Source organism: Sciurus carolinensis, chromosome 4 (assembly GCF_902686445.1).
Source record: "Sciurus carolinensis chromosome 4, mSciCar1.2, whole genome shotgun sequence".
NCBI classification, from domain to species: domain Eukaryota; kingdom Metazoa; phylum Chordata; class Mammalia; order Rodentia; family Sciuridae; genus Sciurus; species Sciurus carolinensis.
Window position 1 is genome coordinate 7,450,140 of NC_062216.1, and position 121,896 is coordinate 7,572,035.

At 49.1% G+C, this 121,896-nt stretch overlaps 3 protein-coding genes and 1 non-coding gene across 9 annotated transcripts in view; 2 read left to right on the forward strand and 2 right to left on the reverse strand.

Moving 5' to 3' along the window:
• Window positions 1-73, forward strand: part of Defb136 (defensin beta 136) — a 1,267-nt gene extending 1,194 nt beyond the window's left edge. The window contains exon 3 of the mRNA XM_047550191.1: window positions 1-73. This exon is cut by the window's left edge and continues 287 nt beyond it. The gene's annotated coding sequence lies outside the window, so the exon portion shown is untranslated.
• Window positions 74-66,368: 66,295 nt separating this feature from the next.
• Window positions 66,369-86,743, forward strand: Ctsb (cathepsin B). 3 transcript variants are annotated; one of them, XM_047549284.1, is made up of 10 exons: window positions 66,369-66,520; window positions 77,449-77,599; window positions 78,092-78,177; window positions 79,429-79,543; window positions 80,250-80,368; window positions 82,186-82,271; window positions 82,513-82,656; window positions 83,069-83,185; window positions 85,326-85,454; window positions 85,781-86,743. In XM_047549284.1, exons 2-10 carry the CDS (start codon window positions 77,474-77,476, stop codon window positions 85,876-85,878), a joined length of 1,020 nt encoding a protein of 339 aa, XP_047405240.1. In that variant the 5' UTR covers window positions 66,369-66,520; window positions 77,449-77,473; the 3' UTR covers window positions 85,879-86,743. The 3 variants fall into 3 exon arrangements, with proteins under 3 accessions (XP_047405240.1, XP_047405241.1, XP_047405242.1); XM_047549285.1 differs by lacking the exon at window positions 66,369-66,520 and adding an exon at window positions 66,536-66,650; XM_047549286.1 differs by lacking the exons at window positions 66,369-66,520; window positions 77,449-77,599; window positions 78,092-78,177; window positions 80,250-80,368 and having other exon boundaries at window positions 79,470-79,543.
• LOC124984135 (small nucleolar RNA SNORA17) lies at window positions 76,576-76,686 on the reverse strand. The gene has a single exon (XR_007108594.1). It is a non-coding gene; the product is annotated as a small nucleolar RNA SNORA17 (small nucleolar RNA).
• Window positions 86,744-90,109: 3,366 nt separating the features above from the next.
• Fdft1 (farnesyl-diphosphate farnesyltransferase 1) lies at window positions 90,110-121,621 on the reverse strand. 4 transcript variants are annotated; one of them, XM_047549019.1, is made up of 8 exons: window positions 121,420-121,621; window positions 111,737-111,834; window positions 110,434-110,617; window positions 106,161-106,289; window positions 103,134-103,325; window positions 97,239-97,415; window positions 95,859-96,011; window positions 90,110-90,677 (listed from the first exon to the last, which is right to left on the reverse strand). In XM_047549019.1, the coding sequence occupies exons 1-8, from the start codon at window positions 121,516-121,518 to the stop codon at window positions 90,456-90,458; spliced, it is 1,254 nt and encodes a 417-aa protein (XP_047404975.1). In that variant the 5' UTR covers window positions 121,519-121,621; the 3' UTR covers window positions 90,110-90,455. The 4 variants fall into 4 exon arrangements, with proteins under 4 accessions (XP_047404975.1, XP_047404977.1, XP_047404976.1 ...); XM_047549021.1 differs by lacking the exon at window positions 121,420-121,621 and adding an exon at window positions 121,238-121,256; XM_047549020.1 differs by lacking the exon at window positions 121,420-121,621 and adding an exon at window positions 112,289-112,375.
• Between the last annotated feature and the right edge of the window lie 275 nt (window positions 121,622-121,896).

A 121,896-nucleotide genomic window follows, 5' to 3' on the forward strand; every position in this document is an offset into this window, starting at 1 on the left:
CTCAGGCTGATTGGTGAAACCCCAGAAGTACCATTACAGAGGCCCTGCAGTGAAACACGTTTTCTATTCTTTTCTCTGCCTTCTCAACTCCAATCACTAATTCCTGTTTCAAATTCATATTTGACTGATTAATGCAAGCCCACAGGTCCGAGGATATGACATATTCTGTGCATAAAACAATAGTTTGCTGCTTTAAGTGGTTTACATGTTTCCAATAACTTAATCCTCACAACCAAATCTACTTTCTCTCACTTTTTCCAAGTGAAGAACCTTCTCCAAGGTCACACAAGGAGTAAGAGTTAGCTGGCACTGGGCTGGAACCTGGCCAGCCTTGGTCCAGTGTCCTTGCTGTTGGGCTGCAGCACCCCTCAGTTGGTAGGTGGGGGAACCTAGATGGGTCAGGGGCTCAACTAGGAGCGTAGAATGTAGCTCGATCCTGGAGCAGCAAACCCCATGGATGCTGCATTTGTAGCTTCTTATTCAGAGATTTAATGACTCGGAACCAGGGTCACTAAGATCCCACACACCAACACGGGTGCTCCCACTGAGGCAGAAACAATGTCCCATGCACACCACACCTAGCAGTCAGCTGTCCACAGGGCAGCGTGGGCCAGTGGCACTGCTTCACTGGGACAGAGCCACAGACCTTCATGGAGACCCTTGCCATTCTTCGTGAAGAAAAGAGAAGAGCGGGGAGGCTCACTCCCTCCACGTCACAGGACGACTTCCCTCCGTGCGTCTCCACCTGGCCTTCTTTAGAGTTTGCCAGTGACTGCGTACGGGACTCACCTGCTCATTATGTACCATGAGCTACTTCCCACAAGGTCACCTTCCCAGGTTCCTGGTGCCTGTGGATATCGGAGCACACTATTCACCAGCACAGCTCTAAACAAGAGTGGGTTATTTCCCCAGGGGAGGTCGGGTACCTTCTTTACCCACATCCTCTTTCAAACAATAAAGCAAGCCCAGGAGAGGATTTAAAAATGAGGCGAGCTTTCCTATGAAAATCAATGTTTTCCAGCTACTGGACAGTTCCCACATTGCCCCCAGAGTGTACACAAAGAAGGAGAAGGTGGTCACTCCCTTCGGGGACGGTTCAGAGAGGTAGATTCACAAATGATCACACACGATCTGATGGATCATGAGGTCCTCTGCAGACGTCCCTAGAACACAGGAGGCTTTGGGCCAGGGTGGAGGTGAGCAGTGCTGTGCACTGCTTTGTGTGGAAGCTTAGAGAGAGAGAGAGTCCACGGGGGGCAGTGAGCCCGGATGGCATGAAAGCAGAAAGCTCACCTCCTACCAATCCTCACTCCCACTTTACCCAGTGTCTGCACAAGGCAAATGAGCAAGTGCGGATGAGGCAGGGGAAGAGAAGAGGAACATTCCTGCACTGAGCACAGCCTCTGCACCCTTCCAGAAGCCAGTTTGTGTTCTGTCTCTGGCCACCAATCTGAGTGATGGGTCTGGGACCCAAGAAGAGCCAGATCTCTGCCCAAAACAAAGGGGCTGTGTTGTCTCCTCTGAGATCATTATTACGTCCTCCATCACTGGGATTGTGTTAGAGCCTAAGAGAGGAAGAATTCTACCAGCAAGACCCCTACCCTCATTTGCTCAGAGTTCTAGCACAGCAGCAAAAGCCCCAGAGGTTTCCCTAGACTGGCCTCTAACAGGGAGCATGTGACTATCTCCATGATGCTCGCTGTGCCTGACTCACTCCCAGACACCCCACCAGACAGGACTGAGGGTGGACTGGCCCGTTGGTCACAGGCAGATCCTGAGGTTCACCCCTGTGGAAGTCTGATCGGCCACAGCAACAATACTAAGGCTGCAGTATTTCCTGCGGTATTTCCCTGGACACAGCAATATTGAACTCCACTCTTAGACCCAGGGGGAGCGTCTTCCCTGTTGGAATCCCCTGCTGCCCATCTTCACCAGCAGTGGCACAGACCTTTAAAACAGGAGGGAGCAGAACCACACTGTTGAGACAATAGCTCCCTACATCTGCTGGGGTTTTGTTTGCAGGGTGGGAGCAGTTTTTTCTCAAATTCCGGGATATCCCAGTGCAGCCTGCAGGCGCACACATCCGCTGCTGTGCACAAGAGCAGCCGCATCCACAGCCGACGGAAGCAGGAGCTGCACAGGCCCCCTCCCAAGTGCCCAAATGCTGCCTGCTCCAGGCACAGTTAACGAGCTGTGCCAAGCCCTGGGATGCTGACGCCCAGCAGGTTTCTATGAGGAAGTCTTCCAATTTCATTCTCTAAAATTGAAACAGTCTGTCAAGTGTCCTATTATTCTGAAGTGCAGGTATAAAAGCCAACATTCAGAGCAGGTGAGACATTTTCCCAATGCCACATAGCTAGTCAAGGGGCAAAACTGACAAATGCTGGGCCAGCCGCTCCGTTTCCTGCTCTGTAAAAGGAAGGTCAGAGCCTTCCAGAGTCTAGAGAAGGGTTAGCTAGGAAAAATAATCAAGACTGCAGGACAGCCCAACCCCTCCAACGGGATCACAAGGCAAGGACCTTAATTAAGGTGGCACACCAAAAGCACTTTGTAATCAGAAGGTCATCTGAGGAACTCTCAGCATGCAGGGCAAGGATTTCCCTGTTTCTGCCTGGTTCTCCTCAGGCTAGCATCATACTTGTGCTCAGACTGACAAGTCAGACGAGAGGAATCAAGAAGGAGAATGGGAAGAAACTGGCCTTTCCCTGGGCTGCCCTGGGGTCAGTTCATAAAAGGCCTTGCCCTTGGGCTGCACCTGCTGGGACTTCCCCACCCCTGACCTCCCGGGCAGGCCAACTGAAGGACTGGCCGCCCATTCTGAGTTCTCAACAGCCTTCAATGAGCCTTGAAAAGGGAAGAAAGGAAAGAAAGAGACAGAGAGAAAGAAAGAAAAAGAAAAGAAAAGAAAGGTGCCTGGCAACCCACGGACACTCTATAGCACAAAACTTCCCTGGGGTGGGGAGAAGCACTGATCCAATCTGACAGCAGGTCCAGATGACCTGTGCTCTGTCTCTGCTCCCCAGGCCCCGCCGGCTGCATGCAAAGCCTGTGTTCTACCGAGGGTATGACCTCCATGCCAGAAACCAGCGAGCTGGCTTTCTGACTTAGAGGCTGGTCACTGCAGCCTAGGTGTTCCTTAAGAAGCCGGCCAGATCAGCTTTCCAAATAGCTATTTGCTGGGTTCATCTCACCCCAAATCCTGAGGCACATGAGCCAGGCCCAAACACAAAAGCCCTAAGAGAAAGCATGCCCGGTACCCTCTAAACACCCTGGTGGTTCCTTTGCCATCGCTCCTGGACATATAGTCCCTCTGGGTTCTGCAAAAACCTGCTACAGTCTCCAAAGCCTTAGTGGTTCTGGAAGCAGCAAGAAATTATTTTTAGCCTGAAGTAATGTATTCCGTTCTCAATATCCTTCAAAGGGAGATGGCAAGTAATTCAGTGCGACAGATCTTAACGTGAGATCTGTTCCTCTTCATATCCTTCCATGACAGCCGGCCTAAGCAAAGGCCTAAGGCCAAAGATTCTCTCCTCAGATGGTGATGTCATGTGCGTGAACTGCATTTAATAAGTCCCACTGCTCTGTACAACTATCGCGCATCAATAAAAAAGGAAAAAGGTTCTCTCCTCTCTTTCTTTCTCTCCACACCCCCTCTTCTCCTGAGGGGGCAGCAGTGATCTAGGAAACAGTAGAAGATGCCCGGGTAGCTCCAGTTTGGGGCTGGCCTAGAGGCCCACAGAAATTAGTAGCGTCCTGCCAAGCGGGAGGGAGGTGGGAGCGGCCACCATGAGTGCACGGTCAGGAGACGACTTAAGAGCAACCATACCAGCCAGGAGAGTCTGCCTGCTCTGCGTTACCTCTGTCCGCAGCCACTCCACCCTGGGAGCTCTGCGTCTTGGCCTTCCCCGGGCTGCAGCATGTGCTGTGATCCTATCTCCCAACACCGCCTGAGCAGCAAGCTGCAGCTCCCAGTCAGTCACACGATCACGAGCCAAGAGTCAACACTCCACAGTGGCCACTGCTGAGCTGTGGTGCAGGCAGGTCGGGCTGTGAAATGCGTGATCGCGACGTAACTCCACTGCAAGCCGAGCAGCATCTGTGCTCTGAAACGGCCCAGGCACACTATGTCACGCCAGACTGGCTGGAAGACAGAGGAAAAACAGGGTGCTCACGTCTCCAGACTCAAAATCCCAGGGATGCCTCCTAAAGCCAAATTCCTAAAGCACACCATCAGCTGCTAATGTGAATTTTCTGTCCATAAAAACCACCGATGCTTTACTCAGAGGCTGTGTGTATCCGTGAGGCTCTCGGGAAGAACAGGATCAGCAGGGTATGCTACGTGCAGTTGTAAAAAGGGATTTACTAGATGACTCACAGGATCAGAAACTGGGTGGTCCCACGATGGCCGTCTCCAGGCTGCAGGAACCCATAGGTGCTTGATCCAAGAGGCTGAGGCTCAATCAAAGGGACCTTGGAGCAGCCCCAGTCTGAGACCGAAGGCCTGGTACGAGTCCCTGTTGGGAGAGCGAAGAGGCTGGAGGCCAAGGTCATCCTCAGGTGAGGGCAGAGTCCAGGCAGTAGCTCAAGCAGCACGGAGTGTGTGTCTGCATGGCTTCCTCGGTCCCACCTTCTGCTCCACCCCACCTGCATGCTGCACGGGGTGCCCCCACACAGAGGGGTCTCTCTCAGTCCGTGTCCCGCACGCCAATCATCCCTGGAAACACCCTCACAGACACTCCGGGGATCCTCTCAGACCTGGGCACCTCCATCTGATCAGGATGACAATCCAGATGAACCAGCACAGCGTAGTCAGTCTTTTCTGACACATAGTAATTGTACATATTTTGTGAGGCTCAGTGTGATAATTTGTATGCAGAGTGCAGTCAAATCAGGGTGCTTTGCATCTCCATCTTCTTAAACATTCAGCATTTGGGTTGGGATGTAATTATTCTTTATCTTCCCAAAATGGATACTGACATCACTGATTTTGTTTTTCAACCTAAGGGCACAGCCTTGCACTTCCTGTGTGACTTCATTTTGTCAGATTTGGCCTGAGGCCCACCTGCTGAAATCATCCCGGATCCAGACTTACCTTCCTGTCCTAGCAAGAAACTGGCTGGGGCAGGGGTGGGGGGCACGTTCGTGGTACCACCGCCAACCCCAGAGTCTCCCCAGGATTGTCCTTTCCAGGTGAAGAGACCTGCTGGTCACGCTTAGGGAACACCTGAACCCCCAGACTCCATCCTGGGACACGTGCCTTTGATAAGTTCCAGGCAAAAATGGATAAACAATGAGGGGGACCATGTCAGTGTCCAGAAACTTCCCCCTTGGTTGTCACCAACTTCCTCCTCTTCAGGAGCATCTGAGCCCCGTTCTCATCTCAAAGAGCCCAGGACAAGCTGACTCCACACAGGGGCTCTCCATTGCAGGGGCCAGACAGTCAATATTTAGGCTTTGCAGTCCACGCTGTGGGTCGCAATGCCTCATCTCTGCCACTGGCACAAAAGCCACCTCAGACAATATGTGAGCAGGGCCATGCGTCAATAAAACCTTTTCAATAAAACAATAACTTTGTCAATAAAACAAAAACGGGCAGTGGCCAGGGTCAGCCTACAAGGTGCAGTTTGGTGACTCTGTCTTCTCCAGGGTGCCTTGGCCGCCATGGCCCACCACTCATGTGAGCGCCTCACTGTGCTAAGAACAGAGAAGCCAGGGCCAAGAGACGGCCCTCACAGGGCCGGTAAGCTGCACGTGCTCATGAAAGACGACGAGGTGTAGGAAGGGAAACAGCGGGTGCGCTGACCTCGCTGGACGTCTCCCCTTCACACGCAGGTGTCCCCTGTGCATCCGCTCTGCCCCCAGCACTGTGCCCAGGGAACCTGCAGCCCCCAACACTGCCCTCAGGGAGCCTCTGCTCCATTGTCTGCGGCATGATCAAGGCTCCCGATCTGGAGCTTCCAGAGGGTCCCAGAAGAAGAGCCAGAAGCAGGGATGAGATGTGCAGAGCCGATGAGCCACAAGAGCCACACTGCCTTGCGCAGTTGCCACGCGCCAGGAAATTTGTTTTAAAAAAGAGAGGGAGTGGGAACCGGAATCATCCTGCATCCCTTCTCTAACCCTGCCTGTCACTCTGAACAAGTTATCGAACTTCTCTAAATCCCAGCTTTTCCTCCAATTTGAGGTAATAACACCTACCTCAAAAGAGAGGATGAAGTTTAAAGGAGGCCTCTGCAAAGTACAGGCCTGACACATAGTAGATGCTTAATAAATAAGACTTGGGTGGATTTTTTTAAACTTGTGATCAACACCGCTGCTGGCCATCCCAGGTGGTCTGAGCGAGCTATTCCCTCCAGGACAAGAACGAAGCAACTCAAAATGCCCAAGTTCATCCATTTCCTTTTTTATTTGCATCTGGACTTATTCACCTAACAAATACATGATTCCAAGCTCACTACGTGAATAGGCAACCCCCCCAAATGACCTCTGTCCTCTAAGTCCAAAGCATAGTAGGTAGAGGTGATAAACCAAAAGAAAGAAATGCATAAAAGTGAACAAATTTGCAATCACGAAAATCGTAATTGTTTTGAAGGAAAGGTACAGGGGAAGGCTTGTATAGAGTCACAAACTGCACCTCGTGACGCTCCATTCAACACAGGCCGCATATGCCATAGGGGTCCCATTGGATTATGACGGCCGGAAAATTGTTGTCACGTAGTACTTTTACTGTGATTTTTCGACATTTAGAAATGTTTCAAAGCACAAATGCTTACTCTGGGCTGCTGCTGCCCCAACATCAGTGCAGTGTGCTATTGCACAGGTCTGGAGCCTAGCTGCGAGAGGCCGCACCAGATGGGCTGGGTGAGAGGTTGGCCGTACACCCCGGTGCATGACGGTCGCTCTGTGATGCTCATACAGTGAACAAAGCACCTCCTGAGGGTGAATTTGTGCAGGAGCTTGCTCCCATATGTGTGTGTACTTGTGTTGACATGTGTGTGCAAGCTACACAACCTGTGTGCCACACCCGAGCAAGATTCAGGATATGGCCATCACCCCAGAAAAGTCCCTCCTGTCCCTCTGGCCAATACCCTGCCAGAGACAACCTCCACTCTAACCCTCACTGGCAGCTAGCCTTGCCTGCAACTGAGCGTCACGTAAATGCAATCACCCCCTCTACATCTTTAACATGCCTGACTTCTTCCCTTCGACTGCTTACGGAATTCTTCCGTCATGTAACTTGCGATGCTAGGGTGTTCTTTTTTATTACTACACACATACCATAATTTATCCATTCTCCTTTTGATAAGCCTTTGGTTTGTTTCCACTTTTTGATTAAAAATGGAACTACCATGCGCATTCTCATACATATATTTTCATTTCTAATGTTTACACTAATTTCTTAGTAAATACTGAGATTTCTCTTTGGGTGCTCGGATTTAACTCACTCTAGCAACAAAAGAGGGTCTTGCATCCTGGCAGCACTGAACATTGTCGCCCGCTGGGGCAGAGCAGGGATCTCTACTATTTCAAGTTGGGTTTTCCTAGCCAGTGCAGCCTGGAGTCTTTCCTATGCTTATGGGGATGCCTCAGTCCTGCAGAGCCCGTTCAAGCCTTTTGCCATGGGGTTACTGCCCTTCTGTTACTGATTGGAAGGACCTCCAAGCCTGGTCTTACAACCACGTTTTCAGTGAAGCAATGATCTTGTCTGCCTGACTTCTTCACACTGGCCACCAGCCCATGACCCCACCCATGGTCAGGAGGATGAGAACTTGGGTCTAGGGCCCCCCCGCCCCCCCCTCGCCCCGCCACTATCTCGTCTTCTCCCAAGGGTGCGCTGGCGTCTGCGCATTGGCACTTGAGATGAGAGCGGCGTTGAGAAAATCTTAGTGCCACAAAATGCTTTTAAATCTACTTTCTTTTCTTTGAAAGCACTGGACAGCTGAATTCCGGTCATGCGTCCATTTTCCTTAGTCAGTAAACAAATAAGTGAATAATCGTGGCTTGTCATAAAGACCCCGTCTAAACAGATCAGCCCACAGCAAGGAGAACACAACTCCCACCCGCGGGTTCCGACCCGCGCCAGGCCTTCCCGCAGGGACTGCCGGCCTGGTTGCAGCAGGAGGCGCCCTTGGCAGTTATGTCTCTCTCCCGCCACCAGGTGGCAGACTTTGCCCGTTCTGCTCCCTCCACAGCCTTAGCACGTTTAGAGTCGGTGGGGACAGAAGCCCGAGCAACCCGGTCTTTCCAAAGTTTCCCTTGCCCCTTGGTCACTTCCTCTGAGAGCTTCCATCTAGAGATGGCTTTATAGAGATGTGCTAACTTCACTGCACTTGACAGAGGGTTACCATGGCAATTTTTATGTTGCGTTTCGCATCACAATTAAAAGAAAAAAGTGTCAAGTCTTGCTTTAGATGACCCTCACCCCGGGGTAACACGCTATGCCCATATGCCCATATGCCTCCTCTAAAATTGTTTGTGAAAATAGTAATAATACAAAATCAAAAGGAAAAGTGAGTCAATAACAGCCATGCCGTTCCAGACTACAATTTTCCCAAAGGACTGTCCACTCTGCTGTGTTTAAAGAACATGTAATTCCAGTGACTCGGGAGGCTGATGCAGGACTGCAAGTTCAAAGCCAGCCCAAGCACCTTAGCAAGACCCTTTCTCAAAATTAAAAACAAAGAGCTGATGATGTGGCTCAGTGGTAGCTCACCCCTGGGTTCAACCGCCTGTCTTACAAAAAAAAAAAGAAAAGAACCTGACAGTTTACAGAAATAAAGTCACAGAGAGGTTAAAGTTGAAGTCTGAGTCACACAGCAAGTAGGAAGCCAGGACCCAACAGAAATTCAGACCAAGGGTCACCGCCATTAGTCTCCTCATCATGAGGTTAGGAGGCAGGCAAGAACTGAGCAGTGCTGTACCAAGGGGACACTCTTGCCACAGCTGGGTCTGTGCAGCAGCCCCCAGGAAAGCAACCCCAAGTATGCTGATGTAAGAAAAGACCCGCTGCCCAAAGCAGTTCCTCGCCTGGAACCACACAGTCGCCTGGATGTGGACCTGGGAAGGCCAGTGAACTCACCTCTGCAGATGAGGAAGCACCAGAAAGGGGCCCAGTCCAAGTCTTCCGAGAGGCATGCAGGACTCCAGGCTCCGTGCTCCACACCAGTGTCTTTAGGCAAGAAATCGGCCAAAAAGAGGAACCACAACTAAAAGTCCTTAAACCTTTCTCAACCTTGCCTGTTGGAAAAAATGAGCACACGCCAATCATGCAAGGCTAGAAGAACAGACCAAAATCAAACTCACTCCGATAGTGGCGCCTGAGGGAATCGAGCCTCTAGGTGCCTTGGGAAGCACCGGGGTCTCCTCGCACCCACTTGGCCACGGTCTCGGGTTTCAGGACCAGGGCTGCAAGGCCCAGGCCCTGGTTCCGATTTCCACCACCAGGGGGCGGAGCGGGCTGGTTTTCCAGGCTTGGACAGGCAGCAAAACAGACCCTCATCTCGGGAGACTTTCCTACAAGCCGCTCTCCGCTTATAAGAGAGGACTTTTAGCAAAGTTTGCAAGAGAGAGACAGAGAGCTGGAAAAGTGTGAACTTGGATATAAACCTCACATCAGGCAGAGGGAGCCAGAGACATGACGTTTCACCTTGTGGTTGGGGGAGGGAGGGGACGTGCATGTTAATTTCATTTTTGTTAAGGAAATCAATTTCTATTTTAAGTAAAGGAAATCCTTACTGTTATGGTTTAGATATGAGGTGTCCCCCAAAAGTTCATGTGTGAGACAATGCAAGAGAGTTTAAGGTGAAATGACTGGGTTATGAGAGCCTTAACCTTATCAATGCATTGATCTGCTGAAAGCGATTAACTGGGCACTAACTGTAGGTAGGTAAGGGTGGCAGGAGGAGGTGAGTCACTGGGGGCTGCTCTTGGGGGGAGTCTATATTTTATCCCTGGTGAGAAGAACTCTCTCTGCTTCCTGTTTTGTGGTGTCCTGAGCTGCCTTCCCCCTCCATACCCTTCCACCATGGTGTTCTGCCTCACCTTGGGCCCAGAGCAATGGAGTCAGCTGTCTATGAACTGAGACCTCTGGAACCTTGAGCCCCAAATAAACTTTTCCTCCTCTATGTTGTTCTCATCAGGTCTTCTGGTCAAAGCAGCAAAGCTGACTAAAACACTTACTAAAGATAAGTTGATGAAATGTGTCAATTGGAGAGTTTTTTTAATTGCACAGAAATATAGTCTCGGATGCCCTCTACATGGGCTCAACCCTGATGTGTCACTCATGCTGAGTGAAATTAAGAAAGATACTTTGCAGATCAGTGGAGTGGAGAAAGGGGCTTGAGTGAGAGGGAGGGAAGAGGACTGGGATAAGGGAAGAATGGCAGAATGAATCTGGCCCCACTCCTATGTGCATATGTAACTGTGCCACAGTGAGTCTCACCACACGTACATCCACAAGACACTAACTTAAAAAAAAAAAAAAACAGGAAGATAAGTAGAGGGAAGGGAACGGGGGAGAGAGGAGGAGAGGAGAAGGGAAAGTAGTGGGAACTGAGTTAGAGCAAATTATATTTTATACTTTCCTAATTCTGCCCAAGTTAAACCTAATGTTACATATAACTAAAAAGAATCTATTTACATTTTTTTCAAGAAGGGTACTTTTTAAACATAAGCTACTCATCTGTAATTGGAAAAATAATAAACACATGGTAGACCACAAGCAAGTGATGGTTAGCATAAGGTCCAGTTCATTTTGCAGATTCAGTAGATGTTGAGTGCATTTTAACCTATCCATTGATAATAAGAACTGATGGAACATTTCAGACCTGTTCCCGGATTCCATCAAACACGAGTCAGAAGAAATGTGTTCCAGGACACATAAGGGCTTTCTTACATGATGTCTCTGATCTTCAAGACAATCTAGCTAGACCGCTGCTTGTCCTTTGCCTACAGCTTGTCAATACAAACACCCACCAGCTGCACGGCTTAAGGAAAGACCCTATTTACAACAGCAAACAAAACAGACTACATAGAAGGGAAAAAAGAGTTAAGTCAACGCCTACCTGTACAAAGGCACGCAGAGCTGTGCATGGTGGTGCGCACCTGTAATCCCAGTTACTTGGGAGGCTAAGGCAGGAAGATGGCAAGTTCGAAGCCAACAGGGGCAACTTTGGGAGATGCGGTCTCAAAATAAAACTTTGAAAGGACTGAGTGTACTTCAATGATAAAGTATTTACCTAGCATGTCCCAGGCCCTGAGTTCACTCTCCAGCACGGAAAAAAAAAAAAAAAAGAAGAAAAAAAGAAAAAAGTAACATTGGGAAGTGAGACAGTCAAATGACCAACAAGGACACAGGAAGGTGCTCAACTTAATTATCAGGGAAACCTAAATTAAAGCCCCAGTGAGCTACCACTACAAATCCACCAGAATGGCTAAAATTTACAAGATTGGCAATACCAAGTGCTGGCATGAGGGCAAACAATTTCTCGTATGTGATAGAGGAAATGCAAATTGGTAAAACACATGCACTTTGAAAATTGGCAGGATCTCCTAAAGCTGACTATATTCTTACCCTAGGACCCATGCTCTTAGGTACAGATCCAAGAGAAATGAGTGTGTGCATGGCCCAGGGCACACGGGGGTGGACAGGAGTGCCGTAGAGTCATCTGTCAGCCAGAGCGGGGGCATGCCCATCGCCAGCCAAATAGATGAACTTCTGTGGCCGTTGGGATGTCCCTGCATGGAAAGTACCCATGTGGGAGTGACTGCTGCCACCCACAACAACGAAGCACAGGAGGCCTCCAGACGGGACGACAGGCGCGAGAAACCAGACGCACAAGTGGTGCCACGGGGGCGCCATTTGTGTAAGCCCCAAGAACACACAGAACTACCCCACAGGCAGAGAGTGGCGCCACTGTGGGGAGGGTACTGGGGGGTGGCTCAGGGCGGCGGGCACGGGCATGGGCGCTGGTAGACCGTGCACCCACACACAAGGCCTCTGAACTGCATGCTGCACTGCCACTAACAAGTGGGGCTGGGGCTGTGGCCCAGCGGTGCTCGCACTGCATGCACGTCACCCTGAGTCCAGTCCCAGAACTGGAAACACCAAGCGTCGCTGGCACCAGGAAGCACGCCATGTCTCTCTTTAGGAAAAGAGAGCTGGAACCCAAGTTTGCTGAGGTTCTGATAGAAACCTTGGAAACGTCATGGGGCTCCCTCAACGACAGAGACACAGACCAGGAGTGCCTGTAGAGCTGGCAAGGAGCTCAGCTTCCGAGGCCTCATGGGCTCCTTTTACCTCCGTGGCAGTCCCTGCATCTGATCTCAGAGCACCCAGAGCACCAGCCGGCAGCACAAGCAGGAGACCTACGAATTCCCCAGCCACCACCACGACCGCCCTCAGCTTCTCTTCCTGACTTCCTGACAATGCACCAGCCCCACGGGTCACCTCACACCCTCGAGGGCTCCCATTCCCACCCGCTGCCCCCACACGGGGCAGTCCCCAGACAAGACCCAGGCTGTCCATCCTGTGGCGCCAGCCTGGGGAACACAGACGAGTGTGGCCCTGGTCGCCCCAGCCTGCCTGCTCCCTTCAGCCCTTCCTTTCCCTGGCACCAAAACAGATGACTTCATTTGTGGGGCCGGCTCCTATCAGCTGGCCAGGCCTCCCGGGCCGCAAGCGCAGGGAGCAGCAGGAGGAGTGGCAGGGGCCGCACTGGGCTCTGGTTACTTTGGCACAGGACAGGGTTCTGTGGAGTGTCAGCCGCAGCCTTCAGATCAGGACGCCCTGCCCCGCCCTGCTCTGCCCTGGGAACACTGCACGAGCAGCCACCACTTAGCTGGGCGCACAGGACGACAGGAGGCTCTTCAAACAAAGTCTCTGCTCCCGGTCCTGAGCCTCGGAGTCGTGGACCGAGTCCCTCCTTTCTGCCCACACTGAGAGTCCCAGTGCGCTGAGATCTCTCCCAAGCTGCCAGCTCAGTGCAAGGCAAAGAGCTTAGTGGGCTCCTCTGTCTCTGCAGAACCATACCCGGTGAGTGCCCACAGTCCTAGCCACTGTCTCCTTTCATGTGTCCACTCTCTAGTTCTCCCATCACATGTCCGGCAGTCAGCTCAGGAGAGGTCTGTACCTGTAGGCGGAGGCCCCAGGGAGATGGGCATGTCCTGCTGGGCCATGTCACTGCTCTGGTGGCTCCATGGCCGGCATCTTTTCCAATCAGGTCCGGTGCCTTAAGGATGGAGGTCATGCTGCCATTGACATGAGGGCAGGCTCTGGGCTGTGCCGGGGCTTCCCACAGCCATGTGACCTCAAGCGTGTAGCCTGACTAGACTCCAGTTGTGTCATCTATAAAATGGGGGATGATCGTTCCTATCGCAGAGCAAGTGTCAAGAAAATGAAGAAATCACAGTTTTGTGCCCAGCAGGTAATAAGCACCCAACGAATGTGAGTTGTGGGCTGAGGGTGTAGCCCAACAGCAGAGCACTCGCCGAGTATGCACAAGGCCCTGGTTTCGAGTCCCAGCACCACAAGAACAGCAGTAATGAACGTGAGTCACGTCCATCACCAGGCTCTGATGGCACTGGAGGTCTCGTGATGGGTGTGGGAGGGCGTCCACTCCTTCCTCCAGCTTGACCGTACCAACTTCGAATGTATGGACGATGGTTCTGCGACCCCCACGCCAGCCCTGAACTCCTGAGTGCTGGATCGTAGGACCCACGTGCGTCCTCTCTGCCCTCCTAAACCCACTGTCGCTCCATGCCCGACCCTGTGACCACCTCCTGTTTCCAGAAGTCATTAGAGAGAAGCAGGCATTGTCCGACATCAGGAGAAAAGCGCTGGTGCCTCCTCTGCTCCTGGAGGGGCTGGTGCCAGTGGCGGGGGACGTGTTGGCAGAAGGTCCCCAAGTAAATGGTCTCCCCAGCCCCACCCACCCTCACTCCCTGTGCCTCTCTGGAGGCAGCAGACCAGGTTGCCCTGGGGAGTGGCAGTCCATCTGTCCCTCCTTGACCAGGGTAGACCCTCCCTCTCTCAGAGGTTGGAGGCGGGCAGACAATCAGAGCAGCCCTGGGAGCAGCAGAGCCTCAGGTGCTGGTGCTCATCAGGGGTCAGTCTTACCCCCCTTCCGGGCACCTCCAGGGCCTTCCTATGTTGTCACCAGGCTTCTCCAGCCCACATCCTGACTCCAACTCCACTGCTCCCCAAGTCACATCGGTTGACAGGGGCTTCCTGGTCTCCACCTTTGCTGGAGAGCACTGGAAAGGAGCTCAGGGGACTTGGTGAATCTGTCCTCTCAGACAAGCACTGCTTCTTTGTTTTGAGAAAACAGTGCTTTGTCTGTCTTTCTCTTTCTTTCTTCTTTCTTCTTTATTCCTTCCTTCATTCCTTCTTCCTTCTTTCCTTCTTCCTTCTTTCCTTCTTCCTTCCTTTTCTCCTTTCTTTCTTCTTCCTTCCTTCCTTCCTCCTTCCTTCCTTCTTCCTTCCTTCCCTCCTTCCTTCCTTCTTCCTTCCTTCTCTCCTTCCTTCCTTCCTTCTTTTCTTTCTTTCCCCTTCTGTCCTGGGGACTAGGCCACACTCTGCACTGAGCTCCACCCTCAATCCTTCTTTGTTTTTATGTTGAGAGTCTCACTGCGGTCCCCAGACTGGTCTTGCCCTTGCTGTCCTCCTTCCTCTACCTCCTGAGAGCAGCTGGCCCTGCAGGTGTGCACAACGACACTGACTGAGATGCCACTTCCCACTGAGGAGCAGTACTGGAGAGGGTGCTGGCCCACAGCCCTGCCACTCCAGGCTGACGGAAGTGACAACTGAATCAACCTTTTTTGAAGGAAGTTGGACTCCGTGGCTCAGAGCTCTTGAAAACCCTGTGTCCACAGTGCTCCCAGCTCTTCTGCTTCCTCCCTCACTTCGCACCTCACAGCTGGCTCAGGCTTCTGGACCAACACCAGTTCCCCGGCTCTGCAGCTCCCGCTCCTGGCTCCTAGTCCACGTGTGGTTCTCCCTCCGTTTAACATTTAACCCTAGTTCTTTGACAGAATTTTGGCTCAGAACCACCTCTCTCACTGTTCTTTGTCCAGAGAGCTCTAGCAGGACACTCCCATGCCTCTGGTCTAAGCACATAGCATAGGGCACAAGGCTGCCACTGTGACTGAGATACTTGTTCAGTAAGAGAGTGAAGCAGTCTGAGGGTTTGTGTTCTCAATCTGACTGGAGAGCAAAGCGCTGGACAGTTTCCAGGGAAAGCTCAGTAACTTCGTCAGCTAGTTCTCAGCCTATGAGGCTGTGAACAGATGCCAGCCCCAAAAGTCCCTCCCGATGGGATGGGCGGTGCTCAAGGCCCCTTTGATGTCTCCTCTCTTGTTCTTGACCACAGGCTATTCAGATTCGAGTGTGGGGGATGAGGAGGGCAGAAATGCGACTCTCTGGCCACTTCTAAGGGTGCACACTGGGCTCTGAGCCCCATGCACATGCCCACCAGGGCAAGGCTGTGTGGAGCAGCCTGCCACACTCCCGTGAATGTGGCCACGGCCAAGACACCAGATTTCAGGTCCAGAGACCTGGGCTCTTCCCCTCCTGGCTGTCAGCCTTGGGTGAGCCCTTCCATCTTTGGAAGCTTCAGTTTCCCCATCTGTGACAAAGAAGCCCCGCCCACCGGCCCTTCCAGATCCAGTGCTCCAACAAGATCATTGATGTGGTGACCTTCACACTCCAGTCGGCCCAGCGAGGTCTCCAGGTTTCCTCGCAGAGTCTCCTGGCCTCCCACCTCCTTTCCCAACCCTGGCTCTGGGGACAAGAGCAAGCTGCTGCCCCAGCCTCAGGTTGACGTGGGACCACCCACCACCTTAAGGAAACAGGAAGCCAGCCCTCCCCTGCTGATCTCCAGGGCACCTTCCCCACACAGGAGCAATGACTCCAGGCAGCCATTAGGAGCAGCCTGGATCCAGGAGACCATAAAGGTCAGATGCAATAGCGAGGAACACATGGAAGGACACAGAGCAGAGTTGCAGGGTCAGCAGGGACCCTGGAAGCCCCAGAGAGCAGGAGGGAGACTTCAGGACCCCCAGAGCTCCTGGCACTTTCTGAACTACCGAAAGGCACAGGCGTGAAGCCTGAGGGTGTGGGAAAGGAGGGCAGAGGTGAAGGCAGAGGGACGCCTATGTCAGGCGCTGGCCCCACACGCGCCTTGGGAATGGGAAAGAAGAAGGAGGCTCAAAAACCCCACGTACTTTGCCCAAGCTGGGCTGCTTTGGCATGCCCGCTTCCCACCTTGACGACTTGGGCCCTCTGTGGTGACTGGTAACTCTAACAATCCCCCTGGTGATTCTGGGCAACCCCTCTGCCTAAGGCATCACTGTCTACCCCTCTGGCCGTGCAGAGCTGTGTCCCACCCCAGCACAGCCCTGAGGTCCCTGGAGGGGAGCTACAGAGAGGCTGTCAGGCTGGGTGGTATTGTCCAGGCCTCGGAGGCCACTTATCTAGGCCGCCCACACAGGGAAATGAGATAGTCCAGCAGCACTTTTCCCACTAATATCCTTATCTTGACTGAAAAGAAGACCGTGTGTGAGGACATGTGGGCGTGGCCTCTGAATGCTTCTCCTCCCGCGACTTCTGACCGTATGCATATATGTTTGTGTCATGTTATGACTTGAACATGACATGAGTGTACGAACTGTGTCCATGTGTGATTTGTTGTAAGAGAAGTAGATGGCGAGAAGGGAGTGGAGGTAGGGACGCTCAGGAGTGGAGAAGCAATCAGGGAAATCGTTGAGAAATTAGAAACAGTTTTGGTGAACGAACAAAGAAATGGGTCCTTTCATATACTGATCATGAAAGCGTTTATTGGTCTAGTCCTTTTGGAAAGCCATTGCTAGGTGTTAAAAATCTCAAAATGTTATATGTGTCTTCTCTTCACCTGGTGATTCTACATCCTACATCTTCCCAAGAGAAATTCTTCCATGGATACACCCAAGAGATGAGCATGAGAAAATCACAGCAGAATTACTCATAGAAACAAAATATGTGAACAACCTGTTATGGTTTCCATATGAGGTGTCCCCAGAAAGCTCAAGTGTGATACCACACAAGAAAGTTCAGAGGTGAAATGCTTGGATTATGAAACCTTAACCCAATCAGTGCATTAATCCACTGATGGGGATTAACCATAGGCAGGAAGGGTGTGGCTGGAGGAGGTGGGTCCCTGGGGGCATGGCTTTGGGGTTACATTTTGTGCAGCCCCTGCCCTTCCTGGTTCTGTGTCCCCAGCTGCCTCCTCTGCCACACACTTCCACCATTTATGTTCAACCTCATCTCAGGCCCTAAGGAATGGAATTGGCAGTCAGTGGACAGAGACCTCTGAAACTGTGAGGAACAAATAAACTTTTCCTCCTATGAAATTGTTCTTGTCAGGCATTTTGGTTGCAGGGAAAAAAAAAAGTTGACTAAAATACAACCTAAGTGTCAATTGACAAAGGAGTGGTTGGAGGTGTGCAAATATAGTAAATAACTCTGCTATCTCCCCAGACCTTTTTGTTTTTATTTTGAAACTGAGTCTCCAAGTTGCCCAGGCTGCCCTTGAACTTGTGATCCTCCTGCTTCAGCCTCCAGAGGAGCCGGGATTACAGGTGTGAATTACACCTGACCAGGTTTCCTTTCTTTCTTAAGGCTAAATAATACTCTATTCTACATTTCTACCTCCTTTTGTCTATCCATTCATCCTTGGATGGGCATCTGAGTTGCTGGGACCAGTGTTTGAGTGAATTTCCCACTTGGGTTTCAGTTTATCACACTGGAGGTATCTTCCCTACCTAGACCCCTGAACAGGAAAAATCTCCCTCAGCAGCCGGTGAGTTTCTCCGCACAGCCCAATTCACTGGCCGCAGCCTGCAAAGGGCTCTGAGTTAACCTGGGGCCCTCAGGTCCAGCTCCCCACTCTTCAGCCAAGGCCTCATCTCCTGTCCCTGTGAGAGCAAAATCCTAACCTCTGACAATGGGGCCAACTTCCTGTCTGATGACTCTTCCTCAAAACCTGCCCCCACCCAGACCCCCGCCATCCCGGCTCAGCACACTACTCTGGCTTTCTGTTCCCTCTTTGGCCCTAACACCTGCGGATCCCCCTTTCTGTCTTTGAAGAAGTGGTTTTCAACCTGGGCTTGTATTAGAATCAACCAGAGTCTCCTTTTTTAATTCCAGAACAATTCTATTCAAAATTCTGGTATAAAAAGTGAGTTTATTTTGTAGACCTATATGTGATATATAAATAAAAGTAAAAGATGTGCCTGGAAATGTCATGATTGAGTACCTGAGCTGTCAAAATACAAGATCCCTGCTCTGGCAATGCTGCCTTTGTTCAGTGGCTTCTGGGCAGAGGTCCTAATGGTGGGAGACTATGGTTTGTGATCACAACCTTAACCTGGAAATGGTATTGTCATCTCAGCTACCCCCTTCAGCCTCCTTGGTGGCTCTTCCTTGCAAAGCCCAGATTCGATTCAGTCTGTTAGCATTCTGATGTTCCCTGCCACTCTCAGGAGAGGGAAAGGACCATTTTCCCACCGTAGCAGAGGAGTCCGTTCAACACAGCCTCTTCTGGTCCCCCTGTTGAAGACCACCATTCTTCTTTAGCCTATACGTGAGTTTGGGTCGCTGTGTGGTTCCTCAGACCAACTCCAGAAGGCCTGCTGATGATAAGAACAGTAGCCAACAAGTATTAAGAACTTTTTTGGCTGGGCACAGTGGCTCACCCCTGTAATGGCAGCAGCTCGAGAGGCTGAGACAGGATGGCAAGTTCAAAGCCAGCCTCAGCAACTTAGCAAGGCCCTGTCTCTAAATAAAATATTTTTAAAAACAGAACTTTACTATTATATAGCCCTGCTGCCCTCAGGGCCAAGAACCTGAACCTCAGATCTTTCTGGTTTTGTTTTTTATTGCTCTGACATCAATGTTAAGCACACAACATCTGATGAACATTAAACCTATGAAACATAATAAATGCTCAGTAAAACACACACACATGCTACATAATGATTGCCACGATGATTATAGAGTATTTTAAATGCAAAGGTAAGTACAGAGAAGCAGACCCCTAAGTGACCACCTGTAAGATCTAACAGATGCCAACATGTTGCCACACTGGTTTCAGATCTCTTTACAGAAAAAGCAAATGGTTACAGATGCAGCCAAAAACCCCTGCCACGTCCCCTGTCCCTACCCCACCGGGACAACTGCCATCTGAAGGTTATATTTCTCACTTACAAGGATATTGCGAACTATTCCACAGAAGGATCACTTTCCCCCGCCTTGGTGGGGTGCTGGGGACAGAACTCAGGGCCTGCACGTGTTAGGCACGTCTCTACCCCAGCGCTCAGTGTGAGCCACTTCTACACGTGCACGTATTTATAAATAGCGTGTAGCGTTGCGTGCATTTACATTTGTACATAAATTGGATTGTCCTGGGGTGAAGGGAACCACTGAGGAGTTGCCCAGCCACTGCGACTCCAGTAGATGTCGCTACTGTCCCAGTCAGCAAGGGAGGCTGCTTTCCTGTTCTCAGAGACAAGAACCATTTGCTGGTAAATGTCCTTTGCCATTTAAAGCCATCGGCTGCCAGAGGCAGGAGCTTTAGACTTCGAAACTTAAAACAACACTGGAAACACACACACACACACACACACAACCTGCCGAGTGATTTCTTTCTTTCCCTTCCCCAGAGGGAGGGAAGGCTCCCATGGAGAACAGCACCAAGAAGAAGGCCAGAGGGCCGCCTCTTGGTTCCCCTGCTCAACCAGCCCGTGGTGGGAGTCCGGGCAGCGGCGGTCCCCAGCCCCAGGGCCTCCTCTGGCTTGAGGGAGGGGCCTGGCTCAGGGACACCTGTCATCACAGCTCTCCTCCGACTGTCCACTGACAGCGGCTTCCCGGAGTCGCTCTGGGCAGAAAGTGAAGATCCCCCAGTCCCCAAGGAGGGCAGACCAACAGCGGCAGTGCTTGCCAGGGGAGCCGTCCCCAGGGCCTGCCAGCTCTGAGGCCACCTCCCACCTCCCGATAGGCAGGGGAGCAGCTCCTGAGACTCAGAGATCCCCAGGGCCTGGAACATTGCCCCTTCTGGGTTACACACGGGTTTCCTTGTTTTTAAAGTGAGCATGACTTATTTGAAGTCCCTGGGAGGCATATTAAGATGAGACCTCGGAGGTGGCCAAGTCAGGGCCAGAGTGACCTGCGACTGAGGAAGCCCCTCATCGCTGCTTTGACGTGAAGCTTCAGCTTCGGCTGCTTGGAACCAGGCCCACAGCAAGCCTGACCGCCATCTGCCAGGCACAGCAGAACCCACAAAAGGAGCAACATGGTTTCCAGGACTCCCTGGTGCGCGTCTTCCTCCAGACAGCCCCTCGGCCCGGCACCTGCCTGGCCTGGAGGCTGGGGCACAGACCCAGAGGCAGGTCTTGCGCCTCCGGTTCCCAGGAGCGCACCAGAGGGCTCAGAGTGCGGGCGGCCTCGGAGCTGGAGACCCAGCGGCCTCCGGGCAGCCTCCCTGCCCACCTCCTCCCCCCTGGCCCCTCCCTCACCCGCCCTCTCTCTGACCTCAGGGCCTGGGGAGGCCGGAGGAGGCCGTGGGAGTTTGGCTACCATTATCCGGCCCTTATCGCCGCTAGCGTTCAGGCCGACACCGAGCCCTCTTAGTTCAATGACTAGGGGCCGGCCCCAGGTCACGCCTGTCTCCAGAGAGCCCGCGCTATCTGGGTGACCCGCGGAAACCCTGGCATGAGCTCATGTTCTCTGACGACAGAGAGGATCCCTACCCTATCGCTGCCCACCCCCAGCGTCTGGCGTGAGCCGGCGGCGCCTCCACCATTACTCACTGAAATAGCAACACTGATAACTAGAGCAGACAGAAAGGCATTGAGGAGTTTCCCTCAGCAGAGTCTCCCGCCAGCCCTCCTCGTGCAGCCCCACCTGGAGGGGCGCAGGCCCAGTGCCTCTAAGTCGGCCCCAGGCAGAGATGGTGGGTCTGCAACCCGGGGCCAGCACGGATCCAGAGAGCTCACTCCGGAACACCCTTCTCCTCGGCTAGAAAAATGCCTTTAGATGGCGACCTAGTGCTCATCGGTGTTCCAACACCTAATGCCCTAGACACACGGGAGAGGCTGAAGCAGTGGACTGGGCTGGACTGGGTGGGGAGGGCTGACAGACACAGCAGGAGGAAGCAGGTCCCTGGTTGCCGTCCCTACTGTAACCCCTCGGTTACTGTAACCCCTTTAGGAAGTCTGGAGGGTTTTTTCGGGGGAGGAGTCTTGGGAGATTGAACCTAGGGCCTCTCACATGCTAACCATGCACTCTACCACTGAGCTGTACCCCCCTACCCCAATTTGATACAGTCTTAAAATCTTTGCCTTTTTGAGGATGTAGGGGAAAAGGCACACTCATACACTGCAGATGATACTGCAAATTGGTGCAACCGCTATGGAAAGCAGTATGGAGATTCCTCAGAAAACTTGGAATTTGATCCAGTCACCCAATCCTAGCTTTATACCCAGAGGACTTAAAATCAGCACACTACAGTGTTGTAGCCACATCCATGTTTATAGCAGCTCAATTTGCAGCAGCTAAATTATGGAACCAACCTAGGTGCCCTTCAGTAGATGAATGGATGAAGAAACTGTGGTATATATTCACAGTGGAATATTACTCAGCCTTAAGAAGAATTAAATTATGGCATTTGCCAGTAAATGGGTGGAGCTGGAGACTATTATGCTAAACGAAATAAGCCAATCCCAAAGAACCAAAGGCTGAATGTTTTCTCTGATATGCAGATGCTAATTCACAATGGGGGGGGAGGGTAGAATAGTGGTATATTGGACTAAACAAAGGGGAGTGAAGGAAAGGGAGGGGCCTAGAGGGAGGAATGATAGAATGAATTGGACATTATCACATGATGTACATATATGATTACATGACCTATATAACTCTACATCACGTACAACCAGATGAATGAGAAGTTATACTCCATTTATGTATAATGTGTCAAAGTACATTCTACTGTCATGCATAAATAATTAGAACAAATTTTAAAAAGACACACAAAAAAAGTCTTCACCTTTTAATAGGAACATTTAGTGCATTTACATTTAATGTAATTACTGACCTATTTGTAGTCCAGAATTTGCTCTTTTCATCAGGAGAATTTGGTCCAAACAACCTACCCTGCCATGGCCTATCTCTTGAGCTTACTTAACATTTATTTATTGATTTGATTTCCCTCAATCAAAGTACATTCTCAGAGGAATGTTTAAAGACATTAACTGATTGCAGCTTTGAAAAGGTAGTGTTTGTGACTTATACCAAGATATTTAAAACTAAAAAGGTTATGACTGTAATCTTTAACTTGTCTGGATAATATAACTCATATTACTTGACGTACATCTGTGTTAGTTGCTTATTGTTGCAGAGGTAACTAATCCAACCATCACACACTTGGAGGGTGGATGACACGGGCTTACCATCTCACGGTTTCTGTGTATTAGGAATCCAGGAGTAGCTCGCTGGGTTCTCAGCCAGGATCTCCCCAAAGCTGCAGTTCAACTGCTGGCCAGAGCAGGGACTCACCTGAAGACTGATCTGGGGGAAGGAACCATTTCCAAGTTCCCTTACATGGTTGTGAGCAGGATTCTGCTGCTTTGGGGAGGTTGGTAGGTTGGAATGTAGGCCTCAGTTCCTGGATGGCAGGTGGCCATTAGTCGCCCTCACATCCTTGCCACATGGTTTTCCCAAACTAGCTTCCTCAGAACCAGCAAGGAGAGTCCACTAGGAAGACAGAAGTCAGAATCTCTCTTGTCCTAATCACAGCACTGCCCCCTCAAGGTGATGTATTCAGTTAATTGGAAGCCAGTGATTCACGGGGAGGGGTTAGCAGTGTGTGGATACCAGATGGTGGGTCGCTAGGGACCATCCCAGGAGCTGTCCACAGCACCATCCCTGGGGCAGACCTTCAGGATGGACCCACACCTGGCCACAGGAAGTGCTCAGTGTGACCCCTCCTCTCCAGCCAGGGGACCCTGCTTCAAAGCCCATTGTCAAAACCTCAGCCAGGACTGTATCACACAGTAGGTGAGTTACCTCGAGCAAATGACTTCACTTTCCTGGGTCTGGGTTAATAAATATCCTCAGAGACCTTATGCCCCAACACAGTTCTTGAAATACTGAAATACTTCCAACCCAGTTGGTAAAGTCCTTGCTTCCCTAGCCTTCTGGATGTCCCTGGGTATTCCGGATCCCCTCTTCAGGACCCTCTGAACCTTGCTTTGTCCAGCAGCTGCAGGAATAGCGTGGGGCCCAGCAGCCAACCTCTGGACCCTGCTCCAGCCCCCTGCTGGCCACTTCTTCCTCACACCCACCCTGAACCTAAATGTTTTAAAGTGGCCCTTAGTTGTTAGTATTGCACATCAGTGAAAGTCTCCAAAAACTACTTTCCTGCCTATATCCTAAAAATGTGTGTGTGTGTGTGTGTGTGTGTGTACGCGTGCGCACGCACTTGCTGGGGACAAAACCCAGAGCACATTGAGCACATGTTGAACACACATCGTATCACTGAGCTACACTCTCAGCCTAGAATTTTTTGAGAAATAAAATAAATAAGACAGAGAGTCTGACTTTGAGTGCCCACCAAGTGGGCCTATTAATGGAGCCCCAGAATCAGGTGGTCTGGCCTGTCCAAACTCAGACAGCAGCGGCCCAGAGCAGACCAAAATGACACGTAGGGACACCTCTCCCCATGAAAACCAGGCATGGGACAACAGGGCTCTTGCTTCCAGGGCTGAGCTTATGGCGGCATGTAGAAAACAGGAGGAAGGAGAGGGCCTGTCCCTAGCTCTCTGGCTCCTGGGTTTAGACCCCAGCTCGAGCAGCAGCTGACCATGTAGCTTGGCGAGACTTGTGACACTCTCACATGGTTCTTTGTCACTACTAAGCAAGGACCCCAGAGTCACTGCCTGCTCTGACCCTCACATCTGCCTCCTCCCTGCTTGGGCCTCTGACGATGTCTGGTCCTCTTGGGGCCCCAGCTTCCTTCTGTGCTGCCTCTTAGGGGCTTTGTGGATAAATCCATCTACGTAGATAACTTAGCTTAGATCAATGGTGTGATCCATTACTATTAAGTAATCCTGAAGAAGTACCTGGCACATCCTAGTGTCCAGTGACAATGATTAATCATGCCTCAATTTACTCACCTGCAAAGTGGGAATAATTGTATCTTCTTCCAAATGTAGGAGAAAGTGCTTAATGAAGAATAGAGGACATGGACACAAACCCAAATAAATACAATTTTCTCATACTAGACAAAGGTTCCAACAATATGCAATGGAGAAAAGATAGCCTCTTCAACAAATGGTGCTGGGAAAACTGGAAAACTATATGCAATAGAATGAAACTAAACCCCTATCTCTCACCCTACACAAAACTCAACTCAAAATGGATCAAGGACCTCGGAATCAGACCAGAGACCCTGCATCTTATAGAAGAAAAAGTAGGTCCAAATCTTCAACTTGTTGGCTCAGGATCAGATTTCCTTAACAGGACTCCCATAGCACAAGAAATAAAAGCAAGAATAAACAACTGGGATAGATTCAAACTAAAAAGCTTTCTCTCAGCAAAGGAAACTATCAGAAATGTGAAGAGAGAGCCTACAGAGTGGGAGAATATCTTTGCCAACCATACCTCAGATAGAGCGCTAATTTCCAGAATCTATAAAGAACTCAAAAAACTCTACACGAAGAATACAAATAATCCAATCAACAAATGGGCTAAGGAAATGAACAGACACTTCACAGAAGAAGATGTACAAGTAATCAACAGATATATGAAAAAATGTTCAACATCTCTAGTAATAAGGGAAATGCAAATCAAAACCACCCTAAGATTCCATCTCACCCCAATTAGAATGGCGATTATCAAGAATACAAGCAACAATAGGTGTTGGCGAGGATGTGGTGAAAAAGGAACACTCATACATTGCTGGTGGGGTTGCAAATTAGTGCAACCACTCTGGAAAGCAGTGTGGAGATTCCTCAGAAAGCTTGGAATGGAAACACCATTTGACCCAGCTATCCCACTCCTTGGCCTATACCCAAAGGACTTAAAATCAGCATACTACAGAGATACAGCCACATCAATGTTCATTGCTGCGCAATTCACCATAGCCAGATTGTGGAACCAACCTAGATGCCCTTCAGTTGATGAATGGATAAAGAAACTGTGGCATATTTATACAATGGAATATTACTCCGCAATGAAGAATGATAAAATTATGGCATTTGTAGGCAAATGGTCGAAATTGGAGAATATCATGCTAAGTGAGATAAGCCAATCTCAAAAAACTAAAGGACAAATGATCTCGCTGATAAGCGGATGAGGACATATAATGGGGGGTGGGAGGGGCTAGCATTAGGTTTAGGGTTAGGTTTAGAGTTAGGCTAAGGAGAGCAGTAAGAATGAAGGAAAGAAGGACTGTGTAGAGGGAAAAGAGGGGTGGGAGGGGTGGGAGGGGTGGGAGGGGTGGGGTGGAGGGGAAAAATATAATAAACATCATTACCCTATGTAAACATAAAAAAAATAAATAAATAAATAAATAAATAAAAAAAGCTAGAAAAAAAAAAAGAAAGTGCTTAATGAAATGCCTCCTGCACATTAGCTCACTTCATTCAAATACCTTATTTTACAAACTTTTTTTTCAGTACTGGGGATTGAACCCAGGGGCTCACTACCAGTCTCCTCACCAGAGGAGACTGTGCAGAGGCCCCCGACACCAGAGGTGGTGTGGACAGCACCCAGCCTGAGGGGGCGTGAGCCTGGGCTCAGCCCTGGACCTTGGGCAACTCCAGCAAGCCAAACCACTTCTCCCAGCCTGTTTCTCAACCATCTGTAAAGGGCGCGTCACCCTTTTCCTGCATCCTTCACCAGCAGGCCGATTTTCCTACTAGGTGACAACTCTGAAGCTCTTCGTGTCTGAAGCATTTTACCAACATGGTGAAGTCCTGCCCAGCTCCCCAGCTCCTCCCTGACCATCAGAGCAGAAGCATGAAACCTCTTGGCCACCCAGAGTCTGTCTGGAAGACACAGCTCAAATCCAAATCATTTGGCCCAGAAAGTGTCCCCTCCCAGGCAGGAGACTGCCCCCTCCACCACTGGATACCTCCAGGGACACGCTAAATGGCCAGGGAGCATATTCTCCACATCCTCTTCATCAGTATGCTAAACTAACCCCCTAACACCCACTGTGTGTGACCACCCCATGCTGGCCTCTGGGGAATGGTTTCTGCCACCAAGGGAAGAAAATCAGCTCACAGGCCAGGAGTGCACAGGGCACAAATAAGGAAGCGTGAGGTCTCTAGGAGCAGGGGCGGGGTACCTGCCCAGCCTTGCTCACCGGACAGCCTTCCCAGAGGAGGGGACACCTGGGCCAGGCCTAAAGATGTGCAGGTAATGCCAGGCCAAGAGGAGGGAGGGACCATGCAGAGGAACAGCCTTGTCAAGGGAGGCTGCAGGGGAGAGTTCAGAGGTTGGGGTGTCCTGGAGAACTTCCGTCTCCTGAGTCTGAGGATGGAAACGCTCAGATCGGCAGCAGAGAATCTGAGAAGTGGCAGCAGAAACTCTAGACCACATCAGGGGAAAACCTCATGATTTTCCTTTTGTAGAGCTTTTATAGGGCTCCCTTTTGGGGGAGTCTTCTCTCTATAAATACCCAAACACATGCCCCAGCCTAAGATCTATCAGAGCAAGTCTCTGCCCTCTGAACCTTTCCTTCCTCAGGCCTGAGCTTGCTGCTGTCCCCAGCCCTGTCCCCACAGTCGGGGCTGCAGCCACCGTCCCAGCTGACCCCCTCTGGGCTCACTGTCTGCAGCCACATCCGAGCTTGCAGGCAGCCTGGTGGGGAGATCACAGGAGGTTGAGGGTGCAGAATAGGGGGGATGAGACCAGGAAGGTGGAGGTGATAAGGGGGAGACTGAGGGAGCAGGAATCTATTTTAAAAACAGCAAGCTTTGAATCCTGGTGTCATCCAGGCCCCTTGCAACCAGGCCTGGAGCCAAGGTGACCTAGGCCCAGGGCAGGGGGGAAGACCCATCAGTGTGGGCTGTGAGCAGCCCCTCAGGAGGCAGCCCTTTGAGTGTCAATGAGACATTCATCAAGGGCCTGTTTGTCTTGGGTTTTGCACACACCCCAGTGGGGGAGGTCCCAGGCTGACTTTTCCAGGGCATTCCAGGGGCACTGCTGCCCCAGGGCCTCTGCACTTGCTCTTCCCTCTGCTTGGAATGCTCTCTGCAGACACCCACCTCCCACTTCCTCATCTTCCTCCAGTCTTAGTAAAATATCCCGTTCCAGTGATGCCTTCCCTGTCCAACCTACTTAACACTGCATGGCACCCCACACACAGAGTCCCTATCCCTATCTTCCTAGACCTGCCCCTTTGTAAAGCCTAGAGCCAAACCGGTGGCCCCCAACTTAAGTCCTGCATCCCTTCTTCCCATCTGCATGTGCATCCTGTGCCTTAGAGGCACCCAGTTTTGTCTTAGAAAATAGGCTTATGGAAACACATCACCTGCCTGCCACTCCACCTTTTCATGATCAGACCTGTGGGGACCCCTGAGAGCATTGATGGGGGCTCAGTGCCACTTGTGCATGAACCCTGAGGTCCTGGGCAACCAGAATGAGGTCTAGAAAGGGTTTCAGCTCCCAGGGGACACAGCCCTGTGGCCTGCAGACTCCTCCCCCTGAAAGGAAGCCAAGGTGGACCCTCTGTTAAGTGTGGGGCTTGCGACCAGGGTCCCCCCTTGGCCTGCCCAAGTCTAAGGAGAAGGTTGTTCCTCTTCTAGTTTCCTCCACAGCACTCCACCATTTCTAACATGCTGTGTAGTTTATGTTTGTTTGTCTGTTGTCTGAATCCCTCCATCCAGGATAATGTAAGCCTCTGAAAGTGTAAGGATCTGGGGTTTTGTTCAGTGCTATATTCTTATATTCTCTGTACTTATAATGGGCTCTAGTACACACTAGGAGCTCAATAAATATTTACATGGTATTCAGAATCTCAGGATAGAAAACGGGGTAGGGAAAGCTGTGTCTGCACAAAATTTCCATGTTCTAGGGGCCTCTGGCAAAGGGGGCAGTAAGCTGGAGGGGGCAAAACTCCTTTTCAAATCAGCGTGCCCCGGGAGAACACAGCAGTTTTGCTCCCTTAGATAATAGTTAAAAAACTAGGAACAGTGGCACACACCTGTAATCCCAGCAGCTTAGGAGGCTGAGGCAGGAGGATCTGGAGTTCAAAGCCAGCCTCTGCAACTTAGTGAGGCCCTGTCTCTAAATAAAATACCTAAAAGGGTTAGGGATATGGCTCAGTGGTTAAGCACCCCTGGGTTCAATCCCCAGTACAGAAAATAAACAAAAAGAAGATAGCTGAAAAGACGTGACCATACCTCAATGATGTGTCTACATAGGCATACACAGCTGATGTGGCAAAGACTCTCCGAGACCCAACTTCAGCCAGGCTCCTTTGAGCCCACTGGGCCCTATCCTATCTCAGCAAAGAATCCTGCCCAGTCTGTTCAGCAAGAATCCCTGCAGTCTTGATATCTGATCAAGCTCAATATCTGACCAGGCCCCACCCAATATCTAAATGCTTGGCCTACCTAGAACAAGAATCCTATTAGGTCAGTTTAGCAAGAATACCCCTGCCCTTGGTAATTTTCTATCCACTGACACCCTGTTCCTTTGGCCATAAGTCCCCTCTATCTTTGCTGAATTCAGAGCTGAGCCCTGATTGTCGTGACTCCTATTGCACAGTTTTGAATAAACTCTTCCCTGCCATTTTCACAAATGTCAGACTGATTTCTCTTGAGCAGAAATATGAAAATCAGCTAGACGGGGCCTCAAAGAGGTCCAGTCAGGTGGGGAATTCAGATGCACAAGCCAGGAGGAAATGTAAGACCATGAGCACTGATGTACAGCATGCGGAGAGGAGAGAGCCGGGACTGCTGCCCGTGTGAGCCACCGCTCCTCAGGGAGGGCGGTGTGGGCTGGACTTGGAAGGATGGAAAAGAGTTCCCAGTTTCTGGAAGCTCAGTAGCTAGCAGCAGAAGCAGAGCCTTTACATTAAAAAGTGGTCAACATCTATGATCCTGTTTGTAAAATACACATGTGTATATGCACAGAAAAAAACTCTCAAGTCTAAGGGATATATTAATTTAAACTAATGAAACATGATTAGGGCTGGGCATGTGGCTCAGAGGTAGAGCGCTCACTCCGTGCTGGAGGCCCCAGCTGCCATCTGAGCACCACACACACAGTGAATAGGGAGCATCAGGGTCCTGGGACAATGGCTTACTCTGACCCTCTTTTCTTTTTTTTTTTTTTTTTCTTTTTTTTTGGGGGGGGAGGCGGGTACTGAGGATTGAACCAAGGGGTGCTTAGCCACTGAGCAACATCCCCAACCCCCTCCCGCTTTCATTTTTAATTTTTATTTTGAGACAGGGTTTCACTAAATTGCTTATGGTCTGGCTAAATGGCTGCCCTTGACCTTGCAGTGCCCCGTCTCGGTCTCCCAGTGGCTGGGATCGCAGGCCTGTGACGCTGCCCTGGCCAGTCTTACTTTTCCTATGAACGTATCTGTATGGAGGAGCACATGCCTTGGTCCCACAATTACAGCTCATTGAGGTCATTAACAGGCCATGTCCATGCACCCACAAGAGGGGCCAAGGATTCTATGTCGGGTAAACGGGAACATTCAGGGCCAAGGAGTGCACCACCCGCAGAGGGGAGATGGGAACACACGGGGCTGTTTAGGTACAGCAAGCCCGACTGCCTGGGTAGAAAGCGGCTGAAGTTAAGGCTGAAAGAGGAGACAGAGGCCAGACTGGGTCCTTGAACTGCAGGTGGAAGCTCTGACCCCTAACCGACTGGCTCCGCACTCCGCAGCAGGGCTGGGAAGAGGAGGCTCTGCTTTTCATCTTTTGTTTATTTTCATGCAGGGTCTCACTAAATTACCCAGACTGGCCTCTAACTTCAGCCAGCCTCCGCCTCCAGAGTAACAGGGATTGCAACCGGGTGCCACCACACACTGCACGCAGCTATTTTCGACCTCATGCCTCTCCACCACTTCTACACATGACAAGATGTTCGTGCCCAGCACAGCTGAGTCTGGTCCCCAAAACCCAGTGACCGCACGCTCAGGGTCAGTCAGCAGCCAGAGGGCGGCGCGTCCAGAGAACCGAGGTATGGCGAGAAGGAGGTGGAGGTGGAGGCTGAGGATGGGAACCAGGCGCATGTCCCATGAAGCGGTTTCCCAGCCCAGACACTGTCCCGCCCCAAGACCCCACTCCCATGGGGACAGGAAGAGGGAAACGCCTAAGTCACAACAGCAGCCACAGAGGTGAGCTCGGAATGCGAGTGACCTCGCATCGACCCTGCGTGAGAAGGCGCCTCCCGGCCTGGGACGGTTTCCACTAGGGACCAGAGGCGCCCTCCTCACGCGCTCCGGCCCCGCGCTCCGCCAGCCGGCTGCCCTTCTCCAGGCTTGCCGCTGGGTGGCGCTGTCGGCACTAAAGGACCACCTGGGCGCGTCCGCCAATGCAGGACATCTGAGATGCGCCCGGTGGTGGCTTCCAGAGGCCAGTCCTCCTCCAGGCCTGAATCAGAAACAAATACAGACTTAACTCAGGGTAGCTGTCAAACCCCCACAAGGTAGCTAGTGCAGGAAGGACGCCGCTCTATGGTGGAGCAGACCGCTCCCTGGAGGCTGGGTCAGAAGGCCAGTCAGCACGATCGTATCCTTTTGTTGTTTGTTTTGTGAACAGTCCATGTTTATGCAATAAATAAAATAAGACAAAATAGGTCAACAGGAAGTGGTGAGTGGTAAGTTCAGACTGTTCCCAAAAGGACTGAGAGAGAGAGAGGGGGGAAAAAAAAAGATAGACGTGAGCGATGACCTCCGCCGAGCTGGGAAACTGTGGGAGGTCAGGAGTGCCATGCCAGCGGCTGCGCTGGGGAGGGCTCTGCAGGCCTCTCTGGAGTGAGGAGTCCAGGTCCGGACTGACCTGGCTCCCTCAGCCTCAGGACTCAGTGACTGCCTAATGGGGACTCTGCCAAAGTAGGGTGACTAATATCCAACAATAATGTACTGTAGATTCCAAAAGTGAGGGCTGGGGATTTAGCTCAGTGGTAGGGGACTTGCCTAGCATGTGCATGGTCCTGGGTTCCATCCCCAGCACTGGTGGGAAAAAGCAGGAAAAGATAAATATTCAGAGAGGAGGACGTGTTCAAGGAGGTGGACGTGTTCAAGGAGGTGGATATGGTGAAAGAGGTGGATGTGTTCAAGGAGGTGGATATGGTCAAGGAGGTGGACGTGTTCAAGGAGGTGGATATGGTCAAGGAGGTGGATATGGTCAAGGAGGTGGGCGTGTTCAAGGAGGTGGATGTGTTCAAGGAGGTGGACGTGTTCAAGGAGGTGGATATGGTCAAAAAGGTGGACGTGTTCAAGGAGGTGGACGTGTTCAAGGAGGTGGACGTGTTCAAGGAGGTGGATATGGTGAAAGAGGTGGATGTGTTCAAGGAGGAGGACATGTTCAAGGAGGTGGACGTGTTCAAGGAGGTGGATATGGTGAAAGAGGTGGACGTGTTCAAGGAGGAGGACATGTTCAAGGAGGTGGACGTGTTCAAGGAGGTGGATATGGTGAAAGAGGTGGATGTATTCAAGTAAGTGGATATGGTCAAGGAGGTGGATATGGTCAAGGAGGTGGACGTGTTCAAGGAGGTGGACATGTTCAAGGAGGTGGACGTGTTCAAGGAGGTGGATATGGTCAAGGAGGTGGATATGGTCAAGGAGGTGGATATGGTCAAGGAGGTGGACGTGTTCAAGGAGGTGGACGTGTTTAAGGAGATGGATATGGTCAAGGAGGTGAATATGGTCAAGGAGGTGGATGTGTTCAAGGAGGTGGATGTGTTCATGGAGGTGAATATGGTCAAGGAAGTGGATATGGTCAAGGAGGTGGACGTGTTCAAGGAGGTGGATGTGTTCAAGGAGGTGGATATGGTCAAAGAGGTGGACGTGTTCAAGGAGGTGGATATGGTCAAGGAGGTGGATATGGTCAAGGAGGTGGACGTGTTCAAGGAGGTGGATGTGTTCATGGAGGTGGATGTGGTCAAGGAGGTGGATATGGTCAAGGAGGTGGATATGGTCAAGGAGGTGGACGTGTTCAATGAGGTGGACGTGTTCATGGAGGTGGATGTGGTCAAGGAGGTGGATATGGTCAAGGAGGTGGATACGGTCAAGGAGGTGGACGTGTTCAAGGAGGTGGACGTGTTCAAGGAGGTGGATATGGTCAAGGAGGTGGATATGGTCAAGGAGGTGGATACGGTCAAGGAGGTGGACGTGTTCAAGGAGGTGGACGTGTTCAAGGAGGTGGATGTGTTCAAAGAGGTGGATATGGTCAAGGAGGTGGACGTGTTCAAGGAGATGGATGTGTTCAAGGAGGTGGACGTGTTCAAGGAGGTGGATATGGTCAAGGAGGTGGATATGGTCAAGGAGGTGGATATGGTCAAGGAGGTGGACGTGTTCAATGAGGTGGACGTGTTCATGGAGGTGGATGTGGTCAAGGAGGTGGATATGGTCAAGGAGGTGGATATGGTCAAGGAGGTGGACGTGTTCAAGGAGGTGGACGTGTTCAATGAGGTGGATGTGTTCAAAGAGGTGGATATGGTCAAGGAGGTGGACGTGTTCAAGGAGGTGGATGTGTTCAAGGAGGTGGACGTGTTCAAGGAGGTGGATATGGTCAAGGAGGTGGATATGGTCAAGGAGGTGGACGTGTTCAAGGAGGTGGATGTGTTCAAGGAGGTGGACGTGTTCAAGGAGGTGGATGTGTTCAAGGAGGTGGACGTGTTCAAGGAGGTGGATATTTTTTACACTGCACAATTAATACTTTCATTGAAACATCACATGGTACCCCTTTAATATGTACAATTGTGTTTTTATGCATCAGCCTAAAAAATAGTAATAAATGCACCTTTCATCTCAAAAGAAAGAAGTATAGTAGGCAAGTAAATACTTCTTTTTTTTTAATTTTTCATGTTCAATATGTGTGGTGAACTGTTGGTATCACCACCCTATCACCACTTTGCAGGGACCTCTGAACCTTGCCAGCACTGGCTCTCACCTCTCTGAAGCAGCCGAGACCACCAAAGCCCTGTCACACTGTGTTGCACAGACACCAGCAGAGGATGGATTCATGGGTGGTGTTTTCACTCTGCAGCCAAATGCCCTGCTACAATCACTCCTTTGGGGTACTCATCCTGGGGCCATTCGGGTGCTGGGAACAAAGGCGGATGGAGGCACCCGAACGCAGTGAGCTTATCCTCACATGGGCCCTTCAGGAGGCTATGACGCTGAGCTCACCCTGCTCCTCTCCAGCCTGCCACCTCCCTGCTTTGTGACTCCTGGCTACGCTTGCCCAGGCCCTTGCAGTTGCCCTCCCCACCAACAACCATGATGAACAGCCACGATGGGCAGCCAGCTGCAGGACGCGGGAGGGAGGCTGAACCGGGGCCACCATCCCAGGCAGGTCACGTTGACATTGATAGCACGCTCCACACTCGCATCTCACTCACTTGGTAGAGCAACAGCCCATTTCAGAAATGGACAAAGGACCCAGACAAACACATCACAGAAAATACTTAAATGGGAAATAAGTACAGGAAAAGGTGCTCCGTGTCATCAAAGCCACAATGAGAGACACCACACACCTACCACCGGCTGTCATTAAGGCTGTTAGCAGCTGGAACACTCTCACACTGCTGGTCTGAATGTACAGGGGCACGGCCACTCAGAATCAGTTCCACCTTTTAGGCGTACACCTACATAGGATCCAGTGACTCCAGATTTAGGTTCTTCATCCAGAAAAAGGAAAACACGCCTCTACACAGTCTTGCACCAGAGCATTCACAACAAGTTTCTTTCTAAAAGCCAAGAAAGAGAAACCCAAAATGAAAGGATAAATGAACTACAGTCAGTGGAATAGGATTCAGTGACTTAAAAGACGGAACAATCAATACACGCAACTCTTCAAAGAAGCCAGACAAAGAAAGAACAGGCATGAGCTCATTTACATAAAATCCTAGAACATGCAAATGTAGTGAGTCAACATCAGAGGTTTCACGGGGGTAGAGCAGGAGGAGCCAGAAGGAGGGTCTGGGGAACTTGAGGGGGTGGTGGGTATTTCCATCTCTTGGTGACAGCAGTGGGCCCCCATTGCGTAGGTGGGTTGGGACTTGTCAAAGCAAGGGCTGGAGGTGTCGCTCAGTGGAAGAGTGCGGTCCTGCGTGTCTGAGTTTGATCCCCAGCACAAGAAGAGAAAGAAAGAAACATACCAAAGTGAACGCTTTAGAAACGCGCCATTGCTGAACAGCAGGCATTTCTACCTCAATGAAGTTGTTAGGATTTTTAGAAGTTTTACAAAGGAACAAACCATCCATATGCATCGCAGCAACAATTGCCAGATGTCCTGGTACTAAGAGCAAGAAGCTGGACATAGGAGAGAGCACATGGTAGTTCCAGGTCTAGGAAATGCTTGAAGAGGAAAACAAACAGTAAAGCTGGCAATCGCCACAAGCAAGTGTGGGGTAGGTGAGGTCACCAGGCAAAGGAGGCTTCGGGGCTGTGGAAGTGTGAGCTGCCTCCGATAGGGACATGATTCCGTAGAGGTAGACTACGCATGCTTGTGTAGTTTACCCTAAGTACACTTCCATATTGCTGTTTAAAACAACAGCACTTCGCTGGCATGCTTGAGGCCTCGGGTCCCAACCCCAGAACCACCAAAAAATTGAAAAAGAAATGCACACACATACACACACACACACACACACACACAGAGATCAGAGCACCAAGAAAATTAGGATTGCAGTTGCTTGAAGCACACTAAATCAATAAAAAGCCGCTGGTCCATAGTGATATTCAAAGAAGAGAAATCCAAGACAATAAGAAAAACAAAACTCATTTCTTATTATTTGGAATGATTATTAAACCAACCCCTTCATTTAAAAACTAGCGACTTAAGGGAAGGAATTGAAATTTATCTGTATCTGCTATGGGAACTGAGTTCCAGCTGATAAGGAATAACTCTGCTTTACAGGAAAAAATAATAATTCCAGTTAATAAACATAAAAGGGTTGACAGAATTGGTAGATCATTATTTTCCAGTCCTTACAATGACTGTTCTACCCAGGATGAGCCCCCTCAATGTTGAGATCACAAAGTGGACTGTGAATGAAGAGCTGCAGATCTGTGCAGTGCCGAGAAAACACACAGATGTTAGTTTCTGGCCAACAAGGGAAGCATGGCAGGGCAAAGGGGTATCAAAGTGTGGGCCCCCAATCGAGGAGTTATGTGAACGACAATCAAGAGGGTCAGCCTGATTCTGTGTGTCTCTTGATTGCAGAAAAATGAATTGCATCCCTGTGACGTATTCTTGCTGAACAAGTTAGCTTAAATCTAGCAAGCAGTTAGGTCTAATTTTTGATCATAGGAACCTCAGGGGAGAGGGTAACAAGCTCAGCTTCCCAACAAGGAAGCAATTAGAGAATCCCAGACAATGCAGCACTGCGGAAGGGTTAGCCTTCCACCAGGTCACAACTGAAAGGACTATTTCAGAGCCCAGTACTCTTGAGAGACCTAACTATGCACAACACATGGTTCTGCGCAAACCTGAAAAGGACGTTCAGGGGCCACTTGGATTGGGTAATCAGGTGAGGATGCTAGTTTGGCTATATTGGGAAATGTTTTTTTAACATACACTGAATGCTTACAATTTTTAATTCATCAAATTCTTCAAAACTGAAATTTTACTGTTAGTCCTTTTCAATGTTCACATTATTGGTGGTGATAATCTTTGAGTTCAACCTTTATTATAAAATCAGGGAGGTGGGGGTGTTGCTCCATGGTCGAGTGCTGGCCTAGCATGAGCGAGACCCTGAGTTCTGTCCCCAGCACCAAAACAATTGATTCACTTGGTTCCGTCAGGGAAGCCTAAGAGCATCGAGCGTCGGAGCCTGGAGCCCGGTTAGCAACGTGAGAATGTTGTATCTGTACTGAGTGTTTTCCAGCAACCGGCACTGACGTCCCACACTGGCGGGTGACGTGCCTTATTGGACCCTGTCACTAAGCTGGTCCCTGCAGCCCTGCCTGCTGCTGCTCATGCCTGTGCAGACTCCCGCCCCACGTACTGCATGGGGCTGGCTGTGTAACCAGGTGTGGTGGAGAAAAGACAGTGAGGCCTCTGAGGCACCTATGACCTTGCCTAGCTCTCTCGGGTTGCTCTCTCTGGGGAAGTCAACTGCCATGTGTTGGGGACCCTCAGACAACCAAAATGGAGAGAACCAGGACCTCGGGACAACAGCCAGCACCAGCTTGCCAGCGTGTGCGTGGACCACACAGGAGCAGGTGCTCCGACCTCTGAGCCTGCTGGTGACTGCAGCCCCCAAGGACAGCTCGCCTGGAACTGCACCAGCCCTGAGCCAACAGCCAGCTACCCTGCTCCAGACTCCCGTCTCCAGAAAGCAGGAGAGCACAGACAACTGTTGTTTTAGACCAAGTTTGGTAAGCTAATGTAAGTGGCATTGGGTGCTGGGCATGGTGGCGCACACCTGTCGTCCCAGTGACTGGCGAGGTTGAGGCAGGAGGCCAGCCTGGGAAACTTAACAAGACTCTGTCTCAAAATAAAAAGGGCTGGGGATGACCCCAGGAGATGCTGCAGTCACTGGGCAGGCCAGTCTCAGAGAGGAAGCAAAATAGCAAAAGGCAGGAGGCACAGACCTGTAATCTCTGCAATGCAGGAGCCTGAGGCAAGAGGATCACACATCCGAGGCCAGCCTCTGCAACTTAGTGAGGCCTAAGCAACTTAGCAAGACCTGGTCTCAAAAAATCAAAAGGAAAAAAAAATTAAAAGGGCTGGGAATGTAGCTCAGTGATTAAGCATTCCTGGGTTCAGTCCCTAGTACATACGTACATACATACATAAATGGTCCTTCGTAATGACTCCTGAAGTTCCCTGGTCCACTCGCCAGTAACACACACACACACACACACACACACACACACACACACACGCTCAGCAGCAATGGGAAAACCCTGAACAGGGGGCAGAAGAGTGGAGTTTCGGTTCCTGCTCTTCCACTTTCTGCTGTCTCATTTTACTTCTGCATCTCAGTTATCTTTCTGGAAAGGGGCATGTGGGGGTGTCACTCGGTGGTACAGCGAGGCCATGGGTTCAATATCCAGCTCAAAAAAATAAGGCATGGAGATACTATTTTCTTCCTGAGTTCGTTTTCAAGGATCAAACATAGAAATGCCCAGCACCATGTTAGCATGCGGAAGATAGTTAATAAGTGCTGTTCCCAGCTGGGCACAGCCACACTTGCCTGTGATTCCAGCTTCTCAGGAGGCTGAGGCAGGAGGACCACAAGTTTGAGGCCACCCTGGGCAACTTAGCGAGGCTCCTATTGTGAAAAAAGAGTGCTGGTTCTGCTGTCTGTCCACACTTCCCCCTCCCACTCTCCCACTTAAAGATGGATCTTGAAACGTGGCCATGAACCAGGGGAACTCTGGAGAGACTTCGTCGACTCCCAGGGACTGAACAAAGGCTGTTAGGCTTGTGTGAGGAGATCTGCCTGGTGTGGCTTCCTCTGTGAGGTTGAAGTCAGGGGTTCTGCGGAAGCCTCTTTGCCTGCGGTATCACGTGAGTGGGGGTGCAGGAAAGCTGCCCCCACTGCTGACATCAGGCCCACATACCATTCAAGACCAGATTGCTGGGCCGCTGAAAGCTCAAACTCCAAAATAGATAAGGTCATGTGACTCCATGGTCAGGAGACGCTGGGGTCACTGGGCAGGCCAGAGTCAGAGAGGAAGCAAAATTGCAAACACAGAAGTCCCTTCATAATGACTCCTGAGGAAAGAGCTGAGCTCCCCAGTGCCAGGGAGCCCGTGCCCCTGCAGGCCTCCGCCGGAGCCGCCCAGGCCGGGTTCAGGACCCCTCCCTCCCCACCTGCATCACCCTGAAGTGCTCCTGGGATTGGACCTGGCCAGGGGGCTCCACTCAGGCCGAGCAAGCAACCCTCTTAAATCATGCCCTGATGGCATGCCGGGACCTCTGGGGAACAGGAAAAGAAAACAACCATGACTTTGTTAAAAGTCTCCACTGACATACGTTCTGCTTTCTGAAGTTTTGTTTTCAAAATCCAAATTTCTTAATTTGATTTTCCTGTAACATATTTTCCAGAAAAAAAAAATGAATATAAACACATAAGAATATTTTAAGAAATAAAAAAGGGGAACCCTTCACAGCCCCCCATCCTATTTGTGTTTTGGCTCCTGTCTTCCCTCTCCTGGTGCAGAGGTGATTACGTCGCTATGATCATTCTGTCCATTTATCTGCTTTCTGTTCCTAATAGAGGCAGTTTATAAAAATGTCAAGAATCCCAAAAACACATGCATCTGTACATGATTTTGAAAGAATATAAATACTCTTGTACTGGCTTCCTGGGGTGGCATAACAAAGTCCCACAAGCTGGGTGGCACCACAGAGATTTGCTCGTCCACAGTTCTAGAGATTAGAAGTCTGAATTCAAGCTGGGCATGGTCATGCTCACCTGTAATCCCAGCCAGTCAGGAGGCTGAGGCAGGAGGATCACAAGTTTGAGGGCAGCCTCTGCAACTTAGCAAGACCCTACTGCTAAAAATAAAAAATAAAAGGGGCTGGAGAAATGGCTCAGTGGTAAAGTTTTCCTGGATCCAATCCTCAGTACCAATACAATCAGAACAAAAATAAAGAATCCTCCTTTGTCTCACTTCTAGTTTCTGATGACAATCCTCAGAACCCCTTGGCTTGAAGCTGACAAATACTCCACCTGGTCTTCACCCCTTCACTATGTGTCTCTTTGTCCTCTCCTCGTCTTATAAGTACACACACTCTGGAATTAGTTCCACCCTAATCCTGTGGATCTCAACTTCATTATATCTGCAGTGACCCTATTTCTAAACAAGGTCACACTCTGAGGTTCTGGGTGGACACAAACTTGGAGGTACCCTGTTCAATCCAAGCCATTTGTCCTATACAGATATCCGAAGCACCATAAGTTGGCTTTTAAATGAGGCATCAATGGACTGCTGCTGGCCAGTCAACTGGGTGTCCTGGCTGTGGGTTCTCACTGTGGCATAACTCTCTGATGGAAAGGGACTTTGGAGAACCATCCACACTTCCAAGTTAGTTAGGAATTCGGGGGGTTGATGGTAAGGGGACTCACCCCAGGAGAAGCTTCCCTGTGTACTGCACTTCCTGCTCCATGCAAGGAGTCCACCTGAGGTCAGTGCAAATCAGACCCAAGAGAACCTCACTCTACCCCTCAAAGACCTTTCTCAGCCGTGGTAGTTCATCAGCTGCTTGATCACACACTTAACACCTTCAAACAGCACACATCTGTGACCTCGGGCTCTGTGGGTCAGGGATCTGGACACAGCTCAGCTGGGCCCCTGCTTCAGGTTCTCTCACAAGGTGGCCTTAAGTGTCGGCCTAGGTGTGGGTCTTGTCCCAGACCCACTGGGAAGGATCTGCTGCTGGGCTCGCTGGTGTGGCTGTGGGCAGGTCCAGTTCCTCTTAGGCAGGTGACCAAGGCCTCCAGCTCCTAGGTGGCTTCTGGCCAGAACCCGCCCTAGCTCTTTGCCTCGCAGGCCTCGCCAGCATGACAACTAGCTCTGCGAAAGCCAGTGCGGGAGCGAGTCCGCCATGAAGACGGAAGCCGCCATTCTGTATTTGCAGGTGACATCCGCCATCTTTGCCCTGCTCTACTTGGTTTTGGTTATTTGTTTGTTTGTTTTGCCATTTTTAAATTTGTTCTTTTTATATACTTTCCTCACTATTTGTGAGGAGCAAGTCACAAATCCTGCCCACACACAGGGCACCATACTCCAGTGCGAGTTCCAGGGGTGCAGGGTCACTGGGCACCATCTGAGTCTGTCTGCCATTGTGCACCTTCCGCCCCAGAAGGCAGCCTGGCCTGGGGGTAGGTCGAGGGGTCTGTCTCCTGAGGGAGCACTAGGAGCCAGGCAAACCTGGGGTTTCCTTATTTTCAGTATAATATGGTATTATCTGATTTCTGGCTCTCAGTGGTGAAGAAGCTGGAACTTCTATACTTTCAAGGATCATTTTCCAAAATTGGAAAGTTTCGTGTGCTGGCATTTTGTTTGTGTATGTCATTAAAAGCTTTATTTCTCACAGGGCACAGTGGATGGCTGAGGCAGGAGGATCTCAAGGTGAAGGCCAACCTCGGCAACTTAGCAAGACCCTGGGCAACTCGGCAAGACTGTCTCAAAAAAATAAAAATAAAAGGGGCTGGGATGTAGCTCAGAGGTCGAGTTGATCCCCGAGTTGATCCCTCTGAGGTTGATCCCCAGTACTCCCCCCTGCAATAAAGAAGCTTCAATTCTTATGCAGGTTACCAAGACATTCTGTTTCCCCACAGCTTGTCCATATCTAAACCTGGCATGGACATGCCTCTGTCAACTTTCATACGACCTTTTATAGCTAAGTCCCCAATAAATATCTAAGTTTTAGTTTTTAGGTTTTCTTTTGCTTTGTTTTAGTGCCAGGGATTGAACTCAGAGATTTGTGCATGTTAAGCACACACTCTACCACTGAGCTACTTCCCCAGCCAATAAATATTTGTTAGATGGATGAATGGATGAACGGTTGGATGGATGGGTGAATGGATGAATGGTTGGATGGACAGATGGATGGATGGATGGTTGGATGGATGAATGGTTGGATGGGTGGATAGTTGGATGGATGAATGGATGTTTTCACTGGCCTGGGTTCAGGCAGACTGCAGTAACAGGAGTCACTATTCCATCAATGAATCAAAGCCAGAGAAAAATCCTGAATAGTATCAAACTGTTCCTCTATAAATCTTTTCTGGTAATTTCCAACAGATACTGTAAATTCCAGAGCAATTTTCTGCACCTACTAGTTTTTCGTATGGAAATTCCCCCAAGTTTCCTCCCTAAGCCTCTGTTGATCAAGTCAGTTGCAGAGACTGTAAAAGCAGGGCCAGGATGTAGCTCAGTACTAGAGAACTTGCCCAGTATGCACAAGGCCCTGGGTCTGATCCCCAGCAATGCAAGAAAGAGAGAGAGAGAGAGATAAAGAGAGGGGAGGGGAGGGAAGGAGGGAGGAAGAAAGGAAGAAACTATAAAGCAAAAGGACTTTATTGGGGGTCTTAGGAATTGTGATTTAGGAAGCACAAACTCAGAACTCTGAATCAGCCTCCCAGGAAGGTAGGAAAAGTGGGAGACTGACGGAATGTTACCTGTTGAGAAGGAACAGGGGCTACGTGACTGATAGCAGATAAGGAAACAGAATGGAGATAGGAAGGTATCAGCAGAATAGCAATGTTCATAAAATAACCTGCATTGCGAGCCTCTGGGCACAACGTGAGTGTCCAGCCATTCTTGCCATTCCAGATGTGAGGGAGGAGGTACTGAGGTTCACATTCCAGGGTCTTGGACTTCGCGCAAAGGTCCCGCTTCCTTAAGGGCTCCCGCTGCGCTTCGGAAGCGCTCTCAATGCTGTTTTCATTGTAAGTTCCCTTTTATTTCTGTACCTCAAAACTGTCCCCCAGTCTTGGAGGTGCCAGGCTGTATTAGCTGCCAGACTTGGTGGTTCAACAGACATTTCTTTCCTCACCGTTCTGAAGGCTGGAAGTCCATGATCACAGTGTCAGCAGGGCTGGCTCCCCCTGAGGCCTCTCTCCTTGGCTAGCAGATGCCACCTTCTCCCTGGGTCCTCGGGGGGCTTTCTTCTGTGCACTTCCCAGCTGACGCCTCTTCCTCTTCTCATAAGGACACCAGTCAGGTCTCATTAAGCCCCACCCTGGGGCCTCTTTTGAACCTAACTACCTCTCCAAAGACCCCATCTCCAAATATGCTCACATTCTGAGTGCTTGGGTTAGGACGAAGCTCACGTGTGGCGGGCAGGGGTGGACGTGATCTAGCCCAGCACCCAGACCTGACCTCATCTCAGCCTCGCCATCCCTACTCTCAGCATCAGAACCTGTCAGCCCCCAAGTCAGCCTTGCTGAGGAGACCCCTGCCACAGAGGCCATGGGCCACTCTCATAACAGGTGCTTCATGTCCCCTGGACCGCTCCATCCCTGTGTCCAGCCGCTTCCCTCTGGATCTCCCCCACATCTGGGCCCCACAGTGGACACCCCTGAACAGCTATTTCCACAACTCTACAACCCCCCACTCACTCTCGGGCCATCTCCCCATGTGTACTGGTGCCCCCTGGACTGCTGGTTAGTCCCTACTCCCAAACCGCATCCTGGCACAGCTCCCCGGAGCTACCAGGGCCTGACAGCAGCAGCCGCAGGCAGACCCAGGCTGGTGCACAGGTGCCATACTTTCTTCACTGACTCAGTGTGCTCTCAGCATCCTTGATGCCTCCTCCTTCCCCTCCTGGTCCCTCGTGGTGTTTCTGACCTTTTAACCTTGGAGAGTCATGCAGCTCATTCCCAGGGCTTGAGGGTTTGGTAAATTCTTAGCTGCGCAGCATTAGGTCGCAAATCCACATCTCCAGTGGGGCTTTCTGATCTCCAGAGGTTACATAGTATCTCAGGTTGAATGTCAAGGTGTCTCCTTTTGTTTGTTTGCTTTTGCCGTGCTGGGGATTGAACACTGGGCCTCAAGCATGTGCTCTGCCACCAAGCTGCACCCCAAAACCCTTTTTTTTTCCTTAGATAAAACAGGTCTATGATTCCCAGGCTGGCCTCGAGCTCACTGTCCCCCTAACCTCAGCTCCCGAGCAGTTGGGACTACAGATATGCAGTGCTTTCTCCTCCTGACGTGTCCAAATCCCAACTCCTGGTCTTCTCTCAAAAAAGTCTTCCGGACCTCAGCTTACGGCATCTCTACTCTTCCAGTTGTTCAGGCCACAAAGCCTTGGCTTTGTCCGTGATTCCTCTTTCTTCCTGACAGCATACATGCCGGCCATCAGGAAGACTGTGGCTGTCTTCAGCATGTTTCCACTTCCCCTCACCTCCCTGGCCCATCGCCATCTCTCCCACCAGATGATGGAGGCAGCCTCCGCTGGGAAGCCGCCCCAGGGCTGCGTTCTCTTCCAACACACCAGTAGCCCCATCACGCTCAAAGCAAAAGGCAAGGACAGAAAGAGGAAGGAGACAGTCAGGGGCCAGGAAGAATGAGGAGTTCGTGCTCAGTGTGTCGTTAGAGTTGGGGAGTGGAGTGGTGATGGACACCCAGCGACCCGGCTGGACCAATGCCTTATACCTAAAAATGGTTAAAAGGTGTGTGTGTGTGTGTACCACAACCAGGGCCCTACATACACTAGGCAAGTACTGAGCAACATCCCCAGTCCTTTTTCTTTTTCTCTTTTTACTTTGAGACAGGGTCTTGCTAAATTGCCCAGGCTGGCCCGGAACTTGCGATCCTTCTGCCTCCGCCTCCCGAGTAGATGGGATCATAGGTACCTGCCACCATGCCCAGCTTCAGCCTCCCTTCTATTTTCCTGACTTCATCTAACCGTCTCTCTCGCTCTCCCACACCCCCGCCCAGACCACAGTCTCTTCCACCCCGTCAGGCAGGTTTCCCTAGCCTTCCTCAAACACACCGGCCATTCAGGGCTTTGCACTTGGTAATCCGCTGACTAAAATACTCTTCCCCAAACTCCTGGATGGCCAGCCTCTCACCTCCTCACCCTCTAGGAGTCTTCCCATGCCACCCTCCCTAAATTTGTAAACCAAATAAATAAAAATTAAAAAGTATAATTGCAAACCACCCCTCCTCCACTGGCCCTCCCACCCCCTTTAATTCTCCCCAGGGCTTCTCGTCATCTGATCTAAGATGTGATTTTATATCTGCCAAGTTTGCTGCTGCTTTCCATCCATGCGGTGTAAGCTCCGTGAACTGGGACTTGTGTCTAAACTAGAAGACAAACGCATGACAAAATCATGGTCTTTTTGTTTAAAAAAAAAAAAATGCAATTAGAAAAAAAGTGAGATCCTAAAAACTATACAGAAACAAATGGAAATGTTTTTGAACTATTGTGGGGCGCAACTTAAGAACAGGCCGGTCACCACTGAGAAGTCCAAATTTGAGGGTCTTCATTAGCCAGCCAGCTGACTGTCTCACACTACACCCCAAAAATGGCTTTGGGAGAACAGCCCTGAGTGCAGGGTTGCAGGGGCTTTTATACCATAAGTCAGTACATCAATCGTAAGTGTCTGTTGCTATGATTCAAAATTATAAACTAACATTATGAGATCTAAAATCATAAGCAGAAGGGGAAGTGGGTCAAAGTGACCTTAGTTGGGTACAAGTTAAAGAATGCTTACTAACATCTAGACAATCGCTGTTGACGTGGCACGTTGTTTAAGAATCAAAAAGAGAACAATTTTACATTATGTAAGAATTGCCATTTTGTGTTGCCAAAAACGCAACTGTTGATGGGTACAGAGGTGGAGAGTTCCCATGGGAGAATTTCCTACATGACTTGGAGTCTCAGGGTAAAATGGAGTCTGCTTTGTCATGGTCCATGTAGCCTAGCCTATGACATTTCCATGGAGTAAATATGCCAACCCATCACATGAACAAAGTATAGTTGGTTATATACATTTTGATTACAAGGACCTGAGATTTGTAGTCACAGGGACAAGAGCAGGAAAGAAAACACAAAATGAGAACAGTCATTGGGTAGAACGGTACTTTTCTTAAAATGACATTATTATTAATTAGAAATTATGAATTATTAATAGTAATATTCAGAAACTTCTAGGTATAAATAATGTCCTAAACAAATTACATGTATCTTCATTTATCTTCACAAATATAAACCCTGTGCTCTGGTAAGGACTGAAGTAACTTGGTCAGGGTCACTCAGAGGCAGAGCAAAGTCAGGCCACAGCATTGACCGGCAGACACAGCCAGCTCTGTCCTCAGTGACTCTGCACAACAGCCCACCCCAAATGCAGTGGCCGCAGCAGGTGCCAGACTCCTGCCAAGGGTGTCTGTGGTTCAGCACAGGCTGGGCTCGCAGGGCCACCCTTCCAAGCTACAGGCTGCAGGCTTCACGACTCAGATCAGTGCAGTTATCACTTATCACAGTCCTGGAACTTCCCTTCTTATAATTAAGTTTCTGAAGATAAATCTTTCAAAAGTGGGAGAAAGAATTCAGAGTTACCACCCAGAGAAGCCCCTGATGGACTCTGGTGAACTGTGTAAGGGGCTCTGACCCTTTATTTCTAGAAACGGTACCTGCTAGGGTGGTTCCTGAGCAATCTGCATGGCAGCGCATTCTGCAGTCACAAGAAAGAGCAGGCGAGACAAAGACTATGGCCAACACAAGAGCCCTTCAGCTCTCCAGGAGGAAGAGAGAGAATGGAGAGGGGCTGGATTGCTCTTGGTGGCAGACCACAGAAGAAAGCAGACGTATTCAACTCCCCTCTCTGCTGCCACCTTCCCAAAGCATGTGAGCCTCGGGGAGAGAGGAGGTCCCTGAGCCCAAGGGCAGCAATGGGCACCCTGCGGTTGGAACTGACTGTGGTACTGGGGCCTTGCGGGGCTCCAGTCCTGGGCTTGACTGCCTCATTAGACAAGGCCTCGGAGCAACGCTTTCTGTAAAGAAGACATTTCCCAGACAAAATGTCCTTGTGGTCTCTTTAGTCTCCGTCCACGGTAAGGCTATGCAGTCCGGGTCCTGACCACATTACTCTGCCTCGCCAGAGGGTGAGCACTGGTGGGCTGCCTGGATCCACAGCCACTCTGGGGACCCACCAGATGATGTCTTCGAGCTCCTTTTTCCTTCCCCTGGGACAGAAGGGGCCCACAGACTCCTATCACACTCTTCTTGCCTCCCTCATCAGAACAAGGTGCTGCGCTCAGGATCTGTAACTGTCAGACTGAAACAGGAAAATGCAAGCATGGTTGAGGCCTTGGTTCTACAGGGGGCCCGTGGACGCCCCCTCTTCCTCTGCCTGGCTTTTTTTCCAGGAAAGGGGGACAGAGATCCTGGTAAGTGTCTCACGAGCAGAGGAAAGTCACCGTTCAGTTCCGTCTGCTTAGCAAAGGACACTAACATCATACAGTGAGTGCCCAGGGTGTGTCCAGGGGACCTGCAGGGGCTCCCGGGACAAGTCCCTGGCTATTCAGCAGGCGAGAGCTGGGGAAGGAGGGGCTGAAGAAGAATGAGCATTGAGACCCACTGCAGGCCAGCAACCCAGTCCTGAGGGACAGAGGTGTACAGGGCCCCATCTCTCCCTCCCAACGCTCCCCAATGTAGCAGCACTCACAGCAAGCACCTACGAAGCCACCAACAAGGTGACCACCAGGATCTTGGGAGCTACAGCTCACTTCCCCCTACTGATCAATGGCAGTTCAGGGTGACAGCATCTATGCCCCGCCCAGAGCTCGGAGGTGGAAACACCAGGGGAGGGCACTGAGGCCCAAGGAGCAAGAAGACACATTTCAAAGGCGGGACTGTAAGAGATCACGTGCAGAAATTCTCACAAAGAGCGCCATCCCACGTCTGTTGAGGTGCACCCCAGGCCCTACAATGTGACCATGTTTAACCCTCCTCATGGCCGGATCCACTGACAGAAGATTCAAAGGCAGAAGTTCTGAGCTAGGCACAGTGGTGTGTGCCTGTCATCCCAGCAACTCAGGAGGCTGAGGCAGGAGGATCATGAGATCAAAGGCAGCCTCAGCAACTTAGCAAGGCCCTAAGCAACTTAGTGAGAACATGTCTCTAAATAAAATACTTAAAAAGGGCTTGGGATGTGGCTCAGTAGTTAAGCACCAACCCCAGTTGATTGCATTCCCAGTGCCAAACAAAGGAGAAGGAGGAGGAAGAGGAGAGTCTGTCTCTCGGTCTCCCTCAGACATATACACACCTCTGGTAAAGCCTGCCTGGGGCGTCTGGGCTCTCCTCTCCCCCAGGACACAGCATGTGAGTACATGTGCACGTGCACACATGTGTGAGCCTGCTGAGGCGCCTACTTGTCCGCTCCTCAGGGGCCCACTCTACTAGAGAGTCCCTCCCAGTGCCCCTTGGTACCTGGCTCATGGAGGGCCCTCCGTCTCGGTTTCTGCTCCAGACATTTTTTACAGGCTCCCAGTCATCCAGCTGTGTCCATACCAGTGACCTCGGGCAGGTTACTCCCTGTCCCCAGTTTCCTCAACTTTTTAAAGGTCTTAAAGAGTTGTCCTAAGAACTTTAGACACTAAAAGGGCTTTAGGACCTTAGGCGTTTAAAATACTTGAAGACATAGCTCAGTGTTCCATCCCTTGCCTACCTAGCATGCCTCAGGACCTGGGTTTGATCCCCAGCACCAAAAATTAAGTAAATAGCTGGTGTAGTGGCTTGTGCTTGTAATCCCAGCAACTTGGGAGGCCAAGGCCACAGGATTTCAAGTTCAAAACCAGCCTCAGCAAAATTAGCGAGACCCTGTCTCAAAATAAAAAACAAAAAGGACTGGGGATGTGTAGCTCAGTGGTTAAGTGCCCATAGGTCCAATCCCTGGTACTAAAAAACAAACAAACAAACAAAAAAGCAAGTAAATTAAAATACATGTTAACTATTATTATCTTTTATATTTGCTTGTTCTATATACAGAGCATAGCAGTTAGTCATCCACTTTCTAAGGTTCTGAATCCTGGGATGCAAACAACCTTGACTGAAAATGTTCCCAAAATGTTACATTGTTGCTAATGGGTATTGTGCAGTTAGTTGTTGCTTCTGTATTAACCATATACAGATTTTTTTCCTTGTCATTATTTCCTAAACAATGCTGTAAAACAGGGCTGGGGTTGTGGTTCAGTGGTAGAGCACTCGCCTAGCATGTGCGAGGCACTGGGTTCAATTCTCAGCACCACATAAAATAAATACATAACTAAAAGATATTGTGTCCATCTACAATACAGTAGATCAACTGTTTACTCAGCAGCTACAGCAGATATTGTAAGTATTTAGATTTAAAGCATACAGGAGGGTGTGTGCGGTTTCTATGAGAGTACTACACCATTTTATATAGGGTTGTGAGCATCCAAAGATTTGTTTGTGGGAAGGGGGCTTGACCTGGAATCAATTCCTATGGAAAAGAGATGACTATTTTTAATCTGGCTTTGAAAATTCCAAACTCCAGCCAGGCACAGTGGTATATGCCTATAATCCCAGCAACTCGAGGCTGAAGCAGGAGGATTGCAAGTTTGAGGTCATCCCAAGCAACTTAGTGAGAGCTTGTCTCAAAGTAAAATTGGAAAAATGGGCTGGGAGGGTAGATCAGTGGTAGAGTGACCCTGAGTTCAGTCCCGGGTACCACAAAAAAAAAAAAAAAGAAAGAAAAGAAAAAAGAGAAAGAAAATTCTGAGGTCCTCTTACCTTGCACCCAGAGATAAGATTTTGCTTCAAGAACCACAGGGAGAGGCTGACTTGCCTTTGGGCTTACGGGGGTCCTGGGACTATTTTGGAGAGAAAAATGAATTCATGCCACCCTCTTTGCAATTCAAAGCAGAGGCAGTGCTTTTTGAAATCCATAAAGTATTTAGGAAGGAAAAAGAAATTCCTGCCATTGTCTCTGCAGCTCAAAGCATAAGCCACACTTTTAAAATCCATAAAATATTCAGAACGGGTCCAGTGCGCCATCAGACTTGACCTTAGCCAGCCAACATCTCTATAAGTAAACTGACATTATTATCACTCCCCACAATACAGGGGAAGAGAGACAGGATGGCGTTGCACCGCCAGCGTGGAAAAGGGAGAAATCAATGAGCAGGCGGAGCGTCAGAAACTTTAGGAAAAGCCCCTTTCTTCCCTGGTGTTGATGAGCCTGTTGTCCCTGAGAGGCAGCACCCAGCTGGAAGGGGAGGCCGTCCCAGCCCCTGCGATCCCATGGGCCATTCTGGAGGCTGTGCTTTCAGGAGGATGGTGGCACGTGGTAAGCAACCCGGATGATACAAGCGCTGAGCACAAATCCCAAGAGCATGAGCTGATGGATGTGGCAGAAAACGCCATCAGAACCTGAGGAAGACTGGTGGCAAGGACAGAGGTCAGCTCCATGTCAGGAAAGTCGGAGGCCAGAAAGGCCTTGTGAGGTAGCAGGCCGCCCAGCACCCACTGTTAAGTGGCCAGTGGTCACCAGCCAGGATTGCCCCACATCAAGAGAGCACTACAGCTCTCCTGCACTGCTCCTGGAAGCCTTGGGCAACAGCCCTCAAGATGTGGCAGAAGCTGACCTCCTTGGGAGCAGAGACAGACAGCATCTTTGTATCCCCAACACCCAGGAAATGGCCTGCACATCAAAGCCCCTCAGTCATGACTGAGGCACCCTTCAATCCTAGAATTAGACTCTTTCAAGGACGATAACAAATGATAATGCTACTGAGAGAGACCTTCTCAAGGAGGAGACTCTACATGTTAGGAAAGGTGGGATTGTGATTCACAATAAGAAAGGCATTCAGTCGTGCACCGCACACTGCCGCTTCTGTCAGTGAGGGACAGCTTAAGTGGCAGTGGGTCCATGAGATGATGAGGAGCTGAAAAATTCCTACCCCTACTGATATGGCAGATGTAGTGCCACCCTAGAGCAACCGCGTTATGACTGTGGTGGTGCCGGCGACAATTCATCGTGCTGCCAGTAAAATCAAGTACAGCACAAGCACTTTGTGCTGCACCGAAGACGTGGCGATGATGATCAATGACAATGCTATACTTCACGGTCGGCTGCACTAGACTTCTGATTGTGGCTGGTTTAGGCTGTTTCTTTGACTTGGGGGTGTTAGGGGGTCAACCCCAAGCCTCAGGTATGCTAGACAAGTGCTCTACCGTTGAGCGCCAGCTCTAGGCCCTGTCGTTATTTTATAGTTTACTCCTACTTACAGAAAAATATTCACTGCACAACATAAGCAGTTTCACACACCTTGTGTTTGTCACATCTCTCTCGATGGCATCATTTTCTCTTGGGTTTGGTTTAATCTGTGTTCTTTTGTTTATCATGGTGATTCCGCCGTTTACCGGTGACGAGTTCTGCTCCCTCTAATGTTGAAGTTTGAACACTAGAGAAGCACACCAAGGCAAGCATATTACGCAGGTTTCATTTAAAGGTAATAATACAGACTTCTCCCAGGAGGGAGAAGGGGGCTATGGCTGATGTTCTAAAGTCCCCAGAAGTGAAGGCACCCTACATCTTTTATAGGTTAAGGTGTCTTTTGTTCTCCAGTTCTCTCCCCCCTTATCTCTCCTTCCTGCCTACGTGACTAGGCCTGGTTTTGCATTAAGTGAGAAGCCATGGCAGGGGGAGGGCCAAGGTGATTCAGGCAGGCAAGGACCCAGGGGGCATTAATTAGCAGCTCCACGCTTGCAGTCCTTGATAAAGGCAGGTAAATTTGGTGATCAATTGGCTCCGGAGATTCTTGACATTCCATTCTCCCAGGGGCAGATGGAGCTGAAAAATTCCTACCCATACTGATAGGGCAGATGTAGTGCCACCCTAGAGCAACCACATTATGACTGTGGTGGTACCCTGGACAATTTATTGTGCTCTGGAAGTCTCCAACTTCCAGAGGCAGTGGTTTTCATGGCCTTCATTTCCTCAATTTGACTGGATCCCCTATTTCTACAATAACTGCCTGTCCCCAATTCTGGCTTCAATGGGACTATGACGAACATTTGTGTAAACACACACACACACACACACACACACACACACATGCAGGTACTGGGGATTTAGCCCAGGGGCACTTTATCACTGAACTATATCCTCAACCCTTTTTATTTTATATTTTGAGACAGGGTCTCCCTAAGTTGCTGAGGCTGTCCTTGAACTTGCAATCCTCCTGCCTCAGCCTCCTGAGTTGCTGGGATTACAGGCATGTGCCGCCATAGCTGGCTCCATACAGTTATATATGTACACTGTAGCCTGAGAGTATAATGGCCTGTACTCTCGGAAGTCACCTGTCATTAAGCATGACTGCCTTTGGTCTTCACCCTCATTTCCTGGCACACAGCTCCTGACCCTCTTGGAACCTCTGAAGACAAGTGTCCTTGTGTATTCTAATGAGGTGACTGATGCCTGGGCCTCCTGGGTAGCCTCAAGATGAAAGCCAACAGCCAAAAGAAACCGCCCTGTGATGGGGCAGCAACCACAGGCCCATTCCTCCAAACCCCACCCCGCCTTGTGGGGCAGAGGTGCTGGGGTTGGGCTGATCCCCCAGAGCCCATCGATCTGCTCAGCCATGCCTACATAATGAAGCCTCCCCAAGCCCTGGAAGGACAGTGCGAGTACAACATCCGTGTGACTGAACGCAGGGAGGTGCTGGGAGGGTGGCATGCCTGGAGAGGGCACGGGAGCTTCATGCCCCTTCCCTGAGCCCTGCCCTGTGCATCTCTTCATCCAGCTCTTATCTATACCCTTGGTGATATGATTTATAATAAACCAGTAACAGTAAGTAAACTTCACCCTAGTTCAGTGAGCCTGGCAAACTGTGAAGCCCAGGAGCAAGTCGTGGGAATCCCAACTTAGAGATCGTCCACCAGAAGCACAGTTCACGCCCGGGACTCAAGACCGACATCTGGTGGGGACCGTGTCCTCCACTCCAGGGATCAGTTGCGGCCAGGGATCAGGCAGAGAGTGTCAGGCTGAATCGTATGCAGTCAGCATCTGCTGGAGAACTGGAGATTGCTCTGTGGGGAAAGGCCTCCACACGGGTCAGGTCCCAAGGGGTCCCTGTTGTGCTGAGTGTTGAAAGTACAGTGGAGGAAACACCAGTTGACGGGCTTCTCTCCTACCTCGGAGGAGAGAACACCCTGTCTTCACTCGAGTAGCAAAGAGCTCGTGGCACAGGTGCAAAACATTGAGTCGTGACCACAGCAGGATTTAAGCTGGCCGCGGCGTAGTTTTGCGTATTTCAGAACCAGGGAAGAAGTTCTCAGTAATGTCAGCCCCGCAGAGGTGCATCAGCTACTCTACGTCTAGATCCATGCGGGGCACTGTTAGGTCGGAATTTGGGCGACTATAGGAGGGAGAGCGGAGCAACTGAGACAAAGGGTAGCCTGCCAGTGATCAATCAAACGGACAAGAAAACTCCACTGACCCTTAACTCCACCTGCTGACCCTTAACTCCACCTGTCACTCAGCAGGACCCTCGCCCATTCTGGCCTATAAAGACCCTGGGCAGCCAGGACAAGCGCGATTTTCTCCGGCTGCCTACCTGGCCTGTACCCTGGGGGGCTGGGAATCTCGCCCAAGAGCCAAATTCCAACAGAACTTGCTTCGGTTGCTTTCTGTCCGATTTTATTTGCCTCCGAGCTTACAGGCAAAATTCCATGTTTTCTTTTCCTGACTTTAGTTGGCTTTTACTGCAAAATTCTGAAAAATATTGTTACCAGCAAGAGTAGGGATTGGGTTCAAGTTCCAGGAAGTTGAAGAACGAGTACCCCGTGGACACGTGAGAACACCACAGTGAACCTCGACATCATGTACACCCACAAGACTGGGTCCTGATTAGAGCCACACAGAGTCCATGTCTGTGCAAATACATCAGACGACACTGGGGCGAGCAGGGGGCAGTGACTTTATGTGAAAGCAAAGTGAGAACAATTCAGACGCCTAGCACGGGGGCAAGAGAGCGGCTTGAAGCTCACAGTGCTCCTCTTGCAGGCTGGTAGGGAGAAGTTGGTAAGCTCTTCTTGGTTGTGTTTTAGTATTTCAGCTGTTCCTCAGGGGACGCAGGCCCGAATGCATTGTGCAGCCACTTTCAGCAAGCGGGAGACTCACGCCCTTATTGAGAAACAGGAACTGTCCACTCACGTGTGCTGCGGCGTGTTGGGAGGCTGCCGGCCCTCTAGTCGACCTTTACTGCTCCTTCCCTACTCTCCACTGCCTGGCCTTGTCTATCTCAGTATCACTGTTCCCCTCTGCAGCCCTACCAACCCCCAAGCCACAGCATTCCAGAGGAAGGAGCTGAGTCTCCCGAGTAAGCCCTCAGGGGCTATGGCTAAGCAGAAGCTTTATTCAGTGTTATTCCTCTGTGTAAATCCTAATCCCTGGTATCTCAGATGACTGTATTTGGAGATGGGACTTTGAAGAGGTAATTGAGGTAAAATGAGGTCCACCCTAAGGGTAAGCCTTCAACCAAACTGACTGGCAACCTTGCAAGAAAAGGAGGTTTAGCTGAGCACAGTGGCGCATGCCTGTAATCCCAGCAACTCAGGAGGCTGAGTTGGAAGGAGGATTACAAATTTGAGCAACCTAGTGAGGGCCTAAGCAATTTAGCGAGATCCCATTTCAGAATAAAAAATAAAAAGGATTGGGGGGTGTTGCTCAGTGATAAAGTGCCCCTGAGTATCAATATCTAATACAAAAAAAAAGGAAGAAGAAGAGGAGGAGATTTAGACACACACAGGAAGTCTATGTGAGGACACGGGAGAAAAAGGCCATAGGGAAGCCGAGAGGCCTTCGCAGAAACAAAACCCACCCACACCTCGACCATGGACTTTCAACCTCCAGAACTGGGAGGAATGATCGTCAGTGGTCGCAGCTGCTCAGTCCGGCCTGTGTCACAGCAGCCCTAGGAAAGGGCTACACCGGGAGGGCTCACTCCAGCCCCGTAGCTACTTGGATCGTTCCCCCTGTTCTGCAGAAGAACTCAAGGCCCAGGGAAATCAGCCAGAGTGAAATCACTCCAGTTCCCAGAGTGAGGGCTTACCAGAGCCAGATCTGAAATCAGACTCGCATAGTTGAAACCCACCTTCTTCCTACCTCATCCAGTTGCCTGGTATTAAATAAAAATGTAGCTGGGCACGGAGCCACACACCTGTGATCCCAGCAGCTGGGCAGTTGAAGGTAGAAGGATCATGAGTTCAAAGCCATCCTCAGCCATTTCACAAGGCCCTAAGCAACTTAGTGAGACCCTGTCTCAAAATAAAAATTAAGACATTAAAAAAGGGCTGCGGATATAGCTCAGTGGTTAAATGCTCCTGGGGTCAATCCCTGATTCCAAAGTGGGGAAAAATACAGGAGGCCACGGTTTAAGACCAAAAGACCAATTTAAAAACCAAATGGAATCACCCATGCTAAAGTCCAGATCACCAGATCAAAACACAAGAAGAAGAGAAAAGACCTGGGCACCGCGGCGCACACTTCTCAGCTGTCATCCCAGCGGCTTGGGAGGCTGAGGCAGGATTTCGAGTTCAAAGCTCACCTCAGCAATTTAGCAAGACCCTGTCTCAAAAGAAAAAATAAAACATGCTGGGCATGTGATTCAGTGGTTAAGCACCCTTGGGTTCAACCTCAGGTACTGAGAGAGAGAGAGAGAGAGAGAGAGAGAGAGAGAGAGAGAGGGAGAGAGAAAGAATAGTGGAATTTCTCAGACCAGCCAATCTCAGATTACAAACTAATGAAGTTTCCCCCCAACCCCCCTTCTTAATCTTTACGCCAGAAAGGTGACCTGAAGCAACCTGATATTAACCAAACGACTTTTCTATTGCTGTCTCTCTGTCCCTGCCTTACAAGGGAAGCAACTTTGAAATGACCCATCTACTAGCTTTGTTTCCGCTTTCCTAAAGCCCTTTTCTGTCTATAAAACCAACCTCCTCTGCTTGGCTCATTGGAATGTGTGTTTTATTTTATGGGATGAAGTGTTGCCCTGTTGTAGAATCAAAAATAAAAACAATTCAGATCTATAAATTAAATTGTTATAATAATTTCTTTTGACACTAGCAAAATAAATGTCTTACTAAAAATATTCTAGGATCCAGCCAGCACTGGACCAGTGAACCCTCCAGAGGAAGGTGCTTCTCGCTAATACCATGGAGACGGAGACACCGAGCCTTGTTCATCTAATGGCCTGGCTTGTTTCAACACCTGCAACCAGGGTCCACCAGCCAAGGGGAACACTCCACCAGCTCCCCAACACCGAAGTCCATCTGTGGCTCGAGAACTACAGTCACAGAGCATCAAACTGGACGTGCAGGAAGCAGCAGTGCTGAGTGTCACACAAACCTCAGTCCTATCCTCAGGGCACCAGTGGGCCCCCACCCGTTGGTGACAGTTGTGATGATGACCGTCTACAAATGGACAGCACAATGCTGGGCACGCTGTTCTACCCAGCACCATGCTGGGCACTTGGAGAGTGCTACTTCTGGTCTCTGCATCCTTTCTGTGAGGTGATTATGGTCCCCATGCCACTGGTGATGCTGAGGACAAAACCGGCTGGGAAAAGTTGAGTGACGGACGCGCCAACCTGGAAGACACGGAGCCTAGACACGGAGCCTAGACCCGCACTCTGCTGTGCTGACCCCCAATCTGCTCTCCTCCCTCTGCCGCCCTGCCTCAGGCTGAGAGAGATCAGAGACACCTGAACACGCCTGTGCAGCTCATATAGCTACTCCTAGAAGCCCCCCAAGAAGACCCCCAGGAAGGCGCCAAAGCCTCTTCAGAGGGGGATCACTGCAGGACCCACGGCCCCCAGGATGGCAAACTGGTCACCCACCTAATCAAGCAGGTGCTCCTCCAGAAGTAGCCCAGAGGGATGCGCAGCCTGCTCCTGCCAAGGCTCCGCTCTTCCGCCCCCGCCCACGCCCCCGCCCACACCCCAGCAGGCAGCCGGGGGCTGGGGAGGCAACCAGCAGCAGCATTGTGTGTGCCCCTGGCCTTGTTAACTCCAGCCCAGGTGACTCCCTATCAGGTGGATGCCTGAGTCATGTTGGTGACAAGCACCAGCAGGTGACCTCAGTCTGGGATGGGTGCAGCGTGGGCTGGGGATTCAGACACCGCGCTCAACCCAGGGGTCTGGGTTCCAGCTGGTTCTAGTTCACAGGTGACGTGCTATGTCTCTGGGCCTAACCCTCCTCAACTTTGTTACAAGTTGTGTTCAATTGATTCTAAAGACAGTCACAGCACTCCAACCAGAATGGCTGTGCCAAGACCCTTGATGAGAGGCAGATTTGAACTCCATAATTCACACATTTATCAGCATGCCTGCTTGGAGCTAATGCAAGCCAAATGCTGGAAGAACCACAAAAAGTCCTTGAAATCCGACAGGGTACCTACCGCATGATCATGGTCCCATCTGCTCTGGAGGCTGAGGCTGAATTCCAAGTTCGAGGCCAGCCTCAGCAATTCAGTGAGACCCTGTCTCAAATTTAAAAAAATAAATAAGAATAAATAAATGGGGAGGGGTTGGGGATATAACTCAGTAGTCTTAATCCCCAGTACTACAAAAGAACAAAAACAAAAGTCCTTGAAAAAAAAAAGTCCTTAAAAAAAAAAAAACAAGACAGCTCTTAACAACCCAGTTCACCAGATCTTGTAGGTATTCAGCCCCCAAATTAATCCTACCACAGTGGGCTGGGCCTTTCCACCTAGGTCCTAAAGCCCCATTCAGTCAGGCTGGCCATTCAATCCTTATTGCCCAAAACAGGGCCTGGGCACAGAGCAAGCAAGATAAATATACAAGCAGCGCAAACCTAATTTTATATTAAAACAAACATGGATGGAGCATTGCGAAGTGAAGTCAAATTTCACATGCTATCTTATTTCTGTCCTGCGACTTGAACCCAGGGGTGCTATATCACCAACTACACCCCAGCCCTTTTTTATTTCGAGACAGGGTCTTACTAAGTTGCTGAGGCTGGCCTTGAGCATGCAATCCTTCTGCCCTGGCCTCTAAGTACCTGGGATTGCAGATGAGCACAACCACCCAGGCATCACTTGCCTTTTTAAACTTTATTTACTTATTTATTTGGCTTGAGGGATTTAACCCAGGGGAGCTTAACAACTGAGCTGCATCCCCTGTTCTCTGTATTTTTTATTTTGAGACAGGGTCTTGCTAAGTTGTAAGGCTGGCTTTGAACTTGCAATCCTCCTGCCTAAGCCTCCTGAATCGCTGGAATTACAGGGGTACACCATCATACCTGGCGTTTCACTTGCATTTTGAAGATGTAAACTGTAGGACAAGTTTGCTCTCCAGGTGACTAGGTCTTTAGAGGTGGTCACACTCTGGGGGAGGTTAAGGGGCACCAGTACAGGATCATGTAACTGGAAGAAGTGGCCCTCCCCTCCCCCACCAGCTGCTAGGCACTTTCTGTGCATGACTTGGCCCCCTGCCCCACCTGGCCCCTGATGTTGGCTCTCCAGCATGTACACCCCCAGCAGCAGTCCTGCCCTGGCTCCTAAGTTGAGCTAAGCAAGGTTGGAATATCCAAAAGGAACTTTTCCAGAAAAGTGAAAATAAGAGGGAAGTGCCTTGGCCCCAGAATTCTCACTGGCGTGGGGACTCTCTTCAGCCCGGGAAGACAGATCAGGCAGAGGAGACTCTGTGGGTTGAGCTTTCTGAGAATGAGAGGCTGCTCCTGCTCTGTGCGGGGCAGAAAGGAACGGGGTGTGGGCCCGTGAACAAAGGGGACAGGTCGGAGGAGGCAGTCAAACAGCGGAGAGTGGGGACTCCCAGAAATCCAACCAGTGGAACCTGCAAACATTTTCAGGACTGGGGTTCAGTGATAGGGGCTTGCTGAGCATTCACAAGGCCATGGTTCCATCCCCAGCACCACAGAAAAGAAATTTTTTTTTTTTTTTTCCAGAAAGGAGATGTGGTGTTCTGGGTGTGTTTCCACAAGGTAAAGCCCCTGCCCACCTGGTTCCATTGCTTGGCCCCCTCCTCCCATCCTCACCACCTACCTGCAAACCTCCAGAGAGCTCTACTGAACTCACCAAGATGCAGATGAGCTGTACACAAGTCAAGGACCTAGGGACACCGCTGAATCAAATCCTGCCCCAGGAGGACTAGCAAGTGAGAGATGTCCCGTAGACACCTACAGCCTCCTCCCTCAGCCCTTCCTCCTCCACTGGAGGTTTGCACACACCTAAGGGACAGCTTTAAAACACCAGAGGCCCTAAGAATGGAAGGTTCTGTCCATTTTACCTCTTTCTAAGGAGGAAAGACCAACTGAGAGCCTGCAGCCCAGGCAAGAAAATGGCAAAGCGTAAATAAGACCAGTTACCAGAGCACAGGCATTCTGGCGTCACTCAGCTGGGTCCGTCTTGGACACTCAGACCTGCATGCCCTTCCTGTCCCTGGTCTGCAGCTGAGACTGTTGCACCATGAAGGCTGGCTCCAGGTCTGGGCGGGGCTGGGCTTCCTGCCTGGGACTCCAGCCTGCATCTGACCCAGTGCCACGGCAGCCTGCATCTGGCCCAGTGCCACGGCAGCCTGCTAGAACGCTGCCTCCCAGGGTTCCTGGCCTCTGCCTACAGGAGACGGGCAGCTTTGATGGGTTCACTCGCCCGCAACCTCAGCCAACCTTCCAGAAAGTCCAGTCTGGCCCTCCAGGACACTTCTAGCTGACTGAAAGGCAGTGAATCCAGACGGAGATGAAGGATGTACCCTGTGATCAGCAACGTCCAAGCCCTTCCCAGCTCCCGTGGCAACATTCACCAACTTGCCATGTTTCTGATGACTGATCTTCAACTTCCCTACACACACAGAGATAAGGTGGTCAACAACTAAGAAATGCTTTGTCCCTGCAGTCACAGACACACAGCAATTAGGGCAGTCATCTTGCCTACACAAAGCTCTAGATAAACAAACAAGGTTGGGAAGCTCAGGCAGGCAAACATCTGGGGAAACAAATGATTTCATGCCTCCACGCAGATGTCTAAAGTCCTGACATCCTCATGCTGAAGCAGAATTCACAAATTAAAAAAACACTTCTCCAAAGACCTGTGGGTTCTGTTTTGTTTTAAGTGCTGGGGATCAAACCCAGGGCCTTTTTGAAAATCATTCACTGATAAACTACAGCAAACCTACCAGTGTTCTGAGGTCCACAAAGAACTCAGATGGTTTTCCTTGGCCAATCTCACTGGTGCCCACATGAGCTGGTCAGTGCACTGAAATGGGGGTGGTTTACGCTGTACCTACCTTTGGTGAGAAGAACCTCAGTCAGCTCTCTCTGCTGTCCAGGACTGTGACACTTCTCTCCCATTTGGACTGTGGGCTAAACCAAAAGTGCCTGAGAAACCCTCAACTGGGTACTCCCCACGTCACCTTCCTGGGCCCCAGAGGCTGCTGACAGCACACAGCTGTTTTCACAGACAGCTAAGTTAATAGATCTATCCCCAGGGAAAATTAAGTACCCAGCGCAAAAACACTCTGGAACATTCCATGAGAGCCCCAGGTATAGGACCAGAGCAGCCAGCTCAGGCCTCTGTAACTCAGATCTTTCTTGCCAGCTTCTCTACAGCCTTGGAGTGGGTCCAGGGCTTCTCAGGGTGGTGATTGTGACCTCAGCAAGACGGAAAAAGCACTGGACTGAGTCGGGAGGGCTGGCTGCCTAGGCGCCCTATGACACTAGCAACCCCTCTCTTCGGTCTTCTCATGTGCAAAGACCTACCTCCCAGAGATGCCGAGAGACTCCAACGAGAGCAGATTAGCAAGGTGAGAAGGAAGAGAGCCTACGAACGCAGACCCTCATGGGGATTTCCAGGTTGCCTGGCCCTCAGCATCCACCGGGACTGATTCTGCAGATTCAACCACCCATGGATCGGAAATATTTGAAAAATAAATTGCGACTGTACTGACATATACAGACATCCTTGTCATCATCTCCTGAACAAAACAGAATAATAACTGTTTAATATTATTCACATTGTGTTATTCAGGAGACTAAAGTAGGAGGATCGCAAGTTCAAGGCCAGGCTTAACAAGTTAGTGAGACCCTGTCTCAAAATAAAAATTTAAAAAGGGCTGGGGTTTTTAGCTCAGCAGTCAAGCATCCCTGGGTTCAATCCCCAGTACTGAAAAAAATAAATAAATAAGTAACAACATTTACATTGGGTTAGGCATTGTAAGTATCTAGAGATGACTGAAAGTACCTGGCAGGTTATATGCAAGCACTGCCATCTTTTTTGCCAGGCGTAGTGGTGCACACCTGTGATCCCAGCCACTCAGGAGGCTGAGGCAGGAGGATTGCAAGTTCAAAGCTAGCCTGCGAAACTTGGTGAGACCCTGTCTCAAAATAAAAGTTAAAAAAAAAAAAAGACTGGATGTGTAACTCAGAGATAAAGTGCCCACTGTCATTCTATGAGGGACTCAAAGGGACTTGAGCACCTGTGGATTTTGGTATCCATGAGGGAATTAACCCCCTCGATGCACTTGTGATTTAGAGCAGGCTAGAGTTCACTGATGTCTTCTGAGCTTGCTCTGGGCCAGGCCTTGAGTGCATTACGTGTATTAATTCCCCTAATCTGGGTTGGGGTGTAGCTAAGTGGCAGACCACTTGCTTAGCATGTGCAAGGCCCTGGGTTCAAGTCCTGACATGGCACTACACATACACAAAATTCCCTTCATCTGACCACATTCCTCTGAGATGAGTCTAATTGTTACTACCATTGTGTAGATAAGGAAAATGGAGCCAGAGAATTTACTGAGCCCAAGGCACTAAGTGGGAAGTTAGAAAACCGGGAAGGTGAACCTGGGGCGCAGACCAGCTAGAGTTCACCAAAGCCGTTTCCTTTCCTGGGCACACAGCTGGACCACATCTTCCATCCCTGTGGCATCAAGACAGTTTCCACCAGTGGAACACACACAGAAACCATGTGTATCATCAGGTTAGGGCAGTTTAGAGGACAGAGGGATTTTCCCCAGGCCTCTTCCACTGAACAGACCTTGGAATCCACACGTAGGAGATGGAAGGGCCACAGATATTTGGGAAGCAGTCTCAAGTTCTCAGTGACATAACTAAGCAGAGGACCCTACCAGCCCTCACCATCTCCAACCTGAATAAGAAATTAACTATTATAGGGCTGGGGTTGTAGCTCAGTGGAGAATACCTGCCTAGCTTGCATGAGGTCCTGGGTTTTATCCACAACTCTGAAAAAGGAGGAGGAAGAGGAGGAGGGGGAGGAGGGGGAGAAAGAATTAACTTTTGTTGGAATAGGCCTGTTTATTACGGCAGCTCTCATTACTTAGCCTGAGCAACAGGTTTTTAACTAGTTCCCCAAAGTCCTTTTTCTGGCATAAGGGATTGAATCCAGGGGCACTTAACCACTGAGCCATGTCCCTGGCCCTTTTTTAAATAACTTAGTTCCTCACTAAGTTGCTGAGGCTGGCCTTAAATTTGCAATCCTCCTGCCTCAGCCTCTGGAATCAATGGGATAACAGGTGTGCATGACCATGCCTAGCAAGAGTCCTTCTTAATAGGAACTATTGAAGCCTCTCTTGACTAACCATAAGAAACAAACAGGTTCTACCAGCTAGGATGGCTTAACAGTATAAAGTTAGTTTTAAACAGTAGGTATCAGTCAGGCAGCTAGGTGTATTCCATGTCAAGATGATGAAAATGTTTGTTTGCAGTATAAAAACTCATATGAATACTACCTCACATTATAAATTTGGACATAGCACAAGGATGTTTTTAAATTACATAAGAAAGATCATTAGCTATTACACTTACCTTAAGAAGCTTACTTGGATTACTAACATGTATGCCACATGATCACATGTGGCTTATAGCAAAGTTCTCTTTTAACTTCCAGTAACCAAGATGGTGCCTAACCCACAATAAATTTTCACTTAGCATTTGTTGAGGAAATGACTGGGCTTTGCCCCCATTTTTCTGCCTACCACCCTATTGAGATATATATGGTCGGGAATGTCCTGAGTTTTTTGTCTGGGGTCTCCAAAGTCTGAAGCAGCACTGTTCTGTCACTCAGTGTTATGGTCTGAATTGTGAGTCTTCCTACATTCCAATGTCCAAGTCCTAATGCCCAATACTTCAGAATGTGACTGTGTGTAGAGACAAGACCTGTCATGAGGGATTAGGTTAAAATTAGATCATTGAGGTGGACTCTAATCCAATATAAAGAGGAGATCCGGACACACCATGAGACAGCAGGGTCACACAATCCCAAGGAAAGACCAGGTGGAGGTGCAAGAGGCGGGTGCCATCTATAAGCCAAGGAGGGAGGCCCTGGGAGAAACCAACCCTGCCAGCACCATGACCTGAGTTCTGGTCTCCAGAACCGTGAGAAAGTGGATTGCTGCTGTTGGAGCAGAAATCTAGTTTAGCAGCCCCCGCTGAGGAACTCTTGCCACGCCAGCTGTGCCCTCTGCACTCTTTAGTGGAGAGCTGTCCATACAGCATTTCTCAGAGAAGCTTCCCCTAGTGTCCCTGAGTTGCTATGCACATGTATGGAAGGAGCACCGACCTAGATTCCTGAGACCTGGATCCATAGTTCCCTCTGCCTCCGACCAACTCAGTTCCTTGGACTAGAATGTGCCACTGAACTGAGCCTCGGTGGTGCAATTTACAAAAGACAAATCTGAGACGCTGAGCTATAGAAATGTTTACCACAGTGCCTTTGCCTTGCCCCACAGAGATATGCTTCACCCCTCCTTCATTATTCCCGGGGCAGCCATCTTTCATCTATTATTTCCATGGGGATGGATTTGAAAACTCTGATCCTAGTCATTGGAGTTGCTCACGTGTTCAAGCAGAGGAAGCAACAAGCTCTCTTTGGCAGTCTGGGGTCTCTGAGTTCCTCCATCCCACTGTGGGAATCGCCATCAACTAACAGGGTTGGGAATGTAGCTCAGTGTGAGCCTAGCATATGTGAGACCCTGGGTTCTGTAGCTGGTTTGGGGGCCCATGCAGGATTCGGGAACTGTTCTTCTACAGAATGGTAGAAGAACATGGTAATGTAGTTACTTTAGGCTCCTATTTAGAGAGAAGCCCACCTGAGGCTCCTGGGTAGGAGTACTTGTCACGCTCTGTCCCAAATACGTACACCTGAATAACCCAAATCCTTGTCAAGATATAATGATCACTGCAGAAAGTTCTTCTGGACCCTTCTTAGTCAATTCCCATCTTTGCAATTCCCAGGGGTAAGCAGTGTTATGATACTTATCCCACCAAAGATGAGTTTTTCCTGTTCTAGGAAGGAATCATGTCGGGGCTGGGGATGTAGCTTGGTGATAGTGTGTTGGCCTCACCTGCTTAAGGCCCTGAGTTCAACCACCAGCACAGAAAGGAAGGAAGGAAGGCAGGAAGGCAGGAAGGCAGGAAGAAAGGAAGAAAGGAAGGAAAGAGGGAAGAAAAGAAGGAAGAAAATTTGAAGAACAGAGAGGTTAAGTCGCACAGTTCTGTGTGGTGGATTCCAAGCTTCACCCATCTCTTCACCCATCTCTGGAAAAGACTGGCATGGGGCTGAAGATGGAAACTTGGAGCTGAAATGTTCGGCGAATATGCAACCCAACCCACACCAGACGTGAGCATCCAGGTCAAGGCTCTGTTTCAGTGGTAGACTGTGCCCACCCTGGGTCAAGATCACCATCTCAGACAATCAGAGCACATGGATCTGGAGCGCACAGGAGAGCCTTCCAGGTGGTCCTAGGACTGCAGCCTGAAAGAGACAGGAAAGGACATTCCCCACCAGAGGGTTCCTGGCTAATAGCAGAGCCCCAGGCAAAAGGACAGAGGACTTCTTAGATGTGACAGTGGGACTCTGGCTCTTCCAACCTATGTGTTTGCATTTTAACAGTTGTTTCCTGAGGGCGAAATATTTTGGCCAGAAAATATCATTCTTTATCCCTTCCTTAAATCCCATGACACCAAGTCCCATAGTTTCGTGCGTGGGGGCTATCACTCCAGGGCTCTGGTGGCACATACCTGTAATCCAGCAACGTGAGAGGTTTAGGCAGGAAAAGCAAAAGTTCCAGGCCAGCCTGGGCAAGGTAGGGAGATGCCATATCAAAGTAAAAAACAAAAAGGGCTAAGGATGCAGGTAAGTGGCTTTAAATTAAGTGGGTTTAATCCCCAGTACCATTTAACAAAATGAAACAAAGCAGTGCATATCAAGAGACCCTCCACTAGAAACCAGGAGTCCCCTGGAGGCTAGCTCTCTGGGATATAGAAACTGCCACAGAAAGGGCCAGGACACCAGATAAACCAAAGTTTGTAAAAGGAAGGAGAACAAATCAGGCATTTTCTTTTTTCAGAAAAGGGGCCTCTTAAGTGATTTAGGGTGGGGGTTCTTTCTGTCTACCTTTTCCAAGACTTCCTTAATGGACTTTGTCCTAACAGCTTTTACTGAGATATAACATTCACCATTCAACATGTCATTGGATGATTTTTCGTAGTCACAGGGAGGTGCAACCATCAGCACAATCGATCTCAGAGCACTCTTATGACTTCACACCCCTTACTGTCACTTCCCAGATCTCCCCCCTCTTCTTCCCCCAGAATGAGGCAATTACTCATCTACTTTCTATCTACAGATTGGCCCCGTCTAGACATTTCCCTATAAATAGAACCATGAAATGGTCCTTTTTTCTTTCACTTAGCATGGTATTTTCAAGGTTTATCCGTGTGGTGGCATGAAGCAGTACTGAATTCCTTTCTATGGTTAAATATTCCATTTTGTGATTACATGACATTTTGTTTATCCACGCGCCAGCTGATGAGCATGGGTTGCTTCCACCTTTAGGCCATGGTGAATAATGCTGGTTTGAACATTTGGTATGAGTTTATGTGAGGACATCTGTTTTCATTTCTTTAGGGCATACACGCAGGCCTGTTTCACGTTCAGCAGGCGACAGTGTTTACACATCTAGGTCAAGGCCCCTCCGTAAGTTGTGAGAGCTGTCCTCTGAGCCCCAAATCTGGCAGGTTTAGTCAAATTCTACTCCATCTTCAAGACCCACTTTATTCACACATATCCACTCTGCATACTCATTCATCCCATAATAAAAATAAGCGAGTAAATACACAGATGTTACCTTCTCCCTAAAGCTTCCCAGGACACCCTCTACTCTGGTAATAGCTATTTGTGTTTCAGATTTATTTTATTTACCTCTATAGTGATGCACTGAGATAATGCAGGCAAAACACATCTGTGGGGCTACAAGGACAAGGGCAGGGAGAGAGACTGGTTTACCACAGTTACATGTGTGCTCCCCATTCACACCACCTTTTGATCTCCTTGCTGAGGTCTGAAATGACTTGATGCCCACAGAGAGGATGATCAAGGCACTGATTTTGCGGCCTGGAGTCCGGGGCAGTCTGGACATGACTGGGGCAGCTGGACCACCTAGACCTGGAGCCACCACATCCACTGCTGTCTAAGCTCCTTAGCCTTCTGCCCAATTGGCTGTTCAGTAACCATGCCTGGACTTTAGAGATTTGTTTTTTTCTTTCCCCTCTTGCCTTAATTTGGTACCAACTGAGGTGGGGGTGCTTGTGTCTGAGTCAGCTCTCTGATGGGTCCTGGAAGGTTCAGGGTCCATGGCACAGCTGGATGGCCAACCATCTGCAGGCTTCACCAGAGAGCCTGAGGGTCAGGCCCCTTAGAGTTGGTCAGACCTACACCTTTTTTTTACCCCCTTCTCCTGTTTTTAAGAGGTGAGTTTTCACTATGTTGTCCAGGAGGGCCCCAGAATCACCTGCCCAGGCTACACTTTTCCTATTGTCAGGAGAGCCTGGATTAAACAGACTTTTCTGAGCCTCCTGAATAAAACTGAAGTTATGCCTACCCTGCAAGATTAGTCTAAGGAGGAGGGAAGTTCTGAGTACCCCCGACCATCCCCTCAGCCTCTCTGGGCACGCCCCCCCCCCCCCAATGGCCTGTGCTTACTGGGTATTTGCCTCCACGTCCTGGCATTTCCGGGTAGCATTCCTTCTTGCCCTGAGGGGGGTAAGACCCCTGGCAGAAGGAGCATCCTGTGAGGTAGGTCAGGAATTCTTTTCCCGCCAGCTCCTACACAGGAGGGAGGTTAGAGTAATATTTCTAGGTATGAGGGCTGGCCTTGCGGGAGATGAGTTCCAGTTTCTACCACCGCCTTTTGGAACAATCTAGTTTCTGCGTTGGGGGAAGAGAAAGGGTCAGGAGAAAGGTCAGAAAGATCCCGCTCCTAAGTCAGATTCCTTCGGTTCAAAGTATCCTGTTCTGAGCCCAAGGATACCGTCTCAGGATATTCAGCTAGAAGACGCTGGGGCTGCTCTGTGAAGCCAGCGTCCCCACCTCCCCAACCCCCGCAAGGAAGTCAGCCAGGGCCACCGCGCCCCTCCAGCGCCTCTGCAAGCGTTGTGTGGGGCGGCGGGGTCCCTGGAGAATTTCTCCAGGTGGGTGGGGACCCTCGGGACCTCCTTCGGCCACTCTCCGCCGCACACGGCTCCCGTCCGCAGGGCTTTGCGTCCTGGAGGCCTGCGAAGCGCGTAGCCCCGCTCCAGCTCGCCGGGTCCCCGGGAGCGGCGGCTGTGCAGGCCCCGCGCGGGGGCGGGGGCGCGGCGGGCGCATCACGTGGCCAGCCGGCCGGTCGGGCGGGGCCGCGCAGGCTAAATAGGGGCGCGCGGCCGGGGTGGCTACCGCGGCTCGGCCCCGGCTCCGCCTCCAGCTCCTCCTCGCTTTCGGCGAGCTAGCTGCCTCCGCGACTGCAGGCCGCGGCTCTCGGCGCTGCGCTCGGTGAGTGCCCGGGCGCGGGGCGGGACGGACGTGACCTTGGCGAGGACGGCGAGCCAGCTGCGCGCGGGCGCCGAGCCTGGGCCTCTCTGCGGCCCCAGCCGGGCGCAGGCGCGGTCCCGGGTCCCTGGAGGTTGGCGGGGATGGACGCGGTCGCCGCCGGCGAGAAGCGGGGACCTTCGGGGCTGGCCGCCTGCGAGCCGGGGCGCGGTGCATTCGGGCCGCGGTCCCCAGGACTGAGCCGGCGGCGCCGGGCCGGGCGGCCCGGGCGGAGCCGGGGAGTTTGCGGGGGAGACCCGGGGGAGGAGCCTGCGGGGAAGCTGGGCCCGGATCCGGCGACCGAGGCCAGCATTCGCGCCCTGGCCCTCAACCCTGGCCTCGGGGTCCTCGGCACAGATTGCCGAGATAGTGGTATCGACCTGCATCTGTTTTAGTTTAGTTTTTTGTTTTGTTTTCATTCTGAAGAGTTTGCCCGGACGACTTCCTGCACATAACCGCACACAATTCCTGGGACCCCAGAGGACGGGGTCTCTTGAAAAGAGGAGCCGGGAACTGGGTGGCTGGGATGGGACGGATGAGAAGAGTTAAGCCGATAAACAGGAAGAGATGCTGAGCAGAGTGGAGGACAGGAGACTGTGCCGGGCTTGGGGGCCCGGGTCCCCTCCCTGGAGATACGGGGAGGAGGACGAGGTCAGTTGCTGCACTTGGACTCCTGGAAGCTGGACAGCCTCAGGCCAGGATGGTGTGGGAGCCGCGAGCACTTAGCGTCCGTGGGGCACAGCCCCTCCCTCAGTCAGTGGCCTGGAGGGCGTGTGGGTCGGGGTAGCACCTGTGCGGCACGGTGGGGTGGCCTTGTGGGGCAAGCCAGGAGGTGAATTAGACCAGACTTTCAGGGCCTGTACCAGTCCCCTGTCAGGCACTGAGGGAGCCTGCAAAGGCCCAGGTGCCGCCCCGTCCGCAGTCCCCACCAGGCTCACCGGTGAGTGAGGAAGGGAGATTGGGGTTCAGAGGGAGACCTAGCACCTTTCCGCGTCTTGGGAGAGCTGATCCCAAGGTACCTCTGAGAGAGTGTGGCTGAAGTACATCCATCGTGATCAATCTTCAGGAAAGTGAAGAGGCCTGGGAGAGTGTTCTTTTCTTCCCCGATAGCCTTTTCTCAGTGGAGACTCTCTCGTGTCCTACAGCCTTTGAACTTCCTAAAGAAAGGAGTCTGGCCCAAAGAGTTGAAGGCACCCTGGAGGAAAGTGGCTTCTGCTCCTTTTGAGCATGTGACCCAAAGCCTAGGGTACTGGCTGGTGCAAAGGTACAGGTCCCTGTCCTGCCTTTGGTCCCAGGTGGTGACACTGGTCAGACCCAGTCTTGACTCAAGTGGACTTTCCTTGATGTTGACTCAGGACAACCCTGTTTCAAACTGGGCAGGCAGTGGGACTGGAAGCCCTTGAGCCCCAGGTTGAAAGCCCTTGTGGTGCTGATTCAGCAGTTTGGGGTGAGGCTCTTCTGTAGAATGGGTGGCAACATTTAGAGGGGAGGAGTCACAGGTCTGTCTACTTTTGAGGCTCTGGTATAAGGAAATTATTAGAAATGTGTGGGGCTGAACTAGATGAAATGGAATTTTTGAAGGTCAAGAGGGTGAAACCCACTTTCCTGTGAATGGTGTGAAGATAGAATCTGCTGCACTTGGTAGTCCCTACATCTGCTCCCACAAGGTGTTTTGTTTTGTTTTGTTTTGTTGCTGTTATTATTGGTTTGTTTGTTTGTTTGTTTTGGTACTGGGGACTAAACCAGGGGCACTCAACCACTGAGCCACCTTCCCGTTCCTTTTTATTTTTTTCTTTTGAGATGGGGCCTTGCTAAGTTGCTGAGGATGGCTTTGAACTTAGAGTCCTCTTGCTTCAACCTGCAGAGTTGCTGGACCTTCACGTGTGTGCCGCTGCACCCAGCCCAGTTCTATCATTTTTACCTTCAAGCCTTAACTCTTCCTCTGTAGACCTGAGGCCTCCCAGGATAAACCTAACTCTAACCCTTTGAGCAGCCGGTTTCTCCTGCCCCTGCTTTCCATCCTTCAGAGGAACATTGTATCTCCTTCTGCAGGTCTCTTCTTACAGTTCTCCTGCGCTTAGTTTGAGTTTCTTCTATTCTGTATCAATTCATAAGCAACGTTGTTCAAATGCTTGTCCCTTACAGATCTAATGTATTTCATTCATCTTTTTCTTCTTTTTGTGGTGCTGGGGATTGCCCTAGGACCTTACTCGTGCTAGGCGAGTGCTCTACATTGACCACATCCTCAGCCTCTGGTTCATTCACATTAAATTCACATGGTGTGTTACCAAAGGACAGTTGGATTGTTTCCCGCCCCCCCCCCCTTTTTTTTTTTTTTCTTTTTTGGTACTGGGAATTGAACCCAGGGGCACTTAACCACTGAGCCACATTCCCCTGCCCTTTTTTGTATTTCTTTTTGAAAGCCCTTGTGGTGCTGATTCAGCAGTTTGGGGTGACAAACTTTTTTTTTTTTTTTTTTTTTTTGGGTGCTGGGGATCGAACCCAGGGCCTTGTGCTTGCAAGGCAAGCACTCTACCGACTGAGCTATCTCCCCAGCCCCTGTATTTCTTTTTGAGACAGGATCTCACTGAGTTGCGTAGGTAGGGGCTGGCCATGTTGCTGAGGCTGGCTTTGAACTTTGATCCTCCAGAGCCCCCTGGGATTATAGGTGTGTGCCACTGTGCCCAGCCCTTTATTTTCATTTAGAGGCAAAGTCTTGATAAGTTACCCAAGCTGGCCTCGAACTTACAGGCCTGTGCTTCTGTGCCTGATTTTCCCTACTTTTTCATTATTGCCTATAATGCTACAGTAGGTATCTTTGTATCTCCCGATCTCTTGCAAGAGTTTCTTCTGTGCAGAAGCAAAAGTGAAGCAGGTTTGATGACTGGGTCACAAGGCATGTGCATCTTCTGTTGTCCTGGATATTGACACAGTGCCCTCCAGGGTGACTCAGGTTTGTTTGTTTGTTTGTTTTAAATATTTTTTTTTACTTGTCAATGGACCTTTATTTATCTATTTACATGTAGTGCTGAGGATCAAACCCAGTGCCTCACACATGCCGATGAGCACTCTACCACTGAGCCACAACCCCAGTACCTCCATCTCAGTGTTTACTCCCAGCAGTGTGGCAAGTTCCTGTTCCTCATATTTACCAATACTAGATCTTACCAGACTTTAATTTGTACCAATCTAATAGGTTTGAAATGGTACCCATTTTAATCTTCCTGACTAGAAATTCAAGTTTAACTTTTTGCCCTAGAAAAGCATTCATAATAGTGAAGTGTTTCGTTGTTGATCATTGGTAGCATTTGTGCACTTTGTTCTTTCCAAAACAGAGTCTCACTAAGTGGCCCAGGCTGTCCTCAAACTCAAGCCCCTGCAGCCTCAGCCTCCTGAGTAACTGGAATTACAGCAAGTGCCACCTTGCCTGGCTCCCTTTGTGTGAGTGTTGGTTGTTTGGGGATTAAACCCTGGGGCGCTGTACCACTGAGTCACATCCTCAGCCCTTATTTATTTACTTTATTTTGAGACAGAATCTTGCTAAGTTGCTTAGAGCATCCCTAAGCTGCTGAGGCTGGCCTCGAATTTTTAATCTTCCTGCCTCAGCCTTCCGAGTGGCTGGGATTACAGGCTGTGCCTCCACGCCCAGCTCCTTTGTGTGTTTCCATGTGTTTGTGAACAACTGACTCTTGCTGAGCTCTTTAGGTCCTCACCTAAGGGTCTGAATTCTGCAATTAGGTCACGTCTTCTCATTTGGGTGCGAGTCTTACTCTTTACAGGCCAGAAAGCTGGGCCACCTGCAGGTCTGCAACATGAGTTGCATCACTTAAATGACTGGTAGAATTTCACCTAGAAATTCAGCCCGGACGGTGAATCCACCCTTACTCAGGTAGGTATGCTCATTCACAGATTGCCCATGGTCCTGTCTCAAGCCTTAGTTTCTCCCACCTGTAAAACAGAAGCCTTATACAAGACTGAGGTCCTTTTCCAGCATGTTTGTATGGGTGCGGACAAGAACATGTGCTTTTCAGTTTTGACCGTTATCTCTTTTTACCAGGCCAGTAAAGTAACTCTCTTGGTCTGGTGGAGATAATCTAGTGTTCTTAGTAAGCGTGACTGGTACCACCAAGGTGGTAGAGGGCTAGAGAGAGGACCTGAAGGTATTCTGCCTCCCAGCCGCGGTGGGGCCGGGCTACTCCCTGACCTCGGACCTGGACTCGGGCAGGGCATGTCACAGAGGAGTTATGTGGCTTCCTGGCTTACACAAGTCCTGGGGTAGGGTTGGAGGCTGCCAGCCAAGGCTTCCTCTGGTCAGGGGTTGTCAGACCACATCAGAATGCCAAGAGCCCTCTGCCACCCGTTCTCAGTTCTCTCGACCCCCCTGGGTTTGGGGTGAGCTTTGCTTTGGCAGTCAAGATAGTAAAGTACATCAGCACCTAGGGCCTTGCCACCAATAGTGTGATAGCCATAACTTTAACTCACACTGGGATACTTTTGAAAATAATTTCTCTGGGATAGCAAGTGCTCACTGCCCTGTGTGTAGAGAGATGTACATTCAGCTACCAGTGGAGAGAGGCTGGAGGTTTCCCTGATGGTGGCTTTCCCAAACCTGGTGCAGGGAGGCCCTTTCCTAAAGAGCATCTCCTTCCCTCTCAGATCGGCCTGTTCTAGGGCCTCACGAGGGGACAGCAGGACCCAGCTGCGGAGGCACCCCTTTCTCTTGCTCGCTTTCATGTCTGCCAGGGCCTCTGCAGAGGCCGAGAAGTACGGCCTAGCCTGCAGCAGACTGGTGGAGCCGCCGTGCTCCTGCAAGCTGAGAGGTGTCGGCACTAATCCCATCTGGACTCTGGACCCGGAGGACCTCTGAAAGCTCTGCGACATGGCCACGTTAGAGCCAGGCCTGGGGAATGCATCTCCCCTGTCAGCACCTCAGTCAGTCAGTAACAGGGCTGGGAGCAAAAGCTTCCAGAACCTACCAGAACATCGTCAGTAAAATTGTCTTGTTTCCCACCAACAATAAACATTTCTTTCAACTGCTGAGGGCCTTTGTGGTGTCCAGTGTTGGTCCCAGGGTTGTAATTTTCTTTTGTGCAGGGCGTGGGTTGCTGTGGCTGATCTTAAGTGTCCCACTTGTGGGTATTGTCGCCAGACATTTTCCAGTCATGTGGGACAGTGGCTTGAGCGGCTGGCCCTGCTGCACCTGGTGTGAATGAGTGACTTGTTTTGGAAGTTGACTGGCAGGTGGGTGGCCTGTGAAGTGTCTGAGCGACCTAAAAGGTTCAGGTGGCATGTGGAACCTTCCTGGTTCCCGTGGAGTCTGTGGGACTAGATAGTGGCGCCACTGGTTCCCGACTCGGCTGCCGCTTCTGGGTCAGGCAGGAGTTTGCCGCATAGAGCCTGGCTCTAAGGGTCCAGGAGGCCACGCCTGCTCATCAGGAGGAAGATGAGGTCAAGGACCAGGATTCTTTGGTGTGTATGTGTGTGTTCGCAGTGTTGGGAAGTGAACCCAGGGCCTGGGACCAACAGGCAGGTGCTAGACCACTAAGCTGCACCCCCAGCCTGTTTTCTCTTCATTTAAACATGGTGGACGAAGAGTCTGTTGAACACTTTTCCATCAGAAGCAAAGACATAAAACACGAGAGACCACATCAAGGCTGTGATTCAGAATGACGAAGCACAGAAGGAGGAAGGCCCCGGGCCTCCTTCAGGTCCCTCCCGTGTATCCTTGAGAGTACCTCTCTCCCCTGCCCCAGGCTGCTCCAGCTTTGAGGTATAAATAACCGGGCAAGCTGAAGTGGAAGGAAATGAAGACCTGCGTGGTCTTGTTTTATGGGTCTATTGAAGAGGTCGAAACCTGAACAGCTGCCTGCAATGGGTGTGAGAGCCAAGACAAGTTTTTGTGGAAAGGGAAGAAATGCATAATATTCTCTGTCATGGTCCCACCAAGCCCTCACATCCTCCTAGGTTCCCACCGTCCCCTGATGCAGTCACTGCCCATCTCTGAGGCACAGTCCTGGTTTGTGGTTACTTGCAAAATGTAGGCACTGAAGCTGGGGGGGGAGGCGGTGTTTTCCTGCAGTACTGGGGACTGAACCAGGGCTTTACCACTTAGCTACATCCCAGCCCTTTTCTTTTGAGACAGGGTCTCCTCACTAGGTTTCTGAGGCTGGCCTTGAACTTGCCGTGCTCCTGCCTCAGCCTCTGAAGTCCCTGGGATTGAGGACATGAGGCAGCACTGCACCTGACTGAAGTTCTGTGATTATTTAGAGCCCCTGTGGAAGAGGTCCGTAGAGATTCACACCGATTCGTTCTTCTTGCACCGCTGGGCAGGAAGAGCAGAGTCTTAGGTGAAAATCTGCTCTGGGTATTTGTTCACCTTCTCTGACCTGGGAGTTCCGGGGGCTGAGGCCTGTCCCCTCACATCTTCCACCAGAGGGCTCTGTAACCGTGTAAGGGAACTTGCCTTCTCAAGCTTGCTGGCAGCCAAACTCTACTCTCTTAGGATGGCAGGACAAAAGGCCTCCTGTGCCTTGGGGTCAGTCAGCTCCTCTCTGATACCCGTTCCATCTCCTCCTAGAGTCCCGAACTTCCCGTTTGTTCTGGAAGGTCATTGGGGTGTCTGGGTTTTGCTGTGGGAGAGGGATCACTTGACCACAAACCCTTTCTTTACACTGACAGTGTTCTTCAGGACACGGGGGACTTTTAAACCGTTGAGTGCTCGTGTGCTTGGCAAGTGGAGGACTGAGGGCCTGGTCTTGGAGCCAGAGACTAACTTGGAAAGCGTTAGGAGATGTAGTGGCTTCCAGGTCTTCCCGGGAAGCTCCTGTGACCCGGGCTGGAAACAACAGTTGCCCACATCCTGGAAAGAGGAGGCTGGTGGCTTGTAAGTGTTCTGTTTGGGCCCCTTCCCTCCTGAAATAAGAACTTTCTCTTGTGTAATTTTAAAAAATCACTGAATTGAGAAATAAGAGGGAAGTGTTTGCCTGAACTGGGGGAAGTGAAAGCGGGTTGCTGCTTTGGCAGAGACCGTGGACCCAGGACAGGTGGCAGCTGAGCTTGTCACACGCACCGGTGCGCGTTCCTGGAGACCTTGCCATCCGAGCAGCGTTGGGGTGGTGGAAGACTGCGACTCACTAGAGAGAAATCGCCCCTGCTCTCAGGGTGTCTGTGTCTCTTCCTCTAGGAGGGGACCTTTGGCTTCAGATTTGGGCTCTCAACAGTCTCAGAACCCTTAAAATGGAAGTCCCTTTTGGACATCAGATGTGGAGGTTCACTGCGGTTGGAACCTTGGTGGGTGGTTGTGTGTGGTGTTTTGATGGGTTTTATAATTGTTGTTGAAGGGTATTTCTAGTAGTGCCAGGGATTGAACCCAGAGGTGCTCTACCACTGAGCTACAGCCCCAGGTCTTTAAATTTTATTTTTGAGACAGGGACTCTAATTGTGATCCTCCTTCCTCAGCCTTCTGAGCAGCTGGGTACAGGTGTGCACCACTGTGCCCCGCTTAGAAGATTGTTGTAATGCAGACTCTCTTCCTGATGGGGAGGTATTTCAAGTAGGTTTGGTGTAAACCGGATTTACCTGGCCCATGCTAGAGGTGGGGAGGGAGGAAATGGAGCCTGTTCTAGTGAGCAGCACTTCACTACCTTCTGTGTACCCCCGGCACCACGCAGGGGCTTCCGCCCTCCCTCAGTTCACATCCAGCTGCCACCAGAGATGTGGTACTTATTAATCCATTTCACAGGTGGTAAAACTGAGGCTCTGAAGAGGTTGGTGTCCCTAGGGGGCACTTAGTGGCGGAGCTGAGGTACAAATGCAGGTCTCCTGCCTCCATGCCAGGGCTTGTCCTCATCTCAGGTGGCAGCAGCTGGCCCCCTTGGAGCCTGTGCCACAGGTGCAGGGCTGAAAGGAGTCTTCTCCCCATTGCTTGTCCTGTGTGAGTGGGGTGGGCACCGGGTGGCCTCCAGCTCAGAGGAGTATGGGGAGGGGCAGCGGAACTAAAGGAAGAGGAGCGAGTGGGCACCCAGAGGTCACTGCACTGGCGGAGTGCCCAGGGGCTGCAGGAACCCGGACCATCTGCACCATCTGGGAGATGGGAGTGCCTGAGTTCTCCACCACCACAGAAACCAAGGAATCCCGTTTTAAGATTTAGATCGCCATGGAAACACTCCTGTCCTCCTCTTGGCTCATGATTTAACATCTCAACAGATGCCACACCTCCAGGAGGCGCCTGGGGACACTCACATTCTCCATATACAAGAGCGGGGAGAACAAGGCTGACAGCCTGTCAGCCATTAGTCCAGACTCCCACTTGCAGAGTGGACACTCTGGCGTTTCTGTACCAGTGTCCACTGCCTTGGGAAAAGATGAAAAGGCCAAGTGTAAGTCAGAGGGTGTTGCTAGAAGAAGAAAGGAGCCTGACTTCTTGACACATTTACCTCAGTTTGAAGGCCATGTGGGTGACTGACACATGATCACATGAGAAGGCAGCCCTCCCATGAGTCACTGGAAATGGGGACATTAAGTGCCTTGAGCTGGCAGTCTTTAGCGTGCCTTGGTGGCAGAGGATGATTGGGAATGCATTTAGAGATTATTCCAAAATTGATCTTTTATCAAATTGGTGACCTAAGGTCTTTGGCAAGCATTACCACTATTCTTCCTGAAAAACAAATTTTGAAATACAAGAGGATGTTCTTTAAAAAAAAAAAAAGGTACAAATGTTTTTCCACTACAATAGCAAAATACTTGAGACTGACTGCTTTATAAAGAAAAGAGGTTTATTTAACTCACAGTTTTGGAGGCTGAAAGTTCAAGATCAGGCAGCTCCATGGAGTTGGCCTCTGGTGAGGGCCCTTTTGTCCTGGGTTACCCCACAGTGGATCATAGTGGCATCATGTGTGGTAGGGAGAGATTACATGGCTAGAGGAGAAACCAGAGCCTGGAGCAGAGCCACTAAGACCTCCCACCTCCCCTCCTCCTGTGTGTCATGCCACCTCCTAACATGGCCACGCTGAAGACCCAGCTCCTGAAACTCAAACCTCTGGGGACACGGTCAGACCATAGCAGTGGGAAGCAGTCTCCTGTGTGCAGCTACTGCTTTTGTATATTTTCCTTGGCTTGTTTCTGAGCGTAGTGTGGACTGAACCCAGGGCTCCGAGCACCCTAGCTGCTGCCTCCGTCGGCATCACCAGCCTCATCTTTACTGTCACTGTTTGATTTTTAAATGGGCTTGTGCCGATGGCCCAGGCTGGCAGCTTTTGTGGTGCCGGGCCTAGGCTTTCTGAGCACCCGGGAGGAAGCCGAGTGGTGTGCTGTGCCCCCGTCCTACCTGTCCTCTTGCGTTTTGCAGGAAGCTGCAGGACTGCATCTGGCATGGACCTTGCTTAACAGGCTCCGACCACTAACCATCCGCACTTGCTTTTTCACTTAACAGTGTGACTGGGGCACTTCTGCCCTGTCGGTCGGTATGATTCAGCTAGTCCACTTTTCAGCGGCTGCTTTGTAATCTACTGGGCCATTTACCACAATTTAACAATTACTCTGCCATTAGCATTGACTTTGTTTCTGGTCTTACACAAAAAGCATTTAGTGAGCATGGTGTGCTGTGTCTTTTTGTTTGGGAGCTAGTGTATCTGTAGGATACGTTTCTAATTGTCAAGATGCTGAGTCACTGATTCAGGTTTCAGGTTGGTAGGTGGCTGGTGTGGTGGCACAAGCCTGTAATCCCAGCTGCTTGCAAGGCCAAGGCAGGAGGCTCACAAGTTCCAGGCCAGCCTGGGCAACGTAGCGAGACCCTGTCTCAAAATAAAAAATAAAAAAGGCTGGGGGTGTTCTCAGTGCAGAGCACTCCCGGATTCAACCTCCAGTGCCACACACACACACACACACACACACACACACACACACACAGGAGACTAATGGCAGGAATGCATCTGCCCTCCCGGAGGGCCGGCCTCCCTGGAGCTCCTTTCCAGCACACCTCTCTCTCCTCAGTGCTTCTCCCCCAGAGGAATTGCTCTTGAACTTTTAGACTGTAAATATTCAAAGGTTTACAGGTCAGAACACTGAGTGTGGACCTGGCTTCTCTTCTGTCTGTCACCTACTGACCCAAAGTGCTGAAGTTAAGCAACAGTGAAGTTCGAACCTTCCAGCATCGAGTTCCGTGGGAGGCCTGTGTTGCGCCCTGACGTCATGGGCCCTTTGCAACAGCCTGACCTCCAGGAGGCGGAGCCTGCTCTGCGGAGCCCCAGGGACCAGCCACCCAGCCGCCCACACCCTCCCTCCGGCCCTCACCAGGCTGCAGGTGGCGATGCCCAGGAAACAGTTTTGTTAGCTCCTTGCCCAAGAGGGTGATTCACGGGTTGAGCTGGAAGTCGCTGGTCTCCTGACTCACCACGTGAGTGGTTTCTCTGGTGGTTTCTCTTCTCGGAAGCCCCATCTCTGAAGCTGGAAGCAGAGCCCTTGGCTGGCTGGAAAAACCAGACGAGCTTGCTTTCCCGTGGCTTCACGGTGACCGGCACACAGGGAGTTGCTCTTTCATTTCCCTCTCCCGTTGGTCCTCCCCTCAGGACGTGATCACTCACACCTTTCAGACCACTCTTTGGGAAAGCCTCTCCAACTGTGATGAACAAATCCGTGCAGTTTAAAGGAAGCAGAGGGTCCTGGGCTGGGTTTAGCCAGGGCACAGCCCTGGGCTGTCTGTTCACTCCAGCCGGCAGGCGCGGCGGGAGCACGGCGCGGTTGAGGGTGCCGTGGGCACTGTAGACCCTTGAGGGAAACGGAAGACTGGAATGGAGGCCCGTGGCAGAGCCAGGGTGAGAACCTTGCTCTCTGCCCGAGGAGGCGCCCTGGTGTGCAGCCCGGAACCGTCTCGACTCCTGTCCTGCACTTTCCAGGTGGGCTCAGGATCCGGCTTCCAGGATGAGGTGGCCCTTGGCCCTTCTCTGCTGTCTGCTGGTGCTGACCAGAGCCGAGGGCAGGCCTTCTTTCCACCCGCTCTCAGATGAACTGATCACCTACGTCAACAAGCAGAACACGACGTGGCAGGTGGGCTGCGGGGCTGCTTCCTGCATCTGTCCTTACGTCACCTCTGGGTCGGCTGTGCAGTCGGGCTCAGGATCCTGCTCACTTGCTCCCTGCCCCCGCTTGTGTGCGTGGGAACAGGCACAAGTGGGTGTGCACCGCAGGCTGAGGTGAGGAGTCAGAGCCTCCCGGCCTCCGCAGCCGGGGCCCAGGAAGCCCACAATGGAGCCACTGCTGGTTTCTCCTGAACCCTGAGGACTGTGGGGACCAAAGAGGGAGGACTGAGCCATATGCAGGGCTGGGCTGGGGCACCGGCTCTCTTGTCAGCGGACAGAGAGGGCACCTAACCTGAGAGCTGCACTGTACCCGTGGGTCACTCTGGTTGTTCCCTCAGCCTTCTGGTCTTCCCTGGCCTTCCCCGAGCAGGGCCCTGTGGGCGGGCAGCGTGCCCACCCACCCCATCCCAGGAACCCCCTGGGTTGGTAGGTGATGGTCACAGGCATGGCTCTCTTCCAGGCTGGACGCAATTTCTACAATGTGGACGTGAGCTACCTGAAGAGGCTGTGTGGCACCTTCCTGGGTGGACCCAAGCTGCCCGAGCGGTGAGTGTCGTGCCTGGGAGGAGCCCTGACTCAGCCTGTGGGCCACAGGCGTCCATTAGGGACCGTGGGAAGGGGAAACGAAGGCCGCCCCAGGTCTCCCTCCACACTCTGAGACGCCTCAAGATACAGCTCAGGCCGGTGCTGGGCCTCTCCCAGGTGTCTCAGGCCCCAGGATGACAGACTGGGTCTCAATGGACTCAGTTTTGAAAAATTTAAGGAAAATCTTTAGAAAGACCACAGGATCTTCCGTTGGTGTTTTATTTTCCTCGAGAACTGCTGAGGACATTTCTTGTAGCTGCTGCTCCTAGCAGGCCCTAGACGGGTCTGCCTGAGGGTGGGAGAGTTAAGGGTCATGACTGCACTGTTTGCAGGAAAGCAGAGGCAGTAAGAGCAACGTGAGAAGCAATGTGTATTCCAGCCTGAGCTTGCGGGGCTGTAAGACGAGCACAGTTTTTACTTTTAGCTGTTTCAAGCCAGAAAGTGGAGAAATAAAAGCACTTGGAGAATCGCAGCAAGATAGGCAGGAAGGGAAGTCAAGCTGCAGGACCCCTTGGCGCCGAGGATGGCGGCTGTGGCAGGACGTGGTCCCCACGTCCACCGTGTGCTGGAGAACTTCAGTGGATTTCATAGACTGTAAAACCGAGGGTAGGGCACTTCTGTCTTGGCGTACGGCTAAATGACTCTTTTTAAGGAAAAGAGAGGCTTTCCTCTTCAGATCCAGTGTCTGCTTGTTTCAGTACACCTCTTATGTGAAATGAGAACCCAGAAAAAAAGTAAATTTTAAAAATGATTTGAAGCATTGAGAGACAGATATTTATGATTAGAGGTGTGTAGAGGAAGCAAGAGACATTGAACTATTGAAAAATATCTATTAAATAAATCTAGAAAGAAGTGCACAGAATGCCAAATTGCATCGAGCCATGGTATCAAGTTCTGTGTTATAAGATTTCAAGCGCATCTCTAATCCCAGTGACTCCGGAGGCGGAGGCAGGAGGATTGCAAGTTCGAGGCCGGCCTTAGCAAATTAGCAAGAAACCCTGTCTCAAGATGAGGAAGTAAAAATGGCTGGGGATGCAGCTCAGTGGTAAGGGGTCCCTGGGTTCAGTTCCCAGTACCAAAACAAAAGAGACTGACGGGCCTCACTTGCTCTGTCGGTGCAGCCCTTGACCAAGCAGCCTTTGCCTCTTGGGGAGTGAGTTGTAGGGTGAAAGTTTGTAATGAAGAACTTCCTTCCTTCCTTCCTTTGTCCAGAGTTCAGTTTGCAGAGGACATCAATTTACCTGAAAGCTTCGATGCTCGGGAACAGTGGCCCGACTGTCCAACCATCAAAGAGATCAGAGACCAGGGTTCCTGTGGCTCTTGCTGGGTAAGACCTTGCTGACCGGGACTGTTGCGGGAGAGGAACAGGTGGGGGAGGGGTCAGCAGATCTGGGGAGGGACCAGCTGTGACCAGGCAAGTGACGTGAACGTTCAGTCAGCTCCATTCAGTGTGATGGTCCGCTGGTCAGGGGTTGTGGCGAGGATTGGTGGAAAGATGAATGAACTGTGGGCCCTGTAGATGGAGAGCCCCGGTAAGCACCGACCGCTCTGGCCACTGCTCTGCTTCCTGAGTGTCCCATCTCTCTCAACAAACGGTCTTAAACTTTGATTTTGAGTTGTGGTAAAATACACATAACAGAAAGTGCAGCCGTCTTAGCCATTCTGAAGTGTGAGCTCAGTGGCATTAAGTATGTGGGCAGTGCTGTTCGGCCACCCCACCCTCCTCCAGAGCCCTTTCACCTTCCTGAGGCCGCTGCCAACACTTGGCTCCCGCTGCCCCCAGCACCTCCCATAAGCGGAACCACACAGTACAGCCTCGGAGTGAGCTGTGTGTTTGTGTTTGCTTCAGAAGCAAACTGAGTCCCCAACAGAGGTTCTGGGGGATTGGCCTTTGCTTTGAAGCTAAGCTGGAGCCACACGCGGCTTTGAGGGAGACTGGCCATCCACCAGGTCTCAGGCCTCTCCAGTGGTGGTGGAAGAGGCCATGGGTCAGGCATGGCGGCCTCCTCACCGGGCAGGACTTGTTCCCGCAGGCCTTTGGGGCTGTGGAGGCCATTTCTGATCGGATCTGCATCCATACCAACGGGCACGTCAACGTGGAGGTGTCTGCGGAGGACATGCTCACCTGCTGTGGCGGCCAGTGTGGGGACGGGTGAGCCTTGGGCACCTCACACAGGCCTCGGTGCAGTGACAGGGAGGACTCCTTGGGGAGGGAAGGTGTTTCTTGGCTGAGACGGGGAGTGGAGGCAGGCCCGAGTGGCAGCTGCCGTCTGCAGGTACCTGGCGGCCAGGCTTGGCCCGTAGAGCTGGTGGAGAAGGGTCCTGGAACAGCGTGGTCTCAGAAAATTCCATTAAGCTTCCGAGCCTGGGACTGGGGTTTGCTCACTTGTTCCTTTTTCCTTTTCATGGAAGTATGCTTGCCTTGGGGCTGTTTTCCTATTTTGAATCAAGATGATGGGCCCCAGGTGGGTCACAGGGAGCTGTATCCCTAACCGGGCTCACCAGTGCTACCGTCTGGCCCTGGGTCTACAACGGCAGTGCTCAGCCATGGCCGCGCAAAAAAATACCCCAGTTAAAAGAAGAGAAAAAACCAAAAGTGTGCCCGCCCCTCACCACAGACCAGTGACATCAGTCCCTGGCACTGGTGGGCGTTCTTAGTACATTCACCCCCTTAGCCACAGGGCAGGTGCTCCAAGACCCCCTTGTGGGTGCCTGAGAGCCAGGCTTGTCCGAGCCCCGTGTATGCTGATTTCTCCTGTACATAAAGTCAATGCTTCCACCTCAACTCAGCATTTTTTTTTTAATCACAATTTCAGGGATAAGATACTTGGAAGCCTCAGCATGTGAATTTTTTTTCTTTCTTTCTTATTGAGAACTTTTTGCCTTTTTACTTAAGGAAGTACTTTATGGCTTCTCTTTGGCCTACTGGAATTGCCAGTGTTGCCACTCTGGTGCCGTGTGGCCATTGTTAAGTAAAGTAACCCGAGCACAAGCACTGTGCGATCCTCAGCCATGACTCTGATGACCAAGATGGTTCCTGAGTGGCTGAGGGGCGCGTAGGGTATGCAGCACAGACACTGGATGAGGGCAGGTGGGGTACGCAGCACAGACACTGGACGAGGCAGGTAGTGTATGCAGCACAGACACTGGACGAGGCAGGTGGGTGTGCAGCACAGACACTGGACGAGGGCAGGCGGGGTGTGCAGCACAGACACTGGACGAGGGCAGGGGGGGTACGCAGCACAGACACTGGACGAGGCAGGTGGGTGTGCAGCACAGACACTGGACGAGGGCAGGCGGGGTGTGCAGCACAGACACTGGACGAGGGCAGGCGGGGTGCACAGCACAGACACTGGACGAGGGCAGGCGGGGTGCGCAGCACAGACACTGGACGAGGGCAGGTAGTGTATGCAGCACAGACACTGGACGAGGGCAGGTGGGTGTGCAGCACAGACACTGGACGAGGCCTGATTCTCATTCATGCCAACTGGAGTGGGATGCTGTGAGAATCCATCACGCTGCTCGGAACATTTCTCACTTTAAAACCCAGGAATTACAGGAAACTTCCATTGAGTATTTTGGACCACAGTTGGTGGCACAGTAACTGATACCACAAAAATCAAGAACTGCAGATGAGGAGGCTGGAGCCACTGTACCTCAGGGATTGCAATGCGCTGCGTGGTTGAGAGTCACCCTTCCAGCAGGAGGGTGCCTAGTGCCTAGTGTGTGTAGACGCGGGTTCGAGAGTCCTGTCCTTGGAGGGTCTTTATGGGCAGGCGTGTGAGCTTGGCTGGGTCCCTGAAGGAGTGTGCAGGGAGGATGACCAGGGGCTGGGGAGCTCCAGGAGGACAGTCAGGTCGGGGCCAGGGCAGCATGGACCCAGCAGTGACCTTAGTGTTTGACCAGGCAGTGGTTTGTGTGCACAGCTGGAACTTCTCACACCGAATTTAACAAAAGGCTCTTTTTTAGCTGTAATGGAGGCTATCCCTCTGGAGCTTGGAACTTCTGGACAAAAAAAGGCCTGGTTTCTGGCGGGCTGTATAACTCCCACATAGGTGAGTGTGCCTTCGTGTCTGCCAGTGAGTTCCTAAGCCGCGCGTCAGGTGGCTTTGGTTTCTGTTGTAAAGGACAGCCGAGGGCAGAGGGCTGGGCTGGAGACAGACAGGTGAGGAGCCCTCCGAGACGGGTCAGCACCAGGTCGGGCTGCAGACGTGGCTGGCCCCTGCCCGGTACTTCTTCCTGGCCTGAGGGCCTTTTGGGGGTGGTGCTAGGCTGACCCCTCTGCTTGGCCATCAGGCTGCAGACCCTACTCCATCCCTCCCTGCGAGCACCACGTCAACGGTTCCCGGCCCCAGTGCACGGGGGAGGGAGACACGCCCAGATGCAGCAAGACCTGTGAGCCCGGCTACGCCCCGTCCTACAAAGAAGACAAGCACTACGGTAAGGTGGGCTGGGACCTGCTGGCGTCTGCCTCAAGCCAAAGGGAGGCAAAGACCAGGGCCATGAGATCCTGGCATGCAGGAACACTGGGAAGGAGGAAGGAGCAGAAGTTCATGGCCGTCTCCCCAGACAGCCTCACACCCCCACATTCTGCCTGCTCCACCCCGAGTCCAGCTTCAGCCCTTTTGTGCTGTGAGACCAGATCCCTTGTTTTGTAGGCCAGTGGCCTGTCCTAGACCCTGGTGTCGCCTCAGCCCCCTCCGTGTGTCGCTGCCCAGCTCCCAGACCCAGCTCTGTCCTCAGGAAGCCTCGGCCTCCTGGGGGCCCGACCAGGCCTGCTGTGAGCCAGCGAGTAGCTGCCCGGGGGCTGCGGGCGGCGCCCTCACCCCACCTGCTGTGGCTCCTTCTCCAGGGTACAGTTCCTACAGCGTCTCTGGTGACGAGAAGGAGATTATGGCAGAGATCTACAAAAACGGCCCAGTGGAGGGTGCCTTCACAGTCTTCTCAGACTTCCTGGCCTACAAATCAGGTACGCAGTGATCTTGGAAGGCAGCTGGGGGTGGGGTTGGCGCTCAGGTGCCCAGGAGGGTCAGCGGACTCACCAGGAGGAAGACCTGGCGCTCCTGAGGAGGAGGGCCGCCAGACCTCCCTTTGCCCGCCCTCCTTCCCGGGCAGCCACCTGTGGCTTCCGGCAGTCCTGCGGTCACAGCTTTCCCCCTGTGGTGCCCCAGGGTCCCTTCCATCTCTGCATACAGTATTCCATGTCACTCTCCAGGAATTTGGCTAATTCCTTCTCATCCCTTCAAGCCCAGCTCGGTTCTCCTCTGGAACCTCCCCACTCCCTGGCGGCAGTCACTCCTGCCTTGGCCTGTGTCCTTCATCAGTGTCCACATTGGAACAGTGGGGACTGAGTGGCCCATTTCATTCATTTTTGTCTTTGCCTTTGCAAAGACCTCGCATCACACCTGACTTGCAGGCATGAATAAAGGAAAACCTTGCTCTGGGTAGTGCCAATTGCTCCCCATTCCTCTCCCTGTCAGCTCACTAGAAGTCCCTTTCCAGGTGAACTGTCTTTGCTCCCGCCTCTATTTTATTTACATTCAACTAGATGTAATATCAGCGCTCTCAACTTGTATATAGAGATGGGACAAGTAAGACGATTCTGGCAAGAAAAATAAATATTGTCACAATGGCAATTCTTACCCAGCCCTCATGCATATTACTAAAGATGTTTCCAGTTTGACAAAGTGATTCATCTGCCAGGGGAAGGTCTGGCTGACCAGATCTCTGAGCACCTTGGCCAGCATCTTTCCCATCAGCCAAACCAGCGGCCACCAGCTCCTCCCTCCTCCCTCACCTCTCCAGTGCACCCAGAGCAGCAATTTAAAAATTCTTCAAGCTGTGTAAAACTCTTGACAGACAAGCCCATAATTATACAGAATCCCAGGATATAGAATGGATAATTTGTCATTTAGCATTAAATTTCTTTTGTAAGTTAGTATTTAGTCATTAAAGCCAGATGTGGTAGCACACACCTGTAATCCCAATGGCTCCAGAGGCTGAGGCAGGAGGATTGCACGTTCAAAACCAACCTCAGCAATTTAGCAAGACCCTGTCTCAAAACCAAAAGGGCTGGGGATGTGGCCCAGGGGTAGAGCACATTGGGCTCAATTTCCAGTAGCAAAAAGAAAAAACATTTAGTGATTAGAACTTGTGTTTATAAAGCCAACCAACAAGTATTTTTGTGGGACTCAACAACATTGAGTGTATTGGACTTTCAAAAATGCATTAAGTGCTGGGCACACACTTGTAGTCCTAGTTACTCATGTGTCTGAGGCAGGAGGATCACAAGTTCAAGGCCAGTCTGGGCAAAGTAAGGAGACCATGTCTTAAAATAATTTTTAAAAGTGCTGGAGGGCCATTTCATGCTTTGAATATAGCCCTTGCTGCTCTGCAACTTATTTTTAAAATGGACATGTTTCTCTCTCTTCCTCTCTGCTCTTCCCTAATCTCTCCCCCTCCCTAATCTCAGGGAAATGGGATTACCTTTCTTCCCCGTTTTAGACAGATTTATCTGTCAATAAGTACACACCCACCATAAGAAGGAAGGAATCCAGACTTTGGGAATGGTAACAGAAGATCTCAGAAATGACCATCTCCCAAACTAACAAGTGATTACAACTCCCAGCAGAGAACAGGTGGAATGTGGCCTTTGAGTCACCTCTTTGAAAGCCGCTCCCCACCCCCCATTCCTGCTCATGGGCAGAATCATAGCCTCTGGGTCCCCTGTTTCTCCTTTGCTAGCAAAGCAATAAACCTTTTTCCTTTTTCTACAAAAAGAAAGAAAGAAAGTGATGGAGATGTAGCACTTTTTAGCTCAGTGGTGGAGAACTTGCCTAGCATGCATGAGGCCCTGGGTTCCATCCTCTACTGCAAAACAAAACAAAAATCCAAAAACACATATGGACGACCTCCCCACGGCATGGGAGCCCCTGGAGTCTTCCGAGGGAGCGGTGGTGTTCTGGTTCTGGCCACCCATCTGTACTTTGTCGATGGGACCCCGGGTCTTGCTGGGAGGCCTGTTCCTACTGCTGGGGTGCTTGCTGAGCTGGGGTGTGGGGGTGAGAGCAGTGGCCTGGGTCTGCTCTGAACTGGCTTCCCCTCCGCAGGAGTGTACAAGCATGTCGCTGGAGAGATGATGGGAGGCCACGCCATCCGCATCCTCGGCTGGGGGAAGGAGAACGACACCCCATACTGGCTGGTGGCCAACTCCTGGAACACTGACTGGGGCGATAATGGTGAGTGGCAGCCCCCTTCCTGCTGCAGACAGGGAGTCAGGGGCCAGAGCAGGCTGGGTGCTGGGCTGGACTTCTCTGCTCAGGCAGCCTCTGAGCCCGAGAGGGTGGCATGCACCAGGCCGTGGCTCACAAAGCTCTGCACACACGGTTCCCACTGTACCGCCGGGCAGTGTTGTGAAGGGGGTTGATGGAAGTGCCTGGAGATGCTGGGCCAGGAGCTGACAGCACCGCGGTGCTGCACTCTCAGGCCTTGGGGTGCGTCTGGTGTGTGGACAAGGATCAGAAACCAAGGCACACTTTCACAGCACCTTTCTTTCCTTTTCCAGGCTTCTTTAAAATCCTCAGAGGAGAGGATCACTGTGGAATTGAATCCGAAATTGTGGCTGGAATCCCACGCACTGAGCAGTACTGGAGAAACATCTAGTCTGCTGCAGGCCTGGCTGGCCAGTCCTGGGGCTTCCCTAAATGTAGCCAGGGTGAGATGGGGGCAAGAATGTCTTTTATTCTTTGAGTTCACATAGGATACAAGAAGTTGTAGACAGGGTGTGAAAGACTGGATTAGGCCAAACTCACGCCTGCGGTTAGAACTGTCTTCCAAGGAAACGTGTCCATTCCTGGCTCCCTCCCAGCCTGTTCGGTGGACAGTGGCCACAGTGCAGCCAGAGTCTTCCCCTTGTAGACTAGTGCTGTTTGTAGTGCCTGCTGCTCCAGCTCTGGCTGCAACACCCTCCCACCCCACGTCTGAGCATCTATCTCCAGCAGCGACAGACCCACCGGCTTTGGCTGCAGGTTTCCAAAGGAACAGTCCACGGAGTTCCTAACAACAGGACAAACTCCTACGCGGCAGCAGGACCTCTAAGCAAGTAGCCTTCTAAATGCCACAGTTACATAGCAGGCTTGGCGTGCAGTCCTCTGGAGAAAGCCACGTCCTCCCCGGCACCTGCATCCATGCCCCTTCTTAGTGCTGTAAGCCCTCTCTGGTTCTGTCCTTGGCTGATTCTTTTTTAATAGAAGTTTTATTTTTTGTGCACCTCAGCTGATCATGTGAATGAACAAATCTAGTAGCTGGAAGAGCTGTACTCCTTTTTACAGATTGTCTCCCAATGGCGTGGCTTAAAACAAAGCAAGTTGTCATGATTTGCTGGCTGACCTACTGACCTTGACTACCATGGTGAAACTAGTTTGGGGGAAACCAGCTTTTACTGTTTTTGAGAAATTACATCTTCACCCTGTCAATTTAACAAGGAATGACTGTGCCAATAAAAGGTTTCTCCTTTAGTGAAATCTGCTCTGATGGTGTCGCGGTGTCATCTGGACGGGCCCTGTGGTCCTGGCCTGTGCTCTCGTGGCTCTCGGGCCTTCTGGAGACTGCTCGCTCCCTGGCCATGTTTTTAAGCCAGGGCACCTGCCCCTTCTCTTGGTTCCCTGTCATCCTCATCCACCCTTCTGTCTTGACAAGCTTGTCCCTGATTAGAGATAAGGAGGTAGTTGCACTCCATTGTTAAACCACAACCCTGTAACCTGCTGAGGTTTCAAGGTGCAGCGCCATGTTGATCTTAGAGTCAGGCTGTCACCTCCCAGGGGGAGCCAGAGCCTGCGTGTGGAGTTCCCTGTGACATTCACATTGCTGCCCAAGAACTACTCCTTTGCATCATCCTAGTTAAGCAGCATAGCCAAGTACACCAGCTCTTGAGGGAACCGGAAACTACAACAATCAGCACCCACCTGCCTGTCCCTAGCTCAGTTATTTCCCTTCACCACCTGAACAAGAGTTGGTCTAGGTCTTAGCAAAAGCCTGGGAAGCTTGTCTTCCAATAAGTTAGGAATCAGAGGCTACATCAAATAAGCTCTTAAAGACCTGGCGAGGGCTGGGGTGTGGCTGCCAGTGCATGAGGCCCTGGGTTGAGCCACACTGCTACAGCAGCCTGGTAAAGGTTGTAGAAGAGTTCGTGGTTGGTATTCCTTATAGTACTTAAAAAATGCTTAACAGGGTTATTCAAGTCACATACTCCTAGTCCCTTTGCTCCTGCAATTTCAAATACAGTCCTACCCTGTTCTGATACTTCTGCCTGCTCCCAAACTGAATTCCACTCCCATTCTTCCCCATCGCACCAGTACCTGCCTGCAACTCCATTCCTCCGCTGGAGCCAGCCAGGATGTGCTGAGTGAGCACCAGAGGGCACTGGGACAGCATCACGTTAAAGGCTCTATTAAAACCTGCCGTGCAGTTTGGGATGGACTCGAGGCTTCAGTAAGCCAGAAATGCTCCCACGACCACCATTCCTGCTCCAGGGGGCTGTCCACACGAGAGGACAGGCGGGCAGTCCTGAGTCCTCACTGCAGGGCCTTGAGAGTTCGGAATTAGAAGCTCCACCTTTTCCACCCTCTAGGAGCTTTGCTGCTAGTGGACCACAGACCAGCACCACTGCCTGGCAGGCAGTGCTAGAATCAGTGCCAGATCGGAGTCCGCGCTGCATCCCGACCAACCCACTCACTCCTAGTACGCTGACGTTCGAGACACAATGCTGTGAGTGGTGTTTTTTAGCCTGCTTTCTTGACCAGCCCCGTCCCTGTCACTTGAGAACTTCCGTTAGCAAATTCCTGGGCACCTCACCAGGCCTGGGTCAAAGTATGTGGTCCCAGCGACTGGGCAATGCAGTTCACCCTGAAGTTTCAGAACCACAAACTTAAGAGCCCATTTCCAAAACTGCCAAAAGTAACCACCGCTCCCCCTGCACATGCCCGAGCCCGGGAAGCAGCGCAGCAGCTGACTGTGGAGGGCTGGCTCCCGCGCCCGCTCCCAACCGTTGCCATGTTTGTTTCAAATTCCTAGGTTCCTTGAAAGTGGGGAGTAGAGGGCAGGGTTGCCAGATGCAGTGAATAAAAGTATAGGATGCCCGATTGTTGGAATTTTAGATAAACAAGGAATTTTTTAGTGTAAGTATGCAAGATTCGGGGCAGTTACACTAAAAATAGTAAATGAGCAGGACATGGCCTGCAATCCCAGCAGCCTGGGAGGCTGTCAGGATGGTAAATTCAAGGCCAGACTGGGCATCTTGGAGACCTTGTCTCAAAGACTAAAAAGGGTTGGGGTGTAGCTCAGTAGTAGAGTGCCCTTGGGTTCAGTCCCAACATGCATTTTGTAACAACTTACCTTGAAATCCCAAGTCAAGTCTCAACAAACTACTTGGAAAGTACTTTGCATCAGGCTGATGCCCCACTGTATTCCATGTAGCATGTCACCTTAACCGGCTTCAGCACTGGGTAACAAGTTTATCCAGCACTGAGCCCATAAATTAACTATCATCTCCATGGACCCAAACTTAAGCAAGTGTCTCTAGTGGTCACAGAAGACCCATTACTGGTCCTTACTGGTGGGAAAAAATCCAAATTCAAAGGTTAAGTCACCATACACAGTGGACTGGACGAGAGAGCAGACCATGTGGCTGTACATTCTGTAATGCTTTGAGTGTCCCCCAAAGGGCCCCATGCTGGAATTGTGGCCCTCAGCGTAGTGGTGCTGAGGTGCTGGAACTTTCAAGAGATGGGTATAATTAGGATCCTGGGGAACTTCACCGTCAGAAGGGATGAATGCTGATCTTCAGAGCGAGTTTGCTGAGCCAGCCAGGCCCTGAATCCCTCTTGCTTCCAGACTCCCATGTGCTCTCTGCATGGGCTCCCACCACTGTGGTGCCGTCCTCCAGGAGGCCCATACCGGAGGCTGAACAGGCAGGGCCACCCAGCCCTAACTCCAGTCTCTCAAACTGTGAGCATTGATAACTAAGCCTTTTTTCCTCCTCCTCTTGTGCTGCTGAGGATCAGACCCATGCTAGGCAAGCGCTCCACTAGAGTTACATCCCCAATCCTGAACTTCGGCTTATGACGTACCCAGCCTCAGGTATTTTGATGTTGTAACAAAACAGACTGATTCATGCATCTAGACGGTCATGCCCTGCAACGCTGTTCTCATGCTCTTGGCAGGGAACCACGTCCTCCCTGGCCCATGCTAAGGCACGGTGGCCACCTCGCGTGGGAGTACCCCACAAACTCCAGCTGTGCTGGCCTTAAGAGGGAGGGGACCCACTAAGGTGGAAGCAGGCAAAGTGCCATCCAACCTCAAGCTAATCATCTGAAAATATCTTTGCCTTTCTTGAGACTTTGGTGTATAAACTAGAAATTTAAGAAAAGGAAAAAAGGCGAGGAGAAAAAAATCTTAATGTTTCCGAGTGCAGCTGAGATACTCAGCCTCAGCAGAGGTGGCCGCAGAGCAACTACGCTGCAGCCTGCCCGGCCACCACAGCTACCCAGGGCAGCCAGCGGTGCCCCTCCGGGAACTTGCTGGTACAGTGGCAACAGATGCCCTCGTCCCTTGATCACTGACTCCATTTGTCCCATCGTCAAGTGGACTTTCAGGTGAACTGCACTCAACAAAGAGCAGTTACACTCGTTACTGTGAAAATCTCAGGAACACCTTTACTGAAGGGCCCTTTCAAATGAGAAAAAAATGCTGAATACCAAAGTTTTATTCCCAGCCTCCATATGTAGAGGCCAAGTCTGCATTCTTAGGGAACATGCAATTGTTACTTAGAACTCTGAACACACATCTACCACATTCAGCCCGACTAAGGACAATGATGAGAAAACCAGGCACCAGACAGAAGGAAAAGTCGCTTCATTTTCTACTGACAGGTATTCAAAGATTGCTTCAAATTATACACATTTAATCATCCTTGCAGCCAGGGTTCACTGAGATCTGTGCTGCCCACAGGCAGCCGCTTGGCCTAAGGTGCAGCAGGGTGACCGGGACTTACAAATACCAGCAGCTGAGGGCAAGGCCGTCTTCCCTTGTATTTTCATATTCTTTAAAACTGCATTTCAGTCTCTAAAGGTCCAAGTAGTTCTTTGAGGGATTAAAATAAAAAAAAAAAAGTGAGGGAAGCCAACATCCACCCTTGAGAAACAGAGGCTCGTCCCAGGTGAGCGGTGGCTTCCAACAAGAAGTCAGTGCTCTCCGGTCTGAACATAGTCTTCTGTGACCTGGGTCAGGGTGCTCAGGTACTGCCAGCTCAGGGCAGCCAAGAGCATGACAAAGGACAGGTACAGTGGGGAGTAGTGGCTTCGGGAGATCAGCTGGCAGTTGGGAAGATTCTGCGTCCTGATGGTGGAGATGATCTGCCTGGTTTTACTGGAAGACGGGTCTGAGTTGGGGATTCTGTGATAAATCTGTTGAAGAGGAAAAAAGCTGTGAGCGCCATGGAAGGAGTCCCAGTGCTTAACATTTTCCACAGCCACCATAGGCAGGTACCTTATGCCCATTCAGCAACGAGGAAACGGGTTCAGAGGACATGGAAGTCACCTGCCCCATCACTGCCGACCAGGCAGGGAGGTCAACCCAGGTCCATCTCACCAAGAGGCAGCTGCAGAGAACCTGGAGAGGCTGCGCCATGCTGATCTCCAGATCCCCAGGCACAATGAGGCTGACCAGAGCAGTGTGGAGAAAGGGAAATGATCCCAGAGGAGCAGGTGGAAGCCGTCAGGAAAAAGACGCAACGTGTGGAATGGTCACAAAGCAGGGAGTCCCAAGTCACCCTGGAGTCCTCCTTTCTGCCCCTCCACAAACCTCTGACACACCTGCACTGTCCACTTCCCTCTCCTACCATTACTTCCTGAGGCCAGGCCCTGGGTCACCTCAGCTCTCCCTGCCTAAGTTCCTGCCTCTGTGCTTGAGCCCCGTCTGCTGTCTGTTCACAAGGAGATCGAAAACCTTTCAATACCCTCACCTCCGGAAGAGTCTGAGCCTTTCAGGTGGACATGAGGCACCCATGGGCAGGGCCACACTTCCAACTGCAGAGACCACTGTGCACCCCGCTTCATGCAAGCGAGGCTACTGCACGCTTCTACTGCCTCCTGCCCCCCCGAGCCCGCCTCAGATGCACCTCTGCATCCTCCTACCTGGCTCCCTCACTGCCTGAGTCTCACCTGGGCTGAGAGCCAGTCTCCTCAACATGCTCTGACCTCATCCCTTACGTGGGAACAATACGTGGGTACAGGTCTCCCAGCCGAGACGGCATCTCTCATTCACCTTTTGTCTGGCACACAGTAGGCCCTCAGCAAATACCGAATGGAAGTGAGGAGCCAGGTTAGAGGTCATGGGTGGAAGTAATGATGTTCTGACCCAGGTCTGAACACAGTGGAGAAGACAAGTAGGCATGTTTTAAATAAAATAATTACCCCAAATTTTCTTTATATGATGGGGTATTTTTTCACAAAGATATCTTATTTTCTTGCCACTCTTCTCCCCAAAAAACACAGTTGGAATTTAATACAACGAGGAAATAAAAGAACATGCCTACAGAAAGACATGTGCTAATGATAGCTAATATCTGGTAGGATGATATAAAAGACAGCTATAGAGAAAATCGAAGGTGAGGAACGACACTAACATTAATTTCTATAAAATAAAATTGAGTTAATGAAATTCTGCTTGTGATAGCAGTACAAAAGAAAAAGCAAAAGCCCTCTGGTCCTCCTTATCCACAGGCTGGTATATATATGTTCAGGCCTCCTGCTATGCCCCACCAGCCACTGATAAACTTATAAATCATCACATATAAAAATACATCTAGTGTCATGTATAAATGTGAATGCATATCATACATATGAAATTATATATACTTTTAAAAATAGGTTCGACATTTTTCTATAATTTGATTTTTTCACACAATTTTACAAAATGCCATTTTTTTAAATACAAGCTGAATGTGTCACATATAATAAATTTGCTACTCTAAATTTTGAATACCTGATGTCCCCAAAGGCCTGTGTATTAAATAAAGGCTTGGTCCTCTTTGGGAGCTGGTGCCCAGTGGGGAGTCCTTACGTCACTCAGGGGGTATCCTTGAAGGGGTTGTGGGACCTAGTCTAGTCCTCTTCTTTTTGTTCCCTGGCTCCGGATACAAGGTGGTTTATTCCACAATATGCTCCTGCCATGATGTATGGCCTTCCCACAGGTCCAAAATAATGGGGCCAATTAAACATGGACTAGAATCTCCAAAATAGAGCCAGAATAAACCTTTTCTTTAAAATCTACTCAGGTATTTCACTATGGCATGGGAAAGCTGATTAACACACCTACCAATTAGCACTGATTCAGGATAAAAGGTCACATTTTCTGCATGCCTCTGTAGAATAAAGGCCTATAAGTGCTAGGTCACAGGGTAAAGCACACAACCCTCTGACAGATATGAAAGCATAAAGACAGGCAAGGCTGGACCTAGGGACTGCTTACATGTAGGACTGGGGAGAAAAGGGAACTCTAGGTGTCCCAGGACTCTAGAATTAGGTGTATGGCAATATCACTAACCAACACAAACAAGTAAACAATTCAAAGCTCACACCAGGTTTGAGCTGGGTAAATGACAAAAGACAGGAGTGGCCCAGAAAGCTAAAAATGTTTTTTGGCCCTTTAAGAGAAAGTGGCTAACCCCTGATCAGTTATTAGTTATTTTCTTTTAAGTTACCCTAGGGAAACTTAAGGCATTTTGAAGACAGCTAATACTTCAGTTGATTTGATAGAGAAATATATCTGAAGATCTGTAAGTCTCAAGCAGCAAAATCTGATGATGGTTTCTTGGCAGGAAGGACCTGCACTCAGTGGGGGAAGCCGCTACAGCAGCTAAGAGCCGCCAGGGAGCATCTGTCAGTACAGGAAAACGGAGATCAGGACGGAACTCAAGGCTGGTGCAGGCAGAGGCAAAGGTTGAAGAGGAGACAGTCACAGAAACAGGAAAGCAAAAGGGCCTCCAGGAGAGAAGCAGTCATCGTGTCAAGTGACACAGAGGGTCAACGAAGACCTAAAACACATCAGTGAGCAGATCTGCAATCAGGAGGCCATCCCGACACCACTCTCGTAAGAAAATCTTACTATAAAACCAACCTCTTCCTGTGCCACCAGGCCCAAGCACCAGTCTGTAGTTAGCCTTCGATGCCTAGTGTAACCACAGGGCACAGTGGGGCAGCAAGCCTCCGGGACAGGACAACACACCCTGGCCAAGGAATGCACTTGGCGAGAAGGGAACGAGAGTTTCTGGTGCTTGCCAGTGCATTTACTTCTATCCCAAAATAGCAGGCTGATCTTCTCACGTCTCCCAGCTGACAGGTGTCAGGCTGGCTGGAAGCTAGGGCTACTCCGGGGACAGATGAGGGCCCTGAGAACAGGGTCCATCCACCTGCCTCCGGCAAGTGTCAGAGAAGCTCCAGGAGCCTCTTCCAGGTGCACTCCCACTCTGACCAAGCATGGAGCCAGGCAGCAGAAGCATGTCCAGTCATACTGCAGGGGGCAGACTCAGTGAGGAGCAACAGGACCAGAGTGAACATCTGGACACCAGCAAAGGTCAGACAGATGTGGACTTCACACAAGTCTAAACGTAAAACTTCATTTGCAAAATGTCCCAAATGCTGACACTGAAACCATTATCATATTCTACTACTTGAGATTTACTAATCTTCAGAGATATTTCTCTATCAAATCAACTTCAGTGTTAGCAGTTAGCATTTTCTTCAAATTACCCTGAGCTTCACTAAGGCAACTTCAAACAGAATAACTAATGCTCTAGATCAGAGGTCAGTTAACTGTCTCTTAAAGGGGCAAAAAATACTTTTTAGCTTGAGGGCCACCCTATTAAAGCTTTTCAACTCTGCCCTTAAATTGCAGAAGCAGCTACAGATGATAAACAAAGGGTATGGCTGACTTCCAGTGAAATCTTACTTACAAAAACAGGAGGTCAGCCAATTATAATTTGTTCACCCTTGCCATGACTCACAAATAGGATTTCTAATAGTAAAGGGCAACCCCAATAAAATATGAATTTTAACACAATAGTGGAACTGCTCATTAAGTACTTTTTTTTTTGAGGGGCTTGGGATCAACACCAGGACTTGATACATACTACAGCCCTAGCTCCCCATAAGTTTTAAAATTTGTTTTCTAAAATTAGTGATCAGAATACAAAAATAAATCTCTGAACTACATTCTACTTAACATGTTTCTAAATTTATATAAAATGAAGAAATAGTGCCTAAAATGGCACAATTCTGTTGAGAAAGGGTAAATAAGCCCCTGGGAACTGTATTTAAGAGCACATGCTCTCCAGTCAGACAGATCTGGATCCAAAGGATGGCTCTAGGTCAGTTTCCTTGATATTAAGTACCCCCTTATTAGGAAGCACAAACTAAAAGAGAGCTAATATGGTGAACCAGAGAGTGACTGGCAGCAATTTTTAGTTACTAAAGGAATTTTTTAAGATTTCAAAAAAATATATAATTGGTCTTGTCTTAGAGTTCCTATGAAGGTACTTCTGGTAGAAACGCTGGTGTCAGGTAGAAAGCAGGGGGAAATGCAAGAAGATGTGCCATATGTGGAAGAGATCAGAGCACAGAACAGAGCTGCACAGCACACCCTGAGAGCCGGAAGGGGCGTGAGATGCACGGCTGCGCAGGAAGTGGCAGGGTCTTCATGCCTTCGTTAGCTTCCTGGAGTCACCTCCACCTCAGTGAGACCATGCCCAGGGTCCAGTGCATCACCTCGGGCTTCTACCTGCCAGATTCCAGCAGCAGTTCGCACCCCCCCGGCCCCAGCCCTCACCAGGCATGACAAGAAAAACCATGCCCAGATGTGTCCCAACCTCCCTGGTGAAAGGGGGACAAATCATGGCCACCTGAGAACCATGACTCTGAGGCCTACAGATTAGAGAGAGGTCCAGACTCCTAGAAAACCGTTGTGAAGCTAGTCAAACCCTCCAGTCGTAGATCTGGTTTGGAAGATATGTTTTTTCTAATAGGATGGTTTTGGCATGTGAAACGAGACTTGCAAAAGAAACTTAGATGGTTCTGTTTTGGCTGAATTCCCTGCTGTGGTTTTCCAGTTGAGTCCTGTGACGTCATGGAACACACTGGACTAGAGCATGGGATCCACTCAGTCATGCGCCGTTAGCTGACACAAACATCAACTTCACATTGCTTACCTTGAGACAAGAAGTCTGATTGGTCTTAACCTCATCTCTCAGTTCAAAAAAGATGATTCCTGGGACTGGGGATGTAGCTCAGTGGTACAGCACCTACCTAGTGTGCTGGGTTCCAGCCGTAGAACCACACACAAAAAATTTCTCCCCAGAGGCTCCATCCTGTATCCTTGCCTCATGGACCCATGAGGTCACCAGGGTCTCATGCTGCCCTGACCCATTGGCTCGGCTCCTGTGCAGGGATTCTTTTTCCTAAATAAAGGATACCAACGCCTACTCTCCAGGCCAGAGCAGAGTGAGGTGCTAGGATCATCTAATGTCCAACCATGGCATGTGTGAACCATAAGGTAGCTACAAATTGTCCGGGTAGCTAAACAAAACCCACCTCTTCCATATACTGGTATATTATGGCCTTGACAGCTGGCATGTTAGTGGCATCCATCATCAGGGTCACTGCTTGCCCCTTCCGAATCTTCACCACCCCTTTGAACACCTGCTGATTATTGTAGCAGGCAGCCAAGGTAGCAATGGCCATCACCTGGAGATAACAGGAAATGGGAGAAAACTAACTTACTCCATGCAATGGAAAAGGTAATAACGGCACAGTGCATAATCCTCAGCAGGACAAGGTAAGGAACCTTCCGTAGAAGGCCAAGTGAGGAGCTACGAGTAACCTACCAAGACAAAGTGCCCCTGAAAAAAGCCAGACTTCTGCCTTCCAACCGCTCCCTTTCTCAACAACACACAAAATCAAACACTTTGGCAGTTTTAAATCATTCTACAATTTGGCACAAAAGTATCATTTTATTTGGAAAAAATGAATATAAGTAAATCTGTCATTCTGAATGCTAGAGTATTGGGTCACTAGATCTGAAGTATATTAAAAATTACGATGAGGGGACAGGCATGGTGGGCACAAGCCTATAGTCTCAGCTACTAGGAGGTTGAGACCACAAGTTCAAGGATAGCTGGGCAACTTGGCAAGACCTTGTCTCAAAATAAAAAAAAATAAAAAGGGCTGGGGATGTGGCTCAGTGATACAGCACCCTGGGTTCAATGCCCTCTACCACACAAAACAATAAATAAATAGGAGGGGAAAACAATAGAAGGCAACAATTTTCTGTTCTAAACAGCAAATTATTTTAGGATAAATGGAAACCTTAGGCATACAGATTTTAGTTCCAACCACCACTTGAAAGCAGTCATCAGAACAAGATCAAACCAAGTTTCTAGGCTAGTTAAATCTTATGACTTTTTTCAGCTAAATTTGAGTCAATAATTGAAATAATTGGTAAAGGCGATTAACAAGTGTAAGCTCCCAGAACATCAAGGGGCCATATCTACAGGATCAGGTTTTGTTATTCTAAGTCTAGAAAAAGGACAGAAATAATTAGGTGTTTATTATAAAAACTTTTTGATAATAACAGCTTCACCCAAGTTTTACCCTGAATTTTCAGTAAATCTAGGCTGAAGCCCTTGATTTTGCTGTGAGCATAAGAATCTAGCTAGTTTAGAATAGTTGGTGGGGAAAAAAAAAAGATTTCAGGAGGGTTCTGGAAAAAAGCAGACTTAACCTTGAGGTTGAGCGAGTGTGGTACTAGGAGGCAAAGAGGGTGCTGTGAGTCACTGCCTGCTCTCCAGCAGGAGGAAATACCCTAGCGTCATCCCAGGGAACACAGAAGCAGAAGAGCCGACTGTACCCTACCACCCTCACCAGTGCCACTCCCTTCAACCCACAGACACCACGAGGAGCCCTAGTCAATACCTGTGGAATAGCACAGAAGTTAAACACACTCTGGTTCCGGAGTCTTGACAGGTAGGTGATGACATCAGGGATGTGGTGCAGGGCGTTGGTTATAAGTTCATTCAGGCACTGCACGGCCAAGTCAATATTCTCTGGCTTAGCAAAATCCCCCAGCTTCTTAACATACCTGCTCCAAACCTAGCCAGACACAGAGATCAAAGAACAAGTCAACGTGTGCACAGAATTTACAGATGACACTGAGGGATCAAAGAAAAAAAAAAAAAAGTGACTTTGTGAATTAGCACTGTGATAGTGGGGTCAAGTCTCTTTACTGTTGACTCACCTTTCACGAAGACTGAGTCTGCTCTAAGCCATCTAATAATAGTTAAGGCCAATCACAGTGCACACTGGGAAGGTGTCCCTTAGAGACACTCAGGACACAGGTACTAAGCAACACCTTAGACTTCACTTAAAGGGCCTCCTGTAGCTGGAAGATGTCAGTTAAGTTCTGAACAAACCCAGTTACGTACACAATCAGCTATGACAGCACTACAAGCTAAATGTTAACATTCGAGATGACCAGGCCTCAAAATAAGGGAAGATTAACACTCCATTCCTGATTCTGATTAGAATGCCGTCGAACAAGAATATCCGGGACAAATGGGAGGGTCTACACTTCAAGAACATTACCTCTCTACATCTTAGAAACTTGAAAGTAAAATAACATCCTCAATGTAGGGAAAAAGGTACACTCATACATTGCTGGTGGGACTGCATTTAGTGCAGCCACTCAGGAAACCAGCATGGAGATTACTCAGAAAACTTGGAATGGAACCACCATTTGACCGAGCTATCCCACTCCCTGGTTTATACCCAAAGGACTTAAAATTGACATACTACAGCAACACAATCACATCAATGTTTATAGCAGCTCAATTCACAATAACTGAACTATGGAACCAACCTAGGTGCCCTTCAACAGATGAATGAATAAATAAAATGTGATGCATATATACACAATGGACTATTACTCAGTCTTAAAGAAGAATGAAATTGTGGCATTTGTGGGCAAATGGATGGAGCTGGAGAATATCATGCTAAGCAAAATAAACCAATTCCAAAAAACCAGAGGCTGAATATTTTCTCTGATATGCAGATGTTAATGTACAATAAGGGTGGGGGGCTAGAGGAAAATAGAGGTACTTTAATTAGGCAGAGGTGAGTGAAGGGAGGGGAGGGAGTAAGGGGGCAGGAAGGATAGGAGAATGAATCAGACATTATTACCCTATGTGCATATATGAGTACACAACTGGTGTGATCCTACATCATGTACAACCAGAATGAGAAGTTATACTCCATTTATGTACGATGTATCAAAATTCATTCTGCTGTCATGTGTAACTAATTAGAACAAATTATTAAAATTATATTTTAATCTAAAAAGAATCTAAGATCCTTAACTAACTCAAAATCCTATGACTGCTGAATAAATAATTTTAAAACATCAAAAGAAAAAGACTACAGTTGGTGAAATTGTTCCGGATAAGTATTTTCCAGATAAATAAAATAATGACTTTAAGTTTAAAAAAAATAAAAATCAATTTCAGTGAGATAAGTTTGATGATTTTTTAAACAAATTTATTTTAGTTTGATCATTTTTAATGATACTATTTAGAGGATTCTCTGGAGTAACCAAATAACTTTTATTCTTGTGTAATTCTTTAGCTTCCTTGAAATAAATGACCAGGCCTCAAAATAATTTGCACTTAAATCAGCTAAGACTGATGGTAGTGAATTGTTCTGAAGAACATGGAAAAAACTGCTTAATGAAACCCCATTTTACCCATCATCCAGCTTCAACAGTCACTGACACATGACCAATTTTGTTCTATCTATATATACCCCCACTTCTGAATTGTTTTAAAGTCCTGATGCATCATTTCACCCATAAGTACTTTATTATGAATTCCCAAAAGATAAGGAAACTTTATTACATATATAAAATATATCACACCTAAACATGAACAATAAATATTTAATAAATCACAGTATTCAAATTCCCCCACTGTCTATCTTCCCCTCACTTGGTTTGTTCAAGTAAGGATCTAAACAAGATCCACACATTGCATATGGCAGATCACTAAGGTCTCAACTTTCAGGATCTCTCTTGTTCTTTTTCTTGAAGAAAAGGGTCTCATTTCCTGACAAATTTCCTACCGTCTGGATCTCACTGACTGCATCCTGTGGTGCCATTTAACACGTTCATTTATCCTGGCATTCTTGTAAACTTAGGTCCCACAGGAACACATCCCAGTGACCTGGTCCCTCCCCATGAACCAGCCTCCTCAGAAATGAACAGTTCCAAAAGGTTTTCCAACTTCACACCAACTGGGTGTCCTGTAACTTGTCAATTCTGATAGTATCCACCCCGAGAGGGCATCAGATCCCACTTCTACCCAACTGCCCCCTAGACTTCTGACAAACTGGCTACAAAATGGGGTTCCCACAACACCCTGCTTAGGTTTAACTTACTGGAGTGGTTCACAGAGCTCAGGGAAGCACTTAGGTTCTGTGCTTTATTATTAAGAGTATTGTGAAGGACACAGATGAACAGCCAGACTTCAGAGATGCATGGCGAGAGGGGTGGGAGAAGGGAGTTCTGTGACCTCTGGGGTGCCACCTTATAGCTATGGAGTTCTCTGCTGCTGGTCCTTCTGGGGTTTTAGGGACGCTTCTTCTGCAGGATGATTGAGTAAAGCCTCAGCTATGGGAATCAACTCAGGCTCTGACCCTCTAATCACACATCGTATCCCTTGGGAACTGGTCCCTCCAGTCACCTCATTGGCATATTTTTAAAAACTTTTCTCTTGGGAGATTCCATAGGATTAGAAGCAGTGCGCCAGAAAACTGACAAAGACCATATAAGTATTTTTTTTCTTTTCAGTACTGGGGATTTAACCAGAGGTGCTCTGCCACTGAGCCACACCGCAAGCCTTTCATTTTTTATTTTGAGACAAGGTCTTGCTAAGTTACCTAGGCCAGACTCGAACTTACAATCCCCCTGCCTCAGGTCAGATATATGTGTCTCAGAAATCACAATCATACTAATGACTTGAACACAAAGATTAACTTTATGCTACAAAATTTATATAATGTGAGCTGCACACAGAGGCACACATCTATATCCCATGTCTTGGAGGCTGACACAGAAAGATCCTAAGTTCAAGGCCAGCCTCAGTAACTTCCTAAGACTCTGTCTCAAATAAAAAATAAAAAGGGTTGGGGATAGGGATCAGTGGTAAGAACCCCTGGGGATTAAATCACCAGTACAAAAAAAAAAAAAAAAAAAAAAAATCATATAACACATGGATAGCAGACCGTGCCTTGCTGAGTTACTACGTAATGTACAGAACAGCAATTTTCAAGGCTGTGGCTAAACCTGAGTTACTCCATTTTGTAAAGTAGTGGATTAAAATAAGTATTCCATTTTGAGTTGAAGTGCTGAGGCAGAAAGACTCTACATCTTGTTTGAACAAGTAAACAATCACCATCTGCCTGGTATAACCATAAGGTGTAAACTGATAAATTATGCCAATAGAAATGACCACCTGTGGACTTAGCAAATAATCAGAAGCACATGATACATGGGCATATCAAATTCAGATCATAAAGACCCAGCCACAAGCTTATCAAATGCACCAGGTCACCAAATTAAGCAACACCCTCACATGAGGTCCATAAAAGGGGAACACCCCAAGACTGGACACTCATTGTGAGCCCTGTCCAGGAAAATCTCCAGTGACAACTTGGAATCTGCAAAGTGCGATTTCTCCTGCCCATGAGGACCATGCCCCGCCACACCAGGCCACATCTCAAGCTGATACTGTGAAACTGGCAGCCATCTGGACCTTGACAGCTCTGGGCCCTGGACAAGTTCTTAGGCTGGTTCCCGGTCTCTGACCTTACCTGACCACCTACGGTGACCCTGCTCTCCACCTTTGCTCTCAGTTCGAGCTCCTGAGTCCCTGTGGCAGCCTTTCTATAACCTACACACATACTTGTGTAGAGTGTGATGTGTGAATTAAGGAATTAAGGAATTAAGACTGGAATAAAAGAACTCGTGTTTGCCTAATGTAGGACGACTACCAAGTGACCCAAAGTACTCGGTATCACAGTGTGGCCTGTGAACTTACTGCTATTCAATAAATTCTGACACTGGAAAGACAAACCATTGGGTCTACGTGACAATCAATTTCAGTATTTCAAAACCGACATTCACAACGTGATTACTGAATTTTGTTAATTTGGGGTTTCTCTTCCATTTAGATGGTGATGTATTACAATGTTCTGCCTTTGCTTTTTTCACTTTCAAATAAATCCTGGTCTCCCCAGAGTAGAACATAGTTCTTGTCATGCCAGACTGTGGACGGGCGCTGTGAACCGTGCCGTGGTGACTAACTCCCACGTCCCTCCATGGCCAAGCTGCACTCCTTCACAGGCGTGCAACGGGCACTCTCACCAGCAATACGAGTGCCCCTTTGCCCAGTCTTGCTGAAGGGTCTTACCAAACAGGGCTTCCTGCCACCCTGATGTGAGAAATGTTGTCTCAGAGTTCTTTTTGACTTTTTTTTTTAAAGCTGTCGGAACTGGCGATGACTAAGCACGGTTTTTGTTTGGTCTTATGGTGCTAAGGACTGAACAGGGCCCTGTGCATGCTGGGCACGCTTCAGCACTAAGCCGTAACTCCAGCCCAATGGATCCAGCACTCTGTACTAGAAGCTCATCACACTTCAGTCACAACACCCCCCTGTGGTATGAGTCAACTGTCCCACTTCGCAGATGAGGGAAGTAAGGGACCTGAGCATGTGTGCAGACAGAGGTGCTCAGGAGTCGCATGCACTTGGTTCACGTTCTGTTCATAAGACAGTGTGGGGTGGAGGAGAGGCACTGGCCTGGGTCAGGAGACAGACTCCACTTCCAGAGCAGCTGCTCACTCCCAAGTACGCCCAGAGAAGGCTTCTCCTCTCTGTGACATGGTGACACCAAAGGAAGGGTACACCTGGGCTGCATGTATATTACCTGGGAAGCTTACGCACTCAGTCTGCTTTCAGGGTGGTTTCGCATACATTTTTATTAGGTGGAAGACTGAGCATTTACTTGTGCACCATCTCTTCTATCCTCTGGTCCATTTTTCTATAGGGTGGCTGGTCGTTTTCTTAACTTTTAGAAGTTCTTTCATATTAGGTATATAAACATTTTTTATAGTATAAGCCACAAATACTTTCCTACTTTTTGTTTTGTTTTTTGCAATACTGAGAATTGAAGCTAGGGGCATTCTACCACTGAGCTAGAAAATCCTTGGCTCATTTTATATTTTGAGACAGGGTCCTGATTACTCGCCCAGTCTGGCCTTGAACTTGGACTCCCCCTAAGTCAGCCTTCCAAGCAGTTGGGACTACAGGTCTGCACCACAGAACCTGGTCCCCTCCCACTTTTTGCACAGAACTCTTCTTGGGGGAATCCATCCCATGACACTGGGAAGACCTAATTCAGGTCTGTCACTCAAAACTCAGCCCTCTGGCTACAGGAACAGATTCAGGAGGTGCCTAAGAGCCAAGTCCCTCCTAGGAAATCTGTGGGTAACTTAGTGTACCTGGGCTGCCACTGGGAGCCAACCCAACTGAGAGAAAGGAGTCAGTCAATGACATAGGCTGAGTCCTGGCTGCTGCCAATCTACTTGAAACAAACTAAACTGTAACTTCTTCTCCACCAATTAATTTTAGTACTTGACACAAACTAAACCATAAATTCTTCTCCAACAGCTCTAATGATGCCTGAGGCAGTAGTCATAGGGCTTAATGATTTGTTTTCAGAGTGTCTAAAGTAATTTTTCCCCAAACACCCTGAATGTCTTACCTCCTGCGGCCAAAACTCTCTTCCTTCTCGTTGGTCTTCCAGATAATCACGAATGATGTTTGTTTTCTGCAGAAACAGTCCCATAGAGTTGGCGAGGTTTACGTCTTCACCAACTACGGGGTCTTCAAACTCTGAGGCCGAAAACAGACGAGAAAGGCCAATTCCCACCAGTCCAGCAACATAGTGACAGTACTGCAAAAGATGATTTTTAAAGTACTTTAATATAAAATTTCATTGAAATGAAAATACTGGAGATCACTGGCTATAAAAAAAGCAGGTTCGAAACATCGTATAAGATCTTATTTTGATTAAACAACACAAACTTATACACAGGTACATGTAAGAACTGTGCACTAAAGACGTAACACCAGTACTGGATCTCTGGCTAATGGGAATGTGATGTTTAAGAGCAAAGTGCTATCATGTGTTGACACTACTGTGAGCACCCTGCACAAGCAATTTTCACAAACATCTCGTGTGGTACCTACTACTGTGTCCTCAGCTTCACAGATGAAGAAACTGAGCACAGAGTCAATTAATAAGATCACACATCTGGGCAGCAGAGGATGCGAAACAAGTCTCCTGGCTTAAGAGTCAGGCTTTAGCTTTGCTAAAACTCAGCCCATGCAATTTTTAACTCTCAAATAATTGTTTTCCCTCAAAGAAGTTTATCAAAGCTATCCTCCCCTAAAAAGGGTATTCCAAGACCTCTTAATGCAATACCTTTATGTAAAATGAACATCTATTAGGCAATTTAAGAAGAGTAATTAAAGAAGATACACACTCTGGGCAGTCAACAGGAAGGGGAAAAGTCAGGCAAAGACCACAGAGTAAAGAGTTGTCTCCAACTGAAGGCAATACAAGGCCAGAGACAAATCAAGGACACAAGGAAAGGAAAAGCACTTGAAGTGTGTTCTCAGACAAGGAGAACTTAGAAAAAGATTGGCTGAAGTTACGTAGAAAAAAAATTAGCATGGACAGCCAAACGTAATTGAGAAGATTTATATATAAGAAATCAAAAAACATTAGTGCATCTATAGTGCTAAAAAAGATACATTTAAAAATAATAGTTATTTAGGTAGAAACACTCCTAGAATAGAGACCTAAATAATTCATCTTCCTTCAAATTTGAAGGGGAAAATAATCTTTTTATCTAATCAGAACTGCAATGCAACAGTGGATCTGCACTACAGAAAAGGAATACTATCAGGTAACCAGGTTGGACCTTGGTCAGAAGTTCCAACTTTATTTTTAAATGCAGAAACTGAAGTTCCAGCACCAGGCACACGCCTGTTAACCTGGGCAGCACAAGCCAGCCATTTCACACACGCTTCCATCAAGTGTTCTTGGTTTCTGCAGTGCTAAAAACGGAACCCAGGGCTTCGCCAGGCTAGGGAGGTACTCTACCTCTGAGCCACATCCCCAGCCCATTCTGTCAAGGTTTAAGGCTTGAAAATGAACGGGCCAGACCCTGGACTACCTGACTCAATGAATATGAACAGCGTGCCTTTTGAGATCCTAATTTAAGGCCTGATAGAAATACAAAATATGCAAATTCTAGATTTTTTAAATGTCCCTGCTTCCACAGTGGTGATATGTAAGTCCACAAACACCAATCCTATGGGAAATGGGCAAACCACTCAGCCCCTTCCTTGTATTTTATGTCCAGTTTGGTCCCTGCAGTCAATAACATTCCTTTGCCCAGATGAGCTCTCTCCCGGCCTCCACTCTCAGCCTAGCCTACATTGTACGCAGCTGCTGGTCAGGAACAAACTCTGGTCAAATAAAAGCTACCATAATCGTATTTGCTACACCATCTATGCTTAGAGCCCTTTCCAGCTACTCTGTCCCCTGTGGAAGATGCACCTCACCCATGGGGAGAGGCAAGTCTCCCACACTTCAGCTTCCAGGTATGTTCTTCTTAACTGCTGTGGTTTGATCCTGTGCCCTCAAATCGCATGCATTGGAAACAATCTCCAGTGCAACAGTGTTGCCGGGGTATGTAATGAAAGGTGTTTAGGCACAAAAGCTCTGCCCAAGGGCATGGATCAATACACACCAGAGGCTGGAGTTCAATCTCTTGCTTCCCACCATGGCATGACACAGCAGGAAGGCCCTCGCCAGATACAGGCCCCTTAAACCTTCCCAGCCTCCAGAACTGTGAGAAATAAATTTGATTTCTTTATACATTACCCAGTCTCTGATGTTCTGTCCCAGTAACACAAAATGGACCAGGTCAATAACCATCACACAAATTGAGGAAGGCCGTAAAGAAAGCTCTAAGTGTGTTAACTCTTTTCCAGCCCTGGGGATCGAACCCAGAGTCTCACACATGCCAGGAAAGCACTCTACCAAGGCAACGCCACCAGGCGCCAAGTTCCTTATTTCCATAAGGAAATGGTGACAAAGGAAGAGACAGGCATTAGGGAGGAGCTCACTCCTCCATAATATGCCTACAATCCAAAATTAACAGCTCTGCTTTCTCTTGAGCTATTCTTTGTTTCTAAGGAAACAGACACATTATATAGCAGTATAAATGACAGGCCTGTCTCAGAAACAAACTGACCAAGCTGGCCCTGAGTTAAAATGTATCTTAGGATGGGTCTGGAAAAGACAGACACCAACTGATGCACATACACATATCTACTCTGTAACAAAAACAAAATATCAAAATCCATTATTTTTAAAATTTGAAAATTACTCATAGTTCTATATTACATGACATAATTACCTCAACTTCACACCAAGTCAGAGACAATTCTTTAAGTTCAATGTACCTTTGACGACAAGTTAAATCTACTTTGGCCTCCTTTAGTAGTAAGCTCTTTAGGCATGGATAAAGTCACAGACAGAGCCTTAAACTTTAAGCCCCCTTTCAGTGTTTACGAGGAGACATCCAACCTAAACAGATGAAACCAGAAAACCCAGAACTGTGGGCAAGTTTGTCTTCATTCTGAGCTTAATCATAAGCATGGCCAGTTCCATTTCAGGTACCACCCACAGACCCTATTTTACAGAGACACTGACCTTGTCCCACTCCCGTTCGGAGGTCACATGCTTATCCAAAAACTCTGCCATCCCAGTTCCCATTCTCTGGCAGATGTCAGCAATCACTGTTTGATATTTCTTAGCCAGATTTCTAAACTCCAAGGAGATCTGAAATGGAGACCGTAAGAAACAGTAAACACAAAAATTATGTACTTACATGGTCCCAAACGGAAAGTGCCCTGTAGAGCTCAGACTAGTGAGGAGACGGCCAGCCACTTCCCATCACCATTCTCAAATTCATACAGACACTGCAGGGGCTCCCTCATGCTGAGTCACACCTTGAGTTCCTTGAACAACTCCAATCACTTCGAGGTCTGCTGCCCAATAATTTCTCCCAAGTCCAGGCTCTAACATAGAAAAGTAGTGCTGATGTTTCTTCCTTTTTAAAAATATTTTTTATAGCTTTGTTTTATTTATTGTTTATGTGGTATTGAGGATCAAATCCAGTGCCTCACATGTGCTAGGCAAGTGCTCTTCCACTGAGCCACAACCCCAGCCCCTGATATTTCTTTTAAAATTATTTCTACTGCACAATTTTCTTTTCTTTTTTTCTTTCTTTCTTTTTTCCCCTAGTCCCTGGGGAATGAACCGAGGGTTACTCTAGAGAGCTATGTTCCCCAACCCCCCGTTCTTTCCACTTTTTATTTTGAGACAGGGTCTTGCTAATTTGCACAAGCTGGCCTTGAACTTGCCATCCTCCTGCCTCAGTCTCCTGAATCAATGGTACTACTGGCCTGTGCCACTGAACTTGATTGCTGCATAAATATTTTGTTTAAGTTCAGAGTTCAAAGAAATGTTTAGTGGTTATCAAAATACAATCTAAAAACAACATGGAACTTCTTAAGCAAAATACTAAGAAACATTAACTGAGCTGACACAACACTGCCAACAATGAACAGATGCTGTTAAAGATTGCAAATACGAGATTTATTTGGTCTGTGTTTACAGAAAGGTTAGGAAAACTTCCTCAGGAAGCACCTAACTTAAGGGCTTAAGGAAGCACCAGTTGGCCCAAGAGCCACAGCAACTGAGAAGCTTGAGGACCATCAGATTTCCCTGAGGAACATCCACTGCTGAACCCAAAGACCCAACCTGGGTGCTCCAGAGGCTAATGGAGGAGGACGGCAAGTTTGATGCCAGCTTGGGACTTCTGCAAGACCCTGTCTCAAAATAAAAAACAAAAAGGACCAGGGGTACAGCTCAGTGGTAAAGCACGCCTGGCTTCAATCCCCAGTGCACCCCCCCAAAAATACAAAAGAAAAAATTAAAAATCTGTTTTTTTCAGAACAGCTGCTCCAAGTCAAAGCCAAAGGTAATTCCTATGGTGAATGGAAAGAAACCAGCAACTCCACCCAAGGTTATGTGAATCCCTGGCTCTTTGCAGCTCCGGCCAGAGCATTTCTATTTATAAGAGGACAGCCAAGGAGGGCAAGAGTTTAGAGTCCAAAACAAACACTACAAACACTTCCACTTCTGAGTCTGACCTATTCCCTTCAGCAACATTTTGGTATTTATTACATATTATATAATTCAAAAAATGAAAAAAAAAATCCAGGAAAAAGTGACCAGGAAGAGCTCTGATTTCCCTGCAGCCTGAAGGAAGAAGGGCACTCTGCCACTCAGCCTCGGGCTGGCCCCACAGCCCCCGTGCAGCCAGGAGCCAGGAGAGGACAGGAGCCCCGTGCTCTCTCCAGGCAGCTCTGCCCCACAATTACAGCAGACACTCAGGTCCTTGGGTCACTTTCAGCTATTCCAAGGACAGAAAGGCAGGAGTCAGGGGTGAGTCCTTGGAGAGTGGACAAAGGACAAATTCCAAGGTGTGGGCAAGGGGAGCAGGGAGCTTTCATTAATTCCTAAATACAAATTTTCCCAATTCTAAGCCTTAGGAACTTCATGTGAAACCCTGGGAAACACTTGGTACATCTACCTATATCTATATTTTTAAAAGTTTTTTTTGTTTGTTTGTTTGTTGTTTCAGTCATTTTTTTAAAGAGGCAATAAAACATGCCATGATTAAGCACAGGGCTCTGGGGTCAACCTTCTGGATTTGAATCCCAATTCTGCCTCTTAAACTCCACAAGCGATCTTAGGCAGATGCTTAATTTCTTTATGCTTCTTCTTCCTCATGTAAGCAAGCATGGCTGTTAATGGTACATCACATACCAGGGAGTCTGCCTATCAAAACTGTTACAGATGAAATAAACAGTAAATTAACAATGAAATATTTTTAGGTACTGATTCCTAGTAAGTTACTCAATAAATGTATGCTACTATTGCTATTATAATTTTAAAATAACCCAGTGCTATTCCTTAAGTTATATTTAAAGGGAGAGTTCTAAAACTTTGAGCTTGCTATTAATTCCATGTGAGAAAGGTAAACCAAAATCCATAATATACAAGAGTTCTAGAAAGCCTAGCTTGAAAAGATACCAGCTAATGTTCACTAACGTATAAAGCACCAAATTCAATCTCCAGACAAACTGGACATCAAGTATGCTCCATCTAGGCTCATTCCTAGACTCTGTGGGGGCCTGGGACTGGAGTACAGATAGAGGTCCACATATCACATGTGGCAAAAAAGAAAAAAAAATTAAAAACTACCCCTTGAGCTAGTAACTTATCAAACACGTTCTGCCTGAACACATTCTGCCTGCCCTACCTTGACAAACACATCTTCATAACAACCTGGAGTACTCAGGGTTGAACGATGTATGACATATTTTGGTACTGGGGATTGAACCCTGAGGCACCTTACCACTGAGCTACGCACCCAGTCCTTTTATTTTGAGACAGCACCTGCCAAGTTGTCAGGCTGGCCTGTCTTGCAATCCTCTAATCATCCTGCCCCAGCCTCCTAAGTCACTGGGATTGCAGGCATGTGCCCAGGCTCAGCTACCTTCATGTTCAGATTTGAAACTTTCAAAAACAAAGTATTATTTTTCCATGGGAATGCTGCAGGCCTAAACGAAGACACTTAGGTTTAACAAACAATGAAAGCGTACCTGAAAATATACTAGCTATCTCCCCCAAATTGTTTTAGCATTCACATTTTCATGCCTCAATTTTTATAATACCTAAGATATTTATCTCAAGACCAGAAATCATTCACTTACTACGAATCTATTCTACTCAAAAGCAGTGTGGGAGCTGGTTTTGGTTTTGGAGGTAAGCTCTAGCAATATTGTTATTTTTTTAAAGGGAGAACACTCTGATTATAAATGGGCTGCAACTACTGCTTGCAGCACATTTGCTTTAGCAGAATTCACAGGTTCTTCAGTGAATCACAATTTCCAAGGCCAGTCAGAGGAAACCCATTCTCTGAGCACCACCGCACCAGGTACCTTGCCCAGGTCAGAGCTCTAACTCTTTGCCCTGTTCTTCTCCATCGCCTCTTTATTTATTTATTCACATCCTACTGTATTATATATTGGCTTTGGCACTGAAGATATGATCTCAGCAACTTGAAGTAACTACTGCCCCAAAGGAGTCTTTCTCAAACCTTCTGTGATGGGTAGACTCTCCTTCTGTCCAGCCTACTGCCTTTCCCACTCGGATATATAGATTTATTTCATTGGCAAAAGCACTGCCTTTTACCAAAACTCTGGCAACTTTGTATAAGAAGGGGGGCTTCTTTGGGCAATTAGGGAACATGTGACTTTGTTACATCAAACCTTTGCTCATAGGAAATGGAAGTCACTTAAATGTTAAGTGGCAGAGGATCACCCTGCTGCTCAATCCTCATCCCAGCTGCTAAAAGAGCCCACTTCCTACCTCAGACACTACCAGTGCTGAACACCAGTCCCAAGCAACCAGGCTCAGGGCAGTCAGGTTACATTATGACAGTAGGTGGGACTGTGAGAGCCTGCCTAAGACTCCACCTCCTACAACACAAAAACTGAATCCAACTTTCCATGGAATAAACACTGGACTTCAAAACAGCATTCACATAATAAGGATAGTAGCCAGTGCTGTCCTAAGAGCTTTATTTACTCCGACTCTTTTAAAGCTCAACATCATGAGGTGGGTAATATTATTGTCCCCCATTTAAAGATGAAGAAACTGAGGCACAGAGAGGTTATGTGCCAGTGAGTGAGCTAGGATTCCAACTCAGTCTGGTTCCAGGGTTGTCTGCCATCACATCCTGCTGCCCTCAGACTGCTTACTCTACTTGCCCTACAGCTACATGGGATAGTGACAACTGAACTGCAAGGAGTTATCATGTGCACCCAGAAGAGACAAGTGACTCCGCTACCGTGGGGAAGTCCTCCAGCACTTGTCGGTCCTTCTCCTGGCTCTCCGTGAACCGCCAGTCTGGTTCATAAAGGAAAGTATGAAAGTTGTGCAGCAGTGGGACCTTCTTTTCCACACTGATGGTCATATCATCTTCCAGGGTGTCCAGGGCTCGGAGAACGAGATAAAAGATGCATACTGCGTGGCTGCGAGAGAAGAAAAACCATCAGCACACTGGAACAAGAAGTCAAAGGTATTTAAGAAAACATCTCATTTGTGCCAGGTCATTTTCTAAACCTACCTACACCCTTAACCATGCAGAACCATGGAAGGATATCCAAAGCCTTTCATACCTAACACACTTATATTTGTTTTCCTTTCTCAAATCGAAGTGATTAACTTCTGTAGTTATTTATAAAGCACAAAATTCAAAACCCACTATGTGGATGTCACTTCTGCTCCCTGAATTAATTACATTTAATGTAAGCGATTAGGGAAAATGGACAATTAGGGGAAGTAGGGAACAAGGGCTGAGTAAGTCTATACATACAAGAACTTAATGCCCAGACACACTTACTCTTTGGTCTATTCTCTTGGAACACAGTGGATTATAATTAAACTCTTCAGCTTTATGTTTATTTCACACAGATGACTAGATCCTACTTTTTTAGAATCTGCATGAGTTATCACACGAATAAGTCTCTTTCATATCCTATGAACAAAAGTTTGATTTAACAAAGTTACATGTTTCCTAATGTTTAGACATTAGAGCCAACAGATCAAATGTTTAGACCCAACTAATATTTTGGAGGTAGAAAAGAAAGCCAAAAAACATAGTAACTTCTCATCCTAAATACTACTATAGATAAAGGCAACTGGTATAAATTCAGGCCTGTAACCTGCACAGGGAAGCTTCCAAAGAAAAACACTATATGCTAGAATACAAAGTAGCTTAAGGGGAACCAAAACAATGCCTGAGCAGCTCAGGGGCAGGTTCAGCTGCCAGGACTAAAAAAAGTTAATAAACATCACCATCCCCCGCTGCTTCTCTGAAAGGGCGGGCCTGCAGGGACACTAGTAGATGGCCAAGTGCCTGTGAGGGCATTCTAAAGTAAACACGCGCGTTTCCACCTCGCCCCTCCAACCCCTGACATTTCCTTCACTAAGGATGGACTACTTTTGGCTAACCCACAGCAAGGGGACTGCAATGCTTAGTGACAAGTGAAAAAAGAAAGAAAAGAAAAGAAAGAAAACCGCTAGAACTACTCAAAGGCCCCTGGAAAGGCTCTCTACTCCCAAGTCAGAGAGCAGCCTCTGCCACTCACCGCATTTCCCCATCCAGGGCCTGGATAACAGCTGCGAAACTGCGACTGGTCTGGTTCAGATATTTGTAGCAAGTTTTCAAGCTGCTGCTGAGCGAGTCCTGCGGACAGAGAAGACACACGGCGGTCGGAGACGAGGAGCAGGAGTGGGTGTGGGACTGGGGAAGGAGGCCGGCCGCTGGGCTCCGTAGCCGAGACCAGTCTTTGGAAGGCCAGGGGGCTGAAGGCAAGGGGCAGCCCCGCGGGACGCCTGCCCCAGGGCCCCTGGGCGCCGCGGCGGGGCTTAGCACCAAGGTGCGCTTGAAGAGGGACATGGCCTTGGTGCTGCAGGCGCCTGCGGCCATTGGAACCGCGGATGCAGGGGAGTTTTCCCTCCATAGACCCCAATGGAGTTGGGAGGCGCCCACCGAGGGGCACGCCGGGCGCTCCCTGCACCCGAACCCAGTTGCGCAGGCGGAGCGCGACTCAGGCGGGACACCCCTGCCTGCACGTGGCGCCCCGCCCCGGCCCCGCCCCGGCCCCGCAGGGCCCCTCCCCTTCCCCCGCCCCGCGCACTGGCCGCTGCGTTGCTCTGCTGAGCCCACAGTGTGGTGGTCCTGTTCCACCTCGTGAGTCTCTCCTAGAATCCTCTTCCCAACCACACTCGGACTTGGCTTCTGCGAGTCTGTCCTAGCAGCGCCCCTTTTGGCCAGAATCCCTGATCGCTCGGGCCAGCGCTCAGCAAACGCCCGGGTCAACTCGCTTTGGCCAGAGTCCCTGCCCACTGGCGTTTCCTCTTAACCATATTCTGGCACCGTTCGCGCGCCACTTTTCCGTGTGCGTAACGGAACTGCCCCGGGGTCTACACCGAAGCCGCCTGCAATCCGCTCCAGTCTTTCCCCTACACCTGTGGCGCCTGCTAGCCTCTGGGAAGCTGGCTGCTCCTTTCAAATTTCTTCCTCTTCCCTTTGAAAGGGGTACAACGAAGAGAGCTGGTTCCGACCATTACTCTTCCCCAAGGAAAGCAAGCAAGGACTGTGCTTTTTTGGAGGGGAGGGAATTTACAACGCAAGTATATTAGAAAAAAATTGCGTGTTTTTTAAGATAAACTTTGTCTTTTAGTAGTTTTAGGTTCACGGGAGAACCAGGCAGAAAGTACAGAATTCCCAGATGCCCCCGCACACAGTCTCCCCACTCTTTTGAGAAATGGGAAACATCTGAAATATCTAATAGCAGGGAGGCAGTTTTTTGTTGTTGTTGTTTTTAAATACAGCGTACCTACAAGCAGGAAACCCATAAAGTCACCCTGGAATTTAGTGAAACTTGGACCCTGGTGCGTCCAGGTGAACTGTTCTTTGTATGTGTGTATTTCCTAAATTCTACTTTTGTCTAAAGAGTAAAGCTTAAAAAAAACACATAATCTTGAGAATTTGATTTTATTGCCATTTCCAGTAAAAAGCATTAATAAAAACTAATATATACTGGTAACCATAAATAAGTAAAGCACAGCATGTGGCACATAAAAATATCCAGCAATGGTTTGATGGATAAATGAATACATTCCTAGACTATTTTAAAACAGTTCACCATTTCCTTCCCTTTCATAATGTGGAAAGACAGATTTCATAAAAAGAAACCCAAGTAAGGGATCCAGGCCAGTTCCTCACATCACTCACTGTCATCCAGCTGCTGCTCCCTTCACTGCTGTGCCAGTGTTTTCATCCTCAGGCAGACAAGGCATTTCACTGAATGCAAAGGTACAGTCACGCAGGGTCTGAAGAGCAACTCAGCACACACTACCCCTTTCCCAGCGCAACAATAAGCATTCAATAGTAATAAGCATTTGGTACCAGCTGAGCATACATTTTCCTCAGCTTTTGTGTCCCTCTGAAAGAGGCAAGCCACAGAGTTTCCTTCCTGGCTCCTTCCCACATCACTTTTCCTGTCACCCACTTAAGTACCTCACCTTGAACAACAGTCCCCTCAGATCAAGGAACACTACTACACAGGAGGACGTGGCTGTTAAGCACACATGGAAAACAGCTTCCACACTTTGATTCCCATGAGCTGTGTGGTGGGGAGCTCAGACTGCTGCTGCCCGTCCCTAGGGCTCCTTGCTGTTTCCTACAGCTGTCTGAGGTGAAGTGCACACCCCAGGTGACAAAACAGGGCTCACCCACATTGAGAGGAAGGGTCTAGAGTGGCTGTAAGCACAAGACTGAACTCCTAGGACTGGAGAACATCTAACAACCCGCCCTGCAGCCTTCCTCATTTTTAATAAAACAGATTTGCTCAGGAGGGAAAAACAAAAAGCACAAAACCCACACACTTAAGAACTGGATCTAAGAGCTCTGGTGGCACAATCGGTTAGTGCTCGGTACTTATAAGAACTGGATTTTCACACACAAGCAAGGACCACCATTCATGAGGCACATACCGTACTCCAAGCACAATGTTTGTAACTTTAATCCTTACTGTGCCCTTCAGGAAGGTATTACAGGCCCCAAGTCACATGAAACCTCCATAGTCAGATATGTAGTTGAATTCAGAGTTTTTCATGTTTCAGAAAAGAGACAATAAAGTGCACATAGAGCCCTAACAGTGAGGCAGAGCATCCCATGATCAATCATTAGTATTTCTCCAGCAAAACATTTGAATATTTAAACCAAGTGAACAAATGAAGTTTCAACTTAGAGTCAAGTCAGGCTTTGCTGCCAAGTGATTTGAGCCTTTCTTAAGAAAAACCTGGAGTTGGGAAACTGTAGTGAAGGTATTGAAACTTTGACCTCCTCCTTCATCTTACAGATGAAGAAACTGTGTCTCCAAGGTTAAGTCACTATAGGTTGTTCAGCTAACAACACTATTGAGCCACGAACTAGATAATCAAGAGACTTCAGATAATGGTCCAGGGCTGAGGGTGTAGCTTAGTGATAGAGTGTTTGACTAGCATGCGTGACGCCCTGGGTTTGACTCCCCCAGAACAAGATGTTAGTCATAACATGGTTTAGACTTGACAGAAGTCAGATCCCTGGATACAAAAGCCCTGCTTATACACTTGGTGATGTTCCCACAATGCTGAAGTCACCCACAATGCATTTCTTGGAACACATCATTAAGCTATACATGACTGTATTTTGAGGAAAGTCAGAGTATTCATATTCAGCACATCCACTCAGAAACTTCCGGGAGACTTGAGTGGAGTGCCAACATATGTACTAACTATCCCAAATGGGAGGATATATAGAAGAAGTGAAAATAATTTTCCAACTTTATACTTTTGCCTAAAATTGCCTAATATTATATGATCCTTAACTGGAAGTGTGAATTACACATTGTCTATAGTGAAAGCAAAGAAAAATTCTGCTTATTCCATTTTGAGTGATGTCATACAACTTGCATGAGACAGATGTTCCTAGATCTACTGATATACTCATAAAAATATAAGCCAAATTTGATGAACCCCGAATTTCTTTTTGTTTGTTTTGTTTTGATGGTACTGGGGGTTGAAAGCAGGACCTTACACATACTAGGCTACTACTGAGCTACACCTTCAGTCTCTGAACCCTGAATTTCTATGACAGAAATAATAAGCATTCAATGTCAGCTAAGCATACATTGTTTTCCCCTCGGCTTTTGTGTTACTCAAGAATGAAGAATGTCAAGTGAAGGGAAATGTACTTTTCTACTTGTTCCCTCAGGTTAAACACGACTGTTTCTAAAAAAGAAGGCTCCCAGGGGTTTAAAAAGTGTTCAGAAAACAGCTAACGCTGTACCATATTAATTAATTTGAATTTTAGAGCTAGAAGGAGGAATGATGCAACCACCAGAAAACCCCACCCCAGAGACCCTCCTGATAATACCTTGGGTGTCCAGCCTCATCAGGAAGTCTCACTTTAAAAAAATTCAAAAGGTACCAAAGGGCATTCTGTGAAGTCCTCCTCTATCCCTATACCATGGTGGGTTGGTTACCTCTGGGGAGGAGAGGTAACCAACACTACCATTTTCTCCAGTAGTCTCAATTTATAGAGGAAAGAAACAGGGAAGAGTTCAACCTCAAATCACACCCCTATAGATTTACCTTCGCCAGATCTCAGACACTCGGATCCCTTGCCCTGCTATTAATTTCTTTATAGAACTTCCTTCCACCTAAAATACTGTGCTTTTGCTTTACTTGTCTCTCTCTTCCACAAAAGTCAAGGCTTCAGCTACCTTGTCCACTGTCGAATCTCCAGCATCAGAACAATATCTGGCATGCAAGTGGAGGCCAAGTATTTGTTAAATTGATGGATGGCAGACTTGCAGGAAGGTACAGGAAGGGAAGAAACTGTTGCAGGGCACCTTTGATGTGTTTGAGTTGCATGCGACAAAATGGGTATCCGACCTGCTGTCTGGGATCATGCAATGCTTGAGCTCTTTAATCTGAGCCCCCTCCAGGCTAGAAGCACAGAGGTGTTCAGACAGGCCTGGCCAGGCACCCTGGGATCACCACGTAGGAGCTGTGGGGCCCTGGAAAAAAATCACTGAATTACTTTCGGCCACGTTTTCCTAATCTGTAAAAGGGCAGTAATAACAGTATTTCCCTCTTACAAATTGTTGTCAAGACTAAGTATAGAAAGTTAAAAAATGGCTACATAAATGTGTAGCTCTTCCCATCAGGAGATAAGTTTCTCTGCTTCTTGAATCTGGGTTCCCCTTATGACTTCTTCGGACCGAATGGACGGAACAAATGTGTCTGGAGCACAGTCTTGCAGAGTGTGAGCATGGGGTCTGCCCTCATCCAGGGCCCACATGGAGGGTTCCAGGATGAGCCTGCCGGACGATGAGATGCTGACACTCTGCTTAGAGCTGCTGGCCACCCAGCCACCCAGCCACAGCCTAACCTGTCAGTTGAGCAGGCTTTGGGGAAATCAGTCAATCTGGTCCAAGCCAGAAGAATCCCCAGCTTGCCAAGAGATCTGTAAACTAAACAACAGCTATTATTTTAAGTCACTAAGCTTGGACATCTTACATTGGGGTAAAATATACTAACATAAAATTTACCATTTTTAAATAGTTCAGTGGTGTCAACTGCACTCACATGGCCAGGCACAGGAAGGCATCCCTGTAACCCCAGCTACTCAAGAGGCTAAGGCAGGAGCATCACAAATTCAAGACTAGCCTGGGTAACTTAGTAAGACCCTGACTTAAAATAAAATGGGCTGGGGATGTAGCTCAGAGGTACAGTGCCTGCCTAGACTGTATGAGGCCCTGAGTTTAATCCCTGGCACTACCAAAAATTTTTTTTTTAAATTAAAAAAAAAAAAAGAGGAAAAAAAGAAAAGAAAAAAAAAAAAAAAAAAAAAAGTACACTCCCAGATCGAATAACCAAACTCCCAGAGTTAAAGGTTACTAAGTTTTGTTACTCAATACAAGCTGATATACTGAGACAGTGATTTAAAGAGCTTAGCACAGCCTCTGGCAAACAATAAGAAGTCAATAGATACCTATTATTATTAGTATTTAGTTACTCTAACACCCAATATAATCTCCTTTCACTCCCTGCTAAATAGTGTTCCAAAAATATCGCTTTAGCATGCCACAGCTGTGCTTCTGATGATCACCTACTGAATGTGGCCCAGCTTCTGGCCAGCACGCTACCCTGGCTGACTCTTCTTGTCATTCCACAGACAATCCTGGTTATCTTTTCCCCTCTGAAAGTTCTCCCCGCTAATCCAAATCTCCCCTTACAAGATGTCAGACCTTACAACCGCTTTCCCTTCTTTTCTGAAAATATTTCTTTCAAAAACACTTCCACATCACTAAAATACCCGAAATTTATTTGGCATTACTGAACAGTCCCTGGGTTGTCTTTCTTCTTCCTGTTTTGTGCACCTGTTCTCCATTAGACTGCTAGTGTGGTTAGCGGGATAGGTGTTTCCACTTTGCATCCCTCACACGACAGTGTGTTCACCTTGCAGCTGGATCTGGACAACCTATGCTTAATGCACCCTTGCAGTGCATTACCTCAAGGATAAGTAACACTGCAGGGTTAAGAGAACAAGGGTCAAAACCCAGCTCTGCCACCTAGTAACTAATGGAGGTTAGGCAATTAGCTAACTTCTCTGTGCTTCTGTTTTTTCATCTATAAAACAGGAAATGTAATGTTGGCTTCCTTAAAGGGTTAGTGCATGTTTAATAGATATTAGAACAAAATAGTGCATGGCACATTGTAAGAGCTCAATAAACATTAGCCAATTATTATTATGACACCCTCTAGTTGAATGGTAAGTATCTAGGGTTCCTATCTTTCAGCAGGGCACCCTGATGGGAGAATAGGTCTTCAACAGGTACAATTAGAGGTCCAAGTCCACAGTATGAGGTGACTGCCTGAAAAAGTCAATAAACAGACATGGAGGGTAGGGGAGGCTTGAGATGCAGAAAACAGCTTTGGTTGTATCTGGATGTTTACTTTTGTGTGTGTGTGTGTGTGTGTTGCTGCAGATCAAACCCAAGGCCTTGCATATACTACACAAGAACTCTACTACTGGGCCACATCCCCGGCCTAATTTCTTTTTTTTTGGTTCTGGGGATTGAACAAATGGGCACTTTGGCATTAAACTACATCCCCAGCTGTTTTTATTTATTTATTTTTCAGACAGGGTATGGATAAGTTGCTTAGGGCCTTGTTAAGTTGCTGAGGTTGGCCTTGAACTTGTGATTCTCCTACCTCACCCTCCCTAATCACTGGGATTATAAGCATATGCCACCACACCAGACCCTAGCACTAATTTCTTAAGTAAAAAAAAAAAGAAAAGAAAAAGAAAAGAAGTAAATAGAACAAAAATTAATAAATACTTAATCTCAGAGATAGACACCAGGTAGTATGTAATATTATTTTCAGAATTTTTCTATTTGTTTGAAGTTTGTTGTAGTTAAAATACATTTTTAAGTTAATGAAATCTTAAGGCATGCTAATTAGCAATAGTAGCATATAAATGAAAGAAATTTAAAGTTCTAAACTGGCAAATTCAGTGACATACACTTGCAATCCTAGCAACTTGCCTAGTAGTGACTCTGGAGACTGAGGCAGGAGGATCACAGGTTTAAGGTCAGCCTGGGCAGTTTAGGGAGACCCTGCCTAAAAATAAAAACAAAAAAGGGCTGGGAGTGTGGTTCAGTGGTAGAGCATTCCTGGGTTCATTCCCCAGTATTGCAAAATAAGTTTTTAAAAAATAAATGAATAAATAAAGTTCTAAAGTGGCCAGAACATCCTTAAAGTACTGTGGGAACTAGACTTTAAAGAGAGACCTGGTTAGTACATGATCTGAAGAGTAATATGATTAATAAAGAAGGAACAGAGAAGCATCTTTTATGTTGATATTCCTAGAGCATTTTAGAGTTCTCTCAGCACACTTCAAGTGTTGCTACAGAACAAGGGTTAGCCACCCTGTGGCTCTAGAGGTAGAACAAAGGGCGAAAAGTCCACCTCACTCTAAGGTAACTCTTCTTGAGAACTAGAACTGGTGGTGGGTCCCCAGAGGTAGTAAATTACCTGCCACTGGAGTTCAGAAGAGACTGAACAATTTGAATTATAAAAGAGATTCTTTGTCTTAGGTCACAGATCTCTGGAAGAATCTGAAAATAGTGGAACTTCCTCCAGTACACAAACATACAGTAACAAAATACAGATTAAGTAGCCCTTTTCAGAAATGCTTCAGACCAGAAGCATTTCAGATTTTGAAATATTTGCATATAAATAATAAGATCTCTTGAGAATGGGACCCAGTCCAAACATGAAATTCATCTGTTTCATATACACTCTTATACACACAGCCTGAAGGGAATTTTATACAATATTTTTAGTGCAACTCTGTTTTTACCACACCTGTTGTGTAAGATCAGACAGGGAATTTTCCACTTGTGGTCATCAGGTCAGCACTCAAAAGGTTTCAGATTTTGCAGCAATTCCGATTTCAGATTGGATACGTTCAACCTGTACTTGCAAATAATTTCAAGAGCATCCCAAATAAAAAATTCTAATAAGAATCTCAAGTTAAATATTTAGTCAACGTGGCACAGAAGCAATTTAAAGCTGTATTTCCTTCAGGCAGTCCTCAAAATATTAAATCCCTATTCTAGCCAATAGTGATTTTTCTCCCTCCTGTAAATTATCTTACATTTACTATATTCTGCCACATTTACATAAGTTTATATTGTTTAAAAAGCTAGCAACTTCTTGAAGACAGCTTTGTTTATTAATTCATCTTCACATGTATTGAAAAGCTATGGATACAGCACATCAAAAAACGTTCCTACTTTCAAAAAGCTTAAAAATCCAAAGTCAAATATAGAATCTTAAATCCGAAAGAGACATTGGGAGAATAAAACCAATACACAAATAACCTCAATACATAACTAGGGGACTGCTACAGGATGAAACAGCACTGGAGGAGACAAGTTCACAAATAAGAAAAGACACCTGGGAGTGGGGATAGAAATTCAGTGGATTAGAGAAAAGGGAATGAAAGGGAGGGGGGATGGAAATAGGAAAGACAGTGGAATAAATCTGACATAACTTTCCTGTATTCATATACAAACACACCACCCATGAAACTCCACATCATGTACAACCACAAGAATGCAATCCTAATTATAAGTTATACTCCATGTATGTATGTATGTCAAAATATACTCCACTGTCCTGTATATCTAAAAAGAAAAAAAAAAAAAAAAAAAGACACCTTGTTGCAGTTAGCCTTGAACTTGTGATCCTTCTGCCTCAGTCTTTAAATAGTTGATATTGCAGTTGTGTACCACCACATCTGGATCTATGAACGATTTTATAATACTTTATTGCCCCAATTAGATGGTGAGCTTCCTATTTGTCTACACTGCATGGCATTCGGCCATCCATACCGCATGCAATATAACATCTAGCTTTGAAACAGGTGTGTTCAGTGAGTGTCTGCAGAATGGTCAACGAAGGGTGGCACTCCCTGAAACTAGACCTTAAAGGATGAAAAATAAGGATAAAGGATAAAACGTTCTTTTCTGATGAGAGAACATTTGAATACAGCATTTGACTGTGACGTTCCCACTGGGGAAAATAAAAGCTTTTGATGTAACCCACTAATTCGACTAAACTTCAGTAATTATGTAAGCATAATCTTCTTGCTGGAACAGCAGCACAATCATTCATTTAATAAAGGGTACAGTCTTGAGGCAGACGAAAAATAAATAAAACCAAGTCCGGGCCTCCCAGCGATGTCGTCCAGCCAATCAACAGGCTCGGAGCTGGTAAGAACCTGGAGGGGTAGGTGGGAAGCACGGAGGAAGGCGGGGAGGCGCCAGGGGAGGTGGTGTGGCTGGAACTGGAAGGGAGTAGGTCTCACTCCGTGGGTGGCAACCCCTGCACTGCTCACCGCGTTCGCAGAACTCCCACACGTCCTCTCGCGCTCACCCCACCCCTCGTGTCCATTTTGGAGCTCGCCTATTAGCGCGCAGACCAACGCCAGCGCCCCCGAGACGGAAACGCGCATAAGCTACCTGACCAGGTCCAAGCACGGACGACGGAGCCGGGCGGGGAGGCTGTCGGCAGGGCAGCCCGGCGCCGGGTGGGACGGGGGAGCGAGCGGTGCCACGCGTCGGGCGGCCCTCGCCTGGATTCCCCGAGGCCGCCGCGGCGCACGGCCTCACGCCCGGCGGAGATGCAGGGATGCTCGGCCCACCTGGTCCATCTTGGGGATCACCTTCCACCGGCCTCCCATCCGGAAGCGCAGCAGGTTGTAGAACTCCTCGGGGTGGCCCAGGCACTTCACGAACTCCATGCTGCGGGGCGGCGGCGGGTTGTCAGACCGCGGTGCTCCCCTCTCGGGATCTGTCCCGCACTTGCCGGCAACCCGCGGAGGTGCGCAGGAGGCGGCGCAGCCGGGCAGGCGGGCGCGGAGGCGGGCCCAGCACGGCGGAGCCCCGCCCACGTCCCGCCCACTTCAACCGGCCTCGGGCGCTCGCGCCGCTACCCGGGGCTCGCGGAGTGGACTGACGGGCGCTGATTGGACAGAGCCGCTCGCACCAGGAAGACGCCAGCCAATCAGCGGTGAGACGAGCCTGGCGTGACGACCACGCCCTAGGAGTTCATTGGAGGGCCTAAAGAAGCCTGCGAGCGGGATTGGTCTCCTCGAGGCGGCCTTTGTTTTCCTTCGCTT

What these genes read in the sequence shown, in the direction of transcription:
- Fdft1 (XM_047549018.1), bottom strand. Translation starts at nt 112,077, where the DNA reads ATGGCCGCAGGCGCCTGCAGCACCAAGGCCATGTCCCTCTTCAAGCGC. An exon ending in GCCCTGGATGGGGAAATGCG is followed by an intron (nt 110,618 to 111,736) that starts GTGAGTGGCAGA and finishes CTTCTCTCGCAG; the next exon opens with CCACGCAGTATGCATCTTTT. An exon ending in TATACCAGTATATGGAAGAG is followed by an intron (nt 90,678 to 95,858) that starts GTGGGTTTTGTT and finishes CCTCTTCAACAG; the next exon opens with ATTTATCACAGAATCCCCAA.
- Ctsb (XM_047549284.1), top strand. Translation starts at nt 77,474, where the DNA reads ATGAGGTGGCCCTTGGCCCTTCTCTGCTGTCTGCTGGTGCTGACCAGA. An exon ending in GTTCCTGTGGCTCTTGCTGG is followed by an intron (nt 79,544 to 80,249) that starts GTAAGACCTTGC and finishes TTGTTCCCGCAG; the next exon opens with GCCTTTGGGGCTGTGGAGGC. An exon ending in CAAAGAAGACAAGCACTACG is followed by an intron (nt 82,657 to 83,068) that starts GTAAGGTGGGCT and finishes CTCCTTCTCCAG; the next exon opens with GGTACAGTTCCTACAGCGTC.